The 144,179-nt window shown below is 43.4% G+C and overlaps 1 protein-coding gene across 1 annotated transcript; it reads right to left on the minus strand.

The window, feature by feature from the left end:
- Nucleotides 1-8,807: 8,807 nt before the first annotated feature.
- CNKSR3 (CNKSR family member 3) lies at nucleotides 8,808-106,263 on the minus strand. The gene is made up of 13 exons (XM_090041625.1): nucleotides 106,114-106,263; nucleotides 60,285-60,448; nucleotides 48,253-48,455; nucleotides 46,483-46,570; nucleotides 40,160-40,201; nucleotides 34,325-34,444; nucleotides 32,519-32,578; nucleotides 25,043-25,111; nucleotides 24,091-24,237; nucleotides 20,341-20,465; nucleotides 18,072-18,280; nucleotides 17,465-17,554; nucleotides 8,808-12,183 (listed from the first exon to the last, which is right to left on the minus strand). The coding sequence occupies exons 1-13, from the start codon at nucleotides 106,163-106,165 to the stop codon at nucleotides 11,885-11,887; spliced, it is 1,668 nt and encodes a 555-aa protein (XP_089897751.1). The 5' UTR covers nucleotides 106,166-106,263; the 3' UTR covers nucleotides 8,808-11,884.
- Nucleotides 106,264-144,179: the final 37,916 nt, after the last annotated feature.

Raw genomic sequence — 144,179 nt, forward strand, 5'->3', positions numbered from 1 at the left:
TAAAGCCAAACTCAGGAAGAGGGTCATTTAGACTCTGCAGGGTATGAAAGCATGTGAAAGTAATGTGGGAAGAACACCTGCTCAGAGCACATGATAAAACATGGCTTAAAACTTTCACTTTAATAAAGGAAGCAAAAAAAGCATTTAAATCATTTTCCATCTCCGTTGGCCCATCGAAATGCAATGCTGTCCAACTTTACCATCTGCTTCCTGGTTTAGTGGAGGTTTAGGTTTAATTTCCTTATGTTGAATGAAGGCCTAAATGATATAGAACACAGTTTCAGTGCAATTTTTGCCTAATAAGAGGGGGGAGAAATTAATTTCCTTTATTATTTTTCAAAACAACCCTATATGGATGTCTAATAACAATAGACAATGTCCAGCAGACACCATTTTTCATACCTTTCTTAAGCTTAATCTTCTTTAATATTTTTTTAAAAATTAAAAAACAACCGCCAAAACCATTATTGCAAGCAATTCTATTGCTTTTTACATCATTTCACTCAAACTGAGAACATTTCAGATGGCCTGACTATTCCTCTCTACTGCCAAAGCAAAAATTTTTTTTCTAGTTTCATGTTCAACACAAACATTACTACTGCTTCACTGAATACTGTATTTTCCCACATATAGTATGACCCAGAATATAATACATACTTTGTTTTTGAAAGGCAGAATGAATAGTGAAAGATTTTTCCAGTTATGGCTGCATAGAGCAGGGATAAAGCCCATTGATGATGCATGGCCCCGGAGGCTTGGGGGAGCATGGCAACTGCCCGCAGGTGGTGGCAAAAGCAGGGAGCTCCCTCAGGCAGCCATGGCAGTGTCAGCAGCAGGGGATGGTGAGCCCTGATTGGCGGTTGGTAACCACCTCCAGATGCCGCAGGCAGCGGCAGCCAGCGGTGATTTATGATCACCTGCAGATGCCACCGGCCATGTTGATGGCAGGGAGTGGGGTGGTGCACTGCTGGCAGGATCAGCAGCGCTTGTCTCAGGAGGGGCACTGCCAAACTCAGGGTGCATGTGCACCCCCTACACATTGCCAGTGATTAAGCCTAATCTTCAGATGACTTACCCTTTTTTTTCTGGTTAGGCTATAAAATAGGAGAAAAAAAACCAGGAGCAGCTAGCCGACAGCAAAATTGAGCTAAAATTAGCTTGATTAGCCAAAAACATTAAAAGAAGAGACATCATTGACACCTGAGAAGTATAGAAAACAATGAGCTGTTAATTGACTTCCTCAGCTCCCTAAATATTAATACCACAGCTGTCGCACTGTGGAACAGGAATCAAAGTAAGGTGCTTCATTCCAGAGGCAACACATAGGTGGTGCACATGCACCCCCTGCAAAAAGGCGCTGTCAGCAGCGTCTATGGGCAGTCTATGATTGCCCCTGACTGCTGCTGACACTGCCAGCAGTGCCTGCGGGTGGTTGCCAACCCATGGTCAGTGCTTGCCACTCCCACACCCCCGATAGCGTCAGTGGCATCTGCAGGATCTTCTCACTCACCAAGTGTAGCTGTGCCCCCCCCCACAGCCACCAGGGGTATGTGCTGTTCCCGCTTCATTCCCAGGGAGGAAATAGTCTTCCCTGCTTAATATGTGAACCCCAAAAATATGGTATCTCTTTTACTCACACACTACACTGCTGCTCAGTTGTTCCCCTGCCCTTCTGCAAGGAGGAACCTAAAAGCAGGACTGCCAGCGAGTTGGAAATTACATGACACTGAAGAGTTTGTTGACGGTTCTTAAACACAGAGATTTGGAAAGCACTTTTTCCCTTGTATCCTTGCTCTTCTTCCTTATTCATGCAGGAGTTGCAAAATGTGTGTGTGATAGGTGGTATTGGAGAGATGTTGTAGCCACGATGGTCCAGGAAATATGCAAGAGACTAGGATTTTTATGGATGTTTTCTTTATTGGACTGACTGCATAGGTGACATAGACAGAGACATTTTCAAATGTGATTGTCTAAATTAGGGGTGTGTGAAGGTTCAGTTGCCGATTTGATTTGGAGAAGATTCGGCCCAATTCAGAGGCCAAATCACCTAATCCAGATTGAATCAGGAGACCAAAAAAAAAACCTTTCTGAATCAATTCAGAAACAGATTTGGAAGGCAGTCTTGCAAGGAAACAGGAACTAAGTAGAGGGAAGGGGACCTGGGGTGGTGGGGAAGACTGACATCTGTAGCTGGCCAGTGACTGTGATCTTTCCCTGAGTCCCCTTCCAATCACAGTGCTCTGTGGGAGGGAGATAGAAACAGCACATAAGCCTCTGTCTCCAGCCTTTCTGTCCCTTTTGTGAGCTATTTCTGTCTGAGCACCGGGAAGGCCCCCTGTTACAGGCCTGCTGGTTTCATCCCACTGCGCCTTAACACACACACAGTCACACATGACACGAGTTTTGCTTTCAGCAGTTTGAGGTGCAGTTTCCCAGAAACCTCTGCATCTATCTCCTTGAAATCTGGCAGGCTTCATGCCCTCAGAAGGAGCTACCATTCCCACTGTGTTCATCCAAATCTGAACAAAAAATGACAAAGTTATAGGTATTTTAGTGATTCCCCATCACCAAAGCTCTCCGAATCAGTGCCGAATCTTCCGAAGCAGATTCAGCTGAATCAATTTGGGACAGTGATCAGAATCGAATCACTGTCCTCCAAATCAGCCGAATCCAAATCCATATCGAATACTTCCCTATTCACACAGGCCTAGTCTAATTCTATCCCAACTATGCCGTTCATCCGTTAAACGATATAACCTATAAAAATCTTCACTTCTCTTATACAATGTGACAAAATTTAAGGTCTCCACAGATGAAAGATGTGTGAGAGACCATGATTCTAGAGAACCCCAGTTCCTAGCAACAGCTTAACAAAATATACCTATTATCACTGAAATTCTCTCACTATACTACATTTTCAGCCATTAACTTAATTGTTAAGCAATCCTGTTCAGTAAGTTAAGACCAGGGCCTCAAAGGGAACAAAACATTTGCTAAATGGTGGGCCCCAGTATGCCATACAGCAGTGCTTCTCAAAGTGGTGGTCTGCAGACTGCTGCCAGTCCACGAGCCACCGGTCGCCGGTCTGCAGCAAGTTGCCAGGAAAGAAAGAAATATATTTTCAGACACATAACATTGATATGTCATAGCGCCACAGTTTGTATGTTCCAACACTCCAGGTGACGTCATGTCGTGCAAGGTGAGGAAAGAAAAGAAACAGCCGTTCACGCTTTTATGTAGCGCTGTTACATGCAGTTGCTGCCACCTGCTAAACCAGGCACCTGTCTCTGGCCCACTGGGAAAAAAATTGCTGGTCCACCACATCAGATAGTTTGAGAAGCACTGCCATAGAGGGCTTTAATGGCAATCTGCCAGAAGCCAAAGTGTCACATCTCATTTACATATGCTATCAAAATGTGAAACATGCCAGCCTATTATGCTTGATTGAATTTCTGGCTTCCATGATAAACTACATTACTTGCTAATTGAATTTGTCTCAGCAAAGGGAAAATAATTGCAAGATAAGGTATTTGCAGAGACATTGGAGCAAGCATAGACTTTGCCTACTCTAATATAATAAGTCTCTGTAAGCCATACCAATATATGCAAGATGCAGAAGATTAGAAGTGGTTCTGTAGGCTACATTTAGGTGCCACTGTTCTGGGCAATTTGTACTGACCTACTAAATCACTGTGCTCATAAAATGGCAGCTTCTCTCTCTCTCAGAAACACCCGCATGCCATCTCTGCCACTGCTCTCCTATAGCAGGACAACCCTTTTACTCTTGTTGAGAGTTGCCTGGTATAATCTCCTCATTCAGGTTTCTGACCTGCTATAAATCCCACTAGCTTCACAGAGAAAGGCTGCAGATGACACAGCAGTATTTGCTATAGGCTTACAGTCTGCACTAGGACTATTAGCATAGGACAGTAATTCCCAAATATTTTCTGATTGTGATCTCACTTACAGAGAACTTCAGATGACTCCATGCACGCACACCATTATTACTGTGGATTACCTTATCCACACCCCCATACCACCCCCCCCCATTAATTTACGACACATGGATTAACTGAGTTTCAGGCACTGGGGACTGCGGTCCCATTTGTAACTGCCACTGGACCAGGACCTCCAACTTTACAAACCACTGGCCAACAGCCAAAAACTCTCATACCCCTGGAAAGGGAAAGCTCAGGCAACTTACAAGAATATATACTAAATTTCTGGTGGCGAAGCATGTGAATTGCACAGCCTCTAATGAGCCGTGGTGCCTTGCTACCTACTGTAGCATATGTATTGATGCTCATTGACCATGGCAAACCCAACCAAGTCTTGCCAAGATGTCACAGCAGTTACGCTTAGGGTGAAGAGACTGCAGAAATTTTTATCACCTGCCTCCTCTCCTGGAAGCACTTTTCTTTGTCAGCAGTACTGACACCGGCATCTTCTTCAGTCTCAATTCCTTGCAGAACTGGGTTTCTTCTGACTGCATTTCTTATCCCTCTCCACCCCACATCTCTCCCTATTAAAAGCTGAGGGTCTTAACCATAACATGGCCAATTCATGCTGCTTAGTGCTGCTGAAATTTTGATAAAACTGGTTGAGGTAACACATGCAGACACTATCTATTACTTGACAGGAACTTCAAGCCATGCAAATACCCAGAAGCTTGAACTGACCATGTGGAGTTGGGGACAAGATGGAGATCAGAGAGCTACAATGGGCAACTGAAATTATTTACTAGTGATGGGCAAGACTCAGGATGTGGAAGGACCAATTATGTATCTCTTTGGTTCAGAAATCTTGGAAGATGATCAGGTTCTCAGCATTTAGGCTTTTTTTTCCAGTATAAAAGCAACAATACAAAGAGATGCTTCTCATGATATTTTTCAGCCCAACCAAAGTCAGGAATGCTGTGGTACAAAACAATGTATGCCATCTAAAACCACACTAACTGATGCCAGCCAGGATTAAAGAAAAAGAAAGTCCCAGATATCTTCAAAGTGAACTGCAAAACAGCTTCATGATTTAGAGATAGAAGACTTGAGCCAGAAGACTACGAACCAGTTCATTTTGTTTTATAAGATATTTAGACTCCAAATGGGAATTTCAGAAGTGTCTAGGAATCTAAATACCTTAAAAAATACAGCCTTCTCAGTATCTTCTCCCTCCTTATTTGAAGGCCTGTGTAATGCATACAGCTGTGCAAGATATCATTCATCAGGTCTTCCAAGAATTTGGCTACATTCCAGAGTAAAGAATCAAGAGCCCTGAAATTCTGGTCTTTTTCTTTTTTTCATTATAAAGTCTAAAACTATTTGCTATATACACTGTAAAAGAGCAGTAAGAGCAAGAGCAGAAGTTTAATTCTGCTTTGCCTCTTTCTTACCATTAAATAAAAAGGGGAGGAAGGAGAGCTCAGGGAACAGCTGAGAGAGAAACAGATTTCTAACATGGTTTGTCTAAATAGCAGGAATGTGACCAAACAATGTTAAAATATAATCCCTGAAACACAAGTAAGCTAATTGACCAGATCAGATCAGTGTCCAGTTCAGCTGTAACAGAGTGAACTGAATTTAAGAACCAAACAATGGTTAAGACTTATTTCTTAAGTATTGCTTTAAAAAGATATAGTTTTAAAGCCAGTGCAGATTAAGTTGTAATGGCTACCAATGTTTTAAATTACTTTAGGGAAAGATGTTTACCCTAATTTATCAATAAGAAAAGATACAATTTCCAGCAAAATGGAATGGATGAGGGATCACTGTCAGACCCAGGAGAGGGAAAAGCTCTATTGTGCTTTGGATGCAGCTGTATAACAACAGCAGAAGTGGTAATCTATGGTTTCTTCCGTGTGAACGCAAGCAGTTACATGTTCACAGATGCATACTTCTATATACACTAAGCCAGCTGAAATAGGATATTAAAAGGCAAGTGAAACTACTATTAAGGTTCTCTGTACACTAAGTAGGGAATTTAAATAGCAGCTGTTGGAATTAGACTGCAGTGCAAGGACTTGCAGCAGAATGTCTACTCTGGGCTAAACTATGTTATACCTGGAGTCTGAGAGTGACCTCTATTTATTTAGAACAGAGTAGTTTCTGCACTTGCCTGAGCCCCATTCACACAACTCAGGCAAGGTTGTGCTAGAACTACTACTGCAATGCAAACGGTGTTTGATATTGTCTATATTCCCACAACATGGCAGTTTGTAGAACAGCGTGACAGTGCCCCTTTATAACATGGATTAGTCTCACCTTCACAGGCATGAGCAAGAGCATGTTAGAACCATGTCACAAAGTAACGTTACTACCATGAATATAAGCTGACCATGCCTATAAAACAACCCCCAATAATTAGCTTCTATACATGGAAACTTTGTAAATGTGTTATAATTTTCCAGGTGTAGAATCTAATTATTGGAGGCTTGCCTTGAATTTGTCTTTCTCCGACTGCAACAGCAGGGAAACTAAATCTGGGAGGGTTCAGGTGGCCCTCTTGCCCTGTAACTTCTTACCCTGCAACTTCTTACCCCTGCAATCCCTTCTGCCCCCTGTACTGTCAGATCCTGCTCTCCCTTGAGCACATGGAGGTAATAAGCAAATTTGAAAGCACTGTCCTTGAAATAAACCTGTCTGTAGTAATTGGCATATAGGCATAAATGTAGTAACTGGCATTTAGCCATAAATTTATTTAATCCAGAATTAATACATTTTACCTATTTTGAAAGTGCTCTAAGTCTTAGCACAGGTAATCCATAAACACACTTTTAAGCAGCACTTTTGTACCAAGTAATACACAGTACAAACTGTGCATGATATTATCCTAAAGCCATAAGTCTCATAATTTACCACAGTTCTGTGGGCCAGGCCCCAACAGAGTGGATAGCATTTCAAATTATGGTGACCCCATAACTCAGCACTGCTCAGTATGTGCGTGTCCTCCAGATACCCCCAACAGAGGAGTCATGTGCTAATTAGCACCCCAGGTGTTCTTGTCATGAGTCCTGAGATCCTCCAAAAAATGCAGATGGGAGGCTGAGCACCCTGGTGTGTCTCCACCTCATGAAGAGCACGGCCATGTTAACTGCATGAGACAGGATGAGAGGGAGCTAGACGGATTGTGGGTGAACTATTTGAGGCCCGATTTGGTTATGTTTGCCAGACATTTAAGGCTGGTGAAAAAACAGGAATCGTTGGAAATGGGAAAGAAAGATGTAGCTGACTTGTAGGAATAAAGAGGAAGTTGAAATGTATTCAGTAGTGGTTTACCATGAACTGAAAGAATCAGTGCTGAGGGGGACTAAGAGCAATGAGCTTATTCAGATAGGCTGCACTAACCTCTCAGCATGCCTGCCAAAGGGTTTGGAAGTATGTGAAGCCCCAGGCTGGGATGGAGGATACTTGCCAGTAGCAGGGCCACATATGATTCAAATGGATTTGGACCTGATCTGGCTAATTAGACCTGGGACATGAAGAATTTTCCTTAACAAACCACAAACCCCCCCTCATACTTACCTGGCAGGGGAAATACCATGACCACAAAGGTGACGGGGTAGTACCCTGACCAAGTAGGTACCTTACTAATGGCTTTGTGTAGTGGAGGTAGCACCCTTGTCTGCTTGTGGACAGGACTCCCTGTGACAGCCTCATAGTTAGCTTTCCACTGGCCAGCTTCCTGTGGGAGGATCTCAGCTACACACCAACTTTATGAAAATGGGAGACTCCTCCCTAGCTTGCGCTTGCGGCCGTATGACTGAGGGCAAGCGAAACTGGGGAGCATAGGAACCCAGAGCCTCTGGGCTTAGGCCTACATCAGGCTTGTCCAACATACAGCCCGTGCGCCGACGTTTGACCCGCCAAGGCATTTTCTGAGGCCCGAGGTGCTGTAATGGGAAACAAAAGTAAACACTGTTTACTTTCGTTCTCACACCTTGTCCCTTCCCCAGCCCCTCAGCAGCTTCCTAATGGCTGCATCCTAAAGGGACAAGGTTCCCACATGCACCGCGTCACCTTGACATTGCCAACGCAGTGCATGTGGGAAGAGGGGTACCACGTACCTCTCGGGACAGGATGAGCCCAGCTGGAGCAGCAGGGGCTCAGATGCATTTTGCCCCCACCAATCAGTCCTGAGCAGCACACGGCTCCGCCGTCCCCTCTGCTGGCTGGAGCCGATCCGAGCGGGTCTGTCCCATCCAGAGCAGCATGCAGCTAAAGCCAGATTCCCACATGCTGCTGGGGATGGGAAGAGGCCAACCAGGTCTGCACCAGCCAGCAGAAGTGGTGGTGGAGCTGTGTGCCACTCGGGACTGACTGGTGTAGGCAGGGGGAAATGCAGCTGAGGCCTTGCCGCTCCGGCCAGACTCGTCCTGTCCCAAGCGGCACACGGCTCGGCCGCCACTTCTGCTGGCGGATGCTGACCCAGCCGGGCTCCTCCCATCCCCAGCTTGTGGGAAGCCGGCTTCAGCTGCATGCTGCTCTAGATGGGATGGACCCAGCTGGGTCAGCACCAGCCAGGAAAAGCAGCATACAGCTGAAGTCGGCTTCCCACATGCTGACGCGGACACGAGGAGCCCAGCCGAGTCTGCATCAGCCAGCAGAAGCGGTGGCTGAGCCATGTGCCGCTCAGGACGGGACAAGCCTGGCCGGAGAGGCAGGGGCTCGGCTGCATTTTCCCCCTGCCTGTACTAGTCAATCCCGAGCGGCACACGGCTCCGCCGCCACTTCTGCTGGCTGGTGCAGACCTGGCTGGCCTCCTCCCATCCCCAGCAGCACATGGGAAGCCAGCACGGGGCGGTGGGGGGGACCTCAGCAGGCAGGGTCCTGGTGTGACCGCTGCGGGGTGAGGCAGCAGAAGCCGGTGTCTGTCGGACCCTGGGCTCACAGCACTGAGGCCACCAGGGCTGCATGCGCAGGAGGCTGGTCACCACGGTGAGCAGGGCCATGCGGGTGGGGAGGTAAGGGGCTGCGGTGCAGTGGCCACCTCGCTCCAGCCCCCCTCAGGCAGCGCCAGCTCATGGGACTGTGCTGCTCAGGGGTTGGAGATGTGGAGCTATTTATTTCTCCCCTTCAGTTTCTGGGGTATTAGCTGGCTGGATGCAGAATGGGTCCCTCCTGCCCCTGCCCACCCGCAGCTACCATGAACCTTGCAGTAACAGGCAGGTGCAGTAGGGCTGCACAGGCAGGGTCTCTCTGGCCCAGAACAGAGGGTGTTTGAATATGGCCCGCCAGCCCACTGGCTGATAAGAAGTTCATGATCCAGCCCCACATTCAAAAAGGCTGGACACTCCTGGCCTACACATACGGTGTTTGCCAAAGGATTTAGAAGCATCTGAAAATCCAGGCTGCGGTGGAGGATACTTGCCAGTAGTAGGGCCACATATGGTTCCTGAGTGATTCAAATGGATTTGGACCTGATCTGGCTAATTTGACTTGGGACACAAAAGAATTTCCTTAAAATATTAATAAATAAAGAAATCAAAAAAACTTAGTGTTCTAGATAAGCTCAAGCATTTTTGGCACCAAGGGTAGGGGATCAGGGCTGGCTCTGGCAGGTATTGTAGTACCTCCAGACCTGCTGCCAGTTCCCTGTGGAGAGAACACCTGCCCATTTTTAAGGGCCAAAAAATAAGGTTTCCGTCAGCATTTCTGGCACCAGGGAAGGGTGTTGGAGCTTGCTCTAGTCTCTTCATGTACTTGCCTGGTATTGCAATACCTCTAGGCCCAGTGCTCATTCACTCCTAGGGGAACAACTGCCTTTTTTTTTTTTTTTTTGAGGACCACACACACGCACAAAAAAAATGGTTCCTATCATTATGTTTGCCCAATATGAGCTATGTGTTTATAGTCATGCTCAGTGCTGACTGCACTTGCTGGCTGCACTTTATCAGCTTCATAGCTGGTTTCCATTACTGAGTACAAACTGCTTTTAGTAGCAGTTTAATAACAGACAGTGTATTTAATGAATATCCTAATATGTGAATGTTAGACAAGGAACTCCCCCCCCACACACACACACAGTGACGGGGGTTGGGGAAGGGGGGAAGGATTTGTCTTAAGTTCAAGTAAATAAAGTATTCTGGAGCCAATCTCACCCCTGATTTAAGTCACCACTGATGTCCAATTTAGCATTAGTTAACCAGAAATCTGAATACAATACATGCTCTATATTGGCACCCGTAACAGAATTAAAACACTTTGTTGTAGCATAAAAGATGGTTAAATATTAATAGGTAAAACCAAGGAATTTTATAACAGGAACTAGGGCAGGACCAAATATGAAATAATCAAGTATCAACTAGGACTGAAAGACTGTTGTTCTTCCTTTCTTTAACAGCGCTGGTATAAAAGAGGCTGATACTATTCTAAGATAACCTAGTGCAACTTCTGGCTGCTCATCTCAGAGTGCAGAAGAGAACAGGATGTTTTTCTTTTGCACCGAATTAGTGAGTGGTGTTGTAAACAAGAAAATACAAACTACATATCATTAAAAAATATGTACAGCTATATTTAACACTTAAATTATCTTAAACACACTTTTGCATACTAATAATTTTTATACATTCAGTCTTAAACAATGATCATTTAATATCCTAATATTTTTACAAGTTTTTCCCTCTTCCAATACCCAATGCTACTTAAATTCTGAGGCTGAAAAATTTGAGCTACATATAAAATAGGAAGGTGTCTTTCTTTATAGTTGCAATTTATCATAGCACATTTTTTATAAAAACACACATTAATCAGTTCAAAAACTGAACCACTGTAGAGGTTGCATAAACCCTACAGGGTTCATTTTTAAAAGAATACTTTGGTTAACAGCAAATCATTTTTAAACAATTAAGGGGAAAATATTTTCGTTTTTTTTTCCATCATCTCTGCAGATGCATCTCCTTGTCATGTGGTAGCCATCCATGTCTTTATGAATGAGCACTGCTGCAATAGAACAGTGTTTCTCAACCCATGGGTCATGACCCAAATGTGGGTTGCAAAAGTATACGGAAGTGTAGTGAACAAACTTGAAAAATGGATTCACCTTTAAAGGAGAAAAACATGGGAAACTGTGCCCTTTCCCTTGCAAGCTGGCAGAGCTCCATCCTGCAAGGGGCTTCTTGGGAGCCCCACACACCCACCTCCTGCCTCACACACTGGGGCTAGAGCCTGGGGGTGAGGGGCACTGGGTCAGGACTGGCCATTGATGCTTACAAATAGGTCCTGGTACAGAAAAGGTTGAGAACCACTGCAATAGAGAGCACTAATTTACCTGTACAGCGAACTCAATAACTGGATTATAAACCAGATTTAATAAATTCCTAATGTAGTTCCCTGGGTATCAGAGAGCACATAGAGAAGCTACTGTCTATTCCTTACGAAGTTAAAGCTGCTGCAAGACTTGCTACAGCCCCACATTGTTGTACAAAAGTTTTTTCCCCCCTCATGGCTTTCCTGGGTAGGAGAGCAGCTCAGGATTTTTGCTCAGCCTACATATTCTGCACACCAGTAGTCTGAAAAGCATCAGAGCATTCTAGTAACTGAAGTGCTACTGGACCTCATTGTAATGCAATGATTGCTTCTGCAAAGGTCATACAGATTTCAGGTCAGATGTGGCCTCTGAAATCACTGGAGCCTTACATTTCCAACAACTAAATTCCCTCAGTTCTGGGGCAGGTAGAGGAACAAGATCTTTATTTTTCCTCTTCATGTGATCAAACCCTTTCTGATCCAGTAAATTAGAGCCACCAAAAATCACAGAGAAGAGGAGACGTGTAGTGCTCTCCAGAAAAAGAGCATTACACCAGTCACTACATAATACTGGAGCTAAAAAGCAGAGAACTCTGAGGAGTGAAGGCACTTGGTAACAGATGAGTGTAGTCCATTAACAATAATCAATGAGTCAACAGTTTAAGTCTTGTAATCCAACTGACTAGTAGCGAGGGCTCTGTGGAAGAAGATTTTGTAGGTGACGTAACAGAAGCTTTTTTAGCTCCTTCCTCCTGAAAAGGAATGGTTGCGCTGTTGTGAAGATCTGCATTCACAAAGCACCTGCTGCCTCTGATGTAGTCAGCACCCCTTATTAACTGCTTGTCAGCCACAGGCTTTGAAAATGGATGTTGGGCGGCAGAACTTTCTTCAATGATTGGTGGTATCCTCTCATTACTGAAGTACCTGCAGAGGACATCTTCACCTGCATTAAACATAAAGGATGAAATCACTTATTTTTCACTTTGAAATCCAGTATTTTGCATCTTTTTTAATTCTATTCAGAAGGGTTCAATGCACTTCATAAGTACTAATTCCAAGAGGTAAGGGATTCCCATTTTAAATGTCTTAACTGAGGTCCTGAGGGTTGTAAGTGACCTTCTCCTGGCCAAATCAGTGGCGAACCCAAGAAAAGAAGCCAGGCAGTGATGACTGCCACCAAGATCTAAACACTATACAAAGTCAGTGAGAGATACTTTTGGCAGACAGAAAGGTTATGCAGGATCCAAAAACAAAAGAACAATGTTGCTATAAATGGAACATTTGCAAGCAACATTTCACGTGAGTTAAAACTTAGATGACGCACAGTATGCTACTCAAGCAACATGAGCTTTTTCCCTTTCAACAGCATGAAAACAAACATACATTTACTCACATTTCATGTGTTCAGTTTAGAAACAGGAAATAAAATTACAGTATACAGATACAATTTAAAACACTTTCTTATTTCTGACCGCGGACTTAGAGGGTCTTATCAGATCAGGTGCATTTCAAAGCCTCCTAAAGTATAATCAAAGAGTAGTCCTGCCACCTGCTGGCTCATCTGTTAGATCTGCTAATTAAGCAAGTCCTAGCAACTCCCATGCTTCCAGCTGCATCATATTGCAACATGATGAAATACACATTACCTTCTGTAACTGAGAAAGAACAGGTTACAAGTCATCTTATCAGCTTTTGTATTCTACATAGCTTCTTATATTAGCCTCAGCACTATGGTATCTGACTTTTGAGAAACAATAGGAAATATGCTAAACTGAGATGTGACCCAAGAATCAACATCCACTACTGGCATCAGACGAAGCCATTCTGTACATGCTGCTTCAGGACCTGTCACCTTCTAAAACTTGATCCCAATTCAAGGGCTTTTGCATACTCACTGCTCTATTTAGCAATAATTTATGTCACATTATAAAATGCTAATTGCCTGCTTCATTTTCTAGAAGCTTCCTTAAAAGCCTCCTAATGGGACAATTTCCCCCACAGCAATTGAAAAATAGTTTTCAAAATTTTAGAAGGGTTGTAATGACCCAACTTTTTCCAGACTTCTCACAGATACTTGCCGATTCTTGAATTGGTATTTTCAGAGGAAATGCGAAGTATTTCTCACCTGTCTGATAGCAGTATACTATATCTAGAGGGGTAAAAATTCTGTCAATTCTTTTAGTCTTTTCAACCTTGTGCAATCCCTTTCCATGCCTAACCCTCAAATAATCATTCTCCAAAAGCTGTTCGTGTTGGACACTAACACAGTAACAGTAGTCAAAGTAGTTCCCAGAGAGTTTCTAGCTTGCTTCAGTAACAGCCCCCAATTCAGTTCAACAAACAGACCCTAATCAAGAAACAGCTTATTCTTCAACATTTGTAAGACAAATGCAAAAGACATGGGGAGAGAGTGTAAGAAAAATGTTCGCAGAGAGTAGTGCCAAATACAAGTAAGAACAGATTTAATTATTATAATTAATTACTTGCAATGCTTAACTGAATTGCATAAGAGAATAATGGAGGTTTCAGTTCAGGTGCAAAGTTACAAAAGTCAGAGAGAAACAGGGCTGGAAGAGACCTCCAGAGAACACCCTAGTTCAACCCCCTGCCTGAGGCAGAAGCATCCCTATCCAAGCTATTCCATACAACCATAATCTAAGCCCGGGGGTGGGCAAAATATGGCCTACTAGACGCTTCCATCTGACCCGCAGCACCCATCAGCAAATTGTACCCAGCCTAGCCTTTCCACCCATGGGAGTGGGAGCAAGGCACCATACACCCCCCTTCCTTCCCCCATGCCCCACCAATATACCCTATTGCACCTTGCTCCCACCCTCATGGGTGGAAGGGCCCAGCCCCAACAGTGCACAGCTTCTGGGTGGGCTGCTGCTGCCCCGCTGCAGCCACCCCATGGGAACCTGGTTGGCTTCCCCAGCTTCCAGCTCACTGTGGAGCAGCAGGTATGGAAGAGGTGGGGGTGGGGGACCAGGGCAATGGCGCTGCAGCTAGGCAGAAGCATGGAGAACAGCGGGGCGGCAGGAGCATGTAGCTTAGCTGGGAAGGGAGTAGGCGTGAAGGAGGCTGGGGAGACCCCTCACACGGCTTGCAGCCCTTGCTGCTGGCAGCAACAGTAGGTGGGGCGCTCAAGGTGCTTGTGTCCAGTGCAGATGCTAGCACCTGGTGGGGTGCGACTCTAGCCAGTGCTGCCCACAGGTCAAGGAGCACAGCCTGCCCAGCTGCCTCTATCACAGAAGCTCCATGCAATGCACCTGCAACTCCCAAACTTGCATCAAGGGAAGCCCCATGGCTTCCCCCACTTGCACTGGGGAACTCCGCAGGGAAGCAGGGGGCAGAGTCCAGGGACCGGTGCAACAGGGGGTGGGTAAGGCAGCCTGTTTCAGTGTGGGGCTTCTTCCCCCATGCAAGTGCAGGAGCTGCAGGCATACAGCATAAAGCCCAGAGGTGGCTGGGCAGGCTGTGCTCCTCACCCCCATGCACAGCGCTGGCCGGAGCTGCACCCCACCAGGTGCCAGTGCCTGAGCCCCCACCTGCTGCCCTCCCTTCCACCCCACAAACCTCACACAGTCACACCCTGCCCCCACAACCTCCACTAAGATATACACACCCCTCAACATACCCTATACCCCCCCACACAGCCCCACCCCCTCAAACCTCTACCCCACACACATAATCCACCCCATCATACACACACCCCCATCCCCAACCACACCCCATACACAATATACAAAAGTAAGGCTTTATTTTTGAGTTCTTATGCAATCACCTCTATATGGGTTACACAAACACAAATCATAACATTTTTTGTAATAACATTAAAATATGTTATAGTGGGTGTTTGACTTTTAGTGTATGATTTGGTTTTCTTCTTTTTCTGGTTCTAAGATGACAACCTCCCACCCAAAAGTGTTCTGGTGGCAAAGGTCAGGGGTCAGAGGCAGGACTTCCAGCCCCAGTATGACTAACTGTCAAGGGGCAGGGCTACCCATGCACCCCTCAACAGCTCACCAAAACTCATTAAGCAGCCCTCCAGCCAAAATAATTGTCCGCCCAGGATCTAAACTCTACACAAGACTACCCTCAACCCTGACACAACATTGACCTAGCACCCCAACCTGCCACAGGTAAAGCAGGGGAACAATGAAAATAAATAAAATTTGTCAATATACACTCAGGAGGTCCCTAACTATAGAGGAAGGCAAAAAAAAGCCCCTCACAGTCCATACCTATCTGGGGTAAAATTCCTTCCTGATCCCAAATAATATGATGGGTCTGACCCTGAGCAGAAGGGCAAGACCCTCTAGCCAGGAACCTCTGGTTCTGTTCCTGGTAGGAGAATCAGCACACTACAGTTGAAATCCCCAGCCTTGGCTTTATCCAACACCTAGCGCCTCTGGGGAGATTTAAAAACAGCCTGACACACACAGCAGAAAAAAAAAGGGAGGAGGGGTACAAAAATCAGCAAAACCATGGGAAATACTCATGATAGAAGATAGGCATAGCTATGTTTAGATCATCCCTGACCAGTAGCTGTCCAACCTGATTTATAATCCACTTTTTATAATATGGTTTATAATCCTGACCACCTCCAGTGGAGAGTCCACAACTTCCCTAGGCACTGCCTCACTATTCTCTCCAGTGAAGAAGTTTCTCCTTATATCCAATCTAACTTTATTTTGCTGCAACTTCAAGCCATTGGTCCAAGTCCTCCTCTCTGTAGCAAGAGAACAAAGGAGTTTCCCCTCTTCTTTATGGGCAGCGCTTCAAATATTTGCTATCATGTCACCTCTTATGAACCTTTTCCGCAAGCTGAACATGCCTAGGTCCTTCAGCCTCTCCTCGTACGACTTGCTTTCCAAGCCCTTTATCATTTAGTTGCCTACCTCTGGACTCTTAACTTCTCCACATCCTTTTTAAAATGTGAAACCCAGAACTGCATGCAGTGTACTCCAGATGAGGCCTAACCAATGCCAAGTAGAAAGGCACTATCACCTGCCATGCCTTGTACCTAATGCTTCTATTGATGTACCCCAAAACCACATTGGCTTTTTGTACAGCTGCATGACACTGCAAGCTTACATTGAATCTGTAGTCTACCAAGCTCCCAAGTCCTTTTCCATAGAGCTGCCATCCAGCTAGGTAGGTGTCACCCATTTTATATTTGTGTTTCTGATTATTTTTCTTGAGGTGTAGCACCTTGCATTTGTCCACATTGAACTTCATCCTGTAATCTCTAGCCCAACTTTCCAATCAATTGAGACCCTTCTGAATTGTGCTTGCATCCTCCAACATGTTCGCAATCCTTGCCAGTTTCATGTCATCCACAAACTTGCTCAAGAAGCTTTCTATGCCAAAATCCAAGTTGTTAAGAAACACACTGAACAGCACCAGGCCCAGAACAGACCCCTGCCATTCTGACATGGACTTATTAATAATTACCCTTTGCTTATAGCCATCACCTTCTAGTAGTTTTATCCAGCCCGCATTTCTCCAATTTGTTTATGAGATGGTTCAGTCAAAAGCTTTGCTGAAGCCCAGATACACTATATCCACAGCATTCCCTCCACCCATGCAAGTAGTTACTTTGTCAAAGAAGATCAAGTTTGTTTTTCATGATTTGTTTTTCATAAATCCATGCTGGCTGGTTGCAATCAGCCTTTCCTCCTTCAGATGCTTGCAAATGGCCTTCTCAGGATAGGCTCCAGTAACTTCCCAGATATTGAGGTGAGGCTAATTGGTCTGTAATTCCCCGGGTCCTCCTTCTTGTCTTTTTTAAAGAGGGGTGCTATATTGGCCCTTTTCCAGTCCTCTGGTGCCTAGCCAGTTTCCCACAACTTCATGAAGATCATTACCAAGAGCTCCTCTGCCAGTTTCTTCAGGACCCTGGGATGAGGCTCATCCCACCCTGCTGACTTGAATTCATTCAGAACCAACAAAAGATCTCTGACCATTGCTTTTGTTATCTCCTCCCTCAGCTTGCCCCCTTCCTTATCCAGATAAGCCCTATTAGGTGTCTGACATCTTAATAATATTTTTTGTGAAGACTGATGCAAAGTAGCTGTTGAGTAGCTCCACCTTCTTTGTATCATTGGTTAAAACATTCCCTAATGACAAAGCCATTAAAACAGAAACATGGCATCAAAACAGTGAATATCTAATCTTCAAAACATCAGTTCTAGACCAGATCCTCCCCTTCCCACTCTTACCTTTTCTTCCTGGTGCTCGACACCTAGAAATGGGATCTGCAGCTCCAATCCAGCTCCCATCTGCAGGCATTGATAGAGGGCGAGGTTTGCCTAAAGAAAACACAAGCAAGGTTACAAGGGCAACGTTCTGTTCCCTTTAGAAGAACATTTTCATTAAGTTAACATTATATGATCCTCACAATTTGACAGGTGGAAATCAGGTTGGTTTTGTACTTAAAATGGAATACAAGATAATTTAAAAGACAGGTTGCTTATGAAAGAAGAAAGCGTTATGATGATGAGGAATAACAGCCACATTAGATGCTCATCTCCAACTCCATTGAACATACTCACCAAAAGTTACAACAACTGCACAAATGGGAAACCGAAATCTGATATCATCCAGCTGGGCTTTGATGCCAGTCATTAAAGTAATGACTCAACAGGGTTTCACTTTAGTGAAATGAATAAGTGGTTTCAGACTCAGAATTTCATTGAAGTTTTTATTTCCCTCAGATTACCCTTAAGAAGTCTGCCAAGTTCAGCCAGCAGTTCACAAAAAAAAACACTCACCCAACATTTAGGATCTCAATAACAACAAACAAAAGAGGCATAAACTCAAACTCACCATAGGACGGTGTTTTTTCCCTCATCTTTGTCCGTGGTATATTTGCTTCCATGGGGTACCCAGGCAGCTGATCAGAATCAGCTATAGTAAACCTTCGCCTTCGACTCTCCTGATCGAGAAAAGAGTTGGGAGATTCTGCACCCTTGGAACCAGGTAGCAGCTTATTGGGTTTACTGCTTCCTCTGTAAACATTACTCCCCTTCTCTTCCCTGAAAGGACATTTGCTTCAATTAGCAGTTTAAAAGGCATTTCAATACTGTAGTCATGAGTCTAGAATGAACACTCCAGACTATAATCACTTTCCTTCCAACTGTAACTGCTGTGCAAATAAGTGCATAAAAGCTGAAGAAAAAAAGGTATGCCAGGACATGCAAGTCTTCTTTAAACACATTTATAGAGGAAGAAAAGAAATAGCTACTTCCTAATCAAATCCAAAAGTGAGCTAGCAGTTTAAACGCATGTAAAATATGAGGAACAGTAGAGGTTTCTTTGGAAACATCTACAAACAACATTTTTTATTGACCTGGTTTCTTTGAAGAGGAGAAATGCAAGTTACCATAATATTTTTTTCTTATGTGTGTCTGTTTTTTGTAAGAGTGTATAGGTCAGCCCTACTTACAAGGCTCAGCATTTCAAGTATTATATATGTAACATTGGTCTAATATGATTTATGTAAGCTTCTCTCCCATTTCAGAAGCAAGACTCCATTAGAGTTTTTATTCATAAAAATAATCCAGAGAGATTTCTACAAATTTTGGGGTGCAATAATCTCATTTTCAGGAGTAAGCATGTGTCCTTCAAGGCAAGAATCACCTGTTTTCAGACTCTGCCCTTATTCATTCTAAAGAAAAAGAAAAGCCACCTCACAATGGGTATTTGTCCCACTTCTAGTTTTGGCACTTAATCAGATCACCTGAAGGAAAAGCCAGCCAGAGAAGCCAGAAACATTAACAGCTGTCTCAGAGTCCATATCTTCGTGGCCACCGCATCAGATCTGCTCATCTAATTCTATTCAACCCTCCATAAAGACCAAGAGGCAGCCCCCTAGGAATTCAGAAACAGTCAGCCACAGAGAAATGTTGCAAGCAGTGAGTCCGAGAAATGAGCTACGTCACCACCACACCTGGACAGACACTGACTCAGTTTGGGCAAATGCCTCCCAAGCACCACAGTGCTAATCCACAGAAGGCCACAGCAGGGGACAGGCAGAACAAAACAAAGGAAAGAGGGCAGAGACCAGGAACAAATAAATGCGGCAGATAACAAAGGAAAGAAGACAGAAATATGGAGAGAGGAAAACAATGTGCCAACAGGAAAGTAAAAAAAGGAGTAGAGATAACATAGGAAATGAAAAAGCAAATGGGCATCCCCCCACCTCTTCTCTTGTCAGCTGCCAAAACCTTCCTTATCTGATGTTTCTTAAGCAAGCAAAACGAATGCCATTCTGTGAACCACTTCCTCTCCCCATCTGCCTCAGGAGGAAAGTTTCAGTTCCATAAACCACACTGAACCCCAGTCCACAAATAGCCATTCAAGTTTGCAGGCACACACACGCACATTTAAATCTGCAAATATCAGACCATTTAAAAAATCAGGAATCTACACTAAGCTACTAGATATATAAGTATATAAATAAACAAGCGATCCAATTTCCAGCAGTGCTGAGCCTCCAACAGCTGCTCAAGAGTGCTACCATAGAAGAATGAGGCAGGGAAGATAGTGGGTTATCTGGGAACAAGTTAAAACTAGCAAGACTTCAATCACTTTCTCTCTCATGTGATTAAGTCTAGGTTTTATAATGGATTTCTTCACACAGAAAAAAAACAGTCTTCCAACTGACCTACCCTTATGCTATCTTGCCTATTCCTGGATTTTATGATTCTCATGTCTGTTGAATGTAATACAGGTTCTGCTCTTTCCTAAAATTCTTCTAAGCAGTTTGATAACATGCTTAAGAATCGAAGACTAGAAAAAATAATGTAAAGACAAGTGCAGTTTTTAGTAGGCACTATGGTTTTACAAGTCATAGCATTCCCTCATGCGCTTTCGGCCATTCTGATCTATGCAGCACAGTGATTTTCTAAAACTGTGCGTGACTTTTCTCCAAACAATAAAAAGTACTGTATTTTTTAAGTAGCTTATGCATTTAAGCCATCCAAGGAAAATCTAGGTTTTCCTCAAGCTAATCTGCAGAGTTTGCAAGCAGGCCACCTTAGAAAAATCTGTTAAAAAACACCTTTTGTTCAGTAGTACATGGGTATTCACATACCGAGGAGAATATGGAACAGCTGGCGGGGGAGGTATATAAAGGTCCAAAATGGCTGACTTCTCTTTCTTCAGTGAGGTATCCATGGTGCTTTCTGGTGACTGCGTTGTAGTTGGAGGAGGGCTTGTCTGAAATTAGAGCAGTACAGTATCTGTAAGACATCTGAATTGTTGCCTTGCCCAGCTTCTCTCACCACCCAACACGAAAATAACTGGTGAAGTCACTGTATCTATACATACTTAACTAATAAGCCATACTTTCTGAAAAAAATTCTCTGCATAGAGCATCATGTTAAGATGATGAACACATTCTCTTAGTTCACAGAAAGTGTAAAGGTAAATCCTATCAACGAACATACACTACTTTCAGAATTATTCTGCTCCTCCTAGTTACATTATTCCTAACAATTTCATATACAAAAAGCTGTAAGTAATTGTCCTTGTATTTGTACACCTTGCATTTTAGGGATGTAAAACTGGTCAGGCATATGCAGGCGTTGTGCAAGTTACTGAGGTTGTAAGAGTTGTGGTGTCCTTGTTACACTGAAGGGTCCCAATCTAGAACATGCAGTTAGTCATGCAGCCTACCTTAGCCCGAGGTAAAAGGGGGTTGAAAACATTTCAGTGCAACACTATGCAGAGCTAACTGTGTATGGTAACTGGCTCGGTACAGAGTTGTAAAGTGACAAGGCACTGAGACAATGATTTAGCATATGGTGCACAACTCCTGTGGTAGGGAATAGTCCAAGCCATAAAAAACCTCATTGGTTAGTGGATTTATGGGAGGGATTTAATTCATTCCCTCAGTCTCATCACCCAAGCCATTAATGTGTCTTTGACTGAGACCTAGGTGATAGCGAGATAGCAAACTTTCTACCCAACTAACAGGGAAATGCTGTTCTTAAGGTAAAGGAAAACCTGGAAGAAGGCAGAGAACATATCTGCATCATTTGAAAGTTTGTCCTGTATTCTGTTATTCAGTTTCGCAACCTCAGGGCCTTGTTGGATTCTTGTCCACTTCAAAGGCAGAAGTTGACAAGGAGGCTGCATTCCTTTTCTTTGGATATGGACCTGTCCACAACTATCCATTATTTCATTGCAAGAAATAACTGCTGTAACCCAAGACTACACCTTATAAAACCCATCTTGAAGATGCCAGCACACAAGGAGGTAACCCCGCTCTCAAAAACCTGTTTTGTATGCAGCCCAGTTTATATCCATATTCTTCAAAACATGCAGACCATTCTACTGAAGCGTCACAAATAAGTCGGATTGACATGAGAAGTCTTAACATACTTTGGGGTTCAAACCACCTCAGAGCTTCTTTTGTCCTTTGTGATCTAAGGCACTCAAGCTATGAGGCTTTGTAACAGGTTAGCCCATCCACTTAAGAGAGAATTCAGCCAGTCTGGCAGAGGAGCAGCAGCTGAGAGAAGACTACTAATGATGGAGTGGCACACTGGGAATTAAAAACCCAAGAAAGCAGAGCCACAGGAGCAGTGAAAAGATGGAAAAAGCAATGGTGAACTGAACTATGTAGAAGACCAGACAGTTGTGAAGGTCAGAGTTCCCCATGTCCAGGACAGGACCAACAAGGTTTTGTTTATTTACTTTATTTAAGACTGTTTATTGTGGGGGCTAGCTGATGAGCTGCACAGGAAGCAAAAGCCAACCTGGAAAATACTCTATTTAATGCCAAGGCCAGCTGAACAACTGCTCCAGAAGTGCAAGCTTGCACAGAATATCCTATACTTTGAAATGAGCCCTTGGTTTGTCAGAACCTGGATTTGATGCTCTTTAGGTAAAGCTGAAAAGTAGCTTTGCTTTCCTCCCTTCAGGAAAAGAAGAAAAAACAAGGAACAGCCTTTAAACCTACTTGTTACACAGTGTTGGAATGGAGGGTGGGCTGAAGACTGAGGAATTTTGGAGGGATTTAGTTTGCCACGTTGGATACATTTGTTTATTATGCATAGGCATACAGATCTTTGGACTGCACATTTTCAATTAAATAAGTAAGTCCTACACTCATTGCTATACTACGGTCCCCTCTATAGGTACAGGGAAATATGAGATTGGATCTAATGCATGATCTACACAATCACGCCTCCTGCCATGCCAAATATGCATGGCAGGAGGTACAATTGTGGGATCACACATTAGATCCAACTGCACCTTCCTGCCAGTATAGGGGGAGCCTGATCTCAGGCTCCTGCTGCATTGGCAAGAAGCAGGCTCCCATGACTGGAAGTCCCCTTTGCTGAGGAGGCTCCCAACCACAGGGGCCAGGGGCAGCCAGGACACAAAGTCCTGTGCCTGACAGAGCTCTCAGTCCCAGCTGTGCCACACATGCAACCAGGACCAAGAGTCCTGCACATCACTTGCCACAGCTTGGACTCAAAGTCCCATCAGGTCTGGGACTCTTGGTCCCAGCTGTGTGTGGTGCAGCCAGGACTGAGAGCCCTATCAGGTGCAAGGATTTTCTGTCCCAGCTATGCCCCATAGCAGCTGGGGCAGAGAGCCCCATCAGCCCTCTCAGCCCTTGCAGCTGTGAGGCACTGTTGTGATCCCCTAGGAGACTGCACTGGCTGTGATCCCCAAGCCCCGGAGATGTGTTGTGCTCCACAGCACCTGGGAGATCACAGCATCTGCCATCTCTCCACAGACTGCCGACATATACAAATTAAATATGGATACAAACCAGCTATAACATTATTACACATTCTCAAGCAATAACTTTATAACTGGTTGAGCCTTTTTAAGGTGGGTTAGTTAATTTGCATGTTGAACCAATCTAAACTTATAGTGCAGTTAACAAGGTAATTGCACAATAGATAAAACACGTAGAGGGGGCCTAAGTCATGTAAAATAAACTTGAGGTGAATGAACAGCTGTTTTCTGATATGGTGCTATGTGAGAGTTAAGTGGCAAATAATTCAGATTTATGCTTTTTAGAGCATGAATATGCAACCCTTAAAAAAATCATCTACATGTGTCACAGAAAAACAAATATGCCCATGGCAATAGGGAACTTAAGCAGAACAGCACTTGGGACAGAACACAGGGAAATAGTGTCCCCTACTAACAAGGATTCCACTAGATTAGAAGAAAATTCACTGTCATTTCACATAGGTGTACTGATTACTACTTGCTCCCTCCCATAAAGATACTTTTCCTCAAAATCATTCTTTAAAAGTTATTAAATCCATTTCTCCCCCAATCTTCATCCCTTCCAGGAATTTCCCAAATTCCAAATCATATTTAAACTCATACTAATGCTAAGTTGCTCTTAATGCAACTGAACTAAAAAAGAAACATACTCTGGATAGTAGGGGTGAACTCAGCAAGAATCAGTTGCTTTTCCAAATTGTTCTCAGTATTTATTAAGTACAAAATTCACCATTACAAATTATCAACATTTCAGCCGCAAACAGCCTCTTTCCAGGATCAAAGCCTTGATAACTTGTATTATGAAAGTAAATATTAAAGAGTCTGATTCTGAGAGAAATTTGCTAAAAATGAAAAATGTTCCTTCTCTTCATTATGAATCTGAATTTTGCAACCACTTCACACTGACCACCCCCAAAACTTCAAGGATTTTCAGTTACGCTAGCTGTTAATGCCAGATATCAGTAATAAGTGATTTTGGGAGTATTTGGATATCATCTCTCCCCAAAATACATGCATACATACATGCATATACAACTCATAACCCAACCACTAATATGCAAGTAAAATACCTCCAACAACATCTCACCTGTACAAGTGGTGGTTTCCAGCGTAGATTCTTCAGTGGAGCTGGAGTAAAATTAAAAGAGCCCGTGGGACGTTTCTTAAGGAGCAGTTTAACACCAGTAGGATTCTCCCGCAACTTTCCCACAAGGTTTTTAAGCTGCCATCCCACCTTTAAAAGAATAAAGCTCACCTGTTATGTGTGTTTCTCCATTAAAAATAAATGAAATTTAAAAAAAAATAAAAAAACTGAACCCATCTTTATCTTTTTGCCTTATCTTGTTTTTATTGTAAGCCATGCTGAGCCTTTTCAGGGAGAGGGCAGCATACAAACAAATAAAATCGATAAACAATAAAGGATACAAGACTCAAAGTAACTTTTTCCCTCTTTACTGGGTCTCTTTTTTACAAATATATTAGTTTCAAGTGCCAATAGTTTAGTGAATCAGCCTCCAGTCCTTCAAGGATTTATGCATCAGCTCAATATTAAGAATACAGGGAGTCCCACAGACATACCCTAATCCATGTCTATTTAAACCACTGAATTCAGTGGGACTATTCATGTGTAAAGCATGTAAAGTTAAGCACAAATGTAACCGTAAGACCTTCCTATGGAGAATCCTGAATGGTCTCTATGATGCAAAGTACTTGACAAAATCATAATTTTTTTAATAAAAGGCTGTAGGCATGTTTTCTTAACATCTATACAGGTCTCTTATGCCCTAAAGGCAATCTTTTGAATTGGATCATTTATTAAAATATTATAAAGCTAGACTGAAAACAAATGCATGATAACAATCAAGGCTCACAAATATTTTAAGACAAAGAATAATTAAATGTTGAAATGCACCTTTTTAATTCCCACTCCATTTAGGATAAAAACTACACACTGTCATTCACTTACAGAGCTGGGGGAAGAGCATGTTCTAAAACAAACAAGGTTCGGGAAACAATTGGTAGGAGCACTGATTACTTACAACAGTCTGCCGGTTAACCTGGATCACTTCATCACCAGCATGAATCTTCTGAGATCGATCAGCAGGAGACTATGGAAAGGAAATGCAGTAACATATGTTTCAATAGGTGTTATACTAGAGCTTGAAATTTCAGTCTAACAAGATTAACCAAAAAGGTAATTAAATTCTGACATTCTTCCAGTCACACAGAAGCCCCAGTGGACTAAGAGACTGGTAGCAAAGCAAATAATTTTTATTCTGGTTTGAACTCCAGGGGGAGTAACAATGGAGAATATGGTGGGGACTTTGATCGCCACAAAAGGGGGACTGGAGGGTATTACAGAAAAGGTCTCTCACCATCCGTTTTAGAGTGTACCCACCCTGGTACAGGAGAAGAGCCACGTATAAAAGAGGTTTCATGAATACCGTACACATAATTGTCCTAAACCCACAGAACGCTCAAGAACAGTGAAGAACCAGGTGAGGAAGCATGTAGGCAAATATTCCTCTGCTAAAATCTAAACACTTCTGGTGCTTGGTATTAATATGATTATACAGCAAAGGTACTGAGTATGTGAGGGCCTGAGGGGCCCTGGCCTAACTCGGAAAGAGGGCTGTCACTAGGGTGGCCATCGTAGAGGACAGTCCGGTTGTCTTCTGTCCTCTGTTGACATGAAACCTGACGCCTTTACATCCTCTCTTAAAGAGAAAAATAGAGGACATAAAGGTGCCGGGTTTCGTGTCAGAGGACAGAGTAGCAGAAAACCAGAATGTCCTCTACAATGGCCACCCTAGCCGTCACCTGAAATGCGTAAAACTTTCCACATGAACATCATCTTAAGCCCTGCCCCGCAAAAATAAATGTCAGCGCCTATGTTACACCGTGACATAAACTTAAGAAAAAAATACATATAGGGCAACTGTGAAATTTGGGAATGGGAGATTCTTCCATGCTAAGGAAATCCAATCACTGGAGCTAGGATAAGCATGACTACTGCAGTAAAGTAGTACAAGAAAGTGCCACAAAGAGTTTCTAAACCCATACTATTTTATGTCCTTAACTGAAAACAGAACTACACTGAATTAAAAGGTTTTACCATAGAGGAGCTTAAAAATGGTTCAAAGATATACTATGTTTATAACTATGTGTATGTATACCTATACACACTAGGTATTCTTTACCATAGATTAAAAATTAATTCAAGTATAACTACATTTAATTCATTTTTCCAATACAGTAAAAACACAGAATCATAGGACACTAGGGCTGGGATGGACCTCCAGAGGTCATCTAGCCCAATTGCCTGCCTAAGGGAGGATCTTTCCCTACCCAAACCATCCCATACAAATCTTTATCCAACCTATTACTAAAACTACACAATCCACCCTGTCATGCAGGTGCAAGGCATAGCATCCTAACCTGCCTCCAGTAAAGCAGGGGGATAACAGTGGTCAATGTCCAATTCCTGCAAGCATTCTTAAAATATAGTTTCATAGTTTATAGTTTTATAGTTTGTTGGGTCAGAAGGGACCCGAGCAGATCATCTAGTCCGACCCCCTGCCATGGCAGGAAAGAATACTGGGGTCAAATGACCCCAGCAAGATGTTCATCTAACCTCCTCTTAAACACCCCCAGGGTAGGAGCCTGCACCACTTCTCTTGGAAGTTGGTTCCAGATCCTAGCTGCCCTGACTGTGAAGTAGCGCCTCCTGATATCTAACCTAAATCTACCCTCTGCCAGCTTGTGACCGTTATTCCTCGTCACTCCTGGTGGTGCTCGGGGAAACAGTGACTCCCCCAATGCCTGCTGACTAGTTTATAACAGGCCACAAGATCCCCCCTCAGCCTTCTCTTTTGGAGGCTGAACAGGTTCAGGTCCCGCAGCCTGTCCCCATAGGGCCTGCCCTGTTGTCCCCTGATCATACGAGTGGCCCTCCTCTGGACCCTCTACATGCTGTCGACATCCCTCTTGAAGTGTGGCGCCCAGAACTGGATACAATACTCCAGCTGCGGCCTGACCACTGCCGCATAGAGGGGGAGGATCACCTCCTTGGACCTGCTCGAGATGCATCTGTGGATGCATGCCAAGCTGCGGTTGGCCTTCCTGACTGCCTCCCCACGCTGCCAGCCCATGTTCATCTTGGAGTCAATGACCCCCAGATCCCTTTCCGCCTCTGTGCTGATAAGAGGGGAGTTCCCCAACCTGTAGGTATAGTGCCAGTTGTTCCTCCCGAGCTGCATCACCTTGCACTTGTCTGTGTTGAAACCCATCCTATTCTTGTCCGCCCACCCTTGTAACCTGTCTAGGTCTGACTGTAGCCTGTTGCATCCTTCCAATGTACCCACGTCCCCCCACATCTTAGTGTCATCAGCAAATTTGAACAGGGTGCTTTTTACCCCCTCATCCAAGTCGCTGAAGATGTTGAACAGTGCGGGCCCGAGGACTGAGCCCTGCAGAACCCCGCTGCCCACGTCCTTCCAGGTTGAGAAGGACCCATCCACTACCACCCTCGGGGTGCAGCCCTCCAGCCAGTTGGCGACCCATTTGACTGTGTGGGTGTCTATACCACAGCCCCCCAGTTTCTTAATGAGAACGGGGTGAGAGACAGTGTCGAAAGCCTTCCAGAAGTCCAGGAAGACTATATCCACTGCTACCCCAGCATCTAATGATCTGGTGATCTGATCGTAAAAGGCCACCAGGTTGGTGTGACAGGACCTGCCACTGATGAACCCATGTTGGTTGCCCCTTAGCATGCAGTCCCCTGCTGGCCCCTCCTGGATGTGTGCCAGCATAATTTTCTCAAACAGCTTGCCTAGGATCGAGGTGAGACTAACTGACCTATAGTTTCCCGGGTTTTCCTTCCTGCCTTCTTTGAAGATGGGGACCACGTTGGCCCTCTTCCAGTCCTCCGGTACCTCACCAGAGCACCATGAGTGCTTGTAAAGTTGTGCCAGGGGACTTGCAATGACCCCGGCCAGTTCCTTTAGAACTCTAGGGTGGAGATCATCCGGGCCGGCTGACTTAAATACGTCCAACCCCTCCAGAAGCTCCCTAACTAAATCCTCGCTAACCCGTGGCCCAGGTGTGCCTCCCCCAGGGCCCAAGGGGGGCCCAACAGGGAGGTGGCTGTTCTGGTCCCTACTTAGGAAGACAGAGGCAAAGAAATCGTTAAACATGTTAGCTTTGCCGTCTGGTGTGACGACCAAGTTACCCATGTCATCCTGCAAGGGCCCCACATTACCCGGGACCTTCTTTTTACCCCCTATGTATTTAAAAAAAGACTTCTTATTGTCCTTAATCTGGGAAGCTAGTCCCAGTTCCATCTCTGCCTTGGCCTTCCTAACTGCCCCCCTACATCCCCGAGCAACTACAGAATAGCCCTCCCTGGTGATGACCCCTTCTTTCCACTGGGTATAAGCCTCCTTTTTAGCAAGGAGACATTCCCGGATTCTTTTGGTGAGCCACGGAGGCTTGTGTGCTCTCCTGCTCCCTTTGATCCTCGTTGGGACTACCTTCCTTTGGGCTTGGAGGATCCTCTCCTTAAGGAGTGACCACCCTCCTTGGACACCTGACTCTCCCCCCCCCCCCGGGACCTCAGTGCTCCTCCAACTATCCTCCTTAGCTCGTTGAAGTCTGCCCTCCTAAAATCTAGGGCCGCTGTCTTACTGCATGCTTTTGCCACCTTGCGCTGGATAGTGAATTCCAGCAGGTGATGATCTAAGGTGGCTTCTTCCCCAACCCTACTACAAACCCTATACCCCTCCCCACCAATCTGACTATGGGGTTAAATTCCTTCTTGACCTCAAATGTGATTAGAAAACCTAAATGACAGAAGAGAAAAGAAGAGTGCAGGTTGGGACTATTTCACTTTTCTACCCTGAACAATAATTTAAATGATAGCTACACACTGAGTCCCTAAATTAGCCTGCATCAAGCCAGCAAACAATTTAAAGGGACACCACCAAATGTACACTTATCACCTATAAGAAATACAAATATTTAAAAACGCATTAAGATAAATTTCTTCTCAAAACAGATGCCATGTTCAGCTGGATAATTAGCAAGAAGCAGTTTAAACGCATGTAAATATTTACTTTGATATAGCTAATGCTGGTACCATGCACCAGTAACTAATCACAATTATTTAAAAATATAACTGTGGGTATAACATACAAACTCTGATGAAACCCTAGCAACACACGCTGGACAGAGAGAAACTAGCTTAGCACATGTGCTTATGCTAGGATAAATACAGAATGCTACAGCCAAAGCCCTCCCCCATAAATCTTTAACATGACAATAGGTCAATTCCTTTTAAACTACTGCAGAATTGAATGTCTGCCTAGAAAAACTTCCTCCCTCATCATCAGAGCTCAAGTATTGTCTTTACTAGAAGGAACTACAGGAGTCAATCTTGGAATGAGGGAAGATTCTGGGATTACAAGGGAGGCTCCAGATACTCAGAGTAACTATTCCTGTAAATTAAATGCATAGCACTTCTCTTTGCAAGTAAATGTTTATCTGAAGGGTGTAACAGGAGCATAAGGCTTCTGTTACCTTAAAGGGGGGAACAACTGAACAGAGGCTCTCAGATGGGGTAAGGCTGCTTATTAGGAGCTTCAAAAAAGCAGGCCTCAGGGGCTTGTAACCTGCCCCCAAGTTGCGGACCTAAGTGCTCTCCAATAATACAACTGGGGAGAGAGCCTTGCAGGGGAAGCTAGGCACTGCTGAAGCATCCAGGCAAAAGCTGTAAGCTGCCATAGGTAAAGCCAGCAAGCCTAATCAAAGGACACCTGTAACCAACTCAGGGCAGGGCAGTCTCATGACTAGAAAGGGACAGAGCCTGGGCCAGGTCAGTCAGTCTAGCCCTAGAGCCAGAAGGGAAAAGAGCTCTGCTGAGAAGTAGCTGTTGGTAGCACATGGTAAGTCTGCAGGCTAACAGGGAAGGAGCCCTGCATGGAGAAGACTATGGCTGTGGCTGGGCTCGTGCCTGGGACCGTTACATCTGGAACTGCAAGTAAAGACTGGAGAGCTTGTGGAGGATGGGTGCCAGAAGGAGAGGGAGCTACCTAAGGGACCTGGAAGCAGAGGGTATGTTGGACTCTCAGACAGCTTCCCTTTAACAATCTAACAATTGCATCAGAAGTGTGCCAGGTGAGAGCGGAAGAGAAGGCACCTAGAACCGGAATGAGGCAGTAACTGTTTGACCACCAGGGGACATCACAGCCACCCCTGAGGCCTGGCCCTGCTACAAAGGGATGTGTATAGAGTGTGATCGCAATTAATGACAAATCTGAAGCTAAGATTACAGATGTGGAAAACAATTCACACACAATACTGATGCCAGAACATCATGCAATGTGATCAGCCATTTGTTTGGGGGAAATCTCAGTGTACTTTTATAGCCAGTGTCAGCTGAAATTCCATTTTTATTGCAAATACAGAGGAAAATGGAAAATTTGCTTTTGGAAAACGCATTCTCATACAACATAGGAAGTCATAAGTAGGCAGGGAAAATACGGAAATCCTGTCAACTGACTGAAATTAGACAGTGTATAGCTTCCCCTGAACTGTTTAGTTGGGCTGATGCAGTAAAATACATCTGGTTGGATTTTAATTAACATATAGACAAAAGTAGATATTTTATTAAGTAAATAAATGGTCAAAGCTACAAAGAAAATAGATACAACTTGGACCAATCTAAAATATACCCACTGTCATAAGGAAGACGGGAAGAGATATTCATTAATTGCTTGTAGCTCTAGCCAATTATTACTTCTAGCCATTAGAATTTCTCCAAGGGAAATTCAGTTTCCTGAAGAGGAACTGTTATTTACAAATTCAGTCAGATACAAAGTTCTGTTTTATGCCCAAAATTATAGTAGCCTCAGAATCTTATTCATGACATTCAGCCTTGTTTAAAATGAAATGCACATACAACTTGGCAGTGGCCAATGCTACAATCTTTCATATTTATCACATGAAATGTTGAAGTCACTGCCAAGTAGACTCATTCTGTACTTTGGCATAACTTGTTCAGCATGGGATCTAAACAATCCAATAAGATTAAGAGTTGGCAGATATAAAAGCTTTCAGCTTTCTCTATAAACAGTAAGTTACAGATTTGCATCCCATCCATCTCAGGCCTTTCTGACTTAGCCAGAGTACAGCTGGAACCACCACAGTTCTTTTCTAGTCAGTAACAAAACCACACAAAAAACCCCCACATACCACCAACACCACCACAGTTCTTCCCTTCAACAACGACACCATCCATATGAAGAAACTACTACTCTGTATCTGTATTACAATATTGTCTAGGAGCCCTAGTCATTGACCAAAAAACTCCACTGCACTGTGTATTTGCATAGCACTTAAGTGGCCTCCTCATACATTCAGTTTATCCTGGGAGAGTTGCTGTTCTTTCAGAAGAAACCATGGATGTACAGATATTTAAATTTTTTTCTCCCAGAATAAAAACAGTCACTCCAGGACAAAAATAGGAACAACCACGGTTACATCATTCCCAGGAGAGTTGCTCCAGGAACAGCAAATGTCTGTACGTGCCATAGCTTCTCTAAGAGGAAAACAGTCTTCCTGCTTCTCCCCCAGGGAGACTGTATCACTCACTGGACTCCAGAACCCTCACCCTTCATAATCCCCACATTGTGCTTCAGGGAAACAGAGGCTGACCGTGAGCAGTCTGGATTAGCCAACCAGGGCTTCCCTATGCACTACCGTGATGTCACCAGCAGACTAAGGAAGTTTGCAGAGGATACCTGCCCTCACCCCACACCCCACCAGCTCCACAGTATCAGCACTATAAGCTCTCCACTCTTCAGGGCCCCAGCATTCAAATGTTTGTATTCATGACTCCTGTAAGTTTCTCTACCAGGAGAGAAAACCTGGGAGAATTTTCCCATGTGGAGGCAGATGGGGGGATCCAACATAACAATGAAATAAAAATGCTGCTTATTAAGCTGACCTGTCCCAACATGCCAGGTGACTATCATCAAGGAGCACAGCTCCCCTTCCACCAATCTTATCTGCCTTTCTATCAAACTAATCCAAAGAAGAAAGTTTAATGAATTTATTGTTTGCCCTATTATATTCCCTAACTTTGCCACTCATTACTGGAATGAACATGCTGCTACCCCACCTGCTCTTATTAAGGGAGAGATTTTTTTCAACAAGGATTTGTTAGATAATCTACCATAAAATTATCTGCTATGTACAATAAATTTTACTAATGAAAGTGTATATTTTAATGGCACACATGTTTTAAAACAATTCAGGTATCATCTGGCTGAAGGAAAATGCTGCAGTGAGATGAAGTCAAATAAAGCATATACAAAACAATTTACAGAATAAGATCCATTCATAGCAGAAGAAAGCAAACTAAAAATGAAAGGAATAAGATTTAGCAATCTGCTCCTGATTACAATTTCACCTTAATTATAAATACACCCACCACAAATTAAATATAATATACTTACATTTTCTGTAGTTCCAGTAATTACATGCAATCCATCATAAGTTGATTTGATGTACATTCCCTAATGGGTGTTAAAAATGAAAAAGTTTAAACAAACACTCATTTTTTGTTACATAAGCTATTCCTTGTAACATACTAAAAAATGATTATTTCATATTCCCAGACTCAAAGTTAGTAAGCAGTGTTACCTAGTATCAAAACATGTTAAATACCTCACTATTTAAGAATTTTCAGAGATTCAGTACTTACAAACTTACCAGTCAGTGTATTTTATAACTTTACCCCTTGTAAGTCACCTTTACCAATGTAACTTGCACATTTTTAAAGCACCAAAAGAAAGATATCAGAAACTCTCAAGCCCTAGATCTTGGTTTCAACACAGATTCCCCTTTTAGCCTTGAACAAGCTACATGAACTTTTTATACCTTTTTCTACACTTGAAGATTTTGTTTTGCTTGATGGTTATTAACCTTTCTGTACCAAGCACCTTTATAAAATTTCTCTACAAAAATATACTAAATGCTTTTCATATTTTGTTGATAGATCCAAAAATGGTTGTTCCAAACACAAGCCAGCTTGTAACGTTACCCTGCAGACAACCAGCACTGGCAAACTATACCTGTACCATTTTACCGTACTGCAGTATGGATGCAACGTTAAATGTAAAAGAAAAGAAGTGTGTGAATGTTTTTAACAGGCCAGCTACAAGTCAATATTATCTAATATTCTACACTAAATACATATAACTTATATATTCTATAACCAAAATACTAACAAATATTCATGGTTGGTATCTCTACCATTGCAGGTTGGTAGTTCAATTTCCCCTCCTCACATGGTGGGTGGGCTAGCCTTGGCCACATCTGCCTGCTCCAGCCAAGCAGGGAGGCATGCTGTAGCACCCCCAGTTTCTGGCCTGGGCCACAGCAGGCATGTGGCTGCATTTCCATAATCAAAAGTAAATGTCTGTTCATTTGCTTATTGATTCAATCTAAGCAGCTTAGACTAATATGTGAAGATTGAATCGATTCAGCCTCAGACTTTTGACAGTCTGTACTTAGCCAATATTCTGGGCTACTTGTGAAAGGTTCCCTACCCATATCCCTATTTTTGCAGACCCCAAGCCAGAAAGGCTCTATGCTATTAGTGTCCTTATTCAATGCACAAGGTACATGAAGGAGTATAGGAAGGTGTATTTCTCAGAAAAAGGGTAGTCTATTTGTGCTTCCATCTTAAGTCCCTTATAAACAGCATTCATCTAAGTAGAACTTTTGGCTAGATCAACTGGCTTTAGCCGTGTTGGAGATATAGTTGATAAATATCAGTGAGAGGCCAAATGTTTACTGTACATTCCTACTAAAAAGAAACACCCCAACACACATCCAATGTGCCACCAAAAAAGGCCATCCAAAATTGTCTATATACAGTTGTTGCAGGTGATTCACACAAATAAAGCACTACATTTTCAGTGATTTTTCAGGCAAGTTAACAGGGGTACATGACACATTACCACTACAAAGTTATGGGGGTTTTTAAATCATCTACATATGCATAGATTCTAAACCTCTGAACTTCATCCTAATGACTGCCTGCCATGTCAACACACAACCTGTTTGTAGCCTTACTAGATCTCGTAGATCTTACATATCATTTCACTCATGTGTCCAGTCCCTCCCACAGAATCACAATGGTTTTAATGGGAGTAAGTTGTAGAAGCAACTGCTTGCAAATTCATCACTAACAATACAGGTGCAGCACACTGCTTACCCATAGGGTAATTGCATAAGAAAAACAAATGAGCTCTTACCAGGCCTTCCCCAGGTTTAATGTTGGTTAAATGAACCTCCTCCAAACATGCACACTGGCTCATCAATGGATCTGTAGTTGATCTTATCATCTTATCACAAATTCCATTTAAAGACTTGGACTAAAATATAGAAGAAACTGGTCACAAAAGCCACATATTCTACCCTTTTTAGAATCCCTCCCTCTACTGTCTCTTCTCAACAAAGGTAAAGATTAATTAAAAAATCTAGTTAATTAAGGTATGAGATGACTAAGTAAAACATGAGAACATTTAGAATTACAATCTACATCTCTGTCTACAATAAGTAAGCAATACAACAATAGCATAAAAATCCCCCTATAATTATTGCCTACACCCGTGCTGTTCCACCAATGGCAAGAACTCTGGGAGAGCTCGTATGGACAAGGACGAAACACAGCTGGTTAGAAATGGCAAGACCTTTGCAACAATTTAGTCATTTTTTTCCATTGTGCATGTGCATGTGCATGTGCGTGTTTTAAATTGAAATCAAAAGCATTTTGACCACTTCTTTTGCCTACTGGTACTCAACACCATTCTTTAAACTTGCTCTCGGAAGTGGCAATCAAGACAGTATTAAAAACACTAGTGGTCACTAGCAACTTGTGTATACCAAGGATTAAATAGGCAAGGCTTTTGACTAAATGCATTTTAACATCAGTTATTGCCATGTCTGCTGTTGGAATCCTTATATAGACAAAACATTTGTTTGCTTTTTGCCCCAAACGTAGCTGATCCCAAGCCAATGCCAAGTACCAGTTTCAAATTCTGCCCTGAAAGGTGCCGCTCCTCATGAAGTTAATGGGAGTCTGGTTTCTTGATCGGAGAAAAGAATGTCTTTTAGAATTTGACTTTTCAAAAAGGTAAAGTGACTGACTAGTCAGACAGAACTGAATAGGAAAAATAATGTTTTTGTCCTCTACCAGCAACTTTCCATTACACTCCTTAATGAAATTTGCACCTTAATATTAATTTAAGCAATAAACTTAGTTGTTTTTAAAAGCAAAAAGGGAAAAAGACTTTAAATTTTCAGAATAGTATTTACTTGTAATTGGCCTGGGAACCTGCAGAATGGCCCACCTGAGAGAACAGATGCTTCCACACGGGACTAGGAATTCTTCATTCTATACAGACACGCAATTAGGGAGTGGCACGAAACAGCAGCCTTGTATAAAGATAGCTCTTTTGTGTACGATATTCCTTGTATAAAGATAGCTCTTTTGAGAATGATATTCTCAGGGCTTTTTTTTGTTGCGTTTTAAACCAGATTTACAGAACCAAATTACAATAACTTAATTTTTTTTAAAAATTAAAACAATGCTAAAGTGTGAATACAAGGAACTGCGCAAAACAAGGGAATTCCAAACAACAATACATATTTGGGAGTAAGTGTATATCAATGGAAAACGTAAAAGGCAGAAAACTCCTATTTGCCTGCTCTCATTTATAGACAAAATTATTTTTAGCTATTGTGCTACTAAATTCCTAAGCATCTATTAACAAGCGGAAGGCCTTATCAAAGAACACAGCCTGGTTCATGTCAAAAGCAGGAAGTGATGATTAACTGTTACAAAAAATAAAAAGCATTTCATTCTGTCCCCTACTTGGTCACAAGTCTGCTTCAAAATGATTTTGAAAACTCAGAGCTTTTAAGCCAACTTATAATTAGACACACAGCTTCCTAGCTCCATGGAAAGGACAGCTCTTTTTCAAGAGGGTTCACAATAATATGCATTGTCTACCTAACATGGCACAAGTCTCATTTGGTAGATCTCAAATATTTATCGCAGAGGTTCCCAAACTGCAGTACATATACCCCTGGGTAGGCACAAGACATCTCAGGGGGCAAGCTAGAGACATTGTGTAATGGTATATTTAAGGGATTAAAATATAAAATGTATGCTGGTGGGGTACATGAGCAGCTGGTAAATCTGGAAAGGGGTATGTAATAAGAAAAAGTTTGGGAACCTCTAATTTATCAGTTTTTTCATATATTTCATATACAGTAATATCTCTATCTGGCATTTAACTAGCCAGAATACTCTGTTAACTGGAAATTCTGGCTGGCCCGATGTGGGGGAAAGCTCTCGCACAGTGGCTCATAGTTTCATAGTTGGTAGGGTCAGAAGGGACCTGAGCAGATCATCAGATCTGATCCCCTGCCATGGCAGGAAAAAGTACTGGGGTCAAATGACCCCAGCAAGGTGTTCATCTAGCCTTGTCTTAAAGACCCCCAGGGTAGGAGCCAGCACCACTTCTCTTGGAAGTTGGTTCCAGATCCTAGCCATCCTGACGGTGAAGTAGCACCTCCTGATACCTAGCCCGAATCTACCCTCTGCCACCTTGTGACTGTTATTTCTAGTCACTCCTGGTAGCGCTTGGGGGAACAGGGACTTCCCCAGTGCCTAGTGGTCCCCTCTGACTAGTTTGCAACACGCCACTAGATCCCCTCTCAGACTTCTCTTGTGGAGGCTGAACAGGTTCAGGTCCCATAGCCTTTCCTCATAAGGCCTTCCCTGCTGCCCCCTGATCATGCGAGTGGCCCTCCTCTGAACCCTCTCCATGTTGTCCACATCCCTCTTGAAGTGCGGTGCCCAGAACTGGACGCAGTCCTCCAGCTGTGGCCTGACCAGTGCTGCAAAGAGGGGGAGGATCACCTCCTTGGACATGCTTGAGATGCATCTGTGGGTGCATGACAAGGTATGGTTGGCCTTCCTGACTGCAATCCCACACTAATGGCCCATGTTCATCTTGGCATCAATGATGACTCCAAGATCCTTTTCTGCCTTTGGACTGATAAGAAGGGAGTTCCCCAGCCTGTAGGTATGCTGCTGGTTCTTCCTCCCCAGGTGCCGCACCCTGCACTTGCCAGTGTTGAATCCCATCCTAGTCTCGTCTGCCCACCCCTGTAACCTGTCTAGGTCCAATTCCAGCCTATTCCTCCCTTCTAGCGTATCCACATCCCCCCACTTCTTAGTGTCATCAGAAAATTTTTTACCCCCTCGTCCAAGTCACTGATGAAGATGTTGAACAGTGCGGGCCCGAGGACTGAACCCTGGGGGACCCCACTGCCCACATCCCTCCAGGTCAAAAATGACCCATCCACTACCACTCTCTGGGTACGGCCCTCCAGCCAGCTGGTGACCCATTTAACTGTGTAGGCAAACCAGGAAAGCCAAGGCTGCAACTGAACTCCAACTAGCTTCAAGCATCAAGGACAACAAAAACTCCTTTTTCAGATATGTGGGGAGCCGGAGGAAAAGCAAGGGCAATGTTGGACCCCTGCTAAACCAGATGGGGCAACTGACAACTGGCTCCCAGGAAAAAGCCAACCTATTAAATAGGTACTTTGCGTCAGTCTTTCATCAGTCCCATGGGACGCCCATGCCTGCTATGGGACAGGGAGATCCGGGTGGTGGGGATCCCCTACCCTCCATAAATGCTGACCTCGTGAAGCAACACCTTGAGAAGCTGGATACCTTCAAGTCAGCCGGCCCTGACAATCTGCACCCCAGGGTACTCAAGGAGCTGGCGAGAGTCATAGCCCAGCCCCTGGCACGAATCTTTGAAAACTCCTGGCGCTCTGGTGTAGTGCCCGAAGACTGGAAGAAGGCCAATGTGGTGCCGATCTTCAAGAAAGGGAGGAGAGTGGATCCGGCTGACTACAGGCCCATTAGCCTGACTTCTATCCTGGGGAAGATCTTAGAAAAGTTTATTAAGGAGGCCATCCTTGAGGGACTGGCCCAAGCTAACATTCTAAGGGATAGCCAGCACGGGTTTGTTGCAGGTAGGTCTTGTTTGACCAATCTCATTTCCTTCTATGACCAGGTGACCTATCACCTGGACCAGGGACAAGAGATTGATGTCATATATCTTGACTTCAGAAAAGCTTTTGATCTGGTATCCCATGATCACCTCTTGGCCAAACTGCCCAGTTGTGGCCTTGGCTCCACCACGATCCGCTGGCTGGGAAATTGGCTCTGTAGTCAGACCCACAGGGTTGTAATCGATGGCAGTCACTCATCATGGTGCCCTGTGACCAGTGGGGTCCCTCAAGGCTCTGTCCTGGGACCCATACTGTTCAACATCTTCATTAATGATGTGGACACTGGAGTCAGGAGTGGACTGGCCAAGCTCGCCGATGACACCAAACTTTGGGGCAAAGCATCCATGCCAGAAGATAGGCGGGTGATCCAGGCTGACCTGGACAAGCTCAGCAAATGGGCGGACAAGAACCTCATGGTGTTTAACACCGATAAATGCAAGGTTCTCCACCTTGGGAGGAAAAACCTGCAGCATCCTTATAGGCTCAGCGGTAGTGCTACATTGGATAGCACTACAGAAGAAAGAGACTTGGGGGTCATCAAGATGAACATGAGCCTGCAATGTGATGCTGTGACTAGTAAAGCGACTAAAACGCTGGCTTGCATCCATAGATGCTTCTCGAGCAAATCCCGGGACGTCATTCTCCCCTTGTACTCGGCCTTGGTGAGGCCACAGCTGGAGTACCGCGTCCAGTTTTGGGCTCCACAATTCAAAAAGGATGTGGAGAAGCTTGAGAGAGTCCAGAGGAGAGCCACGCGCATGATCAGAGGTCAGGAAAACAGATCTTACGATGACAGGCTGAGAGCCATGGGACTCTTTAGCCTGGAAAAGCATAGGCTCAGGGGTGATCTGATGGCCACCTATAAGTTTATCAGGGGTGACCACCAGGATCTGGGGGAACATTTGTTCACCAGAGCGCCCCAAGGGATGACGAGGTCGAACGGTCACAAACTCCTGCAAGACCGTTTCAGGCTGGACATAAGGAAGAATTTCTTTACTGTCCGAGCCCCCAAGGTCTGGAACAGCCTGCCAGCGGAGGTGGTTCAAGCACCTACATTGAACACCTTCAAGAGTAAATTGGATGCTTATCTTGCTGGGATCCTATGACCCCAGCTGACTTCCTGCCCTTTGGGCAGGGGGCTGGACTCGATGATCTCCCAAGGTCCCTTCCAGCCCTAATGTCTATGAAATCTATGAAATATTGACACCATAGTCCCCTGGTTTTTTGATGAAAATGGGGTGAGACAGTGTCCCGCCACTCTGCATGCTGTCGCCATCACCCCACCACCCCCCTTGCTCTTCTGGCCATATAGGGGCAGGGGAAAGCTCGTACATGGCAGCAGCACTGCCGCCACCACTCCATGTGGGCTGCCCTGTGCTGTTCCACATGCGGCTGCCACTACCCCCCCCGCCCCACCTTGCCACTCCCGTGTCCAGCCGCCACCTCGGCTTCACATCCGGCCAGAAATCCCTGCACTTCAGGTAATGGGCATTTTTAGATTACCGGCACCCTCCATTCTCCGCTCATGCCAGATAATGGGGATTTTACTGTATTGCTTACCTGCTTTTTCCTCAGACCTGAAGAATGTGCTGCATTGGAAAGCTTGTCTAAGTCTATCCCAGCCATACAGTTGGTCCAATAAAAGATCTCGCTCACAAAAATCTGTGCCTCACTTATTTCCTGGACCATCTCAGCTACAACTTCACTTCAAGACTCTTCTCTTTAAAATCTGAATCAGATATTATTTCGTAGAAATAGCTATACAATGACTCCTTAAAGATTATCTACAGCATATGGCAGGGCTGAGTTACACAGCATCAATTCACCATTTTAATGCATCTCCTCTAAAAGAACAAGTAATAAAAAGATCTGCAAAGTTTTTTTTGTTTGCTTTTTCGCATACTGCATTGAAAGCTACAGATTCAGCCCAACTATTCATTGATATAAATGTGAATGTAAATAACCAAGGTGCAACTGAAATACATGCTTACCACATGCAGAACTTTATCTTCCATTTCAGCAACAACGCAGTCCTAAAAAGAGAAGACAGCTATTGAATTTTTTAAAAACATAATTGGTCCAAAATATAACCACTGTGAATTCTGTCAAGAAAGAGGATTGTTCATGGGGCAGGAATTTAATACAGATTAGTTTAACCTATTAGGGATCAACTCTGATGCTAAACAACAACTTTCTGTTGTCTGATCGATGAGGAATATGGACCCTTAAACCCAAGAAAATACAGGGCTTCAGCTACTGCAGAATAGTTTTTTCAGGAAAAAGAGTTGGGTACAGATGAAAATGGACTTTGGTAAGATTAAGCATATAAATGTGTTACACACACTATAAACACCAGTTCAGGTGGTGCTGTACTTAACAAACCAAAATAGATTTAAAACCAATTAGTTAAAAATAGCACTAGAATGCTGTTAAAATATGCTACTGGTGCAGCATTTGTGAAAGCTGGGGAATCACACACACACATGCACAAACAAATATTATTTGCACAGTCCAGGTAGAAAAGACTTTGAACTGAAACTAGTTCATTTGGCAGATTACAAAAGTGACCATTGTTCTCTGTTAAAAATAAAATAAAAATAAAAAATAAAAAAAAATAAAAAAAGGAAAGCAGCATTAGATTCCCAGTCAAGGAATGCTGAACTGCAGATGAATGATAAATATATACTACACTCTTATAGGGGAAAACACAGTGGGAAATTATTCTCTACAACAATGACCCACCACCAAAAAAACCAAAGACATACCTCCAAACAAACAGCTAACTCTCACAATGATAACAATGACAAAATTATAAAGGCTGTATTTAGAATACTCCACAAATGTTCAGAAGTTTCAAAACATACAAGCATAAAATAAAAGTTTACTGAAAACTAAGTAGGTCACAGTCTTAATGTGCACTTTAAATCCTGTAAATTCACTTTATACAGAGTGTGTCCAATGGACAAATTCTACTAATTTAAAAGGGTAAGGGGCAACGCTTTCGGACAGTAGGCTGGGAAGACCCAGTCCAGGCTGGAAGTGGGCTCATGCTAGGATCCAGTAGCTGCTACCAGTGCTTCTCCCCTAGTTGCAGCCACAACACAGTGCAGACAAAGCCCCTCCCCTGCATACCCCACAACGCCAAATGCTGCCAAAGCCCCCCAGATTCACAGGCCACAGGTTGCAGACCTCTGCTGTAAGTCATATACTCAGCATACTATTTTGTGCATTCACTTTACCTTGTGGTCAGTGGATGTGAAACTAGGGTGACTGACCCCTAAATGAAACTGTTAAAATTAACATGGTTTCACTTCCACTTACTGCGGAACATAGCAGATGCACAGTTACCACAGACTGGTTAATACACAGTAAGTCTACCCACCACCCAGCCTTTTGGGATAATTTAGAGTAATTTGCTCATGAATTTACTCCCTCAGATTGCCTGTGAAGTCAAAAACTTCAGAGCACAGACATTCACTTATGATCTCAAATAACCTGAGCTCCTTAATATTAAAGTTAATGAATTTTAGGCTGATTCTTAAGGATTCTACTAAATCTCAATCTGATAATGTTCACTCTTTCTTTTTAAAGAATTCCCTTGAGCGAGTGCTCCAAATAAAATCATTGTTAGCGAGGACAAGGAAAAAAAGGTCTCTCACATACAACATGGGAAAAGTAAAGTAGCCTACCGTGGTAATACAAAGAGATACATTTTGCACTAACTGTTTCAGTAGAACATACTATACCAACAGAAGTAATGCACTAGCTTCTCAAACTCTCTGATGTGGCAGACCAGCAATTTTTTTTCCAGTGAGCCAGGGACTGGTGCCCGGTTCAGCCGGTGACAGCAACTGCGTGTAACAGCGCCACACAAATGCGCGACCAGCTGTTTCTTTCTCTTTCCTCACCTCGCATGACATGACATCACCTGGAGTGTTGGAACGTACGAACTGTGGTGCTATGACATATAAATATTATGCTTCTGAAAATATATTTCTTTCTTTCCTGGCAACTCGCTACGGACCAGCGAATATATTTCTTTCTTTCCTGGCAACTCACTGCAGACGGGTGACTGGTGGCTCGTCGGTCTGCAAACCACCAATATGAAAAGCACTGCACTAGAAGACTATTTAGGTCCGTTCTCAGTTTTCAGAGGGCCACTGAAGTGTCAAGAATGTGCACATTTTCTAAGTAAGATTTGCCTCTGGTTTGTTTGTTCTGAGGGCAGCAATATTGAAACATAATAAAGAATGCATGGTGAGTTCAACCATACCCTTCACGCCATCTGTTTTAAGTGTAGCAAACTTGGTCAAAGGTGTTTTAAAGCTCTGTTTGCTTTTTTAGTAAACTACAATGTTCTCCAGTAGGTTGAAGGATTTTCCCTTAAGTAATAAAGATTGATAACTATCTTGGAATCAAAGATTACCTTTTTAGTTTTTAAAAACAAAGATGGGGGGAGGGGAGGGGAGGGAAAGGGAGAAGAGTGAAAGAAGAAAGGAAGAGAGAGAGAGAGAGAGGGAGAGAGGAAAAACACATGCGTGCAAGAGAGTCAGAAAGTTTCCCTAGGTACATTTGAAAAACATTTAATAATTGTTCCATGAAATAACCTTCTACAAACCACTCAACCTGTGCAGGAATTCAGTCTTGCCTCTGTGACTAACACTTGCTTTAACCACACTATTAAAAACCTATCAGTTTTTAAACCATGTTATTCAGAAACTGTAGATACGATAAGCTGCATGGGCCCTTATCACCCTCTGTTACTAACACAAGCACACAACATCTATTCCTAACTATTTTCAGTTTGAGTTGGCATGCATAGTAAATGTAATCCAATACTAGTTGCTGTAAGGGTTAGAAACAATTCTGAAAGAGGCAGCAATGCACTGAATGAAAAGCAATGTGGAGACTGTGGGAGTGAATGGAAGATGAGGGAAAAAAAGCCACAGAAGTGGAACCAACAAGCCCCAAGAGGTGATCTGGAAATATGCATCAAAAGTTAGCCAGCTAGAGTTGTTTATCGAATGCCCCACAGCAAGGGTAGGCAGGACATTCAGTAATAAACCATGGTTGGGCGCTTAAAGTCATGGCTTCTCATTCCTGCTTTATCAGTGCATCAGAATACACTGTTTGATGCCACCACAGTTACTAATGGATCTTGCCAGAACTTGGTATTATCCCAAAAAGGGCAAGACATTTAATTCTTATTCTCTCTCTAAATGTTCTATAATGTTTTTGGAAGTACTGTACAGTTTTAGAATGGAAAGTCACTTTACATGCACTCTTTGTAAGGCTATGCCAGAGTTCAAACCCCCACACAAAACTCTATGACAAATCCACTTCTCTTCCTGCCTTCTGGGCCTGTGTTTCTCAGCCTGTGGGTCATAACTCAAAAGTGGATCACAAGAATATCTGAAAGGGTCTCAGTCACAGAAAAAGGCAGGAAACCACAAGTTTCCCCTTGCAGGCTGGCAGCCTTCCAGCCAGGAAGGAGCTGCTTGGGGTGACTGGAGACAGGGGACGCCATATGCATCTGTGCATGTACACACATGTAGCCGGCATACAGCCAGGCAGGATGGTGGGAGTAGCTCTGGCAGCTGGATGCAGGTAAGTCTATCGGGAGCAGGGGTTGGAGGGCCAGGGCTTGGAGAATGCCTGGGGGACATGTTGGGGGTGGTTGCCTGCCAGTGCTGAAGGAATGTGTCTGGGCACTGGGGCTGGAGCTGCAGCAGGCCAGGGTGGGGGGGCAGGAGGGAGGCACCTCAAGGAGCTTTGTGGCCCAGCCAGCATTGCCAGAGCTGGTGTTCTCACAGGAGTGGGATGGCTAGGAGACACTGCCCATGAGGGGTATGGTGAAACCATCTGGCACAGTGAAGAAGCACCAGCCCAGGGCAAGGGGTGCCTGGACTAGTCTATGCTGAGGCCAGACTCACTTCACTACCACTCACATGACCCAGAGCCGCCACAACCACTGTGTGGGATGGGGGCAGCTGGAGGGCCCCTCCAGCAGGGCTGGGGGGGAGGGTCAGGGGGCTGCAGGTTGGGATTGAGGGGCACTGGCGGGCCTGTAGGCAGTGGGGGGCAGTGGCTTGGAATTGAGGGGCATTGGCAGGGCTGGAAAGCTGCAAGTCAAGAATGAGAAGCACTGGCAGGGCCTGGGGGCTGCGAATCGGGAACAAGGGGAACCAGCAATCTGCACTGTGTTGATGAATGTCACTTGTGAGTAATGGAATGCCACATACTGATATTGCTGTTAATGTTTTCCTGCTGATGTTGATTTCAGATTGTTGAGCTGCTTTAACTTGTAGTCTATAATAAATATTTTGAGGCCAAAATACTTCTGGGTTTTCTACTTAAACTATTTACTTGATTGGGATTGGCCATCGATGTTTAGAAATGGGTCCTGGTACAAAAAAGGTTGAGAACCACTGTTTTAGGCCAGATGCAGACATTTAATTTATCCTTGTATAAGTGATTGGAAATAGGTCTATACCCATAACAGAACAGAAGTTCTACACACACAGACTGGTTTAAAAATGGTGGAACCTGCTCTCAGATTTGTCCCCCTCCCTCCCCACCTCACAAAGAGCAAACCTGTGTTCTTTTCACTACTGTTCTAAACTAGGCAGCTTACAGAAGCCACTTAACTTAAATCAATTCCACCTCAGGCTTTTTGAATGTCTGTACCTAGCCCTTCAGAGAAGGTCCACGCTTTAAGCAGGGTTCTGCAAAAGCTGCAATATCACAGCATGGTACATACCAAGGCAAAGCATAATGGGAGCTAGCCACTTTGACATCAGCAATACCCAAATAATTAGGGAACAAGGTCTACAGAGAGTAGCAATTGCCCTTCTTAACTCTTATGGAGACTGAGCAGTCATCATATAACTGATAAATAGCTCACTTTTAACAAAATAGTGTAGTGGTCCATTCCCGGCAGATGTAGAAACATAACAAATGTGATTTGTATTAGAGAGAAAGGGAAGGCATCTCTTCTATTCACTCTCTAAAGTTCATATCCAAAGGTTATAGTTTGGGGTAATGCTGCTATCTTTCAGGATGTCATTTGGGTCTCTACTGGGCTGTGTGAAGCTTCGGTCCCCGATTCAATTCAGCAGAGATTCGGCCCGATTCAGTGGCTGAATCAGAATCAAATCAGGAGACACTTTAATTTCTCTGAATCAAATCGGAACCCTCCGAATCAATTTGGAGAGATTCTGAAAGATTCAGCGATTCAGATATAGACACAGCTTTAAATGTTTTTTTTACATATCTCAAAGTACCAGGCAGCTAGTGAATGCTGAGATGGTGAGGCAGATAGAGCGTCCCCAGGAATGTGGGAAGCTCCCCAGTGTGCTAGGCAGCAGACCCAGAAGTAGACCAGAAGCACTTTCAGTCCACTTCCAAGTCTGCCGGAGAGCATGCTGAAGGATCCCCATTCCCCCCGCACTACCCAGCTCAGCAACTGGCACCTCCTGGGCCTGGGAGGCACTCAGGGCTCCCTGCAGCCAACTGCCAGGCTGGGGGGGCATAGGGGAGCCCCCCTGTGTGCTCGGCAGCAGACCCCAAAGTGGACCACAAGTACTTCTAGTCCATTTCCAGGTTCACCACTAAGCACACAGGCTCCCCCCACTCTGTGTTCCTGTGGGATGCTCCATCTGGCTCAACATCACAGCATTCACAAGCCACGCTGGTGTATCGGGGTAAGTAGAAAAAAACTTTTAAAGCTGTGCCTATGGCCGAACCACTGATTCTCCAAATCAGCATCAGATCGTCAGATTTCGATTTGGCCAAAATGAATCAGAGACAGTGATCCGAATCAACTAATCGAATCACTGTCCCCAGTTCAGGCCAAATCCAAATCCAAATTAAGTACAGCCCGTTTTGCACACCCTTAGTCTCTACCATGTTTATTAAAACTGATTATCGAAGCTGATTCTAATTGGCATTCAAAAGCTAATTTGCACATTTTCAAATTCAAAGCAGCTATTACAGACCCCAATCCAATACCTATAAAAGCTAATGAAAACATTAACAGATTTCAAAATAGGAGCCAGTTAAAACATGCAGCTAACACTGTTGAAATGTTTTTTAATTAACTAAGCAAAAATCTTAACTGTAGAAAAATGGAACAGCTCAAATGGGTAGCAGCCAGCATGCACCTGCTCATGCTTTAAAAAAAACAAAAAAAAATCCCTCCAAGCTCTACATACTTTTTTCTCATTAACAACATGCATATAACTAGTGTACAACTATTTCCCAGCCACCAGCCTTCCTTCCTTTCTGGAGAGGGAGCGGGGAAAAGTCAGCTGACCTTCTGAACAGTGGTGGTGAGATCCAAGCAAAGCTGAATGATTCTGTTCTTTGTTGACGAGAAATCAGCAATTCCTGTAAACGGGGTCCTGTAACAAGACAGAAGTCTCCTTTAGAATTAAGAGTCCACTATGCTGCCAAATCTGGCTGTTACAAGCAGAGTGCAGAGTGGTGCAGGCACAGGTTTGACAGCAGACTCAAAGTCTGTTTGAATTAAGAGGTTAACAAACTGTAAATTTTAAGTGAATACTGTAACAGTAGTAAACTAACTTAAGTGATTTTTAACACTAGATTAATATTAGGCAAGCATGCCCATATGGTCAGAAACAAGTGATTTTTGCAACAACTGTTTTGACTATCATGCAAAATAACTTGGAAAAATTCAGCCTGCCTAATGGCTTCCTTTTCTCTATGGGGAAAGTCAGGGACAGAGCTGCAAGCTTTTTAATACTATTTATAAAAGACTCAAAATTTACCTCATAAAAAAAAAAAAAAAAAAAGAGATGACTTTAGACAGGTTGGGAGGGGATTCACCTCAGTCCTTCTACTAGCCAGTTTGAGGGGCAGGGAGAAAAGGAGAAGAGTTCAAAGTTGGATAAGCTAGCCCAGGGGTTGTCAACTGGGAGGTACATGTAGGGGGTACTTTGAAAGGTCCTAGAGAGTACACGGGGGCAGGAAGGGACAGAGAGATGCCACCCCATATCACTGCCTCACAGCAGCAGGGCCAGGGTGGAGCGAGAGCAGGGTCACACGCTACGCTGCCGTGGCTTGCCATGTCCCCCACTCCATTTCTGGCCACTTGCCACCTCTCCCCCACACCCCAACTCTGCGTCCAGCCACTCGCCACACGCCCCTCCCCAGGTACACTTATTAAAAAGGGGGCCGCCGGGGTACACTTATTACAAAAAGGTTGAAAGCCCCTGAGCTAGCCATGTTGCTTCTGGAGCCAAAGGTAGCAAAAAGAAATTATGGGGACAAGCAGTAATCGGGAGGAGAGGACAAGGCGGGAAGAGCAGGCTGCTGATGTCACTCCCAGGAACAGAAGAAGGTCCAACACTGACAGAAGGCCCGTTTCAAAGGATTAAAGGTCTTGCTGCCCATGATCTCTCAGCTCTCTTTCTAACTTTCCTCCTTGGGAAAGCTGGCAGGAAGAGAGAGAGTTTATGCTTATCTATTATCCTGCCCAGCATCACAGTCAGAACACTATCTGCTCTGTTGCCTTTTTGCTTCCGCTGCAGCTGTCACAGAGCAAACACAGTCCTTGCCAGAAAAAGTGAAAGAGTTTCTTGCTGCCTGGTTTTTCAAGCATGCAGCTGAGAGTGTGAATTCAGTCAAAAATTAAAACTATTCACATTAACAGATTGTTCTTTCAAAAATATTTGTTGGGGGGGGGGGACAGTAAGAAAAGTCACAGGTGGAGGAACTTGAGTCTACTTTGAAGCCTATCTTCACTAAGAGGGGCAAGGGGAACAGGGGGAAGGGTCTCCTGCTATTGTAAGTATTGGTTCAAATCCATTGGTTTGTAGAATCACTTCCATTCATTTTAGGGGTGTTGAGAGTCCAAGTGGAGGCATTCTATAGCCATCACCTCCAGGCCAATTAAACCTGCCAATTAAAGATGTATGTATTAGGAAGGAGACAAGGAGGCCTTTACACCCACACACCATGCTAGAAGTAAAAGAATAATTCTGGTTACAAACACACACGAACATTTAAAAACAAAAAACAAACCAAAAAAAACAAGAACAGAAATTATGCACCAATATCATACCTGTCCAGCCAGGCTAGTAAAGCCTTAGCAGCACCAATGAGCTCTACCACCGAAGTAAGGAATTCATTGGGGGGTTTGCGTGAGGTATTTCCATCATAATTTGAACTTTTCCTCCGGCTAATAATATAATTCTGCAGATTGTTGGAAGAAGCTCGTAACTTGAGAACCAAGTTCTTCATATTGTCCGTTTCAAGGCCATAATTCTGCAAGAAAGATTAGTGAAAAATAATAGCAGATAGACCCCGTCTAAGTTAACTAGACCATCAGACAGACAGATTCTTTGAGGGACCTAGCCACAATTTATACTTTATGACATAAGAAAAAAGTGTTTGTAAAATTTAAGCAACAGGGTTAACTGAAAACAAACACACAGAAAATTTTAAATTCTGTGAATTGCAGTCTCTGAATTACCAGTAGGTAGTCTGGTACTTGAAAGTACTTCATGTTATTAATCTTCGTTAACCCTCTTTACCCTTGGTGTGCCAGCTCCTACAGAAAGCAGCAAACCTTATTATGCGTTTGTAAGCAAGTAGCTAGGAAAGCATGGCTAGCTCTTGACCCAGATACAGGAACTGGTCAGTGAGGAGATCCAGAGTTTTCTGAACATTCAGACATAGCAGGGTTCCATGTCCCACTGCAGAATGCCACATATCCTTAACCCTCACCATCTCACTTTGTAACCTGCAAAATAACTTTTCCAGGTGCCGAAACTCCTCAGTTTCTAGTGAAGTCACTGGGAATTTTATCCTTTACCCAAATGCAACTGAATCACAGCATCAAAAAGGAAAGGAAAGCAAGCTGGTTTCAGATATCTCAGTACTAGGGTGGAAAACTTGAAATAGCAAAGCTATGTTCCATTTGCAACTAAAAGAAAGATTTTAAGCCTACATAGGAGCAAAAAGCGAACTACCAGAGAACAAATGTAACCTAAGAGCCATAAACAAGCATAAATATTTTGATTATGACAAGCAACCATGTTCCTCTCCTAGGGAAGTTCATTTATTTTGGAAAATGTCCCGTTAAAGGCAGCTCATGAGGAGTACACAAGAACTGGGCTACTCAAGGAAATCACTAGCTACATTTTGAAAAAGTCAAGGATCTACTGTGTGCACCAATTTTTTTGTGAAATTCCCCTATCACTGCTTTAGCAGACATATCGCTCTGCCATCACAAGCGTCTGAGCAGAAGCTACACCAATGCTAGAGCAAAGACTGAAATTCAAAAACCTCAGGCTTCAACACACTCAAGCTAAATCCACCACTACCCAACATGAAACTTATAAAGAAAAAATCCTTATACCAAAGGAACATACAAATATTAAGGGAGCTTAGGGGGAGGTTAGATCGAGTTAAAAATGGGCACCTGATCTAAGGTAAGTTGAGATGAGGGGCTGGGAAGGGCAAGCAGGGTCCATAGGAAGTGGCCTAACAGGGTCTGCAGGGGGGCTGGGGGCCTAATGCAGACTGGAAGGGTTTGGCAGAATCAGAGAAATGAGTATGGTCCACAGATGATATGGATGGATTGGGGGGGGGGGGGGGGCGCTAATGGAGTCCATGGAGGGATGGTGGGGATCAAAGGGGGCTTGGGGAGCCCAGGACGAGAGGCTATTTTTAGCCAACCAACTCTACCCACCCCCAGGCAAGCAACCCCCATCCCCAGCAAAACTACCCCTGCATCCTGCCCACCACTCCCCACCCCCCACCCCCCAGCTTACTTCAACTGGGTCCTGGCACTAGAAGCAGTTGCTGGGATGGGGAGGTTGGCAGACTTGCAGGCCAATCCATGGGGTGGGGAAGGAGTGTCCATTTTGAGGAGGGGAAAGGTGTCTGGGGACTAAAAATAGTCAGGGGGAATGGGCAGGAAAAGCATAGCTTCAAGGCTGGGACCAGCAGCTGGGCTTTCACAGCTCTGAGGCTGCACTGGGAACTGTACAGAAATTCAGTTAGGTCAGTCTCACCTGACCTGATCTAAGTTAGACTACCCTCCATGGTACAGTTAACTTGCCTCAGGTCAGCCATTTATAGACCAATCTAAACTTCCTGAACTTCTGTAGAGTTTGCTCTTGGATCCCTAGTTAAGTCAACCCAAGTATAAGGTCCACACCCGGGTGAACCAAGACAAGACAGCCATTCTTAATGTGATCTAACGTCCTCCTAACCTCCCTGAACATCTTGTACCTACCCAACATTAAGAAACAATTATACCAAGAAGGCTTACACCTTTTAGCATATACATCAGGAAAAATGAAGTTTTCTGCATAGCCAGCACTTGGCACCAAAGCACTGACCAATGGTAAGAAATAGGCAACAAATCAGTGAAAATATCAGTCTTCCTTCCCATGTCATATCATGCTTCCCAGGCCCTCCCACTGCCTCTAGAAATGGCCTTTCACATTTGTCTAATGCTAGATACCCTCCCAACCCTGACCTTTACTGGCAATATTCCTAATGAGGAATTTGTTACAGACTGTTGTGCCCCACTCTATTCAAATCTCAGATATTCTATGGTTTCCCTGGTCAAAGGTTCATGATAAAAGCTGGATGCTGGCAACTAAGGAAACTCCAGAGCAAACAACAGGGAATGAAATAATACAAGTTACAACGAAGTGATATTTGCCATCACTGAACTTCATTCAAAACTACCTCCCTTTGGCCAGAGCCTCTGAGAGGGTGGGGTGTTTACTGCACAAGCCCCCTAGTGCACTTGGCAAGGGAGCACAGAGCATTTTTAAAAGTGCAGTAAGAGGTCAATTGCCAGAGTTGAAAGGAGGATGTGCCTGAGAAGCAAATACCCTTGCAACAGCAAAGGATATCCTTAAGTTTTTCTGCATCATGGAGGGGGAAGGATGCTGGATTTGATAAAAACAAAGTCTAAGTACTAACTGCAGCTCCATAAACTTGCCACCTTTCAATTTAAAGAAAAATAAACTACAGAACATCATTCCAAGGGGCTTCCAGCAGCAAAGTTTTTCCACTCTCTTTTACAAGACACCTTGAGTTGGTTTTTTTTTTTGGTGTGCTGCTTCTCCACCAGCAGCTCTGGCTGCTACGCCAGCTGCAGTAGCCACAAAAATGTGAAAGTGCAATGTGCCAAAAAACTCTAAAGGCCTACATCCCCTGTTAAAGAAGTAGGATGGATTGAATACATCTTCACCAGGGACTGAAAATGTTAAAGCTCTTTTACTGTCACGGGTATCAAACGAACTAGTCAAATTAGGTAGCCAGAACGTTACATAGACATGCCACCATTTTACATGGGGGAGTAGAGAGAAACCACAAACTTGTCAAGGTCTGAGTTTCACAGACGCAGGCATTAAATTATATGCAAAAAAATAATAATAAAAAAAATAAAAGTGCATGCCTAAGTTGTGCAAGCTTTTATCATTGAATAAAACCACTTCACTGCATACCTCACTCAATTTCAAAAGGTGGGAAAGAGGTGGAGGGGGAGCAGAAAGAACTCAGGTTTCATCTCTCCTATAGTTGTTATGGTTACATATAAGATTTACTTCATACTTAGCCTATATGTTAAAAAAAATTAAAAAATAACTCCAGACTAACAAAACAAGACACTCCCTTGCACACATTTATCCTCAAGGAGTGGATGGTTGAACCACAATTGTGATGTTGTTCAGTCATATGTCTTAATGCACTCTAAAAAGGCATTCAGATATTGCTATGAGTGTGGCATAAGAAAGCCATAATTAGGAAAGGGTAGTCAAAAGAAAAAAATTTAGGCTGTTTTAAAAAAACAGATTTAATAAATTGTTAAGATTGCACTGTCAAGTGTTATTTCAAGGAAAAAGTTGTTACTTATGTTTCTACCATTTATACTTTCACAAAAAATCCTAAAAACCTTTCTTTTTTGGTTCAGTCTATCAACAAACATGACTTTCACTAATGCAGAGAAAGAAGCAGACCATTGGAAACGTATTAGTTCAAACATTCCTATCTAGTTATTCATTAATTTGGGTAGCTCTGTAAGTGTGTGGCTTGAGAGAATACACCTCAAAAGAACTGTTTTTCAGAATCAAATTATGGTTTACAGAAACAGCAGTTCATTAAATACTGCACTGCTCAAATAACTGCTTGAGTTAGGACAGCCAAAATAAAAGGACATGTTCAAATGGACATCTCCTAAAGCATTCCTGCAATCCAAAAACTCTTGTGGAAATTCTTAGTGCACATCAGTAACTCAAGATGTTTCTTCACTCTCAGTTAGCATACTTAGTATTGGGCTAAGTTGGTAGCTCCAGAAACCTAGCTCATTTTTATGTAACCCAGACACACGGCACTACGTGAGTGCTGGAATCCTGGAATGCCCAGCAGCGTGAGCCTCGCTTGGCTCTCCTGGGAGCTGACATGGGGCTTTCCAGCAGGGGAGAGTCCCTTTTACACTTACAAACCCTTTGCAACCACAGACATAATTTTTACAAACACATCATCATATACAATTTAATGATATACAGAATAAGATATAGCTTACAAATTACTACCAAAATAACTCTATATGCATTATACAAAAGGAGCACTGGTGGTACAAGGATAGTCACTTGGGAGCCTATGGGTTTCACAAGCTGATAACCCTTCAAGTATGATGCAAGTTAAAGGGAAAACATCAACTATAATTATACACTGAAACACTAATAAATAATTTGCTTAATACTTATAAACATGAGCTGCTGGATACTTATTTATAAACACTGCTAATGACCTTTGTGCGCAATTAATTCACACACATACTCTTGTACGCTGAATCAAGGATTTGAGAGACAGGGGAGGGAAAATGAATAGCCCCCAGTTCCTCCCACTAGCACCATGGCAGGTCCTTCCACACTGGCCCAGGCATCACTGCACTGCTGGCAGCTACTCCTATATCTGGGTCCCTTTAACACACAGTGTGTACTCCCTCCGCCCCGGCACAGTGGGCTACACAGCTCAGACTGCAGACTAAAATAGATACTTCTCCTACAGCTGAACACACACGGTTTAGCTCCTGCAGCCTGTGCCCTCCCTTCAGGTCTCACACAGACGCACACATAAACAAGCTGGGGCTAGTTCCCCAAGTCTCGCCTCCCCTTGGTCTGAGCACTCAGAGGTGCCAGACCAGGTTTCTGAAGCCGCACCCCCCTCCCATCACACACACACACTCTCTCTCTCTCTCTCCCTCTCCCCAAAGTCCAAGTCCTGGGGCTATGAGTGCTCCTCTGACCCATCAGCAGCTGGGGGGGGAGGGGGAAGTTGAATCACTGCCGCCCAGCCTGCACAGCCCCCTCCCCACAGTGCATGCTCTTCTCTCCCCCTCTCCCTTACCCACCGGGCAGGGAAAATGCCCCGCTTTTAAAGAAACCCTCCCAGCTAATCCAGAGGCTGGGATTTTCATGGGCTCTCCCTAACTTCCTCGCTGATTTCAAACCCCTGGCCATTCTTCCAGAAGTTATTCCATTTTTTTCACTTTATCCTGGTGTCCCTGTCTGAGGACAGTTTCATTTTGTCCCGAATACAGGGTCCCTGCTGGGATAAATTTTCTTTGCCTTAGTACAGTGTCTCCAAAGAGACAAGCCTCGTCGTGGAACACCCTCCAGCCAGGTAAGCAACCCTTCGAAGTGTTACATATGTACAGATTGTTACTGCACACAGGGAAGGAGTACAGATTAAAACTGCAACAAAAATTTGTTCCTCTTAAGGGACTTCTAGGGTTAGCATTTTTTGATCAATCTTAGTTTTCATACAAGCACCACACATAAGGATGCCATTTTGCAGTGGGAGCCTATGGCACAACAACATAATAGAAGTTGAAGGGTGGCCTTGAACCATCACCCAATCAATTTTTCCCTTGATTGGCATGATACCATATTTACTAGAATTTAAGACAAGCCCCTCCACCCCCCATAATTAGATTCAATACAAGGGAAATGTATGAATTTGTTATAATTTTCCATGTATGGAATCTAATTATTGGGGAGCTGTCTTTAATTCATCCCCCCACTGCTGCAGGGGGAAAGGCAGTGTAGGGGGCAAATGGTGTGTGGAGGTCAAGCAGCTTCCCTCTCCTCTACCTGCCCCCCTTCCCCCACCACCAACCTCAGGCTCCCCTTCTCCCTGCCACTGTTCCCCTCCCTCTCTTCAGCCACTCCTACGCCATCCCCTTTTCCCTCCAGCCTGTCCCCACTCTAGCCTGGGGCACTGAGCACATCTCCAACCCCAACCCTCCCCCTATAGCAGCCATCATCATCTAGCCTGAGGGGTTCTCCATGAGACTGGAAATTTGGCAGCAGGAAAGCAGAGGCAGCATTAATTGCTACTTTCCTGCTGCCAAATTTCCAGACCTGCCGGAAACCCCATGGGCCAGAAAATGTGGCCCAGTGTCCCAGACTACACCAGCAGGCAGCTGGATTCAGTCATCTGAGGTCAGGCCATCATGCTGGATCACACCTACAGACCAACCCCACAAGCTGAATCCATGCAGGATACAGCTCAGGAACCAACCCGGTACCACACATCCAGACCAAGGAACAGCTCCAGTTTTGGAGTATGCTGACCACAGTGATGTGACCAGCTGCTTCAGGGAGGAGTAGGCCCAATCAGGCTAAACTAAAATGGGTGAATCCAAGCTACCAAGATTCCTTAACTCTATGATCCCCAAAGCATGCCCTGACAGTGGCAGAAGTGTATCGCAAAAAATGATACTTTTCTTTTTGTATTTTAAGAGGCAGAGCAGGGCACAGCAGAGTGTGGCCTGGAACCGTGTCCCCCAAACACAGGCAGCTTGCAGATGTCTGGTCCCAGCACAGCTCCCCAGCCACAGCAAGGGAGCAGGGAGCTGAGAGAAGCTAGACATCTGCAAACTGCCACTGGCATGCCCTGCCTGCACCAAAGGAACAAGGCAGTTAGGAGCTCTCTCACCTGGCCCTGCCACACTGAGCTCCAGAGAGCCCTTGCCCACAAGTGTCCTGGTGCCCTCCTCCTCACTCCAGCTGTGCCTATGTCCCATAGCTTCCCAGGGCAGCATAGAGTTTGTTTAAAAAAAACACTTCTCCTCTCCTTAGTGCCAGGGTGAAGAGTGGAAAAGCTCCTTCCATCCTGTTCAGCCTGACACTGCCTCCCTTAAACAAGGCTTTCCCTATGCCCACAATGCCACCATTTCTCCAGCCTCCACTTCCCTGGCTGTGGTGCTCATCTAGTTTCCAGCCACCACCAGCTGCACTGGGACTGGTCCTCTACAAACTGGGCTTGCACCACTGCTTTTCCCCACTACCTTTTTCAGGTAGACAAGTGAAGCATGACTCCAATTTTAATCCAAAAAAAAGTGCACTCCACATATGAAGAATTTAGGAAAGACCACCTTAACTCCTCTGAAACTAATCTGCTCTGTAAACAAGATATATAAAAAGCCAGAGGGGAATTCAGAAACCTAAAATCCAGAAAGCAAACTAAGAAAGAAACTATTATTTCCCAGAAATATCTGCTTAGTTCTTCATTCATTGAACCTATGCAGTTCCACTTCATAAACATTCCATTATGTTGCCTTCCAGAGATGGGGGTTATTTTTTTTTTGCCCCAATTCTTAGATTTAGATTACTCACTTTTTAATCCATGCCACAGTTTAATATGAGCTTAAAAAGCAAATTTGTGGCTTTACAAACTTCAAAATATCAGTCACTTAAGCTTGTTCTCCAACAAAAATAATATACCATATACAGTTTGATATATACAGCTCAATTCCCCGAGTGACACCTTTAAATTTAAAAGGTATAAAGATGTTTTTGACTCATTTGTTTAGAACCATCTTCTAGGAAAGCTCAAGAACAAAAGGCGCATGCTTAGAAAATGCCAGTTTTTATCTTTCGCTCATTTTCTCACTACAGAAAAAAATATAACAATTCTTCTGTTGCAAATAACTCAGAAAGATCACAACAGATCAAACTGTTTTTGACCCTATGAATTCTTATTTGAAATTTCTGGGTTTGTCTTGTGACTGCATAGGTGTTTACACACTGAAAAATGCTTATATTGACTGATAACTGCAGCACTCTTGGCACCTTTAAAAGGATCTCATGGCACCTGAGGCACCCTGGTTGAGAATCACCGCCTTAGTCTTTTATCTCTGAGTACGGTATCACTTGCTGCCTTGAGTGACAGCCTTGCAGTGGCTGTTATTGGTAAACTACCTTGAGAAGCATATAAAATCATCAAAATCCTGAAACAAGACTACGGACAATGTGCTATCAAATGCTTGCAGTAAACAGGAAAAAAAAATGTATCAAATTTATTCTCCAGTTCTATTAATCAATCCCTATTAGTATAATAGATGCTATATTTACAAGTGTTATTTTCAATCTGACAGTGTCCTTTTAAAGTCATTAACTTCCATTCAATTGCAGTCCTCTTCTAGATTTTATTTGACATCTCTTCTATAATAACATACTGGCTTCAGACCGTTTTTTATTCACTGGCCAGATGAGGCTGGGAAGATCTCAGAGGCTGACATTTGTACATCTGTTCCCATTTAAGGAGAAAGATGCTCCAAAGACAACTCTGTTTTCTTTAGGGTCACAGTTCTTATGGTATGTAATGGAACCAGAAGACATTCTTGTAAGAGGTCCAGAGAACAGGCAGAACAGAAAGCTAGCACAGTCTAAAAAATCATGTTGGAGGGGGGAAAGGTGAAGTTCCAGAGCTCTCTGAGGCCAGGCTGAATGACTATATACTCCATGAAGTGCAAGTCACAGGCAAATGAATAACATTTAGTATATATCAGGTAAAAGAGTAGTGGACCTTGGAATGTATAAATAACAATCTTTATAAACGTGTTTCACAAAGTAGAATGTTTTTAACTCAAGAGGTTAAAAAAATATTATGGAAGTCCCATTTCAGCAAGAAATAACTGAATGCTTTAATGCATAAAACTACATCAAGAAAGAGAGACAGAGACAGAGACGGGCGGAATGCACAGAAGGATCAGGGACAAAAAGAAAAGTACTAGCAAAGATATTAAAAGCTGACACCCAAATGCAAAGTAAGAAACCTTGGATGCAAATTTAAAGCAACTTTTTCAACAATAAAGTCTTTCCTAAAACTTAAAGAGAAGAGACAGTGTAAAGCTGACAAAGAGAACAGCTAATGGGGAGAAACATCTTCCCATTATCTCCTCCCTCCCCCCAAAAAGAACAAGAATATGTCAGCTACAGAATATGAATTCTATCTAATGCATTAACTTGAGCTGCACTACACAAAGGATTTCCAGAAATGGGTCTGAGGTCAAAACTTTTGTCTAAAAAGGAAATTAGGAGGAAATTGTAGGAGATAAAACACAGCTTTAGGTTCTGGCCATCATCCAGCTTTGTTCATTTTCTTATATATTTTTTTTTATTTTATTTTATTTATTTATTTATTTATTAAGTAACAAGAAGAAATACCTTAGGGTGACTGCCACATCCATTATTCCAGTCAGGCCAGTATACAGTACACACTATACTGTACATCTACTATTTTAACAGACTCCTTGTCACTGTGACATTTTATCACTCCCACAGTGAGAATTATATTTCAAGTCAATTCAGTTCCTCTCTGAAAGGTGACAGATAAAAATATTTGGTGGATGTGTACAACTGCAAAATCTTCTCAAGTTCCAGGAAAATATATAAAGATCATAGTAAAAATTAAACATATTTCAATAAAATAATTTTAAGGGCAGAACAGTTGTTTCTGGTTTATGAGATGTTAACAATTCCTATACCACCTTTCTGAAATGGGTAAGGCTGATTTCTTACAGGGGAAAAAAGACTCTATCCATTTTAAGAATAATATTGTCCATGTAACAAGTGTTACATAATGAAAGGAATGTAAGCCAGTAATGGCATAAGAATTGCACAGCATTCTTTCCCACCAGTCTCAATGATGTAACTGTAGATACCTCTGGCTCTAATTCATGGTATTACATCAAATATGTACTCCCAAGCATGCCTGGCTTATAAATAAACGGAAGCTGTTGTATGGTACCACCAGTACAGACAGAAATGTGATTTGTTTATTTCAGAACGGGGGTGGGTGGGTGGGTGGCGGTGTAAATAATTAGCCATTGTGGGGTGGAGATAGACATAATGGAAGCTTCAGCCTTTGTCTTTAGTTCTTTCATCAAAATATTCTTAATACATTTTCTGAAAGCTTTTTAATGATCATCTACTGTTTAATTGATAAACAGCAGGGATGCCAATCTCCTGGCCCAAGCCAGACCCAGACTATGGGGCTCCTTGTGGGTCAGATCCAGCCCAGGGCACAGAGTGGTTCCAGTGGTGACAGCACCTCCAGCTCCCACCTGGTCCAAATGGCAGAGATAACAGTAGCCAACTCCCACCACATGCCCTGTGCCAGGGCTTGAGCTGCTGCCACTAACAAGTTTCATTCTGAGGCAGCAGCTCTGGCACAGATCACAGAGCAGTGACAGCTCCAAGTCCAGGACAGCGATGAACAAAGCATCCAGAGGGTGACTTGGGCTGTGTCAGCCCTCACTTGCTTTCCTGCTGCCTATTGCTATGTCCACCAGGGCCCAAGAGCCTTAGATTCTGAGGCAAGCTACTCCAGGTATGCCCCACAACTTACGGTAACCTACTAGTTGGTCAGTGGGCCGGATAAAGTGGTCTCTGTTGGTCAGATTCAGACCACAAACTGTATGTTTAACACTCCAGCATATAGCTTACAAATAAGGCTAACCTAGCTTAGTTTGTGAGACCAATTATTACCTCCTGTCATATCAACAGTGTCATGTTTTTGTGACAAAAGCACTCTATTGGATAATACCATATTTTCTTGCATACAGCATACCCCCAAATCAGACATGCACCTTGTTTTGGGGAAGACAGAATGAAAAGAAAAGATTTTTCCAGCGTTAAGGCTGCATGCAGCAGGCAGAAAACCTAATCTTTCAACTTGCTCACCTTCTCTTTCCTGCTCAGGCAAAAGCTACAGTTTTAACGATTTTAAAGCAGAAAGATTAGCAGCTGAAACTGTAGCTGCTGCTGAAGACTGGACTCCATAGGCAAACGTAGGATTTTGAAAAACTAAAAAAAAAGTCTGCTGGGCTATGAAATAGAAGTAGTTAAATCATGAATTCTTCAGCAAAACTGTCATAGAAAGGATAGTTTGATAAGTGGAACATCAAGACCTTTAAAAAAGGAAAGACATTCATCAACACCTCAAGTTAAGAAAAATTAGCATGAATCAAGCAGATTCTAAAGAGCCACAAAGTCAACTGACTCCCCTCAGAACTGCCAAATCAGAAACGTCACTCCTACTATTCTGGCCAGAACATTAGCTTCCCTACTTAAGACACGCATTTCAGGCTAATAGGGTTGTGGGGGGAGGTGTGCATGTAGTATGTGAGTAAATACAGTAATTTTCTCTAGCTACAAACACAAACAGCATTTATCCCAGCATTTATGGGATAAACCATTTTAAAAGGTGAAATCATTCAGATGTCTGTGTCCACTGTCCCAGGATAAATCCTAAAAAAGGTCTGCAGGATAAGAATTATTAACAGTTTATCCCAGGACATCAAAAAGTACATCAGAATTGTTATTCCTGGATTGCATTATTGAATCAATGACAGAAAAATAGCAATGTATTCAGCCACTTACTAAACTTTGATTAAAAGAGTGATGTGTGTACACACCAATCCCAGGATATTTCGGTTACATGAGAAAACACAAAGCACTTGTCCAGGAAAAAGTGCCATGTCTGTTCCTAGCCTCAGTGTAAGCTAATAGGAACCTCATAGGAACCTCATGACTGAGTGCTAGTTAAACAACTTAATTCTTCACCAATATAGCCTATTACTATTGGCATTTTAACTGGAAAAATATTAATATGACACTGTATAAAATTGTTTAAATTCTTACTAGTTCCACTTTCTACATGCTGTATAATAAAGGAACAAAGTTATATACCAAACATTTGTCCTAGTACAAGAGACCATCACTAAACCTGCAAAAAGAATTACTTAAAAATCACATATTTGTTCCCCATGTAACTAACCAGTGCACAGAGCAGATCCACAGCCTCTAGAACCAGTTCCTGGTGTCCAATTCGTGTGATACCCAACTCTTCAAGTTCCTGATGGGAAATCTGCAACAGCTGTTCACCATTTATCTTCTCCCTTTCAAATTTATGGACATACTGCTGCAAGCAATCATCCAAGCCTACCAAAGTAAAAAAAATAACAATTATAAAAAATGAAGAGACATCAATTGTGATTTCTGTTTCTTCAGTCATAATAGGTATAGACATAGATACACACTGGAAAAACCACTCACATACATGGTACCAGATTTTACAAAAACTACTTCAAGGTAGTATTAGTAAAAACACAATAGGTCAACATTATTTTTGCAACCTGGTTTTCTTTGGTGCCCCTAAACAGACATAAGCCTAATTTGTTCCAGGAACATTCACCACTGAGCAGATGCACACCCAAGGAAAAAGGCATGTTCCTCTCAAATTCAGTACACAGCAGAGCTGTGGACGGTTGAGCAGAACAAATTCTAGTTTAAAAGAACACAAGTAGGGGAAAGGAAGCAAACATAGGCAAAGTGATCAAGGTGAGGTTTCGTTCATGCCTTATTATTTCCATGATTTATAAGAGGTGGTTTTCCTTCATTTCCTGAACCACCAATTCATTCCTCCTTGTTAAAAGGTAAAGGTTGAGTCAACATAAAACATAGTAACTTTCATTTTTAAATTTAATAAGGTCCTAAGAGTAGTTTCAATGTATTAAAACTGTCGTTTGTTTGCCAATTCCTTTTTCTGCCCCTTGTTACTGCATGTAAGCGTACATAGGGCATCTTAAAACAGTTCCAAAGGAATGCATTTGAGCCTCATTCCAGAATCTGACCCAGTACTGCTTCAGCTGAATCAAATATATATGACTAATCACTTTGACTGGAGAGTCAAGGACAATGAGAGAAAGTTTGTGGCATTTCTCCTGGATGTGCTTTTGGCTACAGAAAACTGACGTACGTTATCTGTGTTAGCTCAATGGGCTACCTAAATTAAGTGGCTATTTGACTTTTGTTGCTGCATAGAAAAATATTTAATATTTAGAAGGAAAAAAACTTGATTATCCAAGATGGCTGAGCATATAAAAAGTCTATAGATAAAATCTTAAACAAGATAACAAAGAAAAATATCTTCTTTAACCCAAATCAATAACACTCTTAAGTAAAATTACATTCCAACAGAAGTGCTATTTCAAGTTGATGGGATCCCTCCTAATGCCCTTTTCTACCTTGCATACATAATTAACAGTGCAGTGGAAAGAGCAAACTGCAGGTCATTAGCTCAGCTTTATACAGTTGTTTCCATGAGACAACATATGACACACAAACTACACATTTGAATTATTACAAAACATATATGTGGGGGGGGGTGTAAGGGATATATCTACAATATAATGCAAATGCTGACAAGATAAACTTCTGAAAATATATGAATATATGAGTGTTATTTTCCCTCTTCATGCAAAGCCATTGAAACTAGAGTAAACCATCACACAATCACACACTGGAAAATCTACTGGTGTCCTGAACTTAAAAAGGAACAGGAGATGGAAGCTGGGTATTCAGCACAACTACTCATCAACAGGCTAGAAGAAAGACGGGTAAGTTCTGGGGGATGTTTGCAAGTTAAATGTACTGAATTAATGCCACAGCAGCAATGGATAAGATTAGTACTGTTTTATGATATCCAGTCAAAGATCTGCATATAAATACAAGCTGTTGGAACTAGAACTTGTATAAACACCTGATGTGCCCTTTAATACTTTCTGAGGATGGATAAAGTGATAGAAAAGTTAACCTTTTCCAAGAGTCATGTTTACTTAATTTTATCAAAGAAGACCCTGAATAGCTAATATTCTATGCTCATCCAACATGCCCATTAGCTTGATTTTAAGTACAGGTGGATCAAAAATCTGGTGCTGCCAACAGTTGGATCTTGTCTAAGCACATGATTTCCTGGCAGTCTCCTACAACAGTTGCATGGATGCATGCTCCAACATTTGTCCAATCAGTTTTGGCAAGTTCTGGAGGATTTTGAAGACTGAGTTCACAGTTTTCTTTCCCACATGTACCAATTTCCCATTGTCCTTTAGGGCATGAAAGCCCTTTTCCCAGAAAAAGCTGGCCTTAGTTGTTTAACAATTTATTTTTTCAAAACAAATACTAAACCAAGGCCAACATACAGCACATATTTGGCATTCCTAATTGTTAATGCTGGTCTCATATACCCATCATTTACCATGGAAAGCCCATATTTTCCATATATTAACTGTACATGCACCTCAAGCCCCATATCTTATTTAGCCAGCTGTAAAACTTTTTGTTTGGTTTGGTTTTGTCTGGGGGGAGTGGTATGGGGATGGGGAAGGGGAAGGGGAAGGGGAGGGAAGTGGAGAGATTTTTTTTGGATGGGGGGAAGGGAGTGGAGAGGGGTTGTTGCTATGCAGCAACAAAAGTCAAATATCCACTTTCCTTTAGAGGCTGACACAATGTTTCTGTTCCTGGTATTTGTCTCATATGCTGAACCAGCCCCCTTTACTGTATTTGTCAGCATTTTTTTAAAGATAACAACAAGCCTGTATTAATAAAAGATACCCAAAAGCAAACCAACCAACCCTCATTAATGTCTATATCCCCAAGAGAAGAGAAGGAGATTGGGGCTTTCAGTTTGCTTGGGACTTTTCTCTATTCATATTTTCCTCCTCTTGAACATCCATCACAGCTCATGTATTTCTAAAAACTGACATTTACACTAAAAATGCCTCTGTGCTTCTCACAACTGCTCATAAAACAGTATTTTCATGCCCACAACATAAAAATGCATTTGCAAACAAATTAAGCAGCTGTTAATTCAAAATCATCAACACAAAAGTCACCAAGGCTGGTCATGAACAGAAACATATTTAAGAGTTAAATAATCATAAAAAGGTAGAAACTTATGAAAAAGTAGGAAGCCACGGCCATGAAAACCAAACTTTTTTTTTTTTTTTTGGCAAGCATGCACATTGGTTTAAAATAAACTTATTTTAGTTACCCTACATTGTAAGGAACATATCTATGAGATTTTCTATATTTTAATTGAGATTGCGACCAGATTTAGAGCCTATTGTTTCCATAGGGTGAATGAAATGTTTATATACGGTATGCAAGCCAAAAGGACTTCATATTCTCGCAACTGGGAAGGGCAGGAGAAATCAACTTCAGACAAACTCATACGACAGCTTAATTAAAGAATTTAGCAAACAAAATATTGAAATAATAGATAAAACTGTACTCAAATGCATCACACGATAGGAATCTTGATAAAATCAGCAGAATTCTCTCTCCTTTAAACAAGTGATGTGTCTCAAAATATTTTGCAAAATTCAGTCTCAGCTTCATCTAGATGCTCTTGAGAACTTATCCCTCGAGAAGGACTCTAGGTACAAAGTTTTTGAAAAGAGACAAATTTATCTCCTACTTTCATTTCATTTTCTTCATAAATTTTACACAATTGACAGTATCTTCCCAAAACTACATAGAACAATTCTCCAAATAAGGAAGGGAAATTTGCTCTTCATTCATAAAGCTATATGGCAAGATAATTCCAGAAGAATAACCTCACTGATTAATAGTGATTTTCTGGCATAGTGATGAAACATTCAATAGCATTTCCAGGGACAGATTCCAATTTCAGTCACAGTAGAGTTAACTGTTTACAGCAATAATTTCACTGACCTCAGTGAAGTTATAGCACTGTACTTTAGATCAAAATTAGCCATTTTTGACAATTATTTTCTTCACAGAAAAAAAAAAATTCTCTCATAGAACGTAATTTAGGACAAGGGGTTGGAAAAAGTCTTTATTTAATGTTACGTGTCCACTACAATGATGTTGGTAGAACGAAAAACACTCACATTGTACTCACTAAGGTGTGTGTTATGGAAAAAGTATTAATAATAGATTTGACTGTATGACAGTTAGCTGTGTATTGCATGCACTGAACACACAAGAGAACTAAACAAAGGTTAAGACAGCTTCACATAACTGCTATGCAAAAATTATTTGAACGGAAGATGGGAGAAGATGAAAAGTACCATAATTGCGGGGATAATTTCAGTTAAGTTTCATAAATGTTAGTAAGGACTCATATTTAAAAGCCTATTCAGTTTAGCAGTACTAATATCCTGAAAACTTTCCAGGAAATCCTAGTGTCTACTTAAAATGTACAAATCTCTAACCCAACTTTTGGTAGGTATGGGGGGATTCACAGAATAGTGTAGAACTTTTTTTTTTGGTCTACAGTAACCCTTTGCCAACACTCAAAATAACCCAGGGCACACTTGGTGCTCTGAATGCATGCAAGAAAGGAAGAACAGTATTTGAATCTGCAGTTTCACATGGATTCAATTTATCAGATTATTACAACTAGCTTCCAGATTCAATTTAAGTCATTATTAAGAAAGCTATGCTATAAAAATAAGTAGAAACATGGAGAATTATACAACAGAAAAATATGAACTTGTGTTCTAGCCATAGCTAAGCTAGTTTAGAAGAACTAAAACTGTCTGCTGTTTACAGGACTAGGCACTCAGCAGTAAAAGGTCCAGATAAGAGGATAAATGTTATGTCAGGAGTATAAGGGACAAAGATTTGTCTATATATCATGAATGTGTATATATTCAATGGTCATTGGTCTTGTTTAATTCCTATGCCATGCCAATATCAAATAGCTTTAACTAAAACATAACAAGGGGAAAGAATTAGTTAATGCATTAATAGAAAGTTTCCTGTTAGACAAAGTATCTAAAATACTAATTTTATTAATATTACTAATATTCCTGTTAGATTGGTGTTAACTGCATCCTTTGGTCAGCTTTTACTACTGCCCAGGTATTCCTGTGAAGCAATCCTTGAAAAAATTTAATCGAACTGGAGGAATGAGTACAATTCACAAAGATTTTGGCAAACTGGAAAGCCAGGCTACAAAAAACAGGGAGTCCAATGCTGAGAAGTAGAAGGTACCACACCTTGGGAATAATCACCAAAAGCACAAATATAAAATGGGGGACTACAGCCAGGATGAACTTCTGTGGACAAGGATCTTGGGGTCTTTGTGGATCATAGGCTCAACATGAGCCTGCAGTATGATGCAGCTGCAAAAAAAGGCAAATATGATCTTAAGATGCACTTATAGCAAAACCCCCCATTTTTCTTTTTTTTTTTTAAATATATTTTAAAATGCATTCCCTCCCCTTTCCAACCATTTCTGACTTATTCTCTCCCTCTCTATTCCCTATAGATAAGTATAATTAAGCTAAGATGTAGGATATGCTTTAACATTTTATTTTAGATAGTAAGTTTTATTTTTTCTCCCCTCTTTGCAAATAAGTGCCCTACTATTTTGATACATATATCCACTATTTTATAAAGTGATAATTATTATGTTTCGTATTGATTTTTTTTTTACTGCTTTTATATTGTGTGATTACTATTTTAGGCCTATATATGTAAGTTAGCATAAGTCATGTCAAGTTTCCATTTTGTTTGTCAAGTCTCCATCTTGTCCCCAGGCCTGGTTGTATAACCCACGACTCATACCTACCCCTTCTATGTAACTTGGTTCCTGAATGAATAGGGATGAATGAGGGTGCTTGAGAGACAAAGGCAGTAGGTCTAAAAATAGCTCCCTCTGAATGACTGAACCATCAACACCAATACCTGGACCAATGACCCAGCACTTGGAACCACCCTCAGCATTCAAGAAACAAAAGATGAGGCAACCCACCATTGTGCCAAGGCTGCACATGCTCAGTAAGAACACCCAGAACCCTCTGGAACAGGACTGACCTTGCCTGGACAGGCCCTCCCCATAGGAGATCAGAGGTAGTTTGCTCCATAAAAGGGATAGTGAAGACTGACTCCTTGGATGCCCTCTACATCTGGACCAGCACCATGCCACACCACCTATCCACCCAGAGACCCTGCTGGCGACCCCCCTCTGGACAACACCTACTGGACAAGGACCCTTTCCAGCCTGGATAGGTAGCTATCACCGCCCACCCCCTCTTCAAGCAAGGACTTGGACTCTGCTTCTCTTCCCCACCTGGACTCCAACCCTTCCACTGAGTCTCTTTTGCCTGCTGCCAGTGTGCGTGCGTGTGCATACCAATAACTTCATGGGGCTGTGTAGTGTGTTGTCTGTTTAATAAACCTGTTATTTTGAAACCCCTAGTTGGGGTTTGTCTGTTTCCTGACTGTTTCCTCCTTGCCACCACTTATTTGCCCCCTAGTCTCTAAGCTGTCAGCTTGTTTCCAGCCCCAAGCTACCAGGATTCTGCCTCTCTCTTTCCTGGCTGTTTCCTCCTTGCCACCACTTATCTGCCTCAGTTTCCAGCCCCAATCTACCTTAGGTAACCCCAAGCCTCAGTCAGCTTCTCTCTAGTCCATCGGTTCTAATCCCGGTCCTGGCAACTTTCACTCCCTACACTTTAATTCTCTCTCTCTCTCACCTTAACCTTCCCCCAAGTATCCCAGGTACCCCAAGCACACACATACACACTGTGCCATCCAACTTAGGAACTTATGTGCATGTATGTGTAGGTGGGTTGTGTGTGTGTGTGTGTGTGTGTGTATCAGTATGTGCATGATATACAAATTAGTGATCTGTGTATATGTACTGAGTGTGCGGATACTGACAATTGATTTTTGTCTAATTTTTAGTGTGTAGTGTGTATATGCTTGAATTGGTGATAGGTATGCATGTGCCTAGGCTTGTTTGGATGTGTATGTGTCTGAGCTGGTAGAAAGAGAGAGCGAGAGAGCGAGAGAGAGAGAGAGAGAGAGAGAGAGAGAGTGCGCACGCACCTAATTGATTTTTGTGTTTGTATATGTGCATGTGTGTCACACCCTCCTGTCTAACAGCACAATATTGAGATCCTGAGAGTTGGCCTGACCCCACAGGGCAACAGACTAATAGAAATACTAAGTGTAAGTTAACATTAGGAAATGTTAGTGCTATCCCAGAGGTTCCTAACCCCTGGGCTGCGGCCCAGTACCAGGCCACAAAGGGTTGGCTGCCAGTTCAGAGGAAGGTTGGCTGCCAGACCAGAAGCCTGGAAGAGACCAGCAGCCAATCCTTTTTTATACCGAGTAAAAAAGTTTTATGCCGATTCGCAGTATACTGGTCATTTCCAGTCTGCAGGATGCTGGCAGCAGTTTGACAGTCCACAGCCACTTCCGGTCTGCGTTTTGCAAGTCCTCAGTCTAAAAAGGTTGGGAACCACTGTGCTACCCTACTCAGCACTCATTCAAAGCAGGAGTAAGCAGGCAGCCAATCCCCTGCTGCCTCAGTCCTCCTTGCAACAATTGGCATTCCCCTTGCTGCCGATTCCCATGGGCAAGAGTGATAGAGAAGGATGAATTTGGCAGTGGGGGTAAGCAGAGGAACACAGCAAGAAGGGGAGACAAGTTCTGCAGAGGGGATAGGCAGCATATAGTACAGGAATACACTGGGATGAGCTGTGCTGGGGCAGATAGAAGGAACTTGGGGACACCCCCTCTGGTGCCTGACTGCCACATGCCACCAATCCCCCTTTTTGCCACTTTTAGGATCAAGAAGAAATTTTTCCCTGTGGTCAGATTGGGTTAGACTGTAGTGGGGAGCATGATCATCTACCTTGGATTGCTCAAGCATATTTTAGCAAACTACTTCCTGTCCTCACAGTAACAAGATGTTGACAATGCCCACATCCCCCTGATGTACCTGTAGCAAGAGAGGTTGTTCTTGATATTTTAGGAAATTGCTCCTGATAGCTGCAAGGGTGAGCATGCAGTTGTTTTGAATAGGCTAGACCAGTGGCGGCCAACCCATGGCACATATGCCACAAGTGGCATAGGCAGCAGGTGTGCTTGCCACACAAGCCCAAGACATCTAATTAAGGGGACACTGGGGAAGGGACAGAGATTGGAGCAGCAGTCAGGCAGCAGGAAATAGAATCAGTGTTAGCTCAAGGATTTGGCCCCATGGGAGCTGCAAAATAGGTGCTGCTAAATTCAGTGTACCACCACCATTACCTTTTGGGTGGCACTCAAATTTTAGATTTAACTTGTGGTATTGGCCACCACCAAGCTAAACATAGACACTCGCCATTGAACTTTAGGGAGACAGAACTAGATGACACCCTGAGGTCCCTTCCAGGCCTAGCTGTCTACGGTTCTTTTATTCTATTCCTTTATAGCCAATCAAGGGAACAACTAGCACCACAGACGGCATTTTTGCTCTCGTGTGTGATTGACAAAAGCTTTACCCATTTTTTTATCCCATTCAAGAAAACATACTTCCATTGTGAAAAGCTGACCTAACTAAATCTTACTCTGTCCACTGATTCAGTATCTACTGGGACCAATTCTGGAAGATGCAGACCTTAACACATTTCCCTGTGAGTTGTAGAAAATATCAATACCTGTGTAACATCCATATCTTAGCAATGCCACAGAAGAAAATACTTCTATTTGTAGTATTTTCTCCTTACCACATAACCCCAAATAAAATGCATAAATTGTTTTTGGAAGGCAGAATATAAAAAAAAAAAAAATCCAGTCATGGCAGACAGTGTGACAGAGCATTCAGGGAGCATGGCATCACAGGAGATAGTTTGGGTATGGCAGTAGAAACTACATGATTTGGCAAAGCAGCAACAAAGCTAGACCCCAGACTCTCGCAAGGGCAGTTTCAAGATGTATATAAAACCAGTTATAGTACAGAAGTAAGTTCCTGTAAATAATAAGGTGTTGTTTCCACATCACAAGACTCATCAAAATACTGCATAGAACCATCCCTCTCACCCTCAGCCAAGGATATCTTTGACAAACTTACTAGTGTGAAAAGGGATTTCTCTTTTAAAGAAGCAAGCTGAAGCTTATTTATTTCAGCAACATGTGATGCTACTTCTCCCCAAATCTTGGACTGGCACTGAACACATACTTCTCCATATTTCTCAACTGTCACGTCGGCTTTATCATTCATCTGCAGTTACTGCTCTCTCATTTTGACCATCATTAGGTTATGCCTTTTCTTGAATGTTTTTTTAGACATGCTGAAAGAAAAACAACCTTCCAAGGGGCTTTCTAGTCTATCACAGAGAACAAAAGCACTTTTGGCTACATTTGTTGATAGCTTCACAGACATTTATCTGATCCAAAATATCAAGTGTTAAAGAAAAAAAAAAAAAATGTATAGCCTGGGGACCATATACCAAAATTTCTTCTCCAGAACAGCTGCTATGTAGAATAATTGACCTTACATAGTTTTAGATTAATCAAGATCATATTAGCACCAAAGTTTTGTTGTTCTGGGGTGTGTACATAAATTGGTTTTTTCACCATTTAAAGTGCTTTACTGCCATGACTTACAGAACCGCATGGCTTTACAGCACTTCAAAAATGGGTACAGCACTTTTAATTAACCCTTGTTAAATGAGGTATTAAATTTCAAGCACTGTATTTTACAACACTTTTGCAACCTACAGCACTTTAAATAACTTCTGTATGCTAGTCAAATTTCTGGCAATTCCACCAGTATCCCATGGGCTTTGAAAGCTGCTGCCCAGCCCCATGGCACATGCTGTGTCCGTTGCCAGAGAGGAGGGGTTGGGGGGGGGGGAGGTGAAAGGGCTACATGCGCGCGCACACACACACACACACACACACACACACACACACACCCTTAGACATTGTGTAGCTGGGGAGACCAGATGCTTGGACACACCACAGGTACGACACCTCCTTCCCCGCCACCCCCCTCAAATGCTGCATGGCTGGGAATCAGATGCTGGGAGCCAAGCTGTCAGCCTGGGTGAGAGCTGTTACCCAGCCTTTGGCAGAAACGATGCCCACTCCCAGGGCACACAAAAGTTAGGTTGAGAAGCTGAGCAACAGCTTCTCATCCCAGCTCTACCTTCTCCACTGGTCTGCTGCTGTCCACAGCCTCCTGCAGCCCCAGTAGGCTGCAGAGCACCCCCTGCCACTCATCCTGGAAAGAGCAGGGAGGCTCAGTGCCTTCCCTCTACCCCTCCCCCCCAAACACTGTACTTTTGCAACTTTAAGAGTGCTGTAACCTTGTAGTGTTATAAAAGTGCTCTAAATTACAGTGCTGTGACATGTGCACAGAACACTTCTTTACACACCCAAGTTGTCTAACTAGGTCTTGGTGAGTATGGGGAGTGGAAGAATAGCAAGTACCTGCCTGCCACCTGAGTCAGACTTCCTCATGTAGATCACAGTTGGTGGCAATGAAATCCTGACTGTTGCTAATGGATGTTCTAGTGTCCCAGGAGTGTCTCCAGGAGTGACTGCAGGGCCAAAATCATTTTCATTGTATTCTCAATACAATGTAAATAAATTATTATATATACAATATGACTTTCAAAAAAGAATTGCTGGTTAATTTTATTCTGCTGTCAACTAACAGCATGGATTTAGTCGCCAGTGAACAAATAAATACAGTACATTTGTAAGATAAACTGGATGCTTCCTATCAAAAAACTCACCCACCCACAGTTTACCACCTTGTTCAGCACTAGCATTTCTGCATTAAGTGAGTGGCTAAGCACTGTCACCCTCTAGGTATGTATGAAATCTTAGTCAACACAGTAGCAAGAATGCTCATACTCTGTCTGCAGAGGCAGAGCAGCTTCTGTAATCATGCAGGTCCTGGAGGCAGTAGAGGCAAATTTGTACTGCCATGTCTTAGACTGCCCATTCTGGGATCAAAGGATTATTTCCAAATGTGAGAAGGCAAGATTAATGCAAAGAGCAACTTCGTGTTAACTTTTTAATAATAAAATATAGACAATATTATTTGTTTTATTTTTTGTTATTCACAGTTACTATTTCATAGATTCATAGATGCTAGGGTCGGAAGGGACCTCAATAGATCATCGAGTCCGACCCCCTGCATAAGCAGGAAAGAGTGCTGGGCCTACATTACCCCAGCTAGATACACATCCAACCTTCTCTTGAATACCCCCAGGGTAGGGGAGAGCACCACCTCCCTTGGGAGCCCGTTCCAGACCTTGGCCACTCGAACTGTGAAGAAGTTCCTCCTAATATCCAATCTAAATCTGCTCTCCTCTAGCTTGTGGCCATTATTTCTTGTAACCCCCGGGGGCGCCTTGGTGAATAAATACTCACCAATTCCCTTCTGTGCCCCCCTGACGAACTTATAGGCAGCCACCAGGTCGCCTCTCAACCTTCTCTTGCGGAGGCTGAAAAGGTCCAGTTTCTCTAATCTCTCCTCGTAGGGCTTGGCCTGCAGGCCCTTAACCATACGAGTGGCCCTTCTCTGGACCCTCTCCAGATTATCCGCATCCTTCTTGAAGTGCGGCGCCCAGAATTGCACGCAGTACTCCAGCTGCGGTCTGACCAGCGCCCGATAGAGGGGAAGTATCACCTCCTTGGACCTATTTGTCATGCATCTGCTGATGCACGATAAAGTGCCATTGGCTTTTCTGATGGTTTCGTCACACTGCCGACTCATGTTCATCTTGGAGTCCACTAGGACTCCAAGATCCCTTTCCACTTCCGTGCCACCCAGCAGGTCATTTCCTAGGCTGTAGGTGTGCTGGACATTTTTCCTCCCTAGATGCAGCACTTTGCATTTCTCCTTGTTGAACTGCATTCTGTTGTTTTCTGCCCACTTGTCTAACCTGTCCAGGTCTGCTTGCAGCTGTTCCCTGCCCTCCGGCGTGTCCACTTCGCCCCATAGCTTAGTGTCATCTGCAAACTTGGACAGAGTACATTTCACCCCCTCGTCCAAGTCGCTGATGAAGACATTAAAGAGTATCGGTCCAAGCACCGAGCCCTGCGGGACCCCACTGCCCACACTCTTCCAGGTCGAAACCGACCCATCCACCACAACTCTCTGGGTGCGACCCTCCAGCCAATTCTCCACCCACCGGACTGTGCAGTCATCCAAGTCACAGCCCCTTAACTTGTTCACCAGTATGGGGTGGGATACCGTGTCAAAGGCCTTCCTGAAGTCCAAGTATACGACATCCACCCCTCCTCCTGCGTCGAGGCGTTTTGTGACCTGGTCATAAAAAGAGACTAGATTGGTCAGGCACGATCTACCTGCCACGAACCCGTGCTGGTTTCCCCTCAGCATAATTTGTCCTGCCGGGCTCTCACAAATGTGAGCCTTGATGATTTTCTCAAAGATTTTGCCAAGGATGGAGGTGAGACTGACTGGCCTATAGTTACCCGGGTCCTCCTTCCTCCCCTTCTTGAAAATGGGAACCACATTGGCCCTTTTCCAGTCCTCCGGGACTTGACCCGTGCGCCACGAGCATTCAAATATTCCCGCCAGTGGCTCTGCAATGATGTCGGCCAGTGCCTTCAGTACCCTCGGATGGAGCTCATCCGGGCCTGCCGACTTAAAGGCATCCAGTTCTTCCAAGTGACCCTGCACCACCTCAGGGTCCACGCATGGAAGTCTGGTGCCTTGCTGCTGCCTCCCTACACTCCCAGTGAGAGACTTGTCGTGCCTCTCGCTTAGGAACACTGAGGCGAAGAACTCGTTGAGGAGTTCAGCCTTGTCGCCTCTGTCCGTCACCAATTGTTTCTGCCCATTTAGCAGGGGTCCTATTCCTCCCTGGGCCTTCCTTTTACTCCCTATATATCTAAAAAACAATTTCTTATTGTCTTTTACTTGGGTTGCCATCCTCAGCTCCATGGTAGCTTTGGCCTGTCTAACTGCCTCCCTACAAGCACGAGCAGAAGAGGTATATTCCTCTTTGGTGATCTCTCCCTGTTTCCACTTTTTATGTGCTCCCCTTTTGGCCCTTAGTCTGCCCTGGATTTATGCTGGTATTTGCTACCACAGAAGCACCAGATTCTTCCCAACCTTCAAATAACTCACTCATATTAAATGTTTAGTCCTTTTAGTTTAAAACTAGTATAACTCGAGCAAAGAATGATACAGCCAAAGTTTCACACTTTAGCAACGAATGTAAACAAAGCAGCATACACCATGTGAATGGTATTATGAAGTAAATTGGAATCAACTATACAGCTGCTTGTGTGAGCTATAATTCATACATACCTAACAGACAGTGAGTGAGGATAGGTACACTAGTATTAATTCACAGATCAGGATGTAAGTGCAATTTCTAAATCCAGATTTTTCACCAAGACTGAAAATATGAGTTCACTATGAGAAGACATCAATATTGTGCAGAGTTAAAGATATTTCTGTAGTAAGTGAAGATTCAAAGACTTTGGCCCACTCACAAAAGAAACTCAACTAAGGCTCAAAACATGACGTTCAAAGAAATATGGGACACAATGTTATGGAAGCCTGTGGGTGGGTTTCTTTTTTGTTATATTCAGTTAGAGTTATTTCAATAGATGTTCCATATGGACTTTCCTGTTACTCATATCCAATTACACTCAATTCCAATATTTAGAAAGCTACATAAATAGAAATGACTGTATTGTCATGTTAGTGTTGAAAAGGCACAGTAACCAAGTATAGATTTACCCAAAATGAACTTTTTATTAAGAAAATTAATCAGCTGCATTGATTCCATCTAACAATCACTGCCAATCATTCCCTCTCCCCATGCCCACTTGCTTTAAGCACCAAAAACACCCTCCCACAGTCACAGGAGAGAGATGACACAAATATATTTAATAAAAGACAAAGGTTCTAAAAGCCATGGTATAAATGACAACCAGCTTATTCTTCAGCCTATTCCATTAACACTTGTACTACTGTCGGGGCTTGCATTCAGGTATTACTAGGTGAAAGAGCCTGTCTTGCAGAAGGTCACATTAGATTATCAGAACTGGCTTCCCTGGCCAAAAATCAATATTATTTGCTATTTTTAAAACTATACTTTCCCATTACAAATTCTACAGAGGAATAGCAGAAGACAGCCAGTACTACTTGCAACTAAATCACCCAAAACCTAACAAAACCCAGAGTGTCACTGCATTAGGGATGTCAAAAGCATTGGAGCTGTACACTGTGCTGGAAGACAGCTAAAAGCAATGCTGCAAGTTGCTCTGTTCTTCCTAACATCACACTATTCATCTTAATGTCTTTCCACTACAACAAACAGATCTGACTGCACCTTTACTTTAGTAGGAGTCTGAAGGCAACCAGCAGGACTAGTACAGTGTAAGATGTGGGAATGCACACAGTTCCTCTTACCAACATGAAAAGTATGGACTTTTTTTTAGATTTGGTTGGCTAACACGAGGCTCTTGAACCTATCCTAAGCATGCAGGCAAACAGATCAATTTTCACAGCATCAGACCACTCTCATATAGATCCTATTGTCTTTGCCTTGATTAGAAAAAAAAAAACACTTTCGTTTAAGTTGGGCTAATTAACACTTTAGCGAAGGCCGCATACAGATATTTGGCTTCTCCTAGAAGAACCACTGCTCTCTCAAGAGAAATCACAAGCATGCAGACATTCAGGCTTTTTCTCCCAAAAGAAAAATAGCCACTCTAGGAAAAAAATAACCAAGGAACAGTCAGGGTTATATCCCTCCCAGGAGAGTTCTCATGGGACTGTACACATTCTCTTCTGAGAGAAGCCATAGCACAGTATTTCAGCATCCCAGGGTGCTTTGCTCCTGCTCTCCCCCAGGGAGATAGTGTGTTACTTGCTGTACCATGCAAACAGAATACACCCCACTTCACAATCTCATACTGAACTGTAGGGCAGCACTAGCTCACCCAGACTGCTCAGAGTCAGCTTATCGGGGCTGCACTCTGTGCTGCTGCCATTGTGTCCAGGCACATTAAGGGAACCTGCAGAACCTGCACAGATGTGTTCATAAGGGCACCCTGGCTGTGCAGCATAAGAACTACAAGATCTCTGCTATTCAAGGGCTCAATATCTGAGTCTGGATAAGTTCTTCTACGAAGAGAACAAACCTGGAAGAATTCTCCCAGATCATTTTAATATGTATATCTATAGCCTAAGTTTGAGCAGAGAGAGGCAGTTAGCTATGTTAGCCTCAAATCAGGCAAAAAGCAGAGCTGCACTTTATAAACCAACCAAATCAGAGTTGCATAAGCTTTCATAAGCAATAGCTTACTTCATCAAATGTTATGAAGAGACTAAGTTTGACCCAACCTCATTTTTTTTTCCTACTGCATGTAGTTTAGGTCAGGCTTACTTATCAAATGTTAGCTAAGTCTGGCTTAAAGTTGACCGTCTGACTAGGTCACTAGGGGTATCTTTATGCATCCAAGTTTGAAAATTTGGTATGTGAGGTAAAAAAGAAAGAAGATAAAAGCTTGGCTCATTAAGGACTTCACTTTCAAATCTTAGTAGCCAGGTTCTTCCCCAAGATCATCAGTGCCCAGTGTTTGACAGAATGAGGAACAGGAATTACAAAGAAAGGGTTCACAATCAGGTTTAAAATGCTGGCAATTGGACATCCTGCTGGCAACTTTACAAGTGGAACGAACTCCTTGGTAATTCCAACCCCTACCTAAAGAAGAACATTGACTGAAAAAAAGTTAGAGGTAACACCTGAGCAAGATTGAAAAAAATATATACTATACAAAACATTATGCACAGTAGGAACAAAATTTCATCTCATGTGTCTTGCTTGCATCAAGGGTAAAATTTAACTTGAAGATGTGCCTTCATACATATACAGCATTCATTCTTGAGTAGATTCTTGTGGTTTTTCACTAACCTGCTAACATTTCGCTGAAACAAGTCTTTCTACATAATCACAGATTGTTTAATAAACTTTTTTTTAAAAAGGATGAAAATAAAACATATCCATACAGTCACAGGAGATACCCAGTACTTCATCTTTGAACCCACAAAAAAATAAACTGAAAAAAGCTAACTTTCAGCAAATTCATATGATATACATTAAAATAAAGAATACCTGGCACCACATAAGCAGGTCCAAGCAGTTTTATAACCCACCCCATAATGCATGAATAGGCATTGCTGACAGCATTGTCCCAGGCTCTATAGTAAAAACAATGGCCCATTTGTGATTAGATACAATTCAATCCCCCTTCCCAACTGTGGTATAGCATGAACCAGGCATTTTTTTCAAAAAAATGAATAGCAGTATTCTAGTATTATTAAAACATTTTCAGACTTATTTGACAGATATTAAACACAGCTATTTAATATGACTAGAAGTCCCAGCTGGTGAATTTTTGCAGTATACTAAAACATTTTTCCACAGCAGAAAGGGACTTATTGTAAAAGGCCACTGAAACAAGGGTGAGACTTCCCCCTGTAAACACCCACTCAAATTCCTATTTGCTGGCTCCTGGTTTCTCTTGCTCCTTGTATCTCCAGGACTCTGGCTGACCTAGTTGTGATGCCTCCCCTATCTCAGATACAAGATTCAGTCAACAGTCCCATGATCCACAGCACTACATTCACTACAGCTGACTATTACAGAAATCTTCCCTGCTGTCAACAATTTAATGCAAAATCTTTGTAAGTCACATCAGAGTATAATTTTTTTTTTCATTCGATGGACTTAGTAACAAACTTATTTTCATGGGCCTCCTCCCATCATAGCTCTTGCCACAGTCCTCAAAATTTAAATCTGGGACCCGCCAAGATAAACTTTGTGCTCCCCCAGGACTTTAAAAACTCACTCATGCACAATGAATGGAGGGCTTTTTTCTCTCCCCTAGTGGAGTGGGATCAAAGGGCTAGTGGATCCTTTCCTGGAGGGAAGAGAAGCAGCTAGCAGAAGGAAAAAGGCAAGGGACCAAAGTAGCACAGATAAATTTTCTTTAAGGATACAGCTAAACTAGAAAAACAGATTACATTTTAAAGAAGTATCAGCCAATATTTGAACTAAATTTTGCATCTAGTGAAATTATGTAAATCATGGTTTTAAAAAAAAGTATTAAGTGCTCATTATCCACTGTAGACTTTTCCCCAGGAAACAAACTAAACCAGAAATTGTGTATGCTGAATTTCACACTTCCTAGCGTGGACAAGGCTTCACAATGTAAGCCCTGTAATTCCCCAGTAGTGGAAGCTGCAATGTGGACAAAGACCAGGAATCCTAACCACAGCATCTGCAGTACAGCCAGTCCTGTCAACAAAGTAATGCTTAAGATCTGCCTACACTAGTCTATGACTGCCACTGGCAATGAATTCTAGGTCATAAACAGGGATCCTGGTTTTCTCTGAAAAAAGGAAGAAAAAAAACAACAAATTTTCTATTTCAAAAGGTAAATGTGGATTTGGGGTTACTATTTTAACCCATAAATTGCAGATTTTTCTTTTTTATTAAATCAGAGAAAATCAGAATCCCGGTACATAAAACACAGTCAGACACTTCGGAACTTCTCAAGAGGATTTGCTAAAAAAAGCAGCTGGATATTGAATGCATACTGCATACATTCATGCAGCCTCACATCTAGAACTACAAGTTATTAGGAGGAATTGTCAAACAGGAGACTGGAGTCATCCATTACTAAGTTTGTAGAGTACCATTTTGCTTGTCTTTAATTTGCTTTAATTACTAAAGAGCAAGGCTTTAGAACAATCCAATTCTCCATGTTCCAAGTACTCTAGCTTTAACCAAATGAAAGAAACCAACTCATATTTAAAATGAAGCTTGTTGAAAGCTGTATCTAGCTGTATAGCTCTAAACTCTACTCTTTTTTATTCTTCCTCTTCCCCTGACTTGAAACAAAGCAGTTGCGCAAATCATTCAGTCAGAAAAATATATAATGGGCATGTTTACAAGTACCCCTTTTAAGCGGGATTAGCCTAAAATCACCATTTTTAAGGCACATTAAGGGCATGTGTCCACACGTGTGTGCTCTTAAGACACCTTAAAAATGGTGATTTTAGGCTAATCCCACCTAAAATTTGATACCTGCATAAAGCAATTGTCAAATTTAGACGCAATTAACTAAGTTGCATATGCCCACATGTAGATGATTAATGCACATTAATGCAGTGCCCATCAATGAATACACACTGTGTTAATGCGCATTAGCACATCTGCACATGCTCTAATGTGACTTAGCTAATTGCGCCTAATAGTTAATTTGCCTAAATGCACATTAGTATATCTATGTGTAGATGTGTACCTAAATCACCTTAAACCAGGGGCTCTCAATCCCTGGGCCGCAACCCGGTGTCAGGCCACAGCGGGTCAGCTGCTGGTCCGGAGCACAATCAGCTGCCAGACCAGAAGTGGCCACGGATCAGCAAACTACGGCCCCCCAAGGCTGGGTGGAGAACGTAGGGGTATCTTTAGGTGTCTTCCATCAGAAATTCTGGGCGCAGTCAGCTGCAGCTGCTGGGTCATGGTTTGCCAGGCGACAGCCACTTCTGGGTGGCAGTTTGCTGGACACAGCATAAAAACTTTGGGAACCCCTGCCTTAACACATACCCAGTAGCTCCATGAGAGGTATAAAACTTCCAATATAAATTAACGGGCTGTTCAACAACAACAACAAAATTGGTTGCAACAATGTGAATTCTAGCATTCAGATACCTAGTTTGAGTCCTCCCCATCATCAAAAACAGTAAGGGAAGGCTTGCCAGTCTTGAATTTTTTATTATGTCTAAAGAAGTCCTGCCCAGCACAGATATGTGAATTAAAGAAATACTGCCATCTTGGAATAAATCTACCCAAAAAATAATTAATTTACATGTAAATATAGTAGTACCAAAGCTGGGGTGAGACGACTTTAAGTGATTTTGTCAGTTTGTCTACTTTTGTACATTTGACTAGTTTTGTCTAATTGGGGTCACAGGTTTCACACAGATGGTCAGCCTTTGACTTTTCTAGATAGCACTGTACAACAGGAAAAGAAATGCCACTGATTTTTTTAAATCCTTCTTTTCTTTTTAAAGGGCATTAGTCTTAAAAGCCAATATGTCAGAAACTGACTTTTGTGCGTCAGTTTAAAGAAAAAATCCAACTCATAGGGTATGTCCAGATGAGTGCCACTCACTGCACATGCAGGTGTTCAACATGCTCCTACTGTGCAGCATGGGGGGTGGGTTTTGACCCTGACAGATTCCAGGGTCAAAAACCCACACCAAAAAGAAGTGGGGTAGCACACATGGTAGCAGCACATGCCGCCCAAACTGGAGCCTGGCTGGCTGGAGCCACACTCCAGCTGCTGACCAGGCTTCCTGCAGTGGCTGCAGCCCCAGGAAGCCCTCAAGGCCCCAGGTAAGGCTGCTGGGGCCAGCACAGTTGAATCCCATACACGGTTTGACAGTTTACGGGTGACAGTTTAACCCTTGGGACAGGCACAGCAATTCAGAGGTTGTACAGTTCCTAGTGCAACGGAACCACAATCCTGATCCTCCAATAAATATCACTGAAAATCATCTGTATTTCTGCTGCAACATTAGACATGGTAGTCATCCAAAGGTAATCCATTAATTTTAAGCTTCCTGATTTACATCAAATCTAACTGCTATCCCCATTTTTTACCTTAGCTGCTTGCTTAATCTCTTATTAAGCTAAGTATTCTTTGAAGCAGCAACTGGGCTCATCAGGATACTTACACTCATCACCACCTACTTAAAAGTACAGTATTTAACTCTGTAGACCTAGGCTACAAGGGATTATCATACAAGGTTCAGGAAATTGAAAGCCTGTACATAGTCATGTTTCCCATCTTGCTACATTATGCCTATAACCAATGGCATTAAGTTGGTAAACAAGAGAGTTTTTCACTTTAACTTCTTCAAATATGTAACAGTAAAGAAAAGAGATGGGCTTAGCCTGATCAAGAACAGGAATCAGACACAGGTCTCTCTAGCACAGACCATTCAGTATTTTTTTTAAAGTGTGTATACTCCCTTTTCTACACAATTCGATATTCCACCTACTTATACTTTCTTATCCATTTCTGAAGTCATTTAGCAGAAGAAAAACTCATTTATTTCTTTTTCTTCTTACACAGTTTTTAAATAACTAGAAAGCAGTAAATAAATGATTAGCTATTTTTATTGTCATTCATGTTTTTAATTTGGTTTAGCAACTTATTAGTGGACAACATGGAACATTGAGCACCAATGATTTCCCCAAAATACTGAGTTGTATTTAAACTCCTAAACAGGAGTGGGTATACCAAGCACAATATGTTATCATATTAATCTTCCATAGAAATAATGTGCAACTCCATAAAAAAATCCAATGCATCTGATCTAATGATCTTGGAAAATAAAACAATAAGACACAGGGAGAACAGAAGGTAAATACTGGGAGGAGAAGCCAAGTCACACAGTATTAGTTTTGCATTCCCAAGCATTCACAGTTGCCTTCCCTTAATCTTTTCTAGGAGATATATACATATCTAAAAACAGAATAGTTTTATTAGTCCTACTAAAGACAAGATTCTAAAATCCTTAGCAAAATTAAGGGGTTCCCTCGCCCGGTATTTACAATCTCACTTAAAAAAAAAAAAGAAAGAAAAAAAAACTTATATGAAAGTAAAAGGAATGGAAACTACCACCAACTGATTATATACGTGTAATATGGATAAATCAGTTGGTGGTAGTCATTACACACACACACAAGTACTTGTGTGTGCGTGTTTGCGCGCACATGTTGTTTGATCCAGAAATATTGTGAGTTTTGTGTCTTAAGACAACAGAAAAAAAAGAGAATTTTTTATGATAGTGCATTCAGGTTAACAAAGTTGCCTTCTTCATGCACACCCTACTTAAGTCGCTGCATTTCTAGACTACCTAAAACAGGGGCAGGCAATTACTTCAGCTGGAGGGCTACTTAGCAAGTTTTGGTGAACAGTTGAGGGCTCCATGAGTAGCTTCATGCCTTGGCAGTTGCCCCACCCCCTAACCCCTGACCTTTGCATGGTAAGTCCCTACCATTACTATTGCACCCCCCCACACACACGCTTCTTTGGGGTGGGGGGGGATTCCCATCTTAGAACCATAAAAAAATTCAAATCATACACTAAAAGTCACACACCTACTGTAATACATTTTAATTTTATTACAAAAAATGTTGGTTGTGATTTGCTTTTGTGAAGTCTACATAGAAGTGATTGCATAATCATTCAAAAATAAAATCTTACTCTTGTATATTGTGTGGGGGGTGGTTCATGGTCTGTGTATGGTGGGGGTATATGTGCATATGGTGGGGGGTGTGCACAGTGGGGTGCAGGGGTGTGTTGGGGGGATTGAAAGCAAGTGTGGCTGTGTGGGGGGGGCATAGGGTATCTTGGGGTGTGTATGTTGGTGGGTGTTGTGGAGGTAGGGTGTGGGTGTGACGGAGGGTAGGGTACTCCCCCACATGGTACACAGCTCCCACTGCCAGCAGTAGTTGCAGGTGGGGTGCTCAGGGCACTCATGCCCAGTGCAAGCACCGGCACACAGCTGGGCGCAGCTCTGGCCAGCACTGCGAATAGGGACAAGGAGTGCAGCACTGCGCATGGGAGCAAGGAGTACCATTCACCTGGTCACCTCTATTGCAGGGGCTCCATGCTGCACACTTTCAGCTCCCACACTCACACTGGGGAAACCCCAGGCTGGGAACCAGGAGGCAGGGCTCCCTCCACTCCCAGTGGAGTCTGGGGACCTGCACAGAAGCAAGCAGGGAAGGCAGCCACCTCCAGTGCAGGGCTTCCCCTGTGTAAGTGTGGGAGCTGTAGGCGCATGGCGTGGAGCCTCTATGATAAAAGCAGCCAGGCAGGTTACACTCCTCACCCCAACATGCAGCACTGGCCAGAGCCACACCCCACTGAGCACCAGCACCTATGCCCAGAACAAGAGCCCTGAGTGCCCCACCTGCACCTGGAAGTTGCTTGCTGGTGGGGCCAGCCCTTTTCACCCACAAGGGTGGGAGTGAGGTGCAATACAGTATGTTGGGGTGGGTGGGGGAGCGTATGCATGGGCACCTTGCTCCCACCTTGATGGCTCGAAGAACTGGGTGGGGTACAATCTGTTGGTGGGCACCACAGGCCACAAGTGCCTGGAGAGCCAGATTCAGACCATGAGCCATATTTTGCCCTCCCCTGACTTAAAAAGATACAGAACTCATTTTAAGCAGGAAATTATTTTTACTGTGTTTTTTCCATGTTTACCTGCCACATGGTTAGCACTGTATATTGGTTCAATCCCACTTAAATTTCCAGCCCAAATTCTTATTTTAAGTGATACAAATCAATGGAAATTGGTCTTTGTGTCAAAAGATGCACATGGAACAATTTAACCTCAGATCAAGTTTCTGCTTTCTTTATTACTTTATTTAACAAGTAAACAAGATGACAAAATGTCTCCCTTTAAAGTATTAGTGATTTACAGAGCCAATTTGACCACTGGACATCTTTGTTCTTTCATGCACTTACATATACTATAGTGGTCTTTCTTACATAAATTAACCATTTACTTATATTTGCAGGGTTTCAGGGTTTTAGTAGTAGTAGTAATTTGGGAGAGGAAGGAGTGATTTTCTTTTGTTTAAAAAACTGAGTTTAAGGTCTTTGAACAAAAATCATAAACTGTCAGTAACAACAACAGTTACAGACACCCTTGAGGGCAGTGTGGGCTAGGACTCAGAATGACCTGGATAAACTAGAGAAATGGTCAAAAACAAATCAATCAGGTGAAATTCAACAAGGACAAGTACAAAGTCCTGAACTTGGGATGGAATAACTGCATGCACAAATACAAACTAGGGAATGTTTGGCCTGAGAAGGACATGGGGGTTACAATGGATCATAAGCTGAATATGAGCCAACAGTGTGCTTTTGTTGCAAAAAAAAGCCAACAGCATACTAGGTTGTATTAATGGTAGAAGTTGTGGAATCTTCATCCCTGGAAATTTTCAACAACATTTTAGACAGACACTTGACTGGGATAATTTAGTCAGGGATGATCCTGCCTTGAGACTAAATGATTTCCTGAATTCCCTTCCGGCCTTAATTTCCTGTAGTCCTATGAACTCTGGAAATGAAAGTCTCGACCCCAGAACAGCAGCAAAGCAGCAGTAATGCATGTCAGAAGTATGCTTCATCACTAAAACTAGTGAAACTACTAGGAGAAAGAATCGTTCAGTCTCAATGCCTTTGCATCCCCGACCTCTGTACTAAGGCTGCTAAAAAGACATCAGTTGTAATGGTAAAAAATAAACTGACTTCTGGTTGGTTACCATTCAGTAAGAAATTGACTTCTGGTTGGTTACCGTGATAGTGACAATAATTAAACTAAATAGCAACAAATTTTGCCATCAATAATACAGGGAGGGGAGCAGGGAAGAGAAGGAGGAAAGAAATTAAGAAAATTGTATCCGTTTCATAGCGCTCTTGCTTGCTACATATGCTCTCCCTTGGTTGTTTCCCGTTGCTCCTATAAGCAACCTCTCTTTCTCCATGAGAAAAGGAACATGTACATGTTTGAAAACCATTAGGGAAGAGTTTGTTGAGAAGGGAACAACGTAGTTGTGTAACATAACTAAGAGAGAAGGGGGAAGGAAACTGGACAGCAAATGTATTCAGGACAGAAGCAGCACAGGCAAAGAGCTGGATCAAGCTAAAAGGAAGGCACGTTAAGAAGAACGACAGGATTAATGGGCATGGAACAGCATGCAGGTGAAAAGCGGGGAACACAAAAATGGCAGTCAAATTGACTTTCAAATTCATAATTGTTCTAATGACAGTTAAGATGTCATACTTTTCTCATGCTACTTTTCACATTAGAAATTATATTAACTGTCACAGATATAGCAATAGCAACTGTGAATGGAAAGAGAAGTGGTCCACAAATCACTATTAATAGGTGGCCACACTTTGAAAGTCTATACAGCATACTGCCAAATTGCTTTATTATATGCAGTTTCCTTACCTTTCTCTCTTTCTCAAGAAATCTCTCTCCTCCCATTCCAGAATAAGGGGAGGGGGAAGGAAAAAAAAAAAATCGCTCATACCCAATTCCATTAGATGTAGAATTGCTTTGGGTATCCATGCATTAAACTACATCCATATATATGTAAAATTTAGTATTTGTGAAAGATGCTGCACTGACCATCAGAAGCTGTAAAAAGTCTCATTTGATCAAGGCCCGATTGTTCCAAGCGTTGACCCAAATCAGAACAGGCATGGCAGAGTCATTGACATATCAGCCTTCAAACTTCATTGCTGCTCTCCTCCACCAGTAGGTGGCCAACAAGAACACACAGCCTGGCCAGCTTGTCCTAAGAATAGCCCAGCATAACCTGAGATGCACATAGCTACATCAGGGAGCAAAAAGGATTAGCACATTTTATCTCACATTCTTCAGAGGGACTTGAAGCAAGGCAGTGGGATTGTATAGGACAAAAGACTTTCTCCTGGGAAAAAAAATGCAACATCTATGATACCAATGTCTTCTATCAAGAGCAGTACACACTCACCTCCCAGTCCTACACTGACTATAGGACTGGAGAAAATATGCCAGTCTCCTCTCTAAGTCAGATCTTCACACCGTTTCTGATGCCTCTAAGATACCACCCTGCCTTGCTTTCTGCCCAACTTGAAACTAGCACAACTGATATTACCAATTAGGAAAGCATGTAGTGAGAAATGTGGTGTTCACTTTTGTGATAATGATAACTGTCTTTAAAAAAAAGGAAAGAAATACACTAACCTACTCATTCTACTTAAATCAACAGGCACTGCTGATTTTTTTCTGGTCACTTCTGGCCAGAGATGGAGATGAAACAGGTTTTATGTACCACTACCTAGCCACTAGTCACCTAACTTACCACTGCTAATACAATGTTTTCTCCAAAATGGGCTGAATATACACTTTCTCTGAGACAGCAACTGAGATGAAGAAAAGTGTATAATTCAGTCTTGTGCGGCATCAATACTTTTTAGTGTAAGCACAGATGATGAAGGAGCTTCTCTCTATGGCTTGTCAACCAACATTTTAAGATTTCAAGCTCCCCCCACAAAGTCCACAGAAATTAAGTCAACACCTTTCCATTAACAGACATTTTTATCCTCTGGCAAGCATAGGTGAAACCATTGTTGACATTAAAAATAAATACTAATGTTTATGCAGGTCAAGCCTAAAGTTACTTTGTTTTTAAATATATACACCAAGCCTTGCTTGCTTGTATTTCTCAGGCATGAAGTTTGGGTACTAGGGAACTTCATGCAGTTCATGTGGTGCAGCAAACCCCTGCTCTAGGGCCTTCATCTCAAACATGTAATTAAGAGCTCACTCCGTGAAGAAGTTTATGGATTTTTGTGGTTTAAGGAGTAGGGCATTAGTCATAAGCACTCCTTTGCTTGAACTCTAGTAATTAACACACTGATGTCTGTCCCCAGAGTGGAAATAGGAGTAAATCCTACAAAACTGCCTCTTGCCCCGTTTCTTCTTCAGAGCTAACCTCTTTAATTAGGCTTGGCTGGGCTCTCAAACTGCCTGTGGAACTGTTTTGGTCGATTGCACCAAAATCTTACTCCCATCCTTACTCCTTTGCAAAGGCACATAGATGAATGCTTTAACTACTGTTACACTCAGGAGTTCAAAGAACAGGTCTGAAGTAAGGCAACCACTGATGAAGTTGACAGATAACCACTCTTTGAGATAGCAATCTAGGAGGGGACTAGGAAATGTCATGAAACATTCATGACTAGCACCCTACAATCTAGCTATCACCAGCTGTTTTGCTTATGACTATGAGAATAATTATGAGAATCACTAGCTATCAGCAGTTGTTAATTACATTAACCTGGCAAAGCAAGGCTGTGAAGCTTATAAAAAAAGTTTGAGCTTCCAAATTAAAAACAAAGAATGAATAAAATTTTTAAAATCTAGGATTATGTTTCTCAGTGCCTAGCAGGAGTGTTTGCTACTATTATTGTACTAGCCAAGAGCCTTAGTCATGTGCTGCATTAAGCTCAACATGAACATGGATTGTGAACACAGCCCCATCCCCAAGGGTTTACAATCCAAAAGTAAATACAATCACCAGGCTTAATCCAAATTGGAAATCAGGATGGGACTGTAGTTTACACCCGAGGCTTAAATGTCAATTAACTACATTAGCCACAACTATTACAAGACAAAGTGTTAATTCACATACTTCACTGGTACTTAATGTGGGACAATGAGCTTGTCCTTCTCTAAGGTCTGGGGCTTGTGAGGTGAGATGCTCAGAGACAAAACTCTAAAATCCACTCAAATCCAAAGCAAACCAGTTGTCTGCTTTTACCTCAAGCAGAAGACAGAAGATGGGGAAACACCAGGAATAATGACAGAAAATCACTGTTGTTGAGGTGTGCAAGGTGGTTTTTTGGGTGTATTTGGCTGGTATCACTCCTGATATACAGACTGCTAGAGTGTATGAACTGGAAGGCCAGTGCTAGCAAGCTGTTTTCCAGATCCTGAAGGCAACACAAAAAACAAAACTTGAATATATGTTTGGTGGCAAAAGCTTAGAAGGGTTTGTCATCATCACACAGCACACCAGTCTGATTAACAATCAGTCCCACTTAGCAAAGCTAGCCTTTGACAGGTAAAGGCACAGTACATCACTCATTCTCTACCCTAGGCCTCGAGGTCTCCCAACCCCCGTGTTTATAATTGCATATGCACCCCCCTTCTTTCTCCCTCTGTGGACATGTTCATCTTCATTTGTTTTGTTTGCCAAGCTCACCCACCTGCACTCCCATTAGTAAGTTCTATTTTTTACATGTGTAGCTGCTGCTTCCATACTCCCTTCAATGTCTTTTTGCTTAGTTACTGGGTCATCCAGTGGTCAGGAGGCCCCTTTCTCTCCGATTGCTTTTCGGCAATGTAGCTTACTATAGTTTAGCCTAACTATGGGCTAGTACTGGAGTGGACAATTATTTGGGCCCGAGGGCCGCTTAGGGAGTTTTGATGAGCTGTCATGGGCCACGTCAGCATCCCCCGCCCCATCAGCTCACCAAAACTCCCTAAGTGGCTCTGCTCCATCCTCAGCAGGGTGGCTAGGATCGGGCTGCAGGCCGACAGGGAGCAGCATCTGGGAGCAAGACAGGCAGGCAGGGGTGGGATCACAAGGCTGAGATAGTGTAGGGCCAGGGCCCAGGACAGAGCCACAATCTGCTCCCCGCATGCCCCTGAGATAGGCACCGGTTCTGCAAGCAGGGATGTGAAGGGAGCAAATCACAGCTGTGTCCCAGGCCCCATGCTCTCACCAACCTGTGATCCTGGGTTCACCAGCCAGGACCAACACAGAAAGGGCATATGACCAGGCGGAAAGGATGGGGCCGCAGGTGGGTGGGGAGCAGGACAGCTGGGCAGGGCCAGGATCTTGGGCTGGTGACAGCATGGGGCTGGGACCCAGGTAGACCCATGATCTGCTCCCAGCATGCCTCTGCCTGCGAAACCGGTGCCCATCACAGAAATGTATGGCCAGTGAATCACAACTGTGCCCTGGGCCCAGGCACTGGCCCCATGCTTTCACCACTCAGTGATCCTGGCCTTGCCTCCTCATCCTGCTCCCAGACACCACCCCACACCTGCCTGCAGCCTCATCCCATCCTCCCAGCCAAGCACACACTGCCCACACAGGTGCCGCCCTCTGCAGTGGGTGCGGAGCAGACAGGAAGGGCTGTCTGAGCAACAGGGGTGTGGCTGAGGGTGGCTGACAGGAGCCACTGCCCTCAGGGCTGCTGGGAAACAAGTCTGACCACTGTGCCACCCCAGCCCTGCTGCATGCCCCATGCCTAGACTGAGCAGGACTGAGAAACCTGCCGTGGGCTGGACAAAATCCCTTAGTAGGCCAGATCCAGCCCACGGGCCATATTTTGCCCACCCCTGGTCAAGTACAACTGGAATACCTACAATCATAACAGCACATAAGTGGCCTGACCCAGTACTTCTCAATCTTTTTACACATAAAAGCACCCATTGGAAAATGCCAGCTTTTAGTTTTCACTTATTTTTTTCATAGTTTCATAGAGAAAGAATAGAGAAAAGTTTTGGTTGCAAACAACTCAGAAAAATTACAAGTCAAAATGGATTCCTATTTTAAATCTCTGGGTTTATTTTGAGAATCATATTTGAACACCTAACAGTGATAACACTACATGGATCCCCAGAGAATCCTTAAAAGCATGTCACAGCACCCTGGTTGAGAAACACAGGCCTAAACACTGTCAATTCTTATAGGCATCAGAGCAAGGGAGGTTTTTAAGAATAATGAGATATCTTTGCAGATATTTAGAAGAAGCTCCTCCCAAGCCTAATGGGCAACTCACAGAAAACAGAGAAGCGCTTGCTTGAAAATGTAACAACTGGATAATGAAAAACTAGCATACTGGACAACCAGAGGCAAGAGCCGGCACCTCAGTCATGACTGAAACATGACAGGCTGCCCAGAGATAAGGTATAAAGTAGCCTTAAAAGGGCTTAGAAAGTGACAATAGTGAGCCTACATTTGATGCAGACAAGGAAGGGAGTGAAAGGAGGGAAGTAGCACAGAAGGGTGACATGGTCCTGGCACTACCTAAAATGGTCTTTGCTACTCTGTCAGCTGTTTATTGCATTATAAACATTATCATCTCAACCAGCACAAACTACCTCCCTTCAGTCATTCAGTACTACAGAATTTTATCACTCTGTGAAACATGGTTCAGTTCTCTGTTTTGCTCTGTGATGGACTAAGCCAAAGCATACTCCCAACTCAGGTTCAGACTTGAATTCTGGCAGATAAATTAAGACAGGAACTGTTGACTATTCTATTAGGAGGGATAGTTGTAAAATTTCAGTCTACACACATTCAATTGAAGACTGGCAGTTACAACGTGTACCTATAAAGTACTTTCGTTCATTTTAAAGGCTCTTTTCAAAACAAGTAAATCCATATGGCATTCATCAGCCAACATGCTAAGGACTTTTGAAAACTGCCTCTCCTCCACAGAATTCAAATCTAAACTCCAATATTTTTTTCACAGATTATGTAGATATTCCATGCATGGAACAAGTACAAAACTGGACCCTTAAAAGTTGAAAGGTAATTGCAGCTACAAACAGCTCCTTTAGGAGCCCTGCATAAGAGTAGTAAACAGCAGTGTCCAAAACTTTATCTGGTGTTGTACCTTTATTAACTTGAACAGAAACAAAACAATTCCACTTTAACCTTCTTGAATTTGGCTTGTTCTCAGTTCAGGTCTCTGTGTCACACCACACACACTTCAGTCCTAACTTCGGTCGAATGCGAGAGGAGTGAACAAGAGCCACTTGCCACTGAGTCAGCAGACATTGTTCTGTAGCTGACAAAAAGATGGCTCTGCAAACAAGCATTCAATCAGTAAGGACGGTCCTGGAATCTGCCACTGTTATAGGACAGTTTATGTTACACAGTTTCTCATGTACAAGAAAGGTCATAGCATTCAGCAGCAATGCCTCAGCTATATTGCAATTGTGTGTGTCAAGGCAAGTCTAATACATTACGTATCTGTACGAGAGTTGTAAACTGATAACTAAATTGCTAACTGCCTTTTGGTAGAGCTGTAATAGGTATTCAGCAGAACTTACAAAGGGTTAAAGTCAATTTTAACAAATATTTCACCTCTGAAAAGCTGGCCTAGATATTAACCAATAGGCAAGGACTGTTGCAGACCAATTGAATGGTTGGGATAAAGTTAGAAAACCTGTCAAATTCAGCAAGTCTGGGAGAAGAAGCAGGCACAGTGATGATTAAAAACAGCACAGAGGGCTGTGAAACTGGTAATGAGAGAGATTTCCTAGTACAGCAGGCAAATAATTAACAGAGAAAGAAACCTTGATTAGTGGGGGATCAAGACTTTTCAAAAGAGAAGAGGATTATTGTCACCTACAGGGTGCTTAAAGATTTTTAGGAACCAGAGAGATTATAGCATGCAATAAAGTCAATATCGGTGTTCAGCCCTTGGTATCCAGCCAGGTTATGAATTGTTGTTCCTGAACTCGCCTCTCAAAGGTGTTTGGTAGATTTGAGACCAATCTGCCTAGGTCTCTCTGAATTCCAACCCTAGCCTCTAGTGTATCTGCTACTTCCCCCCAGCTTGGTGTCAATGTGCTGAGGATGCACTCCATCCCATCTTCCAGGTCACTGATGAAAATATATTTAACAACACTGGTCCCAGGATCATTCCCTGGGGTGCTCCACTTGGTACTGACTACCAGCTAGACATCAAGCCATTGATTATTACCCCTCCGAGCCGAACAATCCTGCCAGTTTTCTATCCACCTTACAGTTCATTCATTTAACTTGTATTTCCTTAGCTTGCAGGCAAGAACGTTGTGGGAGACCATATCAAAAGCCTTGCTAAACTCCAGGTATAATCATGTCCGCTGCTCTTCCCACATCCACAGAGCCAGTCATCTCATCGTAGAAGACAATCAGGTTGATCAGGCATGACTTGCCTCGGTGAATCCATGCTGACTGCATCCAATGGTCTTATGCTCCTTGCTAGTCATTTGCCTATTTCCAATTCTTGTACACTTCCTTTTTGTGTTTTAGTTTATTGAAGAGTTCAGTACTAAGCTAAGCTGGTCTTCTGCCATGCTTGCTAGTCTTCCTGCACATCAGGATGGTTCATTCCTGCACCCTCAACAAGATTTCTTTAACAAACAGTCAGCTCTCCTGGACTCCTTCCCCCCTCAGACTTGCCTCCCAGGGCAGCTCCTTGAGCAAGTCCAAGTCTGCTTTTCTGAAATCCAGGGTCCTTACTCTGCTGTTCTCCTTCCCTCAGGATCCTGAACTGAATCATCTTGTGGTCACTACTGCCCAAGTTTCCATCCTCCACTACCTTCCCAACCAATTCTTCCCTGTTTGTGAGCAAGAAGTCAAGAACAGCATGGTCCCTAGTTGTCTTGTTCAGCACTTGTACCAGGAACTTGTCCCCAGCACTTCAAAAAAAACTCTTGGATTGCCTGTGCACTGCTGTATTGCCCTCCCAGCAGATGTCAGGGTGATTGAAAATCCTTGTGAAAACCAGGGACTGTGATCAGGAAATTTCTGATAGTATTTTGAAGAAATTACTTCATCCTCCTGATCTGGTAGTCTATAGCAGACCCCCACTGCAACATCACCCTTGTTGCTCTCCCATCTGACCTTAACCCAGAGACTTTCAACAGGCCTGTCTCCAGTTTCATAATGAAGCTCTAAGCAATCATACAACTCTTTTTCATAAAACACAACTCCTCCTCTTCTTCCCTGCCTGTCCTTCTTCAACAGTTTATACCCATCCATGCCAGTACTCCCGTCATGTGAGCTATCCCATTAAATCTCTTATTCCAATCATGTCATAGTTCTGTGACTGTGTGAGGATTTCCAGTTTTTCCTGCTTGTTTCCCAGTTTTTCCTGCTCATTTCCTATACATTTGTGTACAGACATCTGGGGTAACTAGCTGACTGCCCTTGCTCAGAAGGATGAGGCAGCCTCCCATGTTCTTCCCTCCTGCTTATGCTTCACCCACTTCCCTACTTACTTCAGAGCTTTGGTCTCCATTCCCCAGGGAACCTAGTTTAAAGCCCTGCTCACTAAGCTAGCAAGCCTCTCTGTGAAGATGCTATTCCTTCTTTTTGTCAGGTAAATCTGATGAAGCAATCCTTCTAGAAACAACATACCATAGTCTGAGAAGCCAAAGCCCTGCTGGCAACACCATCTGCACAGCCATGCACTGATCTGCAGGATGTGTCCACCCCTGCCTAGGCCCTTTCACCACCACCAGTAGGACTGAGAACAGACCCTTGCACCCAGAGCCCTGTAGTCACAAGCCCCAGGACATCTATTCTTCATATCACATTCTCTGCATTTACCAGCTTGAATGTACTTCAGTAAATCTGTAAACCCTCAGAAAAGTTAACAATCTGGAAAGCAAATATTTATGTGAATGACTGCTGAACAAAAGGTCCAAGGAATGTGAAGTATGCAACTTACAGGGAGTTAGAATTTCTCTCCAATCATACAGCTTGGGGATTTGCCAGTACAATTATTACCAAGCTAAAACCTCTACCAAATCCCCTTCCTCTCTGACCCTGGTCATATTAATAAAGGTAATTATCTGATGCCTACAAACATCACTTCACACACACACTCCTCTCTCACGCACACATGTATCAAGAATCTTTGGCCAGAAATGGGGATTGTTTTTTGTAATGTCCTCTATCAGGGTAATATTTTAAGCAACTTCCCAAAATACACTACACAAAATATTGGTCAACTAAATGCTTTAGCCGTGTCAGAAAACTGCCACATCATAACCTGCACCCCTACCATGGCTTCCTCATTATCATGGCTTGCATGGCTATTGCAATGATTCAATCTGAAACTTTTCCAATCTTTTACAGGGTAAAACATAAATGCAATTTATGTTCTTATTTTAGAATTAAACAGATGCTTAGCAGCATAAGATACCAGACTTCTGTAGCATGTTAAAGTAATTGGTTACCTTAAAATCTATTGAGGAGCTACTTATCTGTTTTCTTCTAGAATCAGAATGACTTTGATCATTCTTAAATGCAGTCAGGCTAATTTCTTCCTAATGAAATACTTTAAATGAACAAAACAGTCTGATGGCTCAGACAAAACGTTGTATTGTGTATAGTGCAATACACTTGTATTACAGCAATACCTAGAAGGCCCAGAAAATGAGGATGATCCAATGGCTGAAGTGTCAGCTTTGGACACAGGGAATTCCTTTCTCTGCTACAGAATTTCTATGTAACCCTGGGTAAATCACTTAGATCCAGATTTAAGGATACTTAACTCCTATGGAAATCAATGAGAGTTAAGTGTCTAAGTGGCTTTGTGAATCTGGGCTTTAGTGTCTGTTCTATCTTGGGGGCGTTGCAAGGATAAACCCATTAAAGCCTGCAACATATTCATATTCTACAGTCACAAAAGGCAGAGGCTAACAAGTACCTAACCAAGAATCAGGATCAAAGCTTAGTTGTGTTGACTTTTTGCAGACATCTAGGTAACTCTCCCTACCACCGGGTTTGCAGAACCCTTAAATTATCCATTCTTTGCATGTTTAAGAACAGACCAAACAACAAAATAAAAACAATTCCCAATATGTTTCCCACCATTCGCACACACAGATCCCACAATTCACACATGGTGCACATCACACACACACCTTCTGGGAAAGTGAAAGAAATGGAAAGAGATTTTAATAAGCATGGAGGTTCTCAGTATAAATAGCAAGCCACCAAACCTCAATCCCCTGGAAGCCACAGAACAATCTACGTGTCAACATAGCACACCCTGCCAGCCCATTATCTGTGTAACTTTCACAGCAGGGACCTCTCTGTGACCTTGGCATTGCTGTGTCAGTAAACCACCACTCTTGCAAAGTTTGTCCTTCCTGCAACAAGGGATGAACATTATTATCCAGGATAAACTGGCACCACATACTCTTCTAATGCTAACGGTCAGTTACTAATTATAGCTAAGAATTTATCTGAGCCCTTTTCTTTAAGGAAAAAAAAAAAGAAAACAAGTAAAATAGGCCAGTGTTTGATCTTGTTCATCTGTAGACATCACTCAGGGAAGCTGCACTGCTGTGAGATGCAAAAGTTACACTAAAAGGTTAATAATGGACACCTGATTTTGAAGATCTTATATTTTGATCATACACAAAATAAGTTATTTTAAATTGTTACTGTGCAAAACCAGGTGTGGGTAGGTAGATTGTTGAAATAATGTAAAATTGTTATTCCCTTCAGGCATTTATATGAAATCCTTTTTTTTTTTTTTTTGATAGCTAGATTGATCTTGTACTTAAATACAGAGATCAAAGTTTATTAGGCTGGTGTATTAATCCTTAATTTAGCTGAGATGTGAATATCACTAGTAACATGAAGTTGGCAGATTGAGCAATACCCAGAGACTGTATTAGCCCATGATGTCTTATCTCTTTCCCCCCAAATTTTACTCAAGCTTTCTTTAGTGATTGTTAAAAGTTTGTGGTTTGTAACTATCACTTTAAAATGTTACATTTAGCTTTCCAGTCTACACACTCCAAGTAACAGTATGTGTGGAGGAGGTAGGAAATGAAGCAGTCACACGTTTCTTATAATCTTCCTAAAGAGAATGTACTGCAGGAGCAACTAATGGTTCAGCTGACCTTGGTAGGGCTATGTTGCTTGTGGAAAAACCCACCCTTTGCATTTTAGGTGGTTTGGAAATGAGTTGGCAAAATATCAAACACCATGCACAGCTGTAATGTAGGACAAAAAACAGTTCTTTGTAGTTGTACTTTGACACTGAGGCATCTGGGGAAAGCATAACACATCTCTCCACAGAATAATACTCTTATCAGAACTTCAATATGTGCATTTCACAAGGTTTCCCCATGGCTCATAAGCTGCCCTGGGTAGCACCCCATCCTCCACTGCCTGTGTATTTTTTCCAGTCTACATTCTGGAGGCATGTCTGAACTTGTTCTTTCTTGCCCTTCCTCCCAGAGGAAACCCTACAGAGAAAACCTCTAGTTTCTTGTGTCAAAGCAAATATGTTTTTAAAGGATATTATTATGCTATATTAATCAGTCCAGGTACAGCCGTCTCTGCCCACTGCCATTTTAGAGATGACAACAGCCAATTCAAAACCAACTTTTCATGATGCCACTGTAATCTGCAGCAATGTTTCTGCCCAGTCCTGGTCAAAATCTCAGCCATACAAGATGGGGAATTCATTGTACAGGGAAAAGGTGGACTGCTGTTTTGATAAGCAAGTTTATCATGGAGAAAAACAGTGTAATGCTGGCAAGTCAGACCTATTTCAAATTGAAATTGTAATGACAGTACCAGAAGCATCTTGAAGTGGAGGGCAGAAACCTCTTTCCACCAGACTGGGTCCTTTTATCAACTCTCCTTTTATCAACTTGCCAGCTAACCCAAGTCTCTAGCTGAAACTTGGACTACTGAACAAAAGCCTTTCCTTTAAAGAAGCTGCATCATTGGCTACTGCCTTCCCAGGTCAGTCTAAGTAGCAGCCAATATTCCTAGCTATGCCCTGCTGTTCCATGGCAACTGGAAAAAGCGACCATACTTTTTGAAGCAGATGAAGCAGAGTCTGTCTCTATTCTCCCAGGATAAGATTCAACCATATAAGAAAGAAAAGTCAGGGCATACTGTGGAGCTGTCTGGTCAGGCTTCTTATAGGAAACGTACATTACACCCCACTTATACAAGTTTTGACATGATGGGAAACACATCATCTTCTTACTAATAAATATTATCTTATTAATATAGCAAATAATAACCATTTTGAACGTGACAGAGATGGAAGCAGCAGGACGGTAATACGTGCTTTCATGCCAGCCGCTATATACATTTAGCTGCAGGTAATAAACAGTTTACAAACTAAGAAAGTTCAATCCGTTAACTGACAGTTGAAGAGAAAAGTTTATCCACAGTCAAATCACAAGCACAGAATTGTCAAGTCCATAACATGCACAATATTTAATATACGTTAGCTTATATACACACACCTGAAAAACATTTGCATATAGCCATTAACATCTGTTTTGAAAATGGTGTGCAAAACATGTGTCTCTCTCAGAACATCTCCAGACACCATGAGCAGCAAGGGCAGGACCTTGCTCCTTCTACTCCTTTGAGGAGAAAGGCCAGGGAGATCCAGTAGGGAGCCCCAGGTAATGAATGTTTAAGGAAGAAAGAACAGTCACTCCACGAAGTATGGCCCAGTAAGGGCAGAGGGCCAAGGCTATGGAGGAAAGGTCTGAAGCAGGGGTCGTAAATGTTTTTGGCCAAGTGCTAAAAACACCCCAACCTCAACCCACACCTCAACCTGGTATGCCGCGGCAGATGGTAGGAAGCCACCAGGGACCCAATCCTCGCTGCTGGCAGCAGGTGCACAGGCAACTCCAGATGGATGTCAGGGAAGGGCAGGGTTGCAGTGCCCCACACCCTTCTCCACTATGCGCCCCAAGATGCATGTGCAACTGCTGCTGGCCACAGAGCCCGGGCTGCTTGCAGCAGGTGGCAAGCAGGCTGCAAACACCTGCATCAGGGTCCATAGCCCCAGCCGGGCAGCCAGTGGAAGCTGCATACAAATTGCTCACTATCTCGGGGTGCACCATGGAGAAGGAACCAGGGCAGTGAAACCCTACCCCGCTTTCCCCTTGTCTACCCGGAGGTGCACAGGCACCTACTGCCAGCAATAAGCCAGGTGGGGACTCCACAAACCTTGGTGCAGAGAGACTCCTGGCTGTCTGCCACAGCTGGCCTGGGCCCTGGGCAGCTGCATCAGGTGGCAGGCAGGCTGCAAACAGCTGCACCATGGTTTAGAGCCCTGGTATTGGCTCTGTGGCTGCAGCAGCCGCACACACACCTCAGGGCACATGGCAGGGAATGGACTGAGGCCCTCCTATGCTATGTGTCCCTAGGCACATGTGAAGCTGCAGCCACAGCTGCCATGGAGCCAGTGCTGGGGCTCTGGACCCCAATGCAGCAGTTCACAGCCTCCTGCTGCAAGCAGCCCAGGCTCTCTGGCTGGGCCAGTGTGCTAAGCAAAATGGCCTTACATGCCACACTGGCACATGTGCCGGAGTTGCCCGCCTCTCGTCTGGAGATTTGGAGTAGAAGCTATACTTTCCCCATAGGGATGGCTGGCAGCTTCAGCATGGCTCACAGGCAGGTATGTGCACACATTGACCTCCCTCTGTCCCCACCTATGTGCCAGTGTGTACAGACACTGTTTCTGCCCATATCCTAACTAACCTGCCCAGGGCTCCCCAATCTTCAGGGCTCAGGAGATACCTGGTAGGAGAAACTGTACCTCAACCGCAGTGTGCTTGGTGGGCCAGATAAAAATCTCTTTGAAAGCCATATCTCACCCACTGGCTGTAACTGACTGGCCCATGGGCTAGGAGTTTTGACACTCAATTCTACCACCAGCTTCTTAAGTGACCTTGGGCAGGTCATTTAGATCTTCTGATGATGACTTGTATGTGAGCCGTAAAACAGTGACTTGCTCAGCTCCGAGGGGTTTTGCAAATATAACCACATTAAAGACCATAAAGCACACGGTTACCATGGTCACAGGGGCCACAAAAGTATTGTAGGTGAACAGTGAGTTGCTACAAGGGGCACTTATTCCATTAGCATCTGTTCATCATTATAACCTCCACCTCTCCAGTCTGTGGGGTACTAATGCTGCCATGCCTGACTTCCTTCTTCACTAGGGGCTCCTTCTGACTGGGAGCAGCAGAAGGAGAAGCTGCCTTCACGGCCAGAAGTACGGCATTCACAGCTGGTGCCCAGGCTGAGCTGTGACCCATACTTTCCTGATTTCCCAAAGCCCAACTGACTGCCTAATGTTTGGTCTGGGATGCAGGAATGTGCAAGAAACAGCCTGGAGGTCTGATAACATTAGCAGAACAAAATGCAATTATTATTGATTTGTCGGTTCACTTGACAGATATTGTTTGGATTCATTCAATAGCACTTGCAATGGGCAAAGTTGCCCCATAAATTTAAATTCTATTCTAGAGGCAAGGATTTCTTAAGAGTGGTATCTCTTACTGAATGCAAGCTTTTGAATGCAACACATTCTTCATCAGGTCCGGCATTCAAAAGCTACTCTTTTGAGACGCATACAGTTTGTCCAATAAACGATGCTGTAACAGGGCCCTGCTACCCCTGTCACTGGGAAGGTGGGGGAGGATAGGAAACCCAGTGATAGGAAAGGCAGCAAAGAGTAGCTGCACATGGTGGACTGAGCCAGGACTAAAATGGCTAGATGCCAATAAGGCAATTAGCTGCATCTGGCCCCTGGTTGCAGGAGAAGCCGGAAATCACACAGCCAGAAGAAGACTGGGCTCGGGCACATAAACCCAGTCTCTGAACATGCAAGGAGGAGTCTGGCCTTGCTGGCAGCAGGGAGAAGAGCTCTCAGCCAAAGCCATCCAGGGGAGCCAGGGTGAGATGGTTCCACAGGAGGTATGACCTGCAGACAAGACTAAGGGTATGACCTAGAGAAAAAGGGGACCAAGGCTGTGACAGCCCAAGCACCAACAGGTGCTCAAAAACCTGAGGGAGCACTCCTATAAAGGGGAAGCACTCGAGGTGAGAGCACAGGCCCCAGGTGGGGATGAACCCAGCCATGAAAGTATGGGTTCCAAGTGTCAAGGCAACTAGTGACCCTCCCCTGGACCCACGGACCACCTCCCCAACAAACCAAGATAACACCAAAATCGTGGCAGAACAGTGACTGAACGGAGGCCAGGAAAGAGCCACAAGGCACAGGGGGACCCCCTAAAGATGACACAGATGCCAGACTAAGAAATCCTTGCCTCTCAAGCAATTTCTAGGCCATCGTGACTACACAACATCACTCCTACATTACACATACTATTCTTGAAAATAATATCCTAAACAGAGGATGAACTGAGTGGCTGCTTAATATTTGTGGGAGGGAATTCAAGATCAAGTTACTTCTTCTGAACTCCCCTGGAATTTACAGAATTACTGATTGCTATTGGTCATTGTCTGCTTGAGTTTCCTGCGAGCAGCTCATCTGCAACAATGCAGCTTAATTCAGACGGGTACAGAGACTGTCTGATATTTTTAAATAAGGTTCACAAAACTGAAGGAATTCCTTATACCACCGAGAGTGATGCACACTTCATATTCTCCCAGCCGCCATCTTTTAGAAAAGAGCCTCTAGCTGGGATCTTTTACCTTATTTAGCAAAAGTGATGCCATCAATGGACACTTTGTCTAATACAAAGCAGTGTTCATTTTTACTAGCAGATTCTCTAGAAACATTAAGACTTGTGTTCCAAAAGTGCCTGCCTTACCTCTGTTCTAGAAGCGTCTGGTAAAAGCAGATCAATGTCAGTCAACTTACAGGAGTTCCTCTCTACTAAGATGCTCTCACCTCCAGCACATTAGTACTGGATACACATCCTCAGATCCTGATACAAGAGCAATACTTGAGTTTAAGAATATTCTTCCCACTTACAGATAGTTTCTCTTTAAAAGTTTATAAGCTTTTTACTTTCTAATAAAACTCCTCATAGTTTTAAGATTTAAAACACTGTTTTACAAAATAACCTGATAATACTTTGTTTTTAGGTCTTCGACCATTTGATGTGAAAGCAAACAAAACCATTCATACTCATAAAAAAAAGCTTCAGAGAACTCATGAGCTGCTCAAGAAACAGTAATGTGGAAAATCACAAAGTACAGACATGCTATCTCCTATTCTTTGATTGTATTTCTGGTCTAAATGGAGGCAAATAGCTTATACAATACACACGGAGTGAAAAAAAAGTTACAGAGCAGGTTCCTACAAGTAAAGGTTTGTCAGCTTCAATCTAAACGTAAGTGATCTATCGAATGTTTTCAATCTTTACCAAAAGAGCTTTTATAGGTTGGATCTACTCAGAATTTCAATAGACTTTAAAGGGTATCCATTCAAAGCCATTTCCTGGTCTATTACACAAAAGCTCTTTAAAAATATTTTTAAATACCAAAAGTAAAGGAAATCTTGCAGCTCTATTACAGCAGTTACCTCCAGCCTACTGCATTGAAAGTATAGATTTCTTTACTTGCAAATATTTTTAATCTACAACAAAAATGTGCTTACATTATTTGATAGTATTAAAGTGATGTTGTAGCCATGATGGCCTAGGAATTAAGAAAGACAAGGATATTTTGGGGTGATATTTTTAATAATAATAAATATCAACTGCATAGTTGAGATAAAGTTAGACCCGCTTTCAATGCAAGGCATTCTTCATCAGGTCTGAGGAGAGAAGCATGCACAGGAATGATTAAAAACAATGAACAGAGCTGTGAAACTAGAAAGTGAAATTCCCAGGGGTAGCACACAAACAAGTAGCAGAAGAAGAGAAACCTGATAACTGGGAGACCAAGACCTAGCAAAAGGGAGGAGGGTCATTAGCGCCTGTAGTGTGAAGCATTCAGTCTTTGGTTATTAGACTAGGTACAGACATTCAAAAAGCTGGAGCTAGAATCAATCCAAGTTACGTGGTTTTCCGTAAGCAGTGCAGTTTAGATTGAAGTGAACACAACAACATATCTGCCCTTTAATGGTGGGGGCAAATCCTAGATCAGGTTCTACCATTTTTAAACCAGTCTGTTCTGTCATGGGTATAGATTGATTTCCAATCACTTATACCAGTAAAAGTGCAATGTTTGTACCTGGAGTTACTGTCCAGTCAGTCATCTTATGATTTTTCTTCCCAAACTCACCTGTTAAAGGTGTCTGGTAGATTTCCCTTGAGCACAAGGATCATGAGGTCAGAAAAAGAGTAGTTGTTCTATGGAAAAATGTGTTCCTACTGATACTTGTGTGTTCCTATCCTTTATATTTCTTCTGAGAGAGCTCATTCTGATGCATAGTTTCTGTTTAGTTTCACTCACATAATTACTATGAGAACATTTGGTGCACTGATCAGATAGACCACATTTTGGAATAGGAATGTGTATGATCCATGGACTCTGATGGGTTCACTGGCTGATGCTGATTATTGAAATGTGTTGACAGGTTAAGCAATAATAGCTACCCCCAAAAATCCTTAAATTATTTTGAACTTTATGATACTATTAAAGGCTGCCAAGACAGCATTTAAAAGGGGGAGGAGGGCACAGGGTGTAAAACGCATACACAAAACCCTCAAGTCACTCAAATGACCACATGTCAGTCAAAGCTGTTACTGTGACCTGTCTATGATTGCCAATGTACTAGCAAACAATTTTGATATGACTGACCCCATTCAAATTTCATAGCATAAGCAAAATACAACTCAAAAGGGCATTAAACAGTCAGCAGCCTCTCATGACAGATTAACTACCAGCTTATTAGTAGCTAGTAGCAATCAGCTATTTTGCATTTTCCTTCCAAGACATACATCTCTAACAAAACTATATTTACAGGCAGCAAAAATAATGATTGGAGCAGTTTACAGCATAACAGAGGGCAAAAGCCAATGACACGCAAAAGAATAAATGCCTAGAGTAACTAAACCTGAAACTGCAATAAAAGAATGAAATATCAGCTTCATTGGGATAGTGGAGTCTTCATCGGCAGCAACAAAGTATTCCTATTATTCTTATTGCAAGAGACACACACAGCAGTGGAAGTGTCTGAACCCAAGCATACCATGTATTCTTGATAAAAGTCACAAATTATACAGACATGTTTAGATTTAAAGAAAGGGGGGACGAGAAGTTTCTTTTCCACAAAAAAAATCATGCCATTGAAGGGAAAAGGTAGGATGAAAAGCTACGTTCTCCTTCATCAACATTTTTCTCTGAAGAAAACACTCAGAATAGATACGAGATCTTCAGCTATAAAGAAATAGCTATGCAGGGATCTTTCCCCACTACAAATCAAATCAGTCAATATAGTTATAAGAGCAGTCACCCAGGGATTTAATTATACAACTATGATAACAGGAGATTACCCCTACACAGAAGTCCTAAGTAACCAGATAGACTATAACCCAAATTCATGAAGACTAAGGGCAAGTCTTCACTGCAGAAGTTGTTCAGACTTCACGCCTGGGCTGATCTAATGCAGGCAAAAATATTGCAGTGCCATACTTAAGAATGCCCACCCAACTGTGCCTACAATAGTCTTGTAGTCATTCACAAGACACTAAGACTTCTGGGGTCAGCCAACACAATTCTTAGTGCTGCTGAAAAACAATTTTAAAGGAACTTCTCTGCCCTTTGGATGCACAAAAAGAAGGAATCAAAAGACATTCAGAAAAATTTCACCAGCATCTACAAGTTGACTACTTAGCCAACTGAAAGTGGCACTCAAGTATAAACCTGTACCCCAAGGGTGGGCTAGTTGGCCCAGGTGTCAAACACCAACACCTTGAGAAAGTTGTATGGTATATCCAGGAGTCATATTAGCAGCAATACCTTAACATTGCATTCACTGCACAGAGCCTGTGTTCACTGCACAGAGTATGAGCTGTGCGAGTGATATCCTGACTCTCTAGAAGCCTATGTCAAGATTCCCTTCAACACCAGCAGAACCAGAAATCACCCTTAAGATTAGTCTTGTTGAAGGCAAGCCTGGATGTCAAACATCGCTCTGATACTGTCACACTGAGACATGGGTGGCCAGCTGAACTGGGTCAGGAAGCCAGGACATCAATCAAAGAGTGAAGTCCAGGGGATGACCCAAGTCAAGAAGCCAAGAAGCTCAAATAGAGAGCAAAACCAGCAAGCAAGCCAGAGGGAACAGGAAAATGGTCTTAGGTCAGGTTGCCCTGTTGTCCAGACACTTTCTGTTCTGTGTCAAGAGTTTATAGGTGGGGAGTGAAGGTTCAGCTGACCCCAGCTGGCCACTCCAATAAGGAGCTGGTAAGGGATTAGGCTCTACTGGAAGTTTCATGCCAGCTTTGGCAAGCATAGACATCTAACCACTGCATGCCAGGCTGAAATGAAGTGCCATGCTGTTGGGGTAAGACCCACGGTTCAAGGCTGTTATCTGAAAGGTACTTTCAAAACAATTTTAGCTTGCATTATTCTACTCTTACTGTTTAGTGTTTATTACTGTCAATTCAGCAAATTTTACCAGCTAAAAAATGAAATCTATTTTAATACATTCATTCACATGGAGTCCTACCTTAATAAAACAAGACAAGCAACTGGTCTATATTAGCCTGCATAGAAGTTGATGACTAAGGAAAAGGATAAGTGTATCTTCTACATAAAAGACCTGTGTGCAACTAAAAATCTACCTTCAAATTAATAAATCTTGCAATTAATATCTCTTAGGACTTAAGTTCTAAAACAAAATTCTTTTAGACAAAATTCAATCTGTTGAGATCCAAGTATAAAGAACAGTAAGTATAGTATAGCAGATTATTCTTCTTCTTCAAAGAAAGCCAAATTTGCTAAGAGAATGCCATGCGTGTCTTCGGATGCTTCTACAGCATTAGCTGTTTTGTATTAAAAACACAACAAAACAAAAACCCACATAACAAAAAATAGAAAAGCAATTACCAATGTTTCTGCTCTTTTACAGCCCCATGTTGAGCATCCAAAGGACTCAGTCAAGCCTAATTATTTTCACTACTCCCTACATTTTCTAACATGCATTGGTCTTTTTGGGATAGAAATGCTTCAGTAGTGGCAAAACTGAATCCTCCACTGAACTATAATTTACTCCAGTGCGGCTATTTATACAAGTTTGTTATAACACTTTTCTGCCTCACCAGGGAGCAGAGTACAGTAGGGTATATCAACGCACAAGCTGTTTCACTCAGATGGTGTGGTCTGTGTGGCTTTGCTAAGGATCATCAGATGTTTTGCTAGGTGGAACATGCAGTCAAACAAATGTAAGATTTTCTTCCCAAAATTAGACACTGATGCTAAAAAAGCTACTCTTTGTGAGCTATAAAATAAGAACCATAGCATAAAAGGTAAAATATAGATCTTTTGTCAAAAATAGCCTGACAGTGCTGTGTTACATGCCACACTTATGCTAAACTACATATAGGCGGGAAACATTGTGCTAATACACCTATTATACAAGTGTTAATCATGATGTTCAGATGCAATAAAAACAGATTCATAAAGAGCCGTTTTCCCAGCTTGTTTCCTTATCACAAATTTGTCGTGCATGGAATGGTACCGAAAGGAGATTTGACATGAAGCTAAGAGGTCAAATTCAATTTGTGAAACTAGAAGAAAAATAAATCCATAAGAGCCTTTAGTTTATTCTTCCATGTATGAGCCACTTCATTTCAGAGAAGGTATGTCATTCAGAACATGAAACTGCAGACTGCTGCTGGACCTGAGTTGTTCAGTGTAATATTAACTGAGAGCCCAAATTAAATTACCTGTGAAAAGGAATGAGCAAACTAAAAATACATTTTGCAAGAAAACAAACCAAGTGTGCTTAAGACATACAATAAAGCCTTTTCAAGCAATTAGCAGACTTGGAGCTTCTAGCATGTAAAGCAACAATAAACTTTCAGTGCCTGAGATAAAATATAGTAAAAGACAGACTAATGAAAAGGGGGGGGGGAGTGGGGAGTCAGTTATGTAAATATGCCACTTGCCAAAGCAAGGAAGAATTAATAAAAAAAACAATGAAGTCCTTTTAAACCAACACAAGAAAGAGGAACAGAACTTTCTATAAATGTTATTTGTGCATTAACACATAACTTCACCACACATTTTTATTGCATCCTTTTATAACTCTGCTTTGGATGCTCTCTTGTGATTGGCACTGTAGAATTCTTCTGTGCATTCATGCTTATGAATGCTGGATTTATCCATGTCACCCTATATCAAAACACTCAAGGGGCTTCTAAATATGCTTCTGCCTTTAAACAAAGCTGCCAAGTGCTGACCACAGGTATGCAGCTTAATCAGCATTACAGTCCTGAGACACAAAAGTAATGGCAGCTGTAAGTAAGTGCTCCTTTTTGTCAATAGGACACTTTCACTTCAGGAGGAAAGTAACAACAACTTCAAGTCAGCTTGATGCCAATAAAACATGTGGCTCCATATTTATCTAATCTCATCCAACAAAGGAAGAATGCAACGTAACCTAATTAAACTAAAAAAAAATATGAAAGAGATTGCAGGATGTGAACATCTCACACAATTCATAACCAGTTTCTTCTCTATTTGGCACATTACAATATTAAAAAACAAAACAAAAAAAACAGGCAGCCAAACACTTTTCTCATGAGGTAAGACTTCAACTGTTTCTACAAAGGAGAACCAATTAAATCAGTCAAAGAAAAGCTGCCAAACTTTGAGTGGGGAGGACATTTATCATCCTCAAGCTGCCCTCCCCAAAACAGTGCTGGTGGGGGTTAGACATCATCTTGCGTGAAACTCTGAGCAAGCGCACGGGTATGGCCATCCCACAAATACAAACGGAGACCGTAACTGGATGGCCCTGACCTCCCTCTTCAGCTAGCCTGCTTTCCCATTCCCACAAAAAAGTTGCCCGTTTGCTCAGCTTTAAGGATGCTCCCCAGCCCCCTCCAGATGTGAGAGCTACACTGAGGCTTTCCACAGCTATGTCAACATATGGAGGAAGCCTCAAAACAGGATGGAAAGTGGATAAAACAAGGCACACATGCCTACAGCCCCAGAGAGAGGGGGTGGCATGCACGCGCGCACACACACAACCCAGGGAGAGAGACACGCACGCACACATGACCCAAAGAGAGAGAAGAGAGACGCGTACAGGACCCAACGAGAGAGAGACACACACACACACGACCCAGAGAGACAGGCGCGTGCACACACACGACCCAGAGAGAGAGGGGGAGAGAAAGAAACACGCACCCAACCCAAAGAGAGAGAGAGAGACACACACACACAACTTAGAGAGAGACATGCACGCGCGCACTCACAACCCAGAGACACGCACACACGAACCAGAGAGACCCAGAAACACACGTGTGTGTAACCCCGATGCCGCGGGCCCCCGTGCCAGTGCAGCCGGCGGCGCGGCGCGGTGCGGAGCGCCGCCCGCCCGCGCTCACAACTCCGCCAGCCCCCGCTCCGCTCCCGCTGCCGCCCGGGCGGGACCCCGCGCACGCTGCGCAGCCAAGCGCCGGACGGGCCGGGGCCGGGGCCGGGGCCGGGGCCGGGGCCGCCTCCGCGGGGCGCACACAGCCTCCCCGCAGAAGCAGCGCAGCGCAGCGCAGCGGGTGCCCGCTCCCCGCCGTAGCCGGCCGCGACCCTCGGGCAGGCCGGGGGCCGCCGCGGGGCAGCGCGATGCGAGGAGAAGCCGCGCCCGCGCGCGCCCCGGCGCCAGCCAGCACCTCCCCCTGCCCGGCCGGGGAGCCCGGCTGCTCTCACCCTTGGTCCAGTCCACCACTTGCTTGGGGCTCCACTTGGTGACGGGCTCCATGCCCGACTCCAGCTCCTCGCTCTCCGGCTGCCGCGACTACTCCGCGCCCCGCTCCCGGGCTCCCATCGCGGCCGCCGCTCCCGGCCGGGCTGGGCCGCCCCGCCCCGCCCCGCCCCGCCCCGCGCTGGCTCCTCCCGCCGCCCCGGCGCCGCCTCCAGGTGCTCCTGCCCCCGGGAGCTGCCGTCCGCTGTCCCCCGGCAGCCGGGCCGCTCTTGTTTGCCCCCCACCAACTTCTGGGAGAGAGAAGCTCTGGGCTCCTGGACTCCCAGTCCCGCTCGGCTGCCTGGGCCTGGCCTCCCTGCGCCGAGATGTGAGGAAGAAGGTCTGGGTGGGAAAGCTCCTCCGGCTTCTTCCCAGCCCACGGGGAGACCACCCTAAGAAAGCCGTGGTAGTCCCGGCGGGGTGACTGTAGGGGCTGCCCGGACACCTCACTGAGAAGCCAGAGAGACCGGGTTTGAAACACCCGCCTGGGCCAGGGGTGGATTAAGATTCACTGGGGGCCCCCACCTGAGCAGTGGCCCAAGCAGGACACTCTGCCCCCAGGGCCCCAGGCAGGAGCCGGGCCACCCCTGCCCACAGGTTCACGCTGGAGCCAGCGCCAGGGATGCTGAGACACTGCCCACTAGGCACATGTGGCACAGACTGAGCTCCGGGGGCAGCCCTTCGCCCTGCCATGGCTCAGTCTGGCTTCAGCAGTGCCTGGCATATAGCACCCAGCAGTCACTGCCCACCATGCTGCACACACCCAGCCCAGCCACTGGGTTCGTCCACACCGAGGCAGGGATCCCTGGGCTCGAGACCCAGCTAACCCATGCATTAATCTGCCTGTGGCCCAGATTAACGGGCCCTCAAACCCTTTTCAGAAAGAAAGAAGAGAAAGATGTGTTTGTATTTCTCCCCAAATATCTACCTTGAGTCTTTCATTTGCCCTTATAAACTGTGTGCCCTGAGATCCTCACTCATGCAGCTTCTCCATACGCTTCTGTACCTCTAAATCCCATCATCTGCAGTGATGCCCCAGCCTCACACCTAGGGAGCAGCCTGTCTGCCTGCTTTTGTCCTAAGGAATCTATTCCTCACTTGGCAGCTGACAGACCTAGGGTGACCACCTTTTCAAAATGGAAAGGCTGGACACATCATCCCATCCTCCACATATGTACATGGGGCGGGGGTGGGTGCAAGCTGCTTGCAGCAGGATCTGGGCTCTCCAACCTGCTGCCCTTCCCCCAGGAGCCCCGTGCTGGCTGCTTCATCCCTCTCCACCCAGCAGCAACAGGGGGTACAACTCCACGCTGCTGCCCCCAGTGCTGCCAGGAGGGCAGAGGGCACATGGCTAGTGCAGGACTCCTGGGGAAAGGCAGCAAGGTGGGGAGCCCTGAGCTGGCAGTGGGCAGCACAGATCCACCCCCACCCTGCACACAAATCTGAGGGCCCCCAGGGGTTCAGGCAGCAGCAAGGAGCCTCCCCCCGACCCCAGCCCCCTGGATCAGCCTCCCATGGCTCCATCCCACTCCCCGTCCCAGCCCTGGGACCCTGTGCACTGCCCTAGCTGGGCAGCACCACCTGCCCCTGTCCCACTCCCTCCATCAGTGTGGAGGCCTCGATCTGCCCTCTTCCATGCCCCCTATGTCCCCTCCCCTCATAGACTTACCTACCAGGAGCTGGTCTCCATGCTCCCTGGCTGTGTTCCAGGCCATGTGCATGTGTTCAGGCATGCACATGCATGTGGAGTCCCCTGCACTCCCGACAGCCCCAGGCAGCGCCTTGCAAGCTGGAAGGCTGCCAGCCTGCAAAGGGAAGCCCACCATTTCCCAGTCCCTGCACAATACTGCAAATCAGGGACAAATGCTGTCCCGGAGTCATGCAGCCCGGGACCAGGATTTGATGTTCCCCTTCCAGGACTGTCCCACCCAATTAGAGACAGGTGGTCACCCTAGACAGCCCCTCAACATTGAATGATAAGATTCAGAGTACAGGCCCAATGGCATGGAAACCATAAGACTGCACCGTCGGGTTTGTGTTAATGACACCGGGATTCCAAAAAAAGTGTGCAGAATTGGGTTCAGAAGGACGATCATTTGTTTCCGAGATGTGGACCAGGTACTGGTGGTTGGCGCAATGTGAACACTAATCCATTGCCAGCCAGGCAATGTATTGTTCTGCATTCAGTTGCCTTCCTACTTAAGGGGGGCTCATAATAGGGCATTTGTCCCACAACATGTTGGAGAACTGGTGGGTCAGAGCAGACTCAGTCAATCTGCACACAAGCTGACACACACTGCACCGCGCCACATGCAGTTGTATAAGTGACAAAATGCACATCAGTGCACAGGAAATGGCGGCAGTGCATTTTTTAACTAAAACACCTCTGATGTGTTTTAGTTCAAAAGCACACTGCTGCCATTTTCACAGCATTGACATGCATTTCACTGCTTATACAACTGCATGCATCACAGCGCCAGCATGTGCTCACACATGCCCACACCAGTCTAGGCCCATTGTTGCCCCACTGGATAACCAATAGGTTTGTCTGCCTTGCTGCCTGCAAGTTCTGGAGGCAGAGGGAGGGGAGTGCAGACAAGGTCTGATAAACCCGCTTAACTTCAGATACCCCCTGAGGGGACCCAACCCAGTTCCTAAAGTTAAACATGCATGTAAGGCCTTGTTTACACTCTCCTGTCTTTACAATCACTACTAAGACACCAGAGTGTGTGCACATCCATGGGCTTCTGGTGTCTCTACATGGATCCACTCAGCAGCTGTGCTGACATGGCATGAAGTGTAGAAAGATACCAGCTGCTGAAGCAACCCTGGCAGCTAGCAGATGTGGGATGGTTGCCAGATGACAGACAGACAGTGGCAGAAGCTTTACTTTGCTTGGCAGAAGTGGTGTAACTGCCAGCAGAAAAGGGAGTCTTGATTCCACTGAGGAGATCCAGGTCGGGACACATTCAAAATTCTGCAATGAAACTTTGTACTTATAGAATAGGCCTGTGTCTTCGTAGGAGCAGGGCTTAAGTATGTACACAGCCCCCACTAATGCAGTCATTTGTGCTTCTACAGAACAGCATGGTCTTTAGGAAGATAAGATTTACAGCTTCAGCCCTGCAAACACTTCTGCACATGCTAGCTTTGAGTGAGTAGGGCTGTTTGGAACAGTCAGATTTAGTCACAAGTTCTATGATTTTTTAATTCCCCTTCTCTATGCTCCACAACCACTTTCCTCCTCTCTCCGCCCATATCTGCCTCCTCCCCTGCCAGCAGGTCAGCTAATGATAATTTGCAAGAGAAGCCAGTCTCATCACCCAGTAAATTAACATTATATTAGAACTGGATGGAAATGGGAATATGGATTAATACAGGGAATTTTAAAAAAGCATTCCAAAATGAAAAGAAAAATCAAAATTTCCCACAGAAGAGGTGATCTGAACTTCCACTGAGAAAGAAATCAAAACATTTCATTTCACCCTTTTGCAAAAGTTTCTGACTCCCTGAGCTGTCTGGAGCCCTGGCAACCTGCAAGAAGAGGAGCCAGGCAGTCTGGGATGCCTGGGAGGTGGGCAGTTGTGTGAGCATGGGAACTTGGGAAACCACAGTGCCAGGAACAATTTTCCAATAGCAAATTAAAAGTATCCAACAAAAATAAAATTTTGCCGTGGAAAATGTTGATATTATGGAAAGTGAATATTCCAGCAGAAAATCATTGTGATGGAAAACTCCCAGCCATTATATACTGCCACAGAACCAGGGCTAGGGACAGAAGTTACACATAAACTGGTTTAAGTGATCAGAAATTGGTTTAAACCTGTAACGGAACATAAGTTCAGTGAACATAAACCAGTCTCAAAATGGCCGAAACTGATTAAAATCAACCTGGTTAAATGTAGTATCAGACTGAACTGAGTTGGCTCAAACTGATTTATGCAACTTCTGTCCCAGCTCCCTTTCTGGTTTAAGTTAAATCAGAGTCCTCCAGTATCCCAGCATGCTTTCTGGGCTAGGCTGGGCTCTGCTCTCTGCTCCAGAGAGCAGGGCTGGCCCCACCCTCTGCTTTCTAGCCTGAGCAGAGGTGGAGACATGGCAAGACGCAAGGCGAGGAGGGGTGGCCTGTTTGGTGCTGGAGACGGGCTCTTCCCCTTCATCCTCCTCCCCCCGTGGCCACGTGGCAGGGAAGTGGGGGCTCTGTGCAGTCCAGCCTGGCTCAGCCTGGGCACCGGGAACAGCTGTCACTGAGCCACAGCTGCTGGGGGTAGCCTCGCCCCTGCAGCCTGGCCCGGCCCCTCTCAGTCCCGGCTGAGGCAGCCACACTGTGGGGCTAGGCTGGGCTGGGCCCCAGGGGCAGCAGTGCCCTGTCAGTGAGCACAGCCTGGCCCGTCATGCACGGGCAGCAGCTGGCTGGGCAGCAGGCTACCTGGGCTGACTTGGAGGTGCCACAGGGCTCATGTGTCCACAGTGAGCCCACGTGGCAGACAGCTGCTAGGCTTCAGGCCTGTCAGCACCTCTAAGCCAGCTTGGGTAGCCTGCTGCTTGGCCAGCCATCAGGAAGCAATGCACCATGAACATAGTAAACTAGAGCCCAAAAACAAAAGTAAATAGTTGTCCATGTCAATAGTAAAAATCATGGTCTGGTCATTTAAATGGGATATCTATGTTCCATTCTGGCCCTGCCATAGACTTATTCCCTGATCTTGGATGAGTTAACATTGTTATCTTTCAGTTTTCCCAAGTGCAAATTGGGGTTAATACTATAATATTACATTACTTTATAGAGGTGTTATACTATTTAATTCATAAGCATTTTATACTTGCGGACAGACATTATAGAGATGCAGAAAAAAATTATCATAACCTAACATTATTTTTGTCCATTCCTTTAGGTTAGGATTAATCCAGGAAAAAGCGGTTGATCTCTGGGGTGTAATTCAGTTGCATTAAGTGGTAGAGCAGCTCTACATAGCTTCATCACAGAATGTAGAATGGGACCAGAGGTGGAAGGGATGATTCTTTTTCAATCTACAGCATTTGAGTATTCTGTTTTAAATTGAAATGTCTTGGATTGGCCTCCAAAATGGGTATGCACTCCGGAAACAAATTCAGCTTCTATATTCTAGTGTATGTCATAAAGCAAGCATGTGATATGCCATAGGGATTTTTACTGGAGCATAATTTGAGGAAGTAGAAGAAATCAGTTCCATGCCATGGAGGATCAGTGGGAGTGTCTACATGAGCCACTTACTGTGCATTATCCTAATAAAACTGCATAGTAATGTAGCAATCAAAAACCATGCTAATAGCCTACTGTGCAGTGTTATTACACTAATGAGCAGTAAGCATCACAAAATAACTGTGCACCAACAGTAGTGCGCAATAACTCTAGTTTTACTGAGCATTCAGTTAGTACTTTATTAAGCAAGTACTAAACTAAATGCACAGTATCTAAGGTACATTAATGAACATGTAGACACACCCAGTATGTTCTATTCTTCATTAATTCATTTATAGTTGAAGTAACCATTTTAAGGGAAATCATATTTTCTATCCATTTTTTATCTAAAGAAATTACATGGGTTAATCCAGTGATTTTCAATAGGAGTAGTATGGTACCATGGGGAACTGTGAGATCCTTTTTAGGCTGCAGCAGGGTGCTAAGAGATAAGCGCATGCTCATCCCTGTGCAGCCCCTGTGCAAGGAGGTAAGTGTTCTTTCTTCTCCCACCCCCACCTCCACCCAGCCCACATCAGCAGGTAAAAAATAAATTAGTTTTAGAAATAGCAGGTATTCATGTCACAAAAGTTATGAAAGTGTGCCTGGTGTCTAAAAAGGCTGAGAACCACTGAGTTAACCCCAACCACTATTTTCCATCACTAGGAAAAAATGATTCATTTATCTTTAAGATTTGTCTGAGATGTTTTAAATAGACATGACACTACCTTGAACCAAGGTGTTGGACTACATAGTCTCCTGAGAATCCTTCTATTTCCCTATTTTTCTATGAACATCTATACATATGATCCGGGGGGGCGGGATTTTAATTAGAGTAGCTTCTCAGGATCCACTCTGATTAAAACACTTTCAACATCTCATGTATTCAGAGTCCTGCAAGCTTTAGTCAAAACTTTTTGTTCGACAAGCTTTAGTTAAAGCACCCTTGCTGCCATTTTGAAACACAGAGACACTAAATACATGAGATGCTGCAGTGTGCTGGAGTATTCTGATTTGAATATAACATCATGTTCTCTCTCATATTCTATAAAATCATATTCTCTCTCTCCCCACCTCACCTTCTTAGATGATGCCAGAAACAAAGGATACTCATCTTAATGTATTCATGGCAAAACAGCCCCAGAAGTCTGAAAGAATTATTATTGATAATTAGTAGTACTTAGTATTTTTAATGCATGAGCAGACTCCACAACCGAATTGGGCCCCTCCATTCAAGGCTCTGTACAAACTTACATATCATATCCCAACTATGACTGCTCTGGATCACCCAGGCATTAGTTCTTCTTCCTCATCTTTTTGATGCTGGCTATTTTCTTGTTCCCACTGATCTTTATCTGTGACACTTCTGCAGGATTTTTTCTCATACAATCCTTTGTGGCTGTGGTGTGTGAGAAGGGTCAGAATGAATGGTGCTGAGGATCCTTTGTACAAAGGTTGTCTGCAAGTATAGGAGACTGGACTCAATGGCCCAGTCTTCCAGTCCAATTCTCCCATGTTCCTAAAGCACAGAACAAGAAACTCGTGTAGCCAACTCTTATAATTTAATTAAAAGTCTCATGATAACTGGTGTTTTGCTTAAAGCCCCAGTTCCTAGAGTCATGCAATTACTCAAGCCAAAACAAAGTACATCGGCTTCGTCAGGGATGATCCAGCCTTGAGCAGGATCTAGACTAGATGACCTCGTGAGGTCCTTTCCCTATGGTCCTTACCTTTTAGCCCTCATGGTTGTGGAGAAAACCTGAAAACCCTAAAGGCTCAAGAAAGAGACAAATAAAGAAATCCCCCAAAATTAATACAACTTGTCATTTTAAAACTAATCTTGTGGTTTAGAGGGTCTAACTCAAGATTTTCAGAAGTTTGGCGAGGGCATCATTGAAACAGGGAGGAAGAAGGCCTCTGACAAACCAAAAGTTGTACACCCTAATGCTGCACAGAGAGCAGAAAACTGGAATAGACATTGATATGCTGAAGCAGAACTGCTCTTAGGAATATTAGTAGCATGTGCAAGTCCTCCTCACGCATTCCTCTACTGTGTCAGCACCCCAGTTTGGTGCCTGATGTTCCTATTCTAAATCTGTCAGTTCAGGATTGTGGAGACTCATAATTTATTTCAGCTGCTACTGTCCTAATTCTGGAAGCTATCTTAATCCTTTTAATGCATTTCAGGTTCATTATGTTCTGAGGAAATGTTTATTGTTTGTCCAAGGAAACCCCTTTTGGTCAGGGCAAAACCCCAGTACTTAGCAGTTCTAAGATTTTTATGAGTTAGGACACAATATACCTTCTTCAAGTGTTCTTCATCACTAAATGGGTTTCTCAACTTAGTGTCACTTTTCCAGTAGAGGAAGATGGAGGAAACTAAGTATTTATATGTGTTTGACCTTGAGCAGACATATATTTCAAGTGCTCCAAATTCCACTCCAATTAAGAGCGCTTATAAACTGTGCTGTCTCTTCCCTACCCTGCAGAAGCACTTCAAGTTCTCCATGACAGCCTGCAGAGCTCCCTAGTGAGAGATCATGACTAGGGGTGCAGAAGGTTGCTGGTATCCGGCTCAGCAACAGGTCCTAGTTTCATGGTTGTTAGGGGCTGAACGGGACCTTACAGATTGTTGGGTCCATCCCTCCTGCACCTGGGCAGGAAAGACTCCTGGGATCAGATGACCCAGCAAGATGAGTGTCAAGACATTTGAGTCAAGACTCAAAAATGAGTGTCATTTTTTGAAGATTGACAGGGTAGATGTAGTTCTCCCAAGTCCCCTTTCTCATGTACATGAAGCTATCACTTTCTCTTCCCACTTAGGCAGAATGGTGAACACGTGATGCCTGAGATGAGTGTACATATGAGTGAAATGTTAACCTTGTTATGCTTGAGAATGGTTAGGCAACTGAGACCCTTGCCTATCCAGCTGTCCAGTACTGAATTATTTTTTCTTCATGCTCTCCCGTCTGGCCCTGTCTACTTAAACAGTAAGTTCTTTGGGGGCAAAGATTATTACTTTTCCTCTTTTTGTGAAGTGAACACAACACAGTCAGTTCCTGCTCCATGGCTGGTCTCATACACATCGATGCAATACAAATCATAAAATAGTAACAACTTGCAGGTGAACAGAAAAGGATACTCACTATATCTTTCTGCAGGGTCTACAGTGTTTTATATTCTGATAAAATATTTAAGAAGTCTGATTTTGAAAACATGAATAAATACTAAAATGAAGGTTTTGGAGAGTAGCAGATCCAATATATTACTTAATATATTTACTACATTCTACAATACTTTCTATTTTTTTAGTCCAAGAACTACTTATTTGTTAGTTTTGTTATTAGATTGCCATATAAGGTACATTTTTAGCCCTCTTTTGGGCACTAAATTTGTTAATGTTTGTATTTGCTATTTAGCCTACAAAATGTACGCTTGTCAATTATCCATGAACATTTGAAAGACTAAAATGCAATTAATTAAACCCTGTGTACAAGTACAACAGTCAGAAGTTTATAGACTCCCATAGTAACCTATGTCACTCACATGTAAGAATAACAAAAAAAGCAACTCCCTCCTAGCCAACCCACATTAGACAGAGGCCTGAATAAACAGATGGGCCCTGTGCTGCTGTGCTCTTTTAACAGTTTCACAATGGTTAGCAGCGCTTTTGTATCGGCCACACAGATGCTGAGCTTCTAAGAGTGTAAGAAGAAAAACAAATGCTTCCCTCTGTTGGGTTTTAGAGAATTCATCTGCTGACCTTCTTTGTCACTAACTTTGGGCTCAGTTTCATTGTTCTTACTTAGATAATACCCGCACCATTTGAGAAATAAACCATGCAGATTAGGTTTTGTCCCCAGACTGGTGTAGTGGCAAATTCCTGCTTTATTTTTGACTCATCATTGATGCAGCTGACCATTTTCAACATGACTAGTTTTTTTACAAGATGGCTTTGTAATGAAATTTGTATTCTTGCACCATACTGTACTTCCCAGCCTGTATTCAGCTTTCAAATCCTAGCCTGAGCAGATTAGTTGCAGCAAAGGGTATATATGGAAGCATGTCTCCAGTGTCTTTCATGCATCCTTCTGAGTTCTTGCATTTCCCTATTTAAACCCAAATTGTAACTATGTTTTAAATTTAAATGCTTTTTTCTACAGTTGTATCATTCCAGCCTCTTTTCCTCTTTAAAATGCAATTTACTAATAGGCAATTGTCACAATACAATTAGATGAAATGACTAAATGAAGTGCCATTTGTTTAATCATGTCTGTTTTCGGGGTTTTTTTTTAAAATCTCATTGCTTTAAAAACATATGGGAAAATTCACTCCTACCTACTTTTTCTCAGGAAAAGCTTGTCCGCCCTTAGCCTAACTTCAGACACTTCAGTTTAGTTGATGTTTTTAATACCAGTCTGCAATTTGACATGACTGTGTTGTCAGTAATCACATTAGTGCTGTTTCCTTGCTTGCATTCATGAAGAGTGAGGTTTGCTCCACGGCTGAGAGCTGACACCTTACCTTTTGGCTCTCCAAAGGTGTGAATTTCACTGAAAATGCATAAGAATGATTTCATTCAAACTAATGGTCAGTTGTGTGCCAACTCCTTCCTGTCCTTATTCAAGTCAGGATGGAGGTTTTTTGTCAATGACAAGCCAACTTTTCCAAGGGTCATTTATCTACTTTCTTTTCACCTTCTAGTCACAGCAACACAGTTTAACTCTAGCTAATTTATCCTACCTTGAGTGGGTTTTTTATAGCCAGCAGTGAGCTCTGTGGTGCTGCAGTTATACAGTATAACTAATACAGCTACTAGTATTTGAGCCAGCTAGTTTAAAAGCCAGTTTGGATATAGTTGTCTTATACATACTCGGTCTTCTTAAACAAGGCAGTCTTGTAACTGCAGTGCAAAAACAACCCATATTTGAAAATTTGCCTTTGCGGGTATTTGCATATATAAATGGTACTCGTAGGTGGCAATCAGGTAAGCATAGAGTACTAATCACCTGATTTGTGTATTCTGGCTATGCACATGGAAATATGGGCATGGAACACGGAACTAGCAATATTTGCAAACCTGGAGACCATTTTTTAGAAATGCAACTCCTTGTTTATCAGAACTCATGGCAGAGATGATATCTTTCATTAAACCAACTAGATATTTGCAAAAAAAATTCTTTATTTGCAAGCTTTCAGTCACACTCACCCTTCTTCAGCCATAGGAGAATGCAAAGATTGTAAAATTTCTCCTAGGTGGAAATGAAAATTCGTTTTTAACAGGAAAACTAAAGGTAAGATCTCATGGTTGGAATAGTTCATTGTGTGAATTGTCATTAGGCTTATTTGCACACAATGAACTATTTCAACTAGGAGATCTTACAACACCTTCAGCTCTCCTGTAAAATATGAATTTTCATTTCTACCTAGGAAAAATTTTACAATCTTTGAAGGGTGAGTGTGACTGAAAGTTTGCAAATAAAGATTTTTTTTGCAAATCTCTCTTTGGTCTAATGAAAGATATCACCCCTGCCATGAGTTCTGATTCCTTTTGCCTGTAGAACAATACAGCTACAACCTGTATTCCTGAACCCTTGTTTATGTAATTCAATGAACGCTTAATCTCAGGGGCAGAGAGGTTAAAATGGCTCTAGAGGCGTGGGTTTTAGTCTTTTCTTGGGTTCTTGTCAAAGGCTGCCTGCTGTTGATGTAGCCATAAATGTGTCATTTGGATTGAAGAGTCAAAGCAAAAGCCGCTGGATGTGATGACAGCCTTAACTGTTCTTTGCATTCTATTGGCTACAGAAATTGATGTACATTAACTATGCTAGCAAGATGGGTTGCTTGGCTCGTGAAATACTTTTATCCTGTTTTAATCCCAGTTCAGTAAGAATATTTCATTTAACTTTTTCTTTCCAAAAGGTTTGTTAATTGCTTAACAATAATTAGCATTTATATAGCATGTTAAGGACTTGATTATCTTTAACCCAAAATAAGTAGTGTAGTGTAAGGGAATAAACTGCTATGTTGGCTGCCAGGTTTTAGCTCTGAATATTGGAGGTAGTTGCAGGGGGAAGTAGGAGCTGGGCTGAAGTTCTGGGGAGGACAGAATATAGCACCAGCCCAGAAACTGTCCTGACATGAGGGGTCAGAAAAAGATGGAATAATGTACTCCTTGACAAGAACAGGGGAGGAATGGGGGAGAACCTGTGAGTGTCATGGTTCCTTCATGGTGCTCTTCCTGGATGGTACAGCTATGGCTGTCCTCAGGACTGAGCATAAAGTTCTTGTCTCACGGACCCAATTGCAAGATTGGAACTTAGCTCTCAAGAGTTTTTAGGAGAGCACTGTTATCTTGTTGAGGAATGAAAATGTATGGGATTAAGTAACTAGCTTAAGGTCACACATTAAATTTTAAAAATGTAAATGCTTTCCATTTGGGCCCAGGAAAGCTATTTTTCTTATTGCTCCATTTGTTTAGAAGTTGATATACTGCAGTTGGTATCACTGTGTGCAAGGGTTGTTTACCATTATCCAGTGGTTTCTTATATCAGTCTGTATCTAAGAGCACTTCATTGCATTTTCCTGTGTGCTTACTGAAGAGGTTACTTATTTATTAATATGGGATTCACAGTAAGCCATGAATGTTGACCAACTTCTAATACGAGAAAAATATTTGAGTAAAGAAGCAACTGACTCCCTCTGTCGTCAATGGAGTTTACCCATAGAAGGTTCACAGGGATAATTTTTCCCGAACATTTGCCATGCATGGTGTATCAGAGTGCATTACTAATTACAACAATAACAATTTAGTCTTAATATAGAGCCATATGAGTACTTCCTTACTCAGATAATCCTAGTGAAGTCAGAGAGCTCACGCACAGAATAAAAAGAGGAGGATTTAGCCCTAATTAACCAGTGTTTACAACTTTCCTATTAGGTAAGGTCTTTAAACCTCACTTTACTGATTGAGAAACATAGACAGGGCAATTAACTGACTCAGAGTGAATCAGTATCAGAACTGGGATTGGCCCTGTAAAAAAAGTAGCATGTAATCATGTAACTAAAAAGACTGAATCATAATGCATATGCATAAGGAGGCCAAGTTAAGGCCTATTAATTGTACATCAATTGATAATCCACTTCCTCATGTGACTGTTATCTACTGTCAATGAGTGGACTGTATCTGTGCTGTAACATGGAAGATTTTAGTGTCCCACACTGTGGGAAGTAGATCTGTTTGGTCTGTAGTTTGAATATGGAACATTGCATAGGAATCATTTTGCTGTGGATGGATTAAGGATTCCCTAGGCAGCTGTGTGGCTGCAACAATGGCTTCTGGAAAAGGGGGTTGGCCCACTTCTTTCCTATTCCCCAAAGCCCTCAAGCTGCCTATAGCAGCTGGTATAATTTAGAACAACTTGAGATTTGTGCTGAAGTATACCTTGGGGTCTTAGCCAAGCTCATAGCCATACCAGGAGAGGAGAGTCATGGACTCAACAACTAGGTACAGATATTCAAAAAGCCCAGGCAGAATTGATCTAACTTATGCGGTTTTCTGTAAGCAGCATAATTTAGATTGGTAACAAATAGATCACACATTCACCCTTTCGTGGGGGTTGCAAATCTTAGATTGGGTTCTGCCATTTTTAAACCGGTCTGCGTGTGCAGACTTCTGTTCTGTTATGGATAACTTATACCAGTAAAAGTGTAATGTCTGTACCTGGCCAACAAGTCTGATAACTTATACCAGTAAAAGTGTAATGTCTGTACCTGGCCAACAGGTCTGGAGTATAGTGCAGCCACACAAAACACAAATGCAGTTTTGAGCTCCATCAATGGAAGCACTAGGTGCATGACACAGGAGGCCATCATTTTCTTTCCTTGGCATTGGTTAGGCTTCTTCTAGAGCAGAAGTGGGTAATTATTTGAGCCAGAAGGCCACCTAATAAGTTTTGCTGAGCTGTTGAGGGTTGCACACATAAAATTAATGGTGTTTAACAATAGCTAGACTTAAAAACTGTTGTGGCATTTATAATATGAACTTTATACTACAAATGCCATAACAGTTTTCCGCACAACATCACCATATTTCCACACGTAATTCCAGAAATAAATTCCCAAATTACAACAAAAAATCGCCATTTTTCCACACCCAAAACTCACATTTCCACACATTTTCAGAAAACGTTTCTAAATTACCCCACAATTTTCCAAATATCATATTTCCATAAGCATTTCCACAAACAGTTCCCAAATCATCACAGACAATCACACTGCCACATTGCCACACCCAACACCCAACACTCATACTGTGGCAGTGCCACAGGCAGCATTTTGCCCACCTCTGTTGTAGAGTATTGTGTGCAGTTTTGGGCTTTACATTTTAAAACGGGCATGGAGAAGTTAGATAGAGATGATCCTGCCTCAGACAGGGGGTGGACTAGATGAGGTCCAGAGGTCCCTTCCAGCCCTACTTCTGTATGATTCTATGACTCTTTGGCTGCATCCAGATGAGTGAGCATGTACCTGTTGTGGTGCCTCAAAGCAGTTTAAGACGCCACAAGAGGCACACTGGGAACAGAAAAGTTCCTCTCTGCTGCATATTTGCAGCGGAGACTCTAAATTTGATACCAGGAAATCCTGGCATTAAAAAAATAATCCGCTGGGAAAAAGCAGCACGGGGTGTGCTCCTGGAACATGCCTGGGGGCAACCGGGGGCTAGGTCCTCCAGAGGGACTCTCTAGCACCAGGCCAAAGTGTCTCTGTGGATGCTGTGTGTCCCTGCTACTCCAGCATGCTGCCTCAATGTGCTGGGGCAAATAAGAGCGGGGCAAGGTGGCAGCAGCAGCTCAGACCCAGGCTCTGTCCCAGGTAAGTAAGGATGTGCGTGTGGGGGGACTGTGCATGGGAGGATTGTGGGGGAGCTGTTTAAAAACTGCAAATTCTCTGATAAAAAGCCCCAAATTCTCTCATCAAAATACCCAAAACCTACGTTCTTCCGCAATTGAAATGAAACACCTCTATATATAAAGAGATCAGTTGGGTAATGTTTTATTGATGTATTTGCAATTTTTAAGCAATTTGGAAGCCTACCAGTGCCTCTATCGTTATAATAAAACAAATTCTAAATATCTATACACTTTGGGGTTTGCTTTTGGTTTTTTGTCATAGAAAAAATCAGAGCTTCCCCTGCCCCCTTCACTCACCAGGATGTGGGGCACTGAGCAAAACTGATATACCGGTACCCTACCCCTGCCCTTGCCCCTCACTCCCGACCTATAGCTCCTGCCTGCCCGCACTAGTTCCCTCCCAGCAGCAGCTCCATCCTAGCACCAGGACATGAATCCAGCTGTAGCTGTCCCACCTGCTGCTTTGCGGCTCTGAGTAGTGCCAGCCCCTGCTGTTTTGTTCCCTGTGCCCAGGCCCCAGCAATCCCCATTCTCTTCCTGGGAAGCCCTTCCAGACTGGCCTTCCCCTGCACAGGCTGCTCTACTGGGGGGGTAGGGGGCTCTAAGCCCAGCTCAGGTGGCCTCTCTCCCCCATCCCTGACCCCCATAACTCTCTTTCTCTCTCATGCACACTGCTGCTGCCATCCCCACCCCTACCCCCAGTCCATCACACCCCCCACAAGTGGTCCCTGGGACCAGGAGCCCCACAGGCTGAGGCCGCATGTCCCAGCCCCGATGTGGGCATGGGGCAGGACTGTAGCATGGCAGTTGTCCCTGCAGCCTTGGCTCCTACCAGTAGGTCCTGTCTCATCCAGTCTGGTGGCTGGGCATGCAGGATGTGAGATTTGTGGGGTTTTGGGAGGGAAGGGGTGTGGGGGTAGGGCTTGTGGAGGTGAGATTTGTGGGGGTGGTGTAGGGCTTGTGCAGCAGTTTGGGGTGGTGTGGGGTTTGTGGGTGTGCTTTTGGGGTGTGCTTCTATGAAATGTTGTCAATATATGGTCAAGAGATCCCTGATAGAGGACCATGTCCCCTGGTGCAGAAGAAAGCAAAAACCCCATCTGTACCAGTCTGACTATGGAGTAAAATTCTTTCCTGACCCAAATATAGAAAATGTTTGTTTTCAGTTATTTAAATCTTCAGTTTAACCTCTTCACTTTCTGTTTCAGTCAATTTTTTCAAAGCCATTTAACAAAGAGTCAAAAAGGTTTCGCTTAGAAAATGATAAATTGAAACATTTTAGCTTTTCTGAAACAAAACATCACATTTTGAAAATATAAAAAAGACATGTTCTGCTGTCTGTTTACTGCATTTTGAAAAAACCTATTTTCTGGATTCAACTACATTTTTTAAATTTCAGTTCCCCTGAAACTCCATATTTCAGAAAAAAATACTTTTAATTAAAATATCCAGCTCTAGTTGTTATGAATATTAAGTAGCTGATATTTGTAAAATGTTCTGAAGGGGAGCAAGGCCTAGGTGTTATTTTTATTTTAAAGCCAAGACTGTGGCACACAGGTTTTATTGATTTTGCCTTCAGCATCTCATGTATCAGCATCCCTGTGCAGAAAAACAGCAGCAGGGGAGCTTTAAACTAAAGCTCATTTGATGAGCTTTATTTCAAAGCACCCCACTGCCATTTTTCAGCATGGGGACACTGATACACGTGACGTTCAGGCACTTTTAATTAGTGTGACTCAATAATTAAAGCGCCCTCCCTCCCCTGCCTCTGGAGCACATCTATAAACACCCTGTGAGCATACCATCAACCAGTACAGTTAATTTAGTGTTAGGTTTGCCAGTGGTCCACAATGGAGCCATCTTTCTCTTTATTGAAAGTATTGTCATCATGCTTATTTCCTATATATTTCATTGTGATCTGCACTAGTTTTACACCTGGTTCTTTCTAGAGTTCTTTTCAATTCAGGTTTTAACCAGCAGGTTCACAAGTCTCCAAACAGTATGAGTTTTGTGCCTTGCCCACACAGGGGGTGTGCCATTTGTTTGTACATTGGCTTGATAATTTTCAAACACGGGTAAATATTGCATAGAGGTTGCCTCCTCCTGAAATTCTTAATCAGGGAAAAATTCTTTCAATTTATGAGCAAATTTGTCTCCATTCAGATGGTATAAGAAACCTCTGAACTATGATCTATTTTCATTTCATAATCCCTTATTTTAGAAAGTCAGTCTCAAAGTACTGAACAGAAAACATTTTCTTTATAATGCTATGTACTTATATAGCATTATTCATCAAAGGATGTCAGAACTGTTTCCAATCTATTCAGCCTCCCAGCTCTTTACAGGGTTGGATAAGTGTTCTAGTATCTGTTTTACATTTGGACAAACTGAGGCACTGAGAGTAATTGGCTTAAGATTGCATAGCACATCAGCTTCAGAGCCCTAAATAAAAGACAAGAGTGAAGTTCTGGCCCCAGTGAAGTAAACGGCAACATTCTCAACTAAATGGGGCCACAAATTCATATCCTCATTCCCCTCACCTGACCTCTGGATGATACATAAAATGCAAAAGAGATTCAGACATTCCCACCATCCTGTTTCCTCAGATCCCAAAGAATTGTGTGTATTAGTTGAGAACAGCTGGTACAAGATTAATGAAGGCAAGATCATGGATGATTGGTGCCTCCTGAGTCGGGGGGGGCACTTACCCCCCCAGCAGACAGTCAGCAACCGGGTGGGGGATCCCCACAGCTGATCCTGCTGACCCACAAGTGGCAGTGGAGCACCGCTGGCACTTCTGGGTCAGCAGGATTGGCCACGGGAGGACTGTTTCTTCTGGCACACTCCCTGGCCCATGAACAACTCATGCGCCTGGCAGCTGGGGGGGCATGGCAGTGGCAGAAGTGTGGCAGCGGTAGTAGGAGCGCGGTGGCAGTAAGCAGGGGAGCTCCCATAGACGACACCAGTGCTGTCAGTGGCGGGGAAGGGGTGGCGAGCACCGACCAAGGGTCAGTGACCACCTGCAGCTGCCACCAGCAGCAGCAGCAGCAGCCTGTGGGGTTGCAGGCCACCCACAGATGCCATTGGCAGTGTCAGCAGAGGTATGGCAAGCAGCGACTGCCCGCAGATGCCTTTCTGTAGGAGTGCACTGCCACGCTCAGGGGGTGCACGTGCACCTGTGTACACCCCATACACATCGCCCCTGCCCTGACCCATGCTCTCATGGGGGCAACAGTGCTCTCATCTGTACCCCCTACACATCGCCACTGGGCAAAATGAAAGTTATGCCAGTGGGAAAGGGAAAACTTGTTGAATAATAAGCTATCCTTTCAAATCTGGGCTATTTCAGGGAATGAAAGATCCTCCAGTGTTAGCTGGGTAACCCAGAGGGCTACTCAAAGGGTAGGTTCACTCTGCAGTCAAAAGGTGCATCTGTGGCTCAGGTAGACATACCCAAGCTGGCTTTAAACTAGCAAGCTGGAGTACCAATAAGAATGTAATACAGTGCTCAGCCCAGATGGCAAAACCTACCTAACAAGCTAGTTAAACACTAAGCAGGCAAGGTTCTTTGAGTAGATGTGATATCTCTTATTAGAACAACTGAGTAGTTGGGGAAAAGTTCTTAGCAAGCTTTTGGGCGCAATCACCGTTATTCAGGCATAGGAAGTCTCTGCAATTCCTGAACTATGAACTATAGGAAGTCTCTGAACAGCAGAGACTTCCTGTGCCTGAAAGTTTGATTGTGCCTGAAAGCTTGCTAAGAACTTTTTTCCAACTCCTCCGTTGATCTAATAAAAGATATCACATCTACTCAAAGAACCTTGCCTCCTTATGTCCTTAAACCAGGGGCAGGCAATTATTTTGGCCGCTTACTGGGTTTTTTGGAAAGCCATTGAGGGCTGCATGACAGACAGCCCAGGACAAATAAATATTAATTTTCTAAATTTTTAGGGGCTCTGTGGACTGGATAGAATGGCCTGGCAGGCCACATCCAGCCCCTGGGCTGCATTTTGCCCACCCCTGCCTTAAACCAACATGGCTACAACGAAAAACCCAGTTAAACACTAGGGCACATTAGTCTGCAGTATGTGACCTGGCTGGTTAAAAGATAGCTGGGTTATCTTCACACAAGCTGTAGCCACAGTAGTGACTGCAGTACATTAGCATTCTCCTGAAACACAGGCTGGAATGCCAGTATCACTTCTTAGTATACTTTGAGCAATCCTGGGGCATGAAGAAGGGCCGGCATAAGAAAACCTATTATGGTCCAATGTACTGCTTGCACTGCCAGAACCTGCCTTCCCCCTCCTTCCCATTAATGACTAGTCTTACAAATGCCTTTGGTCTTGTGGCTAAGAAACCAAACTATAATTCAGAAAAAAAGGAATTAAAGCCTTCTGTCACAATCATCCCATGTGATACTGGGCAAGTAACTAAAACTCTGATCTTTAAAAACCTTATGTACATACTTTAGTTATGCAAATAGACCTATTAAATAGGCCATTCAGTAGGATGCAGGTTTTGAAGCATTTCAGGTTAAAAGACTGAAATGCAATCCATAAATTGCTAAATATACAATAGGTTTTTAAAAACCTAAAAATCCCTGCTCAATCCCAGCTTCCTAGCATTAAAGCTTCTAACATTATCTATACAAAGATAAAGCTTCTGACATTAAAGTTCTCCAGGCACCTAAAGTTTCTGCACATGCCAGGAAGTTATTCAGTCTTGACACTGCTAAGCAGTTCAGAGTCTATCTCACGCCTAAGCCCCTTCAGGATCCACAAACTAGATTTTTCTCCACCTCTCTCCCGTGGATTCGGTTGGCCTTCTCAGAGCATACCTAATAGATCAGGTTCCACACAAAACATGGGTTTTCATTTAAGAGCTCTGTGGTTAGCACCCTCCCATAGAAGACAGGACAATTGGATTCAATTCCCTCTGCCTGAGGTGATTTAAATGCACATCTTGCATCTGTATTCAGTGAAGCATGTGGCATGACCTCCATCTCCCCACTCCTGGTGAGTGCCCTAACCACTATACAGTCATGTTTACTTTTTTTTCCTTGACCCAGTGGATAATAGAAAAGCTGTAATAGGATGGATTGTTCCACCCCTACCCCAAAGTATCCTGACAGCAGTTAGGAAATTTTGCCAGGAAGCAGTGGGGTCAAGTCCCCTCAGGCAGAGCAAACTGAGTCCCAGTTCTCCTTCCAGCCTTGGTGAGTGCTCTAACCATTAAGCTAATGGATAAAAGAAGAGGTGATTCCTGTCACTGGAAAAAAAGGACTGGCATCTGTCAGTTTTGAATGGAAGGGCATAGGCATCTAATTCCAGCAGAGTGCTCAAGGTTGCAAACCCCAACAAGAGATAGGCCCATGTCTGCAGCTCACAACAAGGTGCTTAAGTTCTGAATAAGGGCAGAGCTTAAGGAACATCCCTCTTTTTTTTTGCCATTTCTTACTGCTCAGTTTATTTGCCCACCATTCACCTTGCTACATTCTGTGGATCCTATTCCTATGTCCCTAAACCTTCCCACATATTGTGAAGGTAGTTTAAACATTTAACTCCCTACAGAGCAGACTATGCAACTCTATAGGGATGTGCCAACACCACTTCAGTGCTGTGTCTGGGGGCACTGTTGTAAAGCCCACTCTGCTTTATTTGTCTCTGCTCCACAATTGCCAAATCTTGGAAATGAGGCAATATAGCTGCCTTAGACAAGCACTGAGTACATGCTAATACACACCCCCCAAAAGAGAGTGCCTAAGACTATTGCCTCATTTTAGGGATTTGGTACACACACACACACACACACACACACACACACACACACGGAATGATTGAAGAGGGCATATTTCATGGAGGTGCTCCCAGCTTGAGGGATGAAAGCTATGTCATCCTGCCATCAGTGGCTATGCATCTTCAAGTCCTGCATCTCAGCCTTGCAACAACACCTGAGTCATTTTGTGGCTCTAGCTCTTAATTTCTCCATGCAACAGCTTCCATCACTATTGTAGAAATAAGATTTCTATGTCTCACAAGTGTTGCGCATATATACATAAAACAACAAGAACAATAATAATTATACTGTTTGCAAGGCAAAGAATACTATAAGCAAGGCAGGGTGAAGGAAGCATGCAAAGTACTATAGCTAGGAAAGTATTATTGTCCTTTTACAAATGGAAGAAAGTTGTTGGCTAAATGACGTAATCCAGGAATTGAATGTATAGATTATACATCAGCCCTCAGCAGGAACATGGTACCATAAAAGAACTAGTGCCATAACATGCTTATGTTTTGCTCCAAAACAAAATTAAACATCAGATTTATGCTTTTGTTTTGACTTCTGTAGATTACTATTTTCTTCTTATCATCATCTTGAAAAGTTTATTGTATGAACACTTTAGCAAAAGAACACAGAAAAGCGGAGCTGAAATACTATACTTTTTACTGTATGTTTTTTCCTATTTTACCTGTTTTACATATTCTTTTGCATAAGAGTTGGGTCACTGCTCAAGTTGAACCTGAAATTCAAAGTGAACTTCTGGGAGGGGGAAAAAGTTCACACAATCTTTCAATGAAAAACTGGTTTTGCATAGCTCTGTGTTTTTTGACCATAGAGCAAGTATGTTGACTGAATCAATGACTGCTCTGAGGGCAATAAAAGTCACACACAAATGCTGGTTCTTTCTTTGGGAATCTTTATAAATCATATGAAAAAGGGTAAAGTAATTATCTGAAGTACAATGGTCTTTCTTAAAATCTGCCTGCTTTTCAAAAACAGGTTTACTATCTCCCCTCAGGACAATAATTTTCATAACAGAAGTCTGGCAAAAAATTTTGGTAACTACATCCCGTATATATATAAGTCTACAAGTCTTGCCTGTCTCCTATACAAAGATAATTATATTTCCTTTCCAGCTTAGTGGAATCATTTCAACTTTTGATTAGTTGATTTAAAAGTTTAGCAAGAGGCAAAGAGTCCACCAGACTAGGATAACTATAAACTATAAACTTTTGTAGGAATCAAGCCCATGACAAAAAGCTTTACTGTTCCTCAATGTAAAAAAAGACTTCAGCGAGCTCCCCTTCAGTAATAATCTTAAGAACCAAATGTAAAGGAAAATCACAAGACATGAATAGGTCTAGGCCCTCAAAAACATCTTAAAAATGGCAGATCTAATGGGCTGAAATTAGAGCATCAACATCAAATACACATTGTTTATGCCTGAGGCTATAAAGAAAAAAAATGTTTGAAGTCCTTGGCTTTTCATGTGTGTGATAAGTCTGCAGCATGTATTATAATAGCAGAAGCCAGACAATAGACTTGTATTTATTCTTTCAAGCAGCCAACAGAGATGGGCAAGAATTGTTTTAATACTTAGCATTCCACTGGAAGGCTGGCATCTCCATACAATGTCAGTGCATAAAAAAAGAGTACTGCATTGTCAGTTTTAGACCTGAGTCAAGTTCTGGTTCAACCCACAATTTCCTGGCTTTTCCATGTTAACAAAACCATATTTGTAACTTACTATTATTTGTATTGCTTTGCTTTATAGCTTTAGAGTTTTTTGTCATCCCATCATTATTTTTAAAGTGAATTTCATGTTTAAAAAATTGCCGGATGAATAACTTTAGGGCATGTTTATACTGTTACAGCAGCGTCCCCCAACCAGGATGACCTCAAGAACACTCTGTCAGCCCAGTCTCTAAAGCCAGAATTCTGGGGGTGGTCCTCAATAACCGCTCTTGAGACCTCAGATATCTGATAGGCAGAGACAGATGCCACTGAGATCCTCACCAACTATTTCTGAGTTTGAAGCATGCAGGAAAGAGCAGGTAGATTAGGTAAGCCTAGGGCCACCCCAGGCAAGAGTCAGTACTGATCCAATTTATACATACCCTTTAGAGATCAAGAACCCCTGATTATTCCCTAAAAAGGTATGACATGGCAAACAAAACAATAGTAAATGACCTTTTGATAGTTTTCAGTGGAACAAGTTTTTCCTTTGCTGCCCTACCAAGTGCTTCAGCCCCACTGTGGAAGGTACAGGTTATTTGTTAAGGCATTGAACAAGGGTTTTCAACCTTTTTTAATAAGTGTACCCTGTCAGCCAGACGTGGAAGGGGAGGTGGCAAACAGCCAGACACGGAGCAGCAGCAGCACAGGGTGGTGGGTGGTAGCAGTGGCTGGCACATGTGAGCTTCCCCCCCACTGCATCTGGCCAGCTGGGCGGCGCCTGTGCAGCCCACAGAAGGGTGCTGCTGCCCTCACCACTCCCCCAGCCCTGCTTCTGGGAGGTGGAGGTGCAAGTCAGTGGATGGCAGTGCTCCGTCCTCACCCACCCACATGTACCCCTTTGGGCAGTGGCCACCAACCACTCGATCCTGATTGACTGGTGGAACAGATGTGGGGAGTGGCTGGGATGAAGTCTGGGAGCAGCAGGATGTAGGAGCAGCAAAACACACATGGCTGGGCTGGGCTGAGCTGCACCCCCTGCCATTGTGGCCAAGGTCGGGTGAGTGGGACAATCCTCTTCCATACTTCCTGCCACTGGGTGACTGAGGCCCCAACCGGGGTGGACCAGGCAAGGCCAGGGGAGGGTCAGAGCCCTGGTGGCTCATCTAGGCATGTGGGGAGGCTCCCACCACTGCATGCAACCCGGTGGAGGCCCAGAGGGCACATGTCCACCCTGATCCATGCACGGCGTAAGGCAGCTGCCACTGAGTGCTGGGCTTTGCACCCCAAGTCCTGCTGCAGCTCAGGGTGCAAAACCTGGGGGGCAAAGCCCTGTGCACAGTGGCAGATACCTCACCCCATGCACAGATTAGGGGGGCACATGCCCCCCCAAACGTGGGGCAGCGAGAGCAGCTGCAGCAGTGGTGAGGGTGAGAGTGGGGCTGGAGCAGAGACAGGCCCTGCAGCTGGGGTGAGGTGGTTCATCTGTGGGGCATGGAGATGGGGGGCACACACCCTGGGAGGGCATGGGGGTATGTGCTCCTGGATCCACGAACAGGGTGGGGCAGGGTGAGGCAGGGCAGGCTGCAGCTGTGGGCTAGGGCCAGGCTTTTCCTGGTGGGAGGGCTGGGCCACTGGGAAGAGCCTGGCCTATGGAGGTGGCAGAGTTGGGTGCGGAGCTATGGTTGGGGCTGCAGCCACCCAAAAAATTGCTGTAACTCCCCCAATCTACTATTCCAGTGCTGCCACTGCCCACCCTGAGTGCAGCACAGCCAGGGACACCTCAGCACAGCCTTCCCCTCCCTCTACCCCTCCCTGCACAAGGCATGGGGTCTATGTGCCCAGGATCTGCATGGGGCTGGGTGGCTGCAACTAAGGGCTGGGAGGCTCACTGTGCTCAGACTGGGAGGTGGGATTGGGAGGGATACAGTTCCCCCCACCATCACAGGCCAAGAGCTCTTCCCAGTGGCCCAGCCCCACCTCCAGGAAGAGCCCAGTCCTAGCCCACAGCTGCACCCTGGCCCATCCCACCCTGCATGCAGATCTGGGGGTACACGCCATCCCCCTGCCCTGTGTCCTCCCAAGGTGTATTCCCTCCCCCCCACCATGCGCCCCGGATGAGCCACTCATGGCTCTGTCCCAACCCCCACCCAGCTGTAGGGCCCGCCCCACCCCAGCCCAACTCTCTCCCTCACCACCATTGGGGTGGGGGTGCAATTTGAGAGGAATTGGAGCTAGGTTTGGGGCCTTGACCTTCCCCCACCAGATCTTCCCCTTCCCCCACCTTTCCCCCACAGATTTACCTGCTAGGGGAGTGTGCCATCAAATCATTTTTTTTCCCTTTGCCTTGATCTGCCCCTCCCCTCTCCCCTGCCCTCCCCACAGACTTACCTGTTGGGTGGGAGGAAGGAAAGGGGGTAGATCTTGGTTTGCTTTTAAATTCCAAAGTGATCTCCTACTGAAAAGGATGGAGACCACTGCCTTAGGGCCTTCCCAAGTACCCCTGAGGTTACGCATACTCCCGGTTGACAATCCTCGGCATAGAACACAGGAATGTGAAAAGCAAAGACACAATAGAGAGGGTACTGTTTTTTGCATGAATTAAATTAGTGGTAGTTACTGCCAGTTCTAATGGAGGATTCTTGGTGGACAGTTCTCCATAGCAAAAAAAATCAATTATTTTCACTGGATACAGGCATTTGTCTTTTTTATAAAATAGAGAGTACATTTAATTCCTAAGGTGAATTCACAGAGCTCTTGAGAAACAGGTGTTATATCAAGCTTTTATACTTAGTCTCTTATGAACACTTGATTCTCCACAGCATTTAAAGAAACAAACAACTTTATGGGATTTAGGAGCCCAGGTTCTACTGAACATCAGCTTTTGAAAATCATCTGAAATGAAACACTTCTGCCGAAGTTTCTTCCATATTTCCCACAAAATTTAGGAAAAACCTAAGTAGGTTTTGTCCAGGTTTATAAGTTCCATGAAGTGCTTTGACAGAGCTTGATCATACAACTTTTTTTTTGTGCTTTCTTAGAAAATTCATAGCTATCTGGGGTGAAATCCTGGCTGTATTTAAAATCAGTTTTGGAAAGTGGAAAGTTTTGCCATTGACATCAGTGTTGTTACAGTTGGCCTGTAAAGTCCTGAACTAAAGCCCACTGAAGTCAGTGGGATTCTTTTAATTGAAGACAATGGACTTTTAATCAAATAAACTCATCTTCATTCCTGGCAATTCTGCTAGTATGTTTGTGTCAAAATGTAAAGCTCTTCATATTGAGAGAACTGAGCAAATATACTTTATGTTAAAGTGATTTCCAGAGATGTCAGGGTCTCTTATCTCAGACAAGTAAGGAATACCCAACACAATATCATGAACCTTTTTCTTATTTTCTGAAAGGAACAGAAAATATATATATCCCAGAGGCTTCACAACTCCTTGTTTCATTCAGTGTTATTGCACTGGAAAATCCTTTCATAAAGCAATATTTTCTTGTCTTTTGATAAAATTCTAGTTCTGTTGTGTTCCTTAGATACATACATAGTTGTGATAGCATATCTTTGGTAGAGAAGAAGGCTGTAGAATACTGCTTGTATAGTATTTGAACAAAACAGGTTTAGAAATGGATTACTTGCTTGGTGATGCATGAGATAATTTGGCATGCCAAGTCTTTTCTTCTGCCTTCAGAAGTAATTACTTGAAAATAAGGATGATCCCTTACAAAGCCTTACTTTGCATTGTCACCCCAGTCACCTACTAAATATTGATTTTTTTTTTACATTCTTTTCTTGTTGACCATTATTTTGAAAAAAATGGGCATAAAAAAAGCAAAGCAACCAGCCTTGAACTATAACTCTGTAGGTTTGGATATTTTTCTCAAAATAATGATTCAGCAAGGTATTTCAAGATAGGTATAACTTTAAATGTTATACAACTGACATGTAGCAGCTTTTCATGGGATTGCTCATGTATTTAAATAACACGTATGTTTAAATACTTTGCTGAAGCAAACCTTGATGTTGAGGGTGGCAGCTCTTGTTGAAGGTGGTGGCTAATGTTGAGGGAGCCATGCACTAGAGCCAGGAACCCTGGGGTCAGAGCCAGGCACCCCAGGACTAGGTCAGGGAAGCCCGGGAGCCTCAGGATACTTACCAGGGAGAGAGCCAGGGATGGGTCATGAGCAATCCTGACTTATCAATCAAGCTCAGCAGCATCAGGCATCAGCCTCTGGTGTTGCTGTGGGAAGTTTAAAAGGCCTGGCAAGGGCTGGGCAAGAGGGAGAGCAGCTGCAGGTCTGGAGCACTCCGGGAGTGCAGTCGCCTAGGAAGCCACAACTCCAGGATGATCACGGGTGAGCCAAACCCCATGGAAGCTAGGGTTAGCACCTAGGAGCCAGGAGCACCCAGATGACAAGGCTGCTCCAAACAGGCTACTTTTTTTTTTTTTAACACTCATTTTGTTTCCAGTTGGAGGACTTTGAGAACTCACCATAGTCAAAGGTGAGATGATGGAGCTGAGGATTGGTGGGAGAATATTGCCAGACCCCAGCCTCAATGCCCAATTGGGTGGTCGGAGCTGGCCAGGACTAAGTTTAGGAGGCTTTCTTTAGTATTTTGATTATTATCCTTTTGCTATCAGTGCTGACACAGGGAGCAGGGAAAAACTCTGCATTGTAACACAGGTATTTGGCAGTGAACCAGATACTGGGATAAGCCTGGGGAAAATACTACATATGACCAAGCTTCAATGGGCTGGCCCAGAAGCCTGAGGAGGCAACAGCTGATGGCACAATGTCTACTGCATGGCTGGTGAGTGGAAAGGGTGTAGGAGAGGTGGAGCCCCAAGGTCAACCACACTGGACACGTGAATTCTACCCATACAAGGGTACAAGGGCACAAGGGTACACCGCTGAACTCCTTGAAGTAATTTTCCAGCAAGACGTGGCAAGTGAGTAGAAGGGCCCTGTTCAGGGTCAGGGATGCTCACAAGTCCAGAGTTTACCATGCAGAAATTGATACTGAGGAATAGGTGTGAAGTGAAATATCTTATTTAGGGGGGAAATATTCATACATCTGAACAAGTATTTCCATTCATTAATAAGTCACTAAAAACCTGTATTTGTTAAAAAGACAAAGATAAGCTGTTTTTAATTAACTGTATGCTATAAGCCTGCAAATATGAATCTCAGGAATATAAACCTTAAGGAAGAACAACCTGATAAACACTGGTGTGTCTACATGAGACACCTTAATGTGCAGTAGATTGTTGTATTGCGCATTAGCACGTCATAGCAGAAACTGTGCTAATGTGCAGTAGAATTTGTCTATTGTGCATTAAGCATCACAAAACAATGTTTACCTTTGCTACTGCGCATTAGCATAGCTACTGCTCCTTTATCTAGTACCTCATATTAGAGGTACTAAGCTTAATGTGCAGTACCAAAGGCATATTAATGAATGTGTCGATGCACCTGCTAATACCAAATAGGTATAAATCAGTGTGGTGTAAGATACATTTTTATTAGTTTCTTAAAGCAGATGCATTCTTATGCAAAATATGATCTAAGACGACACTTAGTGAGAACCCAATCTGAAAATGTAAGCCCATGATGGTAAAACATCCTAGAAGACCAGGTACTAACTGCTAGTACAAGAATGCGCCTATGATTTGTGTAAAAAAGGTGTAGCGTTGTGTTGAACAACATCCTGTCACCTTCATAAGCAGTTTATCTATCTGAAGGCAAGTTTTCCAGGTAGTCTTTAATTATGTTGTTTTTAATTCTAAGTTCCTCCTCCACATGTCTCTTTCCCTGCTGTGTCAGTGGGAAGTAAGGTAAATGCCTTAATTCTTGAGCAGCTGGGAATGTTTATGTAAACAGCTCCTACTCCAGGATTTGAAAACATTTGCAACATCATTAATAACTGAAAATTCATTATTATTTTCATGTTTTACTTTATTTTAAGAACTTTTTCACACATAAAATGAAAAAATGAACATATATACATGTCATATATACACAATTTCTTCTCTTCTGTTTCAAAATAACTGAAATGAAAAGAATTAAAAAATGAATTCACAAGTCAAATTGATCATATCTTTTTATCATCAATTAACTTACAATATCTATCTATTCCAATATTATATAAATAAGCTAAAAATACAATTGATCAGACATATTTTTGGTGATGCCTGTCTGCCTTTGCCATATAAACCAAACATTCCTATACCTGTAGTGTTTCTTAATCTGGAATACATATATATAGAAACAGAGAACACATCTACATGTGCAATTAATGCAAATGAATATACTCTGGTTAAATCTGAGCCAGAGTTAACTAATCATTATATCATCTTCTACACATGCATTTAAGTTCAGTAATTTACTGCAGTGTAGGATAGTACCTGTGTCTGACAGGACTATCCTATGCCAGAGTAAATTAATCTGCTGCATACTAATTGTAGCACAAATGTAGACAGTGATGCTTTACTGCGCAGTAGTCTAATGTGCAGTAAAGCGTATCTGTAGACATACCCAAATTGTCTTTCCACTGAAGTCAATAGCTGTTCTATCACTGGATTCAGTAGGAGTCGAACTAGATTGCAAGGAATGAATGAGTAAATTCATTCCTGGTATAACCAAGCATGTTATTATTGTCTCCCCATAACTATAATAATGCAGGGACTGTCAGATTTTGTGAGGACCTTGTTACAAACTAATTTTAGGTGCCTCCTGCTGCTCTTAACTCCTAGGACTTGTATTAAACACTCTTCAGGCAGCTTCAAGTGATGCCACTCCAGCCTAGGTTTATTTCTGATCCATGTTATGCACCTCCTGCTACACTAATGTGTAGCCACTCTACTGCTTGTCCTTCCCACCCTTATCAGCATCCCAGATTCCCACTTACTTGTGGATGCCCGTGATGTCCCAGGGGAGCAGGCAGGAGCAGCATTGGCTGCTGTTTTCTGGGTGGCCTCATCCTGGACAAGAGCCGCAAACCAGCAGCAGTGGTGGTAGGTTAACACTTCCCTTCCCACTCGCCCTGGACAGAGAGTGGGCAGCCACAAGTAAGCAGGGGTGAGGCAGAAGGAGCCCTGAGGATGAGGGAGATGCAAGGGGAAACCCTGAGGAGCAAGCGGATGGGATTCTTACCTTTCAGTCCCCCAGACAGGCCCCAGTTGGCCTAAGCATGTGACTGCTCCAAACTCAAGCTAGCACTAACCCAATCCATGTCAGCAGTTTGGTGTAACACATAACAAGGCCCTAATACAGGGGTGTGCAATTTCTTGGGCCCACAGGCCACATAAGGACTTTTGGTTATCTGTATGGGCCAGGTCAGAACCCCACTCACCCCAGCTCACTAAAACTCCGTGAGCAGCTCCATCCCATCTGCCTTGTCAGGCACCCTGGCCAGTCTCCATGGGGACCCCACAATTGCAGGACAGGAAGCCAGAAGCAACAGGCTGCATTTGCGGAGTTGCTGCTCCTGATTGCCCCTATTGTGCAGGGTCTCCAGCGAAGCCTCCATTGTTCTGCTTCCCGCCCCATACTTGCCATCCAATGTGCCCTACACAGCCCTGCCCAGCCTGTACTCTCCCTTCCCATGGCCCTGGCCCTCTGCTTCTCCCCTCCTTTGTGGCAGCCCCATCCTGGCCTGGGCCCAGGGCAGAGCCCAGGAATGGGATGTGTACACAGAGCCGGGGCTGGGATCCTGGGCTACGTATAGGCAGCCTGCAGGACCCAAATAGTAAGCAACGACTTCATAGCTGATGGGACTGGGCATTGGGAGATGAAGGGCCCCAAAGCAAGTGCAATGCAAGGGACTCCCACCAGCTCTGCAGTCCCAGCAGGGGCTCAGCTGCATGGGGCACATCAGGCAGCAAGTACCGGGTAGGAGTACATAATGAGGGCTGTGTTAGAGATGCCATGCAGTAGGGGCAATAGGGAGCAGTACATCCATGAATGCAGCCATTTGTTGCAGGGCTTCTGCCCCGATGCACCCAGAGTGGGGCCCCATCCTACAGCCTGTGTTGGGCATTGATGTTCCCTTTTATCTCTGGGGCAGGTGGGTGGGAGCAGCTGCCTTGGTGCTGGAGCTCTGGCTCAGAAGCCAGCTGCTGCCTCTGCTATCTTGGCCGGCCTATTTAGCACCGTTGGGCTCCGTGGCCTGGACTGCCCTCTGTGCCTGGGCTGGGCAGGACTGAGGGACCCATCATGGACCAGTCAGAATCCCATGGCTAGCCAGATTCGTCCCATGCGCCATATTTTGCCCACCCCTGCCCTAATACAACCAGTTGTTTTAAGAGGATAAATCTAGCCTAGGAAAAAATTTGGAAATGTATTTACATAGTTACCTTTATCTTTTTAATAACAGCACAAGGAAATTATATTGCTTATATACTCTCTTTTTACCTTAGATTTTTTTTTTTTAATTATTTTAAAACCATTTTTTATGCCATTTATCTATTATATGGAATAAGGCTTGGGGATATTTTCAAAAAATCCTTTAAAGGGCTCTATTCTACGTTCATTAAAGCCAACAGAAGTAGGATCAGACCTAAAATGAATAGTGTACTGAATATGAAGAGTGGCTACTGCTTAAGTACATTAATGAACTTTACACATCAGCCTAACAACATGTGAAGTTCATGAATTTGTCCATATAACTGAAATCCAGTGAATTTTGTCTGAGCTTTTTATAAATCTATTTGCCATCTCTGAATGGTGTGTCATAGTTTGATTTTTTTAGTAAAACCAGTAATATGTAGTGACATATGCCATATTAGTCTTCTACACTGAATAAATAATTCTGCATCCCTATACATTTTTATGAAGCCCATATGCAATAAAAATAGCTTTTTTAAATTGGAGTGAATCTGTTTTGGTTTAATCTTTGTCTAAAGAGGCAATGAGCTCTTATTGTGGTACTTGCCGTTCTTCTCATTTTTAGATGTAAAGAGTCGGGTTTTCAGCAACACCACGTGTTGACATAATGTGGTTCCTGTTCAAATCAGTGAAAGCTTTGCCATTGACTTCAAGTTAGAAACAAAAGTAGACCCAGCTCTGAGCCCTTTCTTAAGATCCCACCACCCAAGACATATGGATATACACCCAAGTTTCTAAGCGTTTATCTGAACTAAACTAAATATTTAAACCTTTAAGGAAACTTCCATCCTTAGCTGTCATCAGATATGCTCCTGAAGTGCTCATCTCTATATCATCCATTCATTTGTAACCATATAATATTCTTTTAGAAAGATAATGATTGCTTTAAGATCTTCACAATACATTTAGTTTTCTGGCTTTGTTTTTAAGCCATTGTATTGCCATGATGCTTTACTTGTATTATGTACTGGGGAGGTGGGTCAGTTACAAAACAGGAAGTGCTTATTATCTTTACTAGTAGTCAACTGAGAGCTTGAAGCTTTTGTTTATAGAGGAACACATAGGTGACACCATCTCTGAACATTTTTTTGAGCAGACAATTCTTTGTTCAGCCCCAGAGTGTTCAGAATTATATTCAGATGTCTTTAGAAGTACTGTTCTTTTTTTATTTATTCAGATAGCTGGTTACTTGCATACATTTCATACAGGAGGAGAAAGGATGTGAACAAATCAAGATACCTGAGTACTGGCAGCATAAATTTTATCTGGGTTTGCTTTGAGAAGTTAGATGACAGTTTAAAAAATAATACTTTGCTAAATAAATATTAGTAAAGCATTAACTTGATTTCTTTATGTTGTTTCAGTATGAATCACAAATCCTGGACTTGGGTATATATTATTAAATATGCATTTTTGGCAAGCTTTTAACAGCACAAGAATTCCTGACTTTCATGGGCTGCTGTTACATTTATTATTATTAATGTGTTAAGACCTTGTGACTTGGTATAGACTACAGCAGAAGACGTGAACTACACCTCAAGGAGCTTACAATCCAAGCCAGCCATAGATAACAATTAAACACACAAAACACATACTTGAGACTTAGTCGTTCAGTAGTCACATTATCTTGGGAAGTCCACAGAAGAGCCACGCACATGATCAGAGGTCACAAAAACAGACCTTACAACGAGAGGCTGAGAGCCATGGGACTCTTTAGCCTGGAAAAGCACAGGCTCAGGGGTGATCTGATGGCCACCTACAAGTTTATCGGGGTGTTCACCAGGATCTGGGGGAACGTTTGTTCACCAGAGCGCCCCAAGGGATGACGAGGTCAAACGGTCACAAACTCCTGCAAGGCCGTTTCAGGCTGGACATAAGGAAGAATTTCTTTACTGTCCGAGCCCCCAAGGTCTGGAACAGTCTGCCATCGGAGGTGGTTCAAGCACCTACTCTGAACACCTTCAAGAGTAAATTGGATGCTTATCTTGCTGGGATCCTATGACCCCAGCTGACTTCCTGCCCTTTGGGTGAGGGGCTGGACTCGATGATCTTCCGAGGTCCCTTCCAGCCCTAATGTCTATGAAATCTATGAATTCTATTGATTCTTATACAACTAGTATGTTTTAAAAAGAGTTACAAAAGTTGTACTGTTTGAAACTTAAGAATGGAGATATGCTAGGCACAAGGAGTATATGAAAGAAAGAATGGTGATGATAGTAAGTGTAGCAGGCTCACCTTTCAGAGTTTGGGTTGAGTCCCAGGCTTGAGATCCTGCTGTTTTGATTGGTGGAGCCCATCCGCCAATCAGGAGGCAGCAGGAGAAATAAAGCCACGCCCCTTTCCTGAGGGGAGGGGGAGAAAAGCTCCCCCCATCTGATTGAAAACTGTAAACTATCAGGTCCAGAACACTTCAGAGGCAGCGCCCTGGAGTGTATAAAAGGAGCTGCGTGCCCAGCATGAGGGGCAGATGCAGCAAGGGACTCAAGAAGAGTAGAGCCAAGAAAAGCTGGGGAGCTCTCCCCCAGCAAGCATTAGGTCCAAGGCTCCTGAAGCCACCATTGGAGGAGCAGCCTTGGGAGCAGTGCAAAACCACTCTGGCTGTTGACAGCGCACAGGGACCGTGCATGGAGACCCAGCCCTGAGAGTAATGTGAGACCACTTGGGCCCATCACGGTGCAGGGTTCAGTGCATGCAGCCCAGGCTTTGGGAGCTGCAAGCAGTGGCTTGAGCCTACAACCCTGGAGGGCCAGCAGGCCACATAGTGAACAGGGTGCCACATGGGCCCAAGCCTTGGAAGCCGTGGCAGGGCAGCTCAGGCACCATTGTGAGTAACCCCAGCAGGCAGCCAGGTAGGGAGGTGAACAAGCAGCACATGAGGAAGCAGCGGAGGCTGTTTGGGTTAGCCATCCAGATGGCCAGAGCCTGAAGGGCCCAGCCTGTGCTACAAGTGCCGAGCCAGGGCATGGGGAAATAGTAGTGCTGCAGCATGAGGCCCAGCACCTAGGAGACCGCAGCAGTGGTACAGCAGCTGAGAGGAGCTGAGCCCTCACTGCCCAGAGCGGGGTATAGGGTGGGGAGGAGCTCAGCGATGCAGGAGAGGCACTCCAGCAGAGGAGAATCCATTGAGCTGTGCCCTGACCACCTCCACCTGAGGGAGTGTGAGTCATTGGGTCCTTGGGTCCCACAAGGGAAAGACATTTGAGGCAGGCAAACCCAGAGAAGGGGCTGGGTGAGCAGCCCCCCACCTAGTCAAGGCCCTAAGGGGAGGGGCCCCTGGTGCTTCTTGGACACCTCGCAAGGGACCCCATTGGAAGGAGGACCATCTCTTGCCATGGGCCAGGGACTATATTAAGGAATAGATGTTATTAAAATAGTTCCCGTTTGCATCTTATATTTTGTAATTGAAATATATTGTGTTGATGCTGCTGAAATTGTTTTATTGTGATGAGTAAATAGTGTTATTTAGGGTTTGACCTTGGTTATTGTTCACTGTGTAAATGTATATGATATTTAGTTTTATGATTATGTATATTATAACTCAATAAATTGTATATAGTTAAGAACTTTGGCTTTGGGCTAACTACAGAGGAAAGAGGGATCTGCTTGAAATTCTGGCACCCCCTCCTGCCTACCCATCCCATCCTATTAAGAATAGTGCACACCCTTGGGTGTACCCAGGTTACATAAGGAAAGGATATGAAGAGGCAAGTGAGACAGGACATGCTGGGAAAATGAAGGGCCAGATAGGAAGTAAGATGAAGGGAGGGTGGTACAAGGCCTTAAAAGTCAGATAAAGAATTTAAACATTATGCAGGTACAGAAGAGCAAATTCATAAAAGCAAGTATAACACATATGAGAATAATGGGGAAGTTATTCTGCTATGTGCAGCACCTGCCTGCTGATTGGTAGCTGAAATTCCTGTATTATGGGATGCAATCCCGGCTTTGAGGAGTACAGGATCTTATAAGATAATCATGTTTGGTCAGGTGCAGACCTTACATATGAATGGAAACCAGCATAAGTGAGTGAAAACTGATCTAAGCCTGTAACAGTACAGAAGTTTGGTGCATGTAGATCAGTTTCAAATCACTGAACCCTGTCTAACATAGACCTGGATAGATGTACTGTCAGACTTAAGTGATTGAGGTTAAACCAGTCTATCGAACTTCTGTACTAGATCCCCTCCCAACTCAAGTTAAATCAAAGTCCACCAGCATCCCAAGAACCTTTGAGGCCCCCTCATTCCCCCTCCCCTCACATGGAGGTGCACTGGAACTTAGCCATGCTCAGCCACTCTGAGCTAATCAGTTGCAGGCAGGGGGAAGGGGGGGGCACGAAGGAGTATCTGAGACTCAGGAATTTTCCATCGTTATACAATATCCCTAAGTGGGGGGGCATGGGGAGCGCTCCTCAGAAGGAAGGAGCAGGCCTGTTTGGCAGGAGGCAGCATGCACCCAGCGCAACTGTAGGAATTGCAATTGCAGGATTCACGCTATGTGGCTTCTCCCACCACCTGCAGTTTTCCAGAGCTCCAAGGGACCCAATCCTTCCTTTTGTAGAGTGCCCCTTTCCCCGCCACGGAACCTGCTGCCAGCGGGCGGGGGCAGAGGACTCCAGAACAGGATCCTGCTTCCTGCCGTTGCATCAAATCGTGCAGGACCGAAGCCAGACATAGTCAAGCAGGCGCAGGCAGGAAGCATGGCGTGGTATCAGATATCATCAGGACTAGTTAGTGGGGAGGGGAGGCAGGACCAGACCTGTGCTGGCTCAGGTCTGGCAGAGCTGGGACAGGGACTCCACTCCCTCTCCCCTGGCACTGGAGAGGGGCTGTGCTGGCCAGTTAGGGGTGGCCAGCTGCTTGGCTGGACTTGCATTTTCTGCCAGCTTGCTGGGAAGTATGAGGGAGCAGTTCCAACCTGCTGGCCTTGGCCTGTGCAGGCAACTTGAGTACCCTGCCACCTCCCACCAAAGGTGAATGTCTGTTTTGTTTGCTCCTGACCTAGCATAGGGTGGGTGTTTAAAGTAAAGAATGAAACTTAGACTGTTTCTACCTTGGGCTTTTTGAATATCTGTACTTAGCTATAAGGTGGATTTGTGGAACCTTATATATACACAGGGTCTTCATAAAATCCTTGTATACTCTTAAACTTTAACAACTTAGGTTGTGCACAAGGACTTTATGAAGACCCTGTACACAATGGATGCAAGTCTTCTTTGTACTAAAAGTTCTTTACTTTTCTGAAAAATGGGCAGAAAAATTGTTCAAAGGCCTTCAAGGAGAAGACTAAAAAAAAAAGGTTCCCACCCCCCCCATTTCCATTTTTTTGGCCCCATTTCTTTATTAAATTCAATTCTGTTTCATGTGCTAGGACTCACAGAGGCTATGCAAAGTATGCTTAACTCTGTGGATTAATGTAAGGGATATTTTCTCCAAGTTTCAGTATAAAAGTAATGATTTTTTATCAGTTACAGGCCTGTATTAACTTCCTTCCAAAATGCTTCTGCACCAGTATAGCTAACTTTATTGAAGGTCAAAGTTGATATTGTCAGATCAATGCATGGAGCTTTTTATACTAATGGAAACTGAGCAGTTAAATCCCAACATATCAAGCTGAGAGCATGTGATGTACCATATACTTCATAAAAACACATGTGGCTGAAGGAAACTATTACAATAGTGTTGAAAAAAGGGGGAGTTTATATTATGAATATGTTTTTTCCAACTTTTACAGGGAAAGCAGTGAAACATTTCTAATTATTTTAAATTAGAATGTAAGCAACACTTGCTGAAATGTGAACTTTTAACATAATGGCAGAGCTGTTTGTGTTATAAATAACATTTCTAAAGCACCTGGATATTGTCTGCCTGGAAAATGTAAGATGTACAAATAAAATATCAAGCAAAGCAAAGCAAGAAGATATTTGCCTTTTCAAACAATTCTGCCATAATGCAATAAGACCATTAGCTCTTACTGAGGATCTTTCATCCCAAGCTCTCAAAGAGTTTCTCACAAACAACTAATTAAGCCTTAGCAAAATAGGTAAGGCTATAAACATTAGTTGGCTTTTCCATAGTCACAGAGCGGATGAGAGCTCCCAAGTCCTAAGTCTAATTCAACAAAGCACTTCAAAATGTGTATCTTTAAGCAAGTGAGTAGTTCCCTTGATTTCACTGGGACTACCAAAGTGCTTACAGTTATATACACCTGCTGAATCAGGGTCTGAATGTAGATACTTGTCTTTTGAGGTAAGAAAGTCCATCAGGTGAACTGTGCACTGCTGCTGACTGCTGTACCTGTTCAGTAAGTGAACAAAGCTTTAGTCCCAACTACTGCACATGCAAAATTCACTTAGAACCTTAAATCATTAGACAGAGAAAGCATCCCATACATCAAGGTGCCGTTTGTTGTCATGCTGAGGAGTGTTAGATTCCAATTCATGGTGCATGTTGCAGGTTTAACACAATACAAAAATAAAAAGAGTAAACTAGAAGAGATATTGTTCCATATATTTAATCTACAAGGAGCTTCTGTCTTGAATCCAATACTCTAACTCAACTGCTATTTATTTAAATAGTGTTTTTAACAATGACATGTGTAACACAGGTCTTCATTTAATAAAAAGATGGAACAAAAGGGGATTTACCTACTGTAGAATTATCTGAAGATGCAGGTTGTCCAATGTTCTTCAACTCTACTGCAATAAGATTTTGAAATCCTTGGCATTTAGTTAATACCAAGGATGTGTGTTTAAAAAAATATTTTTTGTCTTGGCCTCTAATGTATTTTAAAACAACTGCCAAAAATCAGGATAACATCTGGAATGAATTCAGACTCCTATCTGCTGCTCTGACCCTAAACCACTATGCTGTAGCCATTAATAAAATATACATTTTGTTGATGATTTCTCTGTGTTCTCCTAGGCACCATCTATTTATGAGAGCAAGGTCATTTTGTTAAGACAAAGAACGGTTTTGCATGTCATAGGACATTTTTATCTTAGTACTAACTTAGATGAAAGGATCAGTTTCCTACCATCTGTCATCAACAAATTTTCCATCCTAGCTCAAAAGATATAAAAAATATGCACTTAACCATTTTTTCCCCCTATATTTTAAACACCTTTTGAACAAGGTTTCAAAAAAGCAAAACATTTAGAAGCTAAATAAGATCATGAAGAACACTGATCAGGTCAGAGATGCTTTTAGTATAGCCCCAGATTTGGAAACCATGAGTGGTGGGAAAGGAAGGGAAGGACACCACAGCTTTTACAATTAGTTCATCCCTAATTAGTTTCAGAAGCTGATAGAAAAGGACTGCACAAGCTCAATCTCCACCTGCAGTTGAATGGCTAATTCTCTGCAAGGTTACTAGAAACCAGTATATTTATTGTGTCAAACTACAGCACCTAAAATACAGCTAATACACTCACCTTTTTCTGCTCCACAATCACACAATGCACAGCATGCACTTCTGTTGAGGCCCACAGCATTTATACAAGGGTACCAACACCAGCCTAGCATAAGAAACAAGGGGAAGAATAGCTGTCTTCTTAACCATAGTTGAAAAGCGAGAGCTGAGCTGACATGGTAGCTTAGTGGATTAAAGCATTAGTTCATTAGACCCTGATGCCACAGGTCAGGTCAGCATTGTCTTAACTGTCAAGTTAAATCATGTTCATGCAACTTTTGTTTCTGGGAAGGAAAAAATATTTGCAGTTATTTACCTTTGTTCTAAAGAGCAAAAATACCACTATAAGCCACAAATAATGCACTAACTGGCTTTATCAGCAGGAACACCTGGCCATGAAGTGGACCTATTGTGCTAAGTAAACAAGTTAATTCTTACAGGTTCATTTCACATGTTTTATATCACTACAAGTAGTGAGCAAAACCTTGGAAATTTGGGAAATTAAGGTAGGGTTAGATAAATATAAAATAATCCTAAACTCAATCCAGAAATAATGGTGTGGAAATCCCAGTCAGTTTTAAACACAGCTGAAAAGACTCTCCCACAGTTATCAGGTGCATCTACCTTTGTTCCTAAACAAAATCAT

Source organism: Crocodylus siamensis, chromosome 1 (genome assembly GCF_052110815.1).
Source record: "Crocodylus siamensis isolate JL-2025a chromosome 1, ASM5211081v1, whole genome shotgun sequence".
Taxonomy (NCBI): Eukaryota; Metazoa; Chordata; order Crocodylia; family Crocodylidae; genus Crocodylus; species Crocodylus siamensis.

Coding starts and splice junctions, on each gene's coding strand:
- CNKSR3 (XM_090041625.1), bottom strand. CDS start 106,165: ATGGAGCCCGTCACCAAGTGGAGCCCCAAGCAAGTGGTGGACTGGACC. Junction 60,449..106,113: donor AGTGGTGGACTGGACCAAGG/GTGAGAGCAGCC, acceptor TTACTTTGGTAG/GCTTGGATGATTGCTTGCAG. Junction 18,281..20,340: donor GCTGTTCCATATTCTCCTCG/GTATGTGAATAC, acceptor ATGTCCTTTCAG/GGAAGAGAAGGGGAGTAATG.